This window comes from Lactuca saligna, chromosome 7, assembly GCF_052625555.1.
Source record: "Lactuca saligna cultivar CGN05327 chromosome 7, ASM5262555v1, whole genome shotgun sequence".
Lineage (NCBI taxonomy): Eukaryota > Viridiplantae > Streptophyta > Magnoliopsida > Asterales > Asteraceae > Lactuca > Lactuca saligna.
In genome coordinates, this window is record NC_136423.1 from 77,162,983 (window position 1) to 77,307,161 (window position 144,179).

The window sequence follows — 144,179 nt, forward strand, 5'->3', positions numbered from 1 at the left end:
TATCAACATATGGATACATAATATATAAGTTTAAAAGGAAATTTCGTAACACATTTGAATGAGTTTAATAATAAATACTGATGACTTGATGTCAGTGTATACAACGATTTAAAAAGTAGTTTTTTGATAAGATAGTGTAAAGTAAAAGAAAACTCTTCTTCGAAAACACAGTTATAAATCACATATGATTGATTATATAACACAGAGTATAACAAAAGATTTATGTTTTTCACACGATGATAACCATGTGTTTACTTGTATTCCCCCCTTAAAGTGTATAAAATGCATTTGTAAAACATTTGAAAGTGTAGTTTATAGGGGTATGAACTCACTTGATTGATTGAAGAAGTGAGACGAAAATCGAGCAGAACTTCGACTTGGAAAAGTTGATTTTCTCAGGAATCTCAGAAATCTCAGGAATATCGGGAACACAAAACCTTCCTTCGTAACTTGAAGGTGAAAACCGGGGCTTCGGGAGGGATTAAACGCAGAGTTTCGGCGCGAGAAAGAAGAGAACTGAGCAATGAAACCCGGAGCCCTTGAGATCTATTTATAGGGGCATATTTTGTGTGCCATGTCGTGGCAAAGGGTGTGCCACGTCGTGGTGATTCATCTTATCTTCTTCCATTGATTGGACGCCCTCAGTCACTTTCCGGGTCACGGCCAATTGTGCCACGTCGTGGCAAGCCTAACAGCCTCGGATTTCGAGCCTCAAACTTGTAAAATCCGTAACTTTCGTGTACGAGCTCCATTTTCGACGTTCTTTACATGCACGCGTAGGTGAAAATATGCTCTACAACTCTCGTGTAGACTCCGATGGCTAATTTTAACTTTATTTTTAATTAATTTATTTTTAACAGGGCAGGACTGGAAAAGTCCGTTAAAAATCCATAACTCCTTCATCTGATGTCCGTTTTCGTCAGACTTTTCAGCGTTGCACTACTATTGTTGATGTCTTTGATTCTTATTTAGGTTGTATCGGCCAAGTATCTCTCGATCTCTATTTTGAGTTTTTAGCTATCTACTGCTATATCCGGATCTTGGAAAAATCATAACTTCCTCATACGAAGTCAGAACTGGACGTTCTTTTTACGTACATTTACGGTTTAATGATATCTACAACTTTCATTTAGATACTTAAAGCTAAAAACTATTGCATCGAAATTTCGCATTTTTACGTCTATCCGTATTGTCGGTTTTGTCGTGAATCTTAGAATGGTTATAACTTCTTCGTTATAACTCAGATTTTAGTGTTCTTTATATGTATGAAAACCTTGATACGATTCCTACCACTATATTTAACCCAAATAAGATTTTAGGAAAGTTAAATTTTGACCTAAATTTGACTGGTGTTACATTACATTGTCTCGAAATATCGGGTTGTCACAGTCTAGATCTGTGAACGAAGAAGAGAGATGAGTTGTTTTATCGAGTATAGATCTGAAAACCCTAAATGGTAGGTGAAGGTGGTGCACAGGTGCGGTAGTCGAACGAAGAAGACAATGTTGATGCCAGAGATTGTGCAAGTAAACCTGTAAATCGGGAAATTATCCAGTAGGGGTAAGAGAAAATGGTAATGTAGATCTCGAGCAAAGTTAGCAATGGTCTTCTTTCTCTCGGCATCTTCGGCGATGGTCTTCCCTTTCTCTGTAGCTTCGAAAACTCAATATAAAAGATGACTGATGAAGATGAAAGGCATAGGTGGGGGCTAACGTCTTGTTCCCGTGTTGTTTTTGTAAATTCATTAAAGGAAAAGGAAGGAAAATTTTGACAGAAAAAAAAAGGAGGTGAAAGAAAATATTTATTATTTCGTGTTCTCGAGTTCGAAGGAAATGAATTTTTTTTAAGTTTTTGTGTTCCCGAGTTAGGAGGAAAAAGAAAATAAAACTTAAAATTTTCCTTCCCCTCACTTTCTTCCCAAATTTGCCCAATTTGGAAAGAAAATATGGCTCTAAAATCCTTTCCCTCCCCTCACTTTTCTTCCATTAATAAAACTCGGGAACACGATTTTCCTTCGACATCCCTCACTTTCCCTCTATATCCTCTCATTTCTCTCCTTAAGTAGAACTCGGGAACAAGGTAGAGGTTAAAGATTTGTGGTGGTGGCCCGATTTATTATTATTATTATTTTTATCTTTTAAATCGTTAATAGTAAACAAACTAAAAAATAAATCAAAAAAGAAATGGAAAGGGTAACATAGTCATTTAATGTCCGTCAGGGATGGTCCGAGTAAGAAAAAATATTAGTCGTATTAATTTTTGAAAATAGCGACTAAACGCGTAATTTGACAGTTGCACGAGGGACGAATCGTGTAATTTAATCTTTATTTATTTTGACATTTACGGTTTTTACTTAAATGCCTTAAATGGCTAAGAGTGGAGGGAGTGGGAGGGAAGTTTCTCTCATTTTTTATGGGCCATACCCGCATTTTCCCTCACTTTGATTTCCCTCACTTAAAACCCAAGGGATAGGTGATAAGGACTTCCATCACTATTTTTTTTGTAAATAATTTTCTTATGATTTATAATTTTTAAATTAATACTAAACATAAATTTTAATTAAAAATAAAAAGCATTTCATTAATTAAAATAAAAATTACATTATACCTAATATTTAAATAATTAGAAAATTAAAAATAAAAATGCAACAAAAAAATCAAAATCCTCGTCCTCATCATCGACCTCATCTTCTTCCTCATTCTCCCGAACGTCACTCTCGTCATCGGAATCTTCGCTCTCGAATAACATATCAGAATCCTCGTCTGATTCGTCAAACAAATCATCGCGAGAAAACTCTATCAGAGGCTGAATATGAGCCTTATAAATTTGCTCCACCAAATCAGCACGAAGGACGTGATGAATGTCGTGATTGTGTACTTCTCTTCTATTCGCCCTATACTCTTGTGTGCCAATGACTACTCCTTTGATATTTAGCAAAACTTCATTTTTGTTGTACCGACATATCGCTCTTCCTTCGTCTTTAAGAAATATATTATGTAATATGATACATGCATACATTACGTGCTGTAACCTTTTCACTTCATATGACCTTGCCCCGATTACTAGTACTTGCCAACATCTCTTATGTACACCAAATGTTCGCTCCACATCCTTCCTAGCTGACTCTTGGGCCTCTTTAAACTTTTTCCTTTTCGGGTCGTTAGGACATGTAAACGATTTCACAAAAACAGACTAGGGAGGATATCTACCGTCAGCAAGATAGTAGCCACACTTATATGCTACCCCATTTTCTTGAAAAGGTACATCGTGCGACTTTTCAAGGTAGATATCGTTGAATACCGGCGACTGATCTACCACATTGATGTCATTGTTTACACCAGCTGGACCAAAGAATGCATGTCATATCCAAAGATCATGTGATGCAATAGCCTCTAGAATGATCGTCGACTCTTTGTGATCGCCTCTCATGTATTGACCACGCCATGCGTTGGGGCATAATGACCAACCCCAATGCATGCAATCGATACTACCAAACATTCCAGGGAATCCATGCTTGCCTTCATGCACCGTGTATAATTGGTGGATATCGTTGATAGTTGGTTTGCACAAATATCTTTGCTCGTAAACCAAACAGATCGTTTTGCAGAGCTTGTACATACACTCCCGCATGATACGCTATGACATCCTAAAATACTCGTCCTATTTGTCTGCGCCCATGTCATATGCTAACTGACGAATTGTAGTCGTGCATTTTTGAATGGGAGAGAAACCTTCTATCCGCCTCGCATCCATTTTCCATTGTAAATATGGAAAGCGGCCTTCCAAATAGCCAATAATACGTAAAATAGTTCATTCCTCATCCGGAACCGACGTCGAAACTTCACAAAATAGATGGCGTCATCTGCAAAGTAATCTTCAATAAGACGATCGTGTCCGGCTTCATGATTTCTACGCAACCGCGGATTTCTTGGGTTAGATCGTGCACGTGATGTTTCGCCTAGTCGGTTTTGATAGATGCAATCGTTTTCGCAATGACGGAACCGATAAACTTAGCCTCCTCTAGAGCCGCCGAATCGGATGATGACATTTTGATTAATATTTTTTGGAGAGAAGTATAAGGTATGGGTTAAAAAAATGGTTGGATGGTGTGGTATTTATAGTTTAAAAAAAGAAAAAAAAACATATATATATATATATATATATATATATATATATATATATATATATATATATATATATTGTATCAAAAAAAAAAAAAAAACAACGGACCAATGAGGTGAAGAGTGAGAACACGGCATCCCCACCCCCACCCCCTTCACGCGCCTCGCATCCCGCTTCCACGGTGCGGTGTTCTTGCATGCGGGAAATGTCACGCAACCCTCGCCGCATCTGCATTCCGTCCGACCTAATAAATAAAGCTGTAAACACATCGAAAGTAAATAACTAAATAATTACTCGTTTTACTATGATAACGAACTAACTCTTAATTTTTACTTATCAATAATAAGTAAATAATAACTATTTATTCATCATACACATTATTATTTATCTATCATCTTTATGCTAGTAAGTGTTTTACCTCATTGGTTCACATATAAACCACAAAACACTTTACTACTTCGTTTTCTAATCATTAAATTCAATAAACTCCCACTTTATTAGAATAACAAATGAAATAAGAAAATATACGGACAATGGTGAACGTCTAGCAATACCTTATTACACCCACTTATATGTAAAGACCTTTTCATCCAAAAAGTGTCCACTACTATTTGTGCTCCTCCCAAATTTAATGCAAATATCCTTTACAACTATCATGGTTCTTACAAACATTTGACACGTCTCAAATTATGAGACTATGTTTATTCAAAACCAGTTTCATTTTAATGAGTCCAAAATACTAACATAATTAAATGCATTTAAAGTAACTACGTCTACCGAAAACTCGTTTTCTCATCTCCTTTTGTACTCACAACGACTTAAACTGCTATGATCGGATTCCATTGATGTTTTTTATAAATCTATCCACAATGATTCTACGACTTGGGACTTAACTCCTTAAATCAACCACGACCTACTAATACGATATTGAACCCGTACAATGCAACTAAACTATATTTGACACTTTGACACCACCTAGTTTCCATATTACTACATTATAAATTCTATATAAATATAATATAAAATTATAAATTATACGTAATATTAAAAAAACCGCTATATCACCGCGATAACTGCGATCTCAAATAGCGGCATATGATTGCTATTGAAATTTTGACCACGATAATTATATAGGCGATGATATCATATAAATAAATCATTGATGACTTGATCAACATTTTAAAGTTTTGCATCAATGACACGACACACAACTAATCTTGTCTTTTAAGTTTATGTTTCATTCCTAGTTTTGTATTGAAATTCATATGGCTTTCCAAAAGACCAAGTACATGACATGTCATTTGTGGCAGACTTAGTGGAAGAAAAGTCTATTTGTCCACTTACCTTATCTTATATGTTATGAATAATAACATGTTACATTGACATGACCGTCTATAGAAGTTAACACGTATTGAAGACTTATGGATTTAATGATATCACTGTCTTTGATATATGATTTTGTTTATGTTTATCCAATATAAGCTCAGATCCAACACTCATCCTTTCAATATTGTCATAACAATATACTTTGAAAGTCATGCATATATTTTGTATTCTTCCAAGGAAAACGAAAGAAATTTTACGATCTATGTCATATTATATTGAGGCAAGTTAAAATGCTCCCACTTGACTAAATGAAAACTAAAACTTCTCTTCATAAATCACGATAATTTTCCTTGATATTCCTTAGGTAGACTACAAATATACATCACTGAGATATGTAAATGTTAAAATAACCCAAAAATGTTATGGTAAGTCGTTTGTAATTATTAATCAATATTGTGTTAGAAAAATATTTTCCATTTTATGTTTTAATAATTATTTTTTCCTATTACAATAAAAGAAGGGTGTTATTTGGTGAACCTTTGGGGTAAAAGGAGTCAAAACAAGTCAATCCTTGCAAAAGTAGTGTGTATTTCCTATAAAAGGAATCAAAACAAGGCGATCCTTATGGATTTTAAAAAATCAAAGAAATCGTTATTTATTAAAGAGATATACAAGTTAATCATATGTCTCGAAAGTTGTCTTGTGTTCATGTTTTAACCACATATCAATTTCTAGAACTAGAAAATGATTTATTCATTGTGAAAAGTGTTGGGATTAAGTACTCCGGTAAACAAAAATAAATGATAATAATATGATAAAAAAATAACCAATAACATAATTATTAATCATGGTTCACTTATCAAGGTAATCAAGATACGTACATGTATATTTAAAACTAGAGAGTTATTTTACTAATAATCAATGTTTTACACCTTATGTATTTGGTGCATCTACTTTATGGCATGTTTCTATGGTGACAATCAATATTAAGAGATATATTTATGATAGTTGTGGACCTAATCTTGTATGGGTTGGGTTCATGGGCCTATAACATCAGTTGACATATGTTTGCCCATCATAGCAAACTTACTCTGCAAGTTTTTAGGTCAACATGAAGCTTAGAGTCTAGGACTACTTCTCGGTCTATAACGTTGTGTTTTCACCAATTTTTTTTCTATATTTTTATAACATTGTTTAACGAATTTAGTAACGGAAGTCTTTAAAACAAACATTTTCAAATCAATCACCAACATTATGTTTAAAACCAAAACAATCAAAATCAAAAAACCATTTAAGTATGTTTATTCAAACCACGAAGATGATCAACAATACATTTTCAAGTGGTATTAATATAATAGAAACAAAACTACGCAAAGAAGCTACACACCTCACCAACCCACACTCCTAAGCTACATGTACCAACATAATACATAACATGGAAAAACATAACAAGATCAAATGTCAGCAACAACTTAGTGATCCAATCACAAGTACAATAGCGAAAGAAACATACATATCTCATACAAACCAGTCAATCACAAAAACAGCACATATCATGTTTCCAGATCACACATCACAATTTTTTCGCATACATCACATGTATAATTTCTATTATATTTTGCATATATATCAATCTACGTCTTGGATCGCTTCTATTCTTCAAGTAACTATTATTTATTGTTTTCACAATAATTACTAATTTTATTATTCTTTGCTTATCCATCACATTATCACTTCACTTAATTCATGACATTATTTTTCGTTATTATAGGTCTATATCATCACTAACCCTAGGAGGAATTACCCCATTCACTACTAACATGATCGGCTTAACCCAATGCACTAAGTGAGGTGCAAATGTAACATTGTCATCGATTCGTTACGTTCACTACTCCAATTTGCATGTAAAATTACAATGTGTTGTCATCTAAGAGTGGTATAAGTGGTATTTTCTATTGCCATACCCCCACTCAAATGTGATGTCTAGTCAAGCATCATCGGCCCACCACATCACTCTAGCCCCTCCTTAAGACACCATGTACAAAGATAGTTGTCACTCGACTTCTCCTTGGCTTAAGCTCTTTTCCTATAGGTACTCTTTCAACGTATCAGGCCATCACCAAATCCAGATAGGATACACACCTAAGTTTCTGTTACTATGCTTTCCCCTCTAAGTGTATTCATAATTTTAATTAGTTATTATCAATTCACTCACAAGGATCATACAACATTTCCTCATTAGTCATCATTATGTAACCATTATTATTTATTATACAACATTTAAGGCATATTACTTCAAGATCCTTCACTATGTAAACATGCAACATATCACATCAATTTAAAGCATTTTACACCACTAGCATGCAGTTTTCCTACTTCATAAACAAACATATTTTTAGAATTATAGCATGTATAAGACATCACATCACACATTCAAACATATTTCACACTCTAGCATGAACCTAACATCACATATCGCAACAATTCAACACTAATATTTATCTATCATGAATAACATCCTAAAGAACATTCCCCACAGTAGAGAATCACATTTGCAACACATATTTCATACACAAACATGGACACAACAAAAAATAACAAGTTTTGGACTAACCGAATTGTTCTAAGGCATGCAATGTCCCAAATACGTATTAGATTTGCAACAAAGATTGACTCACCTTGTAACACCCTGACTCCCATGTATAAAATTTAAAGTTTAATATTCAATTTTTTAACCTACTCGACGAGTTGGTTGCCCCCAACTCGCTGTGTAGAGACGGATATGACCACATGGTTTATGGAATCTACTCGATGATTTGGAGGACCCCAACTCGACGAGTAGAGGCTGTGAATGAAAACCCTACTTTTTAGGGTTTGCACCCTATTTAAAGGACCTTATGTCCTTCCTTCCAGCCTCCTTACCACCGTTTCACGTCCAAAAGAGAAACCTAAGAGATCTAACCCCATTTTGAGTGTTGGTGAGGCTAAAAATGTGTTGTTGGTGCATTTCTTGAAGATATTTGAAGAGCTAGCAGATTGGAAGAAGAAAGGGGCTTGTAGTATCTACATCATTTTGGCATCCATTTGAAGGTTAAAATTCATTACCTTGATCATTCTTTTAATATATCTCTTCATCCTTTAGGCCATTTCTAGCTTAATCTCGAGGCTCTTCCGGTATTGAGCACATTTTGGAATAGGGAGTTTAGATCTGAACTCCTCTAAGCCCTATTATTCATAAATTTATTGAATTTGTCAAGCCTTGGCCTTATCCTTACCCTAAAACCTCCTCCTTAGCTTGGTTTTGGCATTTTTGGCTTGCATGCACGTAAAGTTGCAATTTACGTGGAAACTATACCCTAGGAAGCTAGATCTACAGTTTGGAGCCTTGGTTTAGCTTAGAAACGTCTGAATGTTGAAAGGGTTGAAGGAACTCGACAAGTTGTATAGTCAACTCGATAAGTCGGATGAGGGTTTCTCGCTTTCTGGATTCTGCATGAACTCGGCGAGTTAGCAAGGTGACTTGACGAGTTTGTTAGGGTTTTCCCAACATATTGGACACTGCATGGACTCGACGAGTTGTATAGAAACTCGGCGAGTCAATTGGGATTTTCATGATTCTTTGAGTTCTAAAGGAACTCGACGAGTCAGTAAGCTACACTCGACGAGTCGGGTCAACACAGACTGTTGACCTTGACCATTGACTTTGACTTCGACCAAAGGTTGACTAGTTTGACTTCTGAGGGTGTTTTGGTAAATGGGTTATTTATGGAAATGGATCATTGGTGGTTGTAGGTGTTGGTGTTTGGAGTCGTATTTCAAGAGTTTGAGATTTCAGTTCCGATCAACAATGTAAGGTGAGTTGTCCTCACTATACTAATAGGGTCGAAGGCACCAATATCGACCCTTTTCGGATTTATATCTGGGTTTATTGCATGTTGATATGCTTAGTGACCTGTTAGGTCGGTATCCTGGTATATAGGATGATGTTATGTTAGTGACCTGTTAGGTCGGTATCCTGGTATATAGGATGATGCTATGATTAGTGATCTGTTAGATTGGTCTAACTGTTGTATATGCTAGTTTATGATATTATGTGTTGATTGTGTATGTGGGGTTGGGTTGAGGCGACTTGCTTTGTGCTGCAGGCCAACATAACCAGGGCGGCCCGGATAGACTACAGGCCCTGGGGGCATATCAGACAGGCCGAAGGCCCGGAGAATGGTCCAGACAGGCTGAAGGCCCGATGAGGCGGACCAAACATGCTGAAGGTTCTGAGAGTGGGCCAGATAGACTGAAGGCCCAGTGAGGGCAGTCCAGTCATACTGCAGACTGTATATGCATGTTGTTTGTTATTATATGGTTATGGTTTGTATGGCGTTGGTATTTTGGGGAAACTTACTAAGCTTCGGGCTTACATTTTTGGATTTTGTTTCAAGTACTTCGGATGATCGCGGGAAGGCAAAGGCGTGATCGTGCACCTCCTTGCATTTTTATGACTTTTTTCTGGGATACTCTGATATGAAACTATTTTGAAAATATTTTGTAATAAATAATGGTTTTTGAATGATTGAAAAAGTTTTAAATTTTCATGAATTTTATGGATGTTACACACCTTGAATCTAAGAGAAATATGAATTGAAAAGATAAATATCCTCCCAACCCTACTACTGGACACCCTAAACAACTACATAAAATCCTAATTAGAAATGAGCAATCAAAACAAAAAACAAAATCCAAGTTTACTCTTTTGTAAAGTTTCATAGCTTGATCCCTGTTCAGTATTTTGAACGTAACAGAATCTAAAACTCTAAATAGGCTGATATCATATTTTCTGAAACTAGAATTGTTTTTCCAAATATTTGTTCTTGTGGTAATTTTGTCTAATTTGGAGAAGAATGGTCTGTACAGCTCTTGAAAGACAGGTCAGCAAATATGTCCAAATTTCTATTTTTTCGACAAATATCACCATAACCTCCTAAACTATCCATGAACTCAACAACAACTATTTATAAGGAATCAATACATAAAGAGATGTTTTGAAGTTAGATTACTAACCTCTAAAAATCTTAAGGAACAATAGGATAAATTGGAGGAGAAGAACCCTAGACAAATTCCACCAAGTATGCTTCAAGAATCCACTACTTCATTATTTGGATTACTCCCACACTTCGAACTAGATAAACTCACTTGGAAACTCTGTCAAGATGGCTTGATGTTTAAAAATAGGGTTTTATTCATAGATTTTAGGGTTAGGCTTGATTAAATACTCCATAAGTTACAATCTGGACCCTCAAAGTGTTACAAAATTACCCCTATACATGATCAAGATTCATTTTGTTACACATTAAGCCCATATAGCTTGACTTTAAACATGAGAAATGGTTAATTTAATGAAGGAATGTAATGAAAAACTAACCTCAGTGAAGGAAGGGAAATTCGGGTCGTTACATGGTCACTAAAATGCCTACAAATGATGTATAACCAAAGGAAAAGTTCAAGTATTGAGATTTATTTCTCCATAGATGCAATGAGTTCTTAACTTTTGATAGAGCATGAAAAGTGATCCTTGTGCAATACAAAGTAGACAAGAGGCCGAGATTATGAGTTCCGAAATACAGACTACTCAAAAGAAGAAGACTAGTCCAAGATGCATCTTTGTGATGTTTCTAAGTCTATAATGAGCATTCATTGTTCCAAGTACTATTTTGCTGTGTTCACTTTTTTTTATAACATAGTACATGTGTAGCACCTTTTTCCTGGTACGTATTCCTTGTAACTAATATTTCCTAAATAATGCATTTTGTCTTGGACCTGGCGAGTTAAAGGACCAACTCGCCGAGTAGAATCGGGATGAGACACGAGGTCTAAGCTTTGGACTCGGCGAGTCGGTTCCCGGACTCGGCGAGTAGGCCCTGTTTGGGCAAAATCCCTAACCCGGGTGTTTGCACCCTATTTAAACACTCTAACTTGGCCTCCCTTGTCCCTAACACTTCCAGAAGAGTTGGAGAGTGAAACCCTAGCCCCCCTTTTATCCTTGTGAGTGATTTTGGCCCTGTGAAGGAAGTTTGAAGCTTAAGAGAAGAAGAAGGAGGTGGAAGAGTGCAAGGAGGAGAAGTAGATCTGACATCTACCCTGCAAGAGGCTTCTATTCAGGTAGAAAAGTCCCTACCTTGATCACTATTTGATTAGATCTCCCTTTTGTCCCTAATTGGTGGTTTTCAAGCCCTAAAACACCAAACTCCATGTGTTTGTGCGCTATGATCCGAAAGGACTTCAGATCTAGACCGTATGGACGTATTAGAAGTATAAAGTCTTTGTGGTTGAAGTGATTGAGGTCCCTATTGAGTGTATGACCTCATAAAGAGCTTGGAGTTTCCTTTTGGAGCTTATAGGGCCATGCATGCACGTAAAGTTTGCAACTTTACGTGATAAACATGCCCTAGGAACATAGATCTATGGTTTGGAAGCACTGCATGTCTCAGTTTTGGTCTGTATGGGAAGTGGGTCGAAGGGACTCGGTGAGTCCCAAAGTGGAACTCAGCGAGTTCTATGAAGATGGTCTTAGACTTGGCGAGTTGGATGAACAACTCGACGAGTCCTATCAAGATTTCCTGGAACTTGACGAGTTGTTCTTCAAACTCGGCCAGTTATATGAATTGTTACTAAGTAAGAGGGGTTTAGGTGTTGAAGGTCCAACCCTTTGTATCTGCACGCGGAATTAGCAATTTAACATGTAGCAATAGTCCGAGAAACCCAAATCCTCATAAAGGATGCTCTGGTGAGCATTTGGAACCGAGTAGGAGATCTGCTCGTGTGGACTCAATGAGTTGTTCTTGGACTCTGCGAGTCGGATCGTGAGTCGGTTCTATCGTCCCAAGTAGTTAGTTAAGGGTGACTCGGTGAGTGGGAAGAGGGACTTGTTGAGTAGGACCGGGTTGGTAGGAGAAGGACTCGGCGAATCGGTGCCATGACTCGGCGAGTCCAGTCAACTGGAAGTTGACTTTGACCAAGGAGTTGACCTTGTACCAGGGGTGGGTGAGTCATCTGACCTAAAGGTACTTACGAGTGGCTAATCTATGTTTATGATTTATAGTCAGAGGATTACCGGTTCAGCAGTCAGGTGCTTAGCAAGCAAACTTTCAGCAGCTACTTTTCAAGGTGAGTTACCTTCCAGTAGCAGTGGGTCTACGGCCACAATGCCGACCCACCAATAGGAATTGTATGATTAGATTATTGTCTCTGTGATATTCATCTATGGTTGCTACTACCTGTGATATGTTTATGTGCTAAAATGATATGATGCTATGTGCTAGTGACAATAGGGGAGATAGTCCCCAGATTACCGGTCGATAGGGCCGAAGGGGCAGTCATGCCCAGACATGCAAGATAAATTATGTGATATGTGTTATGTGGTAGTAGTAGGGGTGAAAAAGTCCCTAGTATCCGGTCGAGAGGACTGAAGGGGAGACCAGAACCCAGATATGCTAGTCAGTATCCGGTCGAGAGGACCGAAGGGGAGACCAGCACCCAGATATGCTAGTCAGTGCCCGGTCGAGATGACCGAAGGGGTAGGTCTGGCACCCAGATATGCCTGACAATATATGTATGATATGTGGTTATATGGTATGTGGTACAGTGGGGGAACTCACTAAGCTTCGTGCTTACGATTTACAGTTTTGTTTTCAGGTACCTCTTCATCGAAGGGGAAGGAGCTGGCGCGGTAGCGGCACATCATACACGCACATTGTTTTCCGCACCATGAGTCATTCTGGGATTTTGTACTCTGATATTTGATTGTTTTCATATTTTGGTTTTCAGACACGATGTATGTTATGAAATGGTTTGATCAGACAATGTTTTATTTACAAATGTTTTCTAAAGAATTGATTTAAAAACAAAATTTTTGGATGTGAAATTTGGTTCGTTACAAGTTGGTATCAGAGCCTTGGTTTGAGGGATTCGGACACACCTTCGAGAGTGTCTGAACTCAAACTGAGAGATTAAAGGATTTTGAAAAAGAAAAAGTTTTCTAAAAGATTAAGTAAAGAGTTTTAAGAAAGAACGATGTGTGTGATGTGCGCGACCGGCCGAGCTCAAGTAAGTATTCGCCAAAGTACCCATACAATGTTATGCTATGTTTATCAGTTTCAGTAGAATAACATGCTAGAATAGGACTAAGGATCTAGAAGGATGCCTTACGTGCCTGCTTTATGTGTTCCAGCCTTATGAGAATTGCATGCTAGAAATTGAGTAGACAGCAGTAGAATAGCCTGTTTAGGTTATGCCTGATAGTATGAGTTCATCATTATATGCTAGTGCAGTTTCTTGTTATGAGAATAAATTTTCTTGAGTAGTTCCTGTATCCGAATGCTGCTTTCTTTGTGCTTTGTGGGACTCCAAGTGATGGGAGTTAGCCATTAGGTGAATACATCACATCACATGGGATCAGGGTTGGATAATCTCAGAGTGTTGGATTTGTCCGTGCTGCGCAGCTCTCGTTTGAGTCCAACCGTTGTAGGTGATGGGTTTAAGCCATAAGAATTTTCCTATGTGCACATGCAAACCCTAATGCTTGGATCTAGGTTTCTCTAATTGAACATGCATTGTATCCAAGACTTACAATTCTAGATCTAATGAAAACAATTGAATCTAATCATATTAAATCAGATCTAGAACAATACCTTGAGTTACTTGCTTGATACTTCTTCTTCTTGGAGCTTAGAGTCACAATTGTCACTCCTCTAATGGCTTACAAACACCAACTAGCAAGAGAATGATCTTAAGAGAGAGAGAGAGAGGAGGAGGGTGAGAAATCGACTCTAGGGTTCCTTGCTTTGCATGAGTGCCGATTTCCCTCACCCAAGGGATCTATTTATATTATGAGCCACTAGGGTTTCACCTTTAACCCTAATTGAATAACTTAGGCCCTAAGGAATCCAAGATTCTCCTAGATATTAGGCTTGGAAGATTTTAAGGTCTCCTAACCCTAAAATCCGTCCACCCTTATATCTATAAGGATACATAGCCCAAAACACAACTATCACACATTTGACAGTTTATGCCCCTTTATTCAATTAATCATTTTAAGTCACCAAATTAATTCTTAATTAATATATGACTTATATCAATCAAATAATATTATTATTCCTTTAATATATTATTCCCATAATATATTAACAATAATATATTTTCTCTCTTTACAAATCATCCTGTCAAGTTGCTATGGTGAAGGCAACCCAAAAGGACCATGCACAACCGGGTCAAGTACTTACCAAATATAGTTACAGCCTTAGACACTAATCCAACAGTCTCCCACTTGGATAAGTCTAGTAACTATATATGCAAACACAATCTGATTAGCAATCGTAGCTCTCAAAGATGCTGTAAAACTCTGATCTTATCAGTATCCTGTCCTTTAGATAAGGGATCGTATAGTCCTTTGTTTAGATATTGTGCGACCAATCTCATGGAACTTATTGTCCAGCAGTTGGTTTCTCGATCTCAGATTCATTTGACATAGAACTTAATTGAACACATCAATTCAGTCCTGACCGGGTCCGACACATAAGTCAAATCAAATCATCGAGGGGCCCTGATATCGCTTTTACCCTCTTGGAATAAAAGTAACAGATAAACTTCGACTTATATGCATTTATTATTTACTAATCAATTATACGCAACAATGCGTTTTATGACATCAATTTACTGATGCGGTTTCGCATTGTCAATGCACAACCAATTAATAAACAATAAACCATATATCTTGGTTTTAAGACCATATGATATTATCATCTTGCGATCACTTGCGTCACATTCCATAAAGTGATTCCAGCAAGCATGGGTTTATTACAATGCTCAAAACTTGTTCATAAGCACTCATGAATGTTGCAACAAACCTTTGCTATGTCTAATACCTTTTAGACAATCTACACACCAATTCATGACAATCTTCATTCATACCTACTTCCAACATATGAACGATTGTGGACCATTCGAATAATTCGATTATTCTTAATAACTCAATTATTCAGGAAGTCAAAACATGCAAAGTGAAACAATAGTTAAACATTTAACATAAGACAGTAGCTTTACTCACAAATAATACTCCTTTATTTAATCATCAAATGTCAATTACATTTATCTATTACATGTTTCCAAAACTATCTAATCTAAACTAATATCGTCTTTCAGCCCAATGCTCCTAGGGTGCTGCAAATGCTTAACCCTACTCAATCCCTTCGTAAGCGGATCTGCTGGGTTATCCTCTGACGATACCCTCTTTACTACGAGGTGTATTTCTTCTACTCGATGTCTAATAAAGTGATATTTTCTGTCGATATGCCGAGATCTACCATGATCCCTCAGTTCCTTGGTCAAGGCAACCGCTCCTTCATTATCATAGAAAGTTTCCATAGGCTCCTTTATGGTAGGCACAACTCCAAGATCACCAATGAAGTTCTTCAACCACATTGCCTCCTTTGACGTTTCGCTCGCTGCAATGTACTCTGATTCGCACGTTGAATCAGCTACGGTCTCTTGCTTGGAACTTTTCCAAGTCACTGCTCCTCCATTAAGGATAAAGACCCAGCCCGACTGCGAACGGTAGTTGTCCCTATCTGTCTGGAAGCTGGTGTCACTATACCCTCTCAATTTTAAGTCATCACTCCCTCCGAGGACTAAAAACCATTCCTTGGTCCTCCGAAGGTACTTAAGTATATTCTTGACCGCAATCCAATGAGCACTGTCAGGGTTCCCTTGATATCTACTGACCATGTGTAACAACCCGAAATTTGTTCGTCGCCAAAACCCGTTCTACCCGGAAAGTCGCCGTTATCGGATTCGTTCCGTTTTCTCTTTGGAGTTAATTGTATAAACTTATATGTTTATTTTATTCTAATGAGTGTCTAAATCACTCAGGAACTTATGTTATTAGCCCAAAAACATTTATTTCATGAGTTTTTATAATGTTCCCGTCGGGTGACGGATCTCAATCGGGTGCGACCAAAAGCCGCGTTTAGCGTCGGTATCGGGTAGAATTCCACCGCGTGCAAATTTTAGGAACTATATAAATGTGTTTTAGCTTTCAGTTGAAGCTTTTCCTTCTCTCACTACTCTCTCTCTAACCTCTCTCCAAAAATCCAAAGATTAAGGGTCCAAAACTCAATTTTAAGGCTTCAAATCCTTAAGGTACCTTCCTAGCTTCAATCTATAGCATGTTTAGCTTCCAAATTAGACACTTAATCATGAAATGGGACACAATGTATGAGTTTACGGCCCAGGAAGATGCCTAGGCCGTAAACACCAAAAATGATGGGTTTTGAGCCCTTAAACCCCTCCTTGACTAGTTTGGACTTTAGATATGGCTATGGTACTTCAAGATATGGACTCTAAACATGTAAAACTTGAATTTTGTGATGTTTGAAGGATTTTACAGCCAAGGATCATTCTTGGGCCGTAAACTCATATAATTAGGGTTTTCATGCCCTTAAACCCTTCCAAATCACTTCTATGGCCTAGATATGAATTATAGGACCTTGATTCTAGCATTTGGACACTTGAAACATGAATTTTGGGGGATTTAGATGAGTTCACAGCCAAGGAGAGTGCTTGGGCCGTAAACTCCCCAAAACTTGGCATAAATCCAATTCTAAGGTGTTAGAAAGCCATCCAACACCACCAAAATCCTTGGAATAAATCAAGGGACCAACCAAAAATACTTTGAGGGCCTAAAACACATCATTCATGGGATTTCTAAGGGTTTACGGCCAAGACTTATTCTTGGGCCGTAAACTCCAAAATTCTTGGTGTTAGAATGCAAACTAAACACCCCTAAGGCCCTTAGATGAATTTTACAAGTCCTTTCATGCAAGTTTTAGACCTTGAAACTCCTTGAAGCACCCTATAGAAGAGTTCACGGCCATGAGGGGGGTCTCATGGGCCGTAAACTCCATAAACACCCCAAAAGTCCCTTGCAAACTCATGATAGGCCTTGGATAAATTCTACCAATCACATGTGATTTGTTCTAGCACCATTTAACATCATTTTCTTGGGTAAATAGGGGTTTACGGCCTTGGAGCCATGCTAGGCCATAAACTCCCATAAAGGGGGTCTATTTGATGTTTTGTAATCATTCCAAGTCCTTAAACCAAGTTTAGAAATTATCCCCTAAGTGTTGGAAGTCCAAATTGCACCATAAACCACCCATCATGAGTTTACGGCCGTAAACTCATGGGGATGGGTGTTTTGGCCATAAACTCCCTAAAGGGGGGTGTTCCTTTGATGTCCCAACTCATTTCCCAAGTCCCTTGTGTCATTCATGTCCCTAGACGCCACCCGGGTCCTTCCAAACACTTGTATCGGAGTGTTATCGCGACTTGAAGCATTTGTCCCTATCCAACAATCAATCTAAGTCCTAATTGGATACAAATGTGTATCTTTACATGATAATTAGGAACCTCGTGTGTTTACAAGTTCCGGATCAACTCTTAGCATCCAAATCGTCTCGTATCTCGTCCGGTGAGTTCATACCCCTACGGCTTTTTCACTGTTTTCAATGTTTTCAGGGGGGGGGGGGGGAATACAAGCAAACTATAACTGTTTTCCAATCACAACATTGATGTGTTTCAAACAATATCTGACAAACCTATAAACTCTTTTACTCCTTATGTATTATGCTGAGCATAAGGAATGACTATTCGATTTCAACTAAATGGATTTGAGTTAAGGAAACAATCAAACTAATCAAATTATTATGGGAATAATTTGGGGGTCTTTACTATTCTTTCTATCGTATACTAATGTCTATATCAAGTTATTAGATAAACTATGTCTGATTCAGTTTATCTCCATATCATTTTAATGTATTGTCAGATAATTTCATGTATGTATCTATACTTTACTGTACTATGTTTCATAATCTTCTGTATATCGATATCTTACAAGAACCCTGTGAATAGTTTAGTACTAGTTTGTGAGATAGTCACTACCCTTTATGGATGATCAGTAAATCCTCCCCAGAAGTGTAACCAGAGTCTCCTGGAGGGAGAGCGCGGAGTTTGTGAATAGATCTATTCGGGACTGACAATCCCACACCTTAACTGCTAGCTACAGTTAGGCGGGCACGCCTAGGGTGACAAATTTCTAGATATCGTTCGACGTCTGACAAACGTCAAGGAGGTCACGTTGTCGTATTAGTATGGTTACCCGACTCACAATATGTATTACTACCAGCTTATTCATAGTTTGGGTTCAGAAACTATATCTCGTTTGGGATAGTGATCCCATGGTTTTGCATCTATATTTTATATCTCTTTCGGGATTGTGATCCCATGATATTGTTTCTAGATCTCTTTCGGGATAGTGATCCCATGGTATTATACTTATAACTTTTACGGGATGTCTTTCCCCATGGTCTTTAACTATATCTTATACGGGATAGTGATCCCATGGTTTTCTAAATCTATATCTTATACGGGATAATGATCCCAAGGTTTTGTATCTATATCTTATACGGGATAGTGATCCCATGGTTTTCTAAATCCATGTCTTTCCCCATGGTCTTTAACTATATCTTATACGGGATAGTGATCCCATGGTTTTCTAAATCTATATCTTATATGGGATAATGATCCCAAGGTTTTGTATCTATATCTTATACGGGATAGTGATCCCATGGTTTTCCAAATCTGTATCTTATTCGGGATAGTGATCCCATGGTTTCAATCTACATATACATATATACATCAACTTATCTCGTGTTTAGTCCGGGATGATAGTCCCATGATCTTAAACCTGCTCTTTCAGATGTGTCAAACTATCTTATATGTCTTTCGGGATCGTAATCCCAAGATTTTCATTATATAGTTTTGTGTGTTAAACTATACTTTGTGATATACAACCGATCTTCTAATTAGGAAAATATGGGATTTTCCTGGGGTAAAATACAATACATAACCGAATTGGTAACAAATGATAACTTAACCAATTTTACATAAGAAAATATGGGATTTTCTTGGATAACAACTTTTTCGGAAACTAAAGGAAACCGATACATTTTCATAAACCAAAACCGCTTATGAACTCACCAGCTTTATGCTGATTTTCCAATCGCTTGTATTCTCAGGTCCAAGTTAGACAGGTACCCGGTGATCTCTTTTGATGAAGACGGAGTGCGTGGAAGACTCGTCTCAACTTTTGTTTATATGATGCATATGTATATCTTGTATAACTTTACTTTTGAACAAATGTAAATTTTCATATATATGTAATGTAATGTTTGTTTACTGTGATTACTATGTACATTGGATTTGATACATAACTTGGAGTCAACCCCAGGGACGTTTCCGCCTTTGGTTTTCGGGGTGTGACACCATGCTCAAAGCAAAGGCCACATCAGGGCGAGTACAAGTCATAACGTACATGATTGAGCCAATTGCGGAAGCGTAGGGTACTCGGCTCATCTCAACTATCTCAGCTTCTGTACTTGGATTTTGAGTCTTACTCAATTTGGCATTTCTCTGTATTTGTAGTTCTCCCTTCTTCGAGTTTTCCATACTAAACCGTTTTAGTACCTTATCCAAGTAAGTATTCTGACTAAGTCCTATTAGTCTCTTACTTCGTTCTCTCACTATCCTTATTCCCAAAATATAGGAAGCCTCTCCGAGGTCCTTCATAGTGAAGCACTTCCCGAGCCAGGACTTAACCTCCTGCAGAGTCGGGATGTCGTTTCCTATGAGCAGTATGTCATCGACATACAAAACGAGGAAGCTAACTATACTCCCACTGGCCTTGACATGTACACATGATTCATCTTCACTTCATACAAATCCAAACTCCTTGACTTTCTCATCGAAGCAAAGATTCCATCTGCGAGATGCTTGCTTTAGTCCATAAATGGACTTCTCAAGCTTGCACACTCTATTGGGATGCTTCGGATCGACAAAACCTTCTGGCTAAGCCATGTAAACATCCTCAGCCAACTTCCCATTAAGGAAAGCGGTCTTGACATCCATCTGCCATATCTCATAATCATGAAATGCAACAATGGCTAGCATCACTCTAATAGACTTTATCTTAGCAACTGGTGAGAAGGTCTCATCATAGTCAACTCCGAGAGTTTGAGTAAAGCCCTTCGCCACCAATCGTGCCTTATACATGTGCACATTCCCATCCATGTCGGTCTTCTTCTTGAAGATCCATTTGCACCCAACCGTCTTACGTCCGGGCACATTGTCAACCAAATTCCAAACTTGGTTGTCATACATGGATTGAATCTCGTTGTCCATCGCCTCTTTCCATTTTTCAGACTCTGAGCCTGCCATGGCTTCCTTATAGTTATTAGGTTCATCTAGATTTATTAGTGTACCATCACTAATATACGTATCCCCTTCAGTAGTAATATGAAAACCATAAAACTGGGGTTGAACTCTAACTCTTTCGGAACGTCTAAGAGGTAAGGACTCGTAAATCGGTTCAACTGGAGTTTTCTCCTCGGGTTGAGCACCAGTGTTTGAGGTTCCTTCATCGCTCGACTCTTGAATCTCTTCAAGATCGATTTGCCTCCCACTGTCCCCTTGGCTTATGAGTTCTCGCTCTCGGAAAACTCCTCTCCTTGCAACGAAGACAACATTGTCACTCGGTCTATAGAAGAGATATCCAAAGGATTTCTGTGGGTAGCCGATGAAAATACATCGCTCACTACGAGGTTCGAGCTTGTCATGAGTTTCTCGTCTTACGAAAACTTTACAGCCCCAAACCTTGATATGTGCCAACGAGGGAGCTTTCCCTGTCCACATCTCGTGAGGTGTTTTGGAAACCTTCTTTGTAGGGACTCGGTTAAGGATATGGGCGGCAATCTCTAAGGCATACCCCCAGAATGAGATAGGTAGTGAAACACGACTCATCATAGAACGAATCATGTCTAACAGGGTTTGATTACGCCTTTCTGCCACACCATTCAATTACGGTGTCCTAAGTGGTGTCAATTGCGAAACTATTCTGCATTCCTTGAGATAGTCATGGAATTCAAGACTTAGGTACTCTCCTCCTCGATCGGATCTAAGCATCTTGATTTTCCTACCCAATTTATTCTCCATTTCATGCTTGAACTCTTTGAACTTTTCAAATGTTTCTGACTTGTGCTTGATTAAGTAAATATACCCATATCTACTATAATCATCGGTGAAAGTCACATCGAAGTGGTTCCCATCCTTTGTGGTGAATCTAAATGGCCCACACACGTCGGTGTGTATGAGATCCAATAAACACTCACCCCTTTCACAAGTGCCAATGAAGGGTGACTTGGTCATCTTTCCAAGTAAACAAGATTCACACATATCATCTTCCCTAAGGTCGAATGACTCCAACACTCCATCCTTTTGGAGTTGGGCTATGCGCTTCTTGTTGACATGTCCAAGACGACAATGCCACAAGGATGCTTTATCCATACTATTGGAAGAATCCATACACAACACATCATTTCCTAGGTTATCTACAACCATAACAGTTTCATAAATTCCATTACAAGGCATTGCTTCAAAATATAAAACACCATTTAGATAAGCATAAATCGAGCCATTCTCATTATTAAACGAATATCTAAATCCTTGTCTAAATAAACCATGAAAAGAAATGATGTTTCTTGCCATATCTGGCGAGTAGCAACAATTATTTAAATCTAAATTCAATCCATTACTAAGCACTAAAGAATACACTCCAATCTTGGTAACAGGCGACGATCTTCTGTTCCCCATGATTAGATTTATTCTTCCAAGCTCCACATCCCTATTTCTTCATAGTCCCTGCAAATCAGAACAAATGTGGTAACCACACCCTGTATCAAGAATCCAAGAAATAGCATGAGATGAATCATTAGATTTAATTGTGTAAATACCTGCGAAAGATGGCTTGATCTTTCCATCCTTGATGGCTTGCAGATATTCCGGGCAACTTATCTTCCAATGCCCTATTTTGTGGCAATGATGGCACTCTGCCTCCTTTGGGTTTGGGTTGGGCTTAGCAGGATCAACCTTGGTCCCAATAGAAGAGGAACCATCTTGGGACTTTCCCTTGCGGTGGTTCTTAGAAGAAGCCTTCCTCTTCTTGCCCCTTCCCTGCCCAATAGCCAAAACAGGAGCAGCGGGTGGATTGGGAGTTGGTGCAACAGACTTGTCCTTGAGGTTGCTCTCAGTAGTCCTTAGGAGCCCTTGGAGTTTGCTTAGGGTGACCTATTCCTTGTTCATGTGGTAGGTCATCCTAAATTGGTTGTAGCATGAGGGCAAGGAGTGAAGAACAATGTCAATAGCCAAATCTTCCCCAAAGTTGACATTCAACTTGCGAAGACGATCAACATACCTTTGCATCTTTTGCAAGTGCACGGTTAGAGACTCTCCACTTCCTATTTTAGCAGTGATCATATTCGTTATGATCTCATAGCGCTCTTGCCTCATGCTTTGGTGATATCTCTCCATCAAGTCTAGATGCATCTCATAAGGATACATGTCCTCATAGGACTTTTCGAATTCGGAGTAAATCGTGGCTATCATGATGCAATGGACTTTCGTTGCATCATGCTCATGGGTCTCAAAGACAGCCACTTCTTCGGGAGTATCAGTTTCTGGATTGATCTTCTCGAGCTTCTCATCGAGAACATACTCTTTGTCCTCGTAACGCACGATCGTGCGAGTGTATCTTATCCATTCGCTAAAGTTCGATCCATCGAAAGTCACTTTTTGACAAAGGCTCATTAGCGTGAATGAGCTAGCAGCAGTGTTGTTTGCGTTAGACATCTACAAATAGAAAGGAAACAAAGTTTGATTAGAGTTAAGTCCCTAATTAACACCCAAAATGAAAATTTAGGGCTAGGACCCAACAACATTATTTACACATTAGAAAAGGGATGTCGTGATCCAACATGCAAATAATTTTGGAGGTAAGTGAATGAGGATTCACTAATTCTTCACCATGAAAAACATAAGCATATGTTTTAAATGTATTGAGAATTCCTAGATTTCTTTGAGATTCATTGAACTTTTCAATGGCATGTTTAAATCTCGATATGCCCTCTAGTTTGTGACTGGGATACCGAGGATCACAAAGCGGGTGTGAATAACCATGCAAATCTACATGGTGCCTTCTTTGTTACAATCACCTATTTGATGTGCCGGTAAACCACACACGGTCCACCGAACTATGGCAAACAAAGAATCACCCTTTGCCACCTTTGCTTAGAACCAATTAGTGTGCCGGTTAACCACACACGCTCCACTAACTTCTTAGCAAGGGTGCAAAGTGTAATTTCATGGGATTGCATCAATTCACTTTTCCTAAAGTAACTAAGATTGGGAATTTTATGAAACACGTTTAGTTACTTTATATAAATTCATTATACTTATTAATGAGAAGAGGTTTGCCCTATCCTACCCGTTCGGCTAATGACCCCCCACCAGTCAAGCAAGCGGTGGGTGTGAGTGTACACCCATTAAGCACCATTTTATAGGCAGCAACTTTATACCCACCTTATAGACTGGATTCGTGAGTGAGGCCTACTAAAGGTAAGACTAGAATTTTAAATTATACATACATATATATATATATATATATATATATATATATATATATATATATTAAACTTGCACTAATATAATAGTATAGTGTTGAATTTTAAACTTGTAAAATTCTAGGGTTTAAAATTTAAATTATTCAAATTAAACTTTTAACTACAAAACTTAAATTTCAAAACTTGAGGACAAGTTTTAAACTTTTTAAAACATAAGGATCAAATAGCAAATAATATAAATCAACTAATTAGATTATCTCAATTTGATCTTATTCAATATTACTTGCAAGACAATTCACCAATTCAATTCAAATAAACAATTATTATCATATAAGGAAATTATTATTCAACTAATTTCTAATTATCTTTTGTTTGGTCAAGAATATACTCATATATATGATTAAAATCGGATTTTAATAACCCAAAACAGTTAAGGCAAGTATCCTCAAGTAAATCAGCAAGAAATCCCGAAACTACCTCCTTCTGACGCTCGAACTCGCCGAGTTCCTCTATGGACTCGCCGAGTTGGAGCTACTCACTGATTCCACAGTGGAACTCGCCGAGTTCATCAGGAAGAATCACAAAAATCAAATTTTTTAAGAAACAAGCAATCAACCAATGCATCAATTCAATAGAAATCAATCAAATCTCTGATACCACTGATGGGTTTGAGCCATAAGAACTTTCCTATGTGCACATGCAAACCCTAATGCTTGGATCTAGGTTTCTCTAATTGAACATGTATGTATCCAAGACTTACAATTCTAGATCTAATGAAAACAATTGAATCTAATCATATGAAATCGGATCTAGAACAATACCTTGAGTTACTTGCTTGATACTTCTTCTTCTTGGAGCTTAGAGTCACAATTGTCACTCCTCTAATGGCTTACAAACACCAACTAGCAAGAGAATGATCTTGAGAGAGAGAGAGAGAGAGAGGAGGGTGAGAAATCAGCTCTAGGGTTCCTTGCCTTGCATGAGTGCCGATTTCCCTCAGCCAAGGGATCTATTTATACTATGAGCCACTAGGGTTTCACCTTTAACCCTAATGAATAACTTAGGCCTTAAGCAATCCAAGATCCTCCTAGATATTAGGCTTGGACGATTTTAAGGTCTCCTAACCCTAAAATCCGTCCACCCTTTTATCTATAAGGATACATAGTCCAAAACACAACTATTACACATTTGATAGTTTATGCCCCTTTATTCAATTAATACTTTTAAGTCACCAAATTAATTCTTAATTAATATATGACTTATATCAATCAAATAATATTATTATTCCTTGAATATATTATTCCCATAATATATTAACAATAATATGTCTTCTCTCTTTACAAATGAACCTGTCAAGTTGCTATGGTGAAGGCAACCCAAAAGGACCATGCACAACCGGGTCAAGTACTTACCAAATATAGTTACAACCTTAGACACTAATCCAACAGTAGGGATGAGTCTTTTACTTGAAGGATTATCCGAGCCTCGTCACATGTGATGGTATTCAGGTGATGGCTAATTGGCATTACAAGGAGGCCTTCAGCAGTTGAGGATTGGTTTAAGTGGAGTCAGAGATTTTCTTAGGGTAAGCCTAGGATAAAGATAGCAGTGATCAGCAGTGGTAAAAAGGGGTCTGGTGGAGTCAAGGCAGTCCTTGAAGAAGGTACGGATAGACGTGGAAGGTAGTATGAGCCCGTACTACTGAAAGCAGAGGATCCGTACCCGAACCGAGGAAGGCCGAGATAAGACCAGGGAACTTGTAGTGGATGTGGTTCCTCAAGAGGTATCAGTATCGCTAACAGTTGTTGTTTATATACTGCAGAATGGTGGTACTACGATCAAGGCCAGCAGTTGGCAGTTCAGGAGAGGGATCAGGTTCGGGATCAGGTTCCAAGCTAGTGGATGAGAGGCTACGCGAGTTCATCGCATCAAAGATCATCAGGGGCATCCTTGAGTTGACTCCCATTATCTTCAGGTCGATCAAGGAAGGGATAGTTGAGTTGATGGAGGATCGCCTCAGGGAATTCAGGAGCGACATGGCATCTGGCCAGTCGGGATCTCGCACACTGTCCTTTAAGGACTTCAGGGGCAGTGGTGCGCCATATTTTCACAAGGTGAAGGACCCCATAGCTTCCAGGCGGTTGATTGTAGACATCGAGTCTACACGGTTGACTAGCTTCTGCCCTGAGTGGTTGAAGGTGAGGTTTGCAGCAGGGTGTTTACGAGACCGAGCTAGAGATTGGTGGGAATCCATCGGTGACTCATTCGGAGCCTCGGCTATCGAGGCTATGAACTGGTTGGACTTTGTGACAAGATTTAGGGTAGAGTTTGCACCGGCTGTCGAGCTTCAGCAGCTTGCCAGGGAGTCTTTAAAGATGAGGCAGATGACGGAGACTGTGGCGGAGATCACCGCCAAGTTCTGGGAGAGGGCGTTGTTAATGCCCTAGTATGAAGGTGATGAGGATATGAGGAGGACCTGCTACCATGACATGCTACGAGCTGACATCCGGGAGCATGTTAGTTTTTCAGCTTGCCCTACCCTGGATTCCATGATTGCCAGGGCTAGGGAGAGGGAGATTGATCTGGAGCATATCCGGAAGAGGAGGGACAGATTACAGTGGCTTTAGGGAAGAGGCCCAAGGGATCAGATGTTGGGCCAAAAGGCCAATAGGGGCGAGGCCACTGCAGGAAATGCGGCAAGACGCATGAGGGATCGTGCAAGTTGGGATCGTCGGGCTGCTATAAGTGCGACAAGTTAGGGCATTTTAGCAGGGATTGTATCACCCCTGCACCTGTCTTCTCGACGTCTGAGTTCCTGTGTTTCCACTGTAACCAAAGGAGCCACAAGAAGTCCAATTGCCCCCAGTTGACAGCAGCATCAGCACCAGTGAAGGCGCCAACTCCAGCGACCCTGTGGATTACAGATGGTCAGCAAGGCAAGTCGGAGGCTCCAATGGTGAGGAGCCGGGCCTTTCAGCTGACTACAGAGGAGGCACGCGCCACACCCGATGTGGTGACGACTATGATTCCTTATTTATACTTTTATGTTATGCTGCTATAATTTTGATATGTTATATGTATGTGCTCTGCTTAGGATCGTTCCATGTGAACGATATCCTAGTTCAGGTGTTGTTCGATTCGGGGGCTACCCGATCATTTGTTTCTCTTGCGCTTAGCAAGAAGTTTCCTGAGTCTTCGGGCAGGTTTGATTGCCCTTTAGAGGTGGAGATTGCGGACGACCGGTCAGTTCGAGCATCAGAGGTTTTCCAGGATTACGTATTGAGATTGTTTGAGGAGCGGTATCTGGTTGACCTGGTTCCCATTCCGTTGTGGGGAAACAAGGTCATTATTGGTATGGATTGGCTGAGCCCCAATGGGGCAGTGATAGACTGCACGCAGCAGCTAGTGCGAGTCAGAGCCCCAAGTGGGGGAGAGTTGGTGATTCAGGGTGGGAGACCACAGCGAGAGCCAGCCTTATGCTCGGCGGCGAGGGCAAGGCGTTACCTTCAGCAGGGTTGTGCAGGATATGTCACTTATGTCATAGACTCCCGGGAGGCGGGTAAGGCGACAGTGGGCGACGTGCCTGTGGTTCGAGAGTTTGCGGATGTATTCCCCAAGGAGTTGCCTGGGATACCTCTGGAGAGGCAGGTGGAGTTCAGGATCGACCTAGTCCATGGTGCGGCTCCGATAGACAAGGCACCATATCGGTTGGCTCCTCCTGGGATGCAGGAGTTGTCTTCACAATTGCAGGAGCTGTTAGCCAAGGGATTCATTAGACCAAGTAGTTCTCCTTGGGGAGCCCCGATTCTGTTTGTGAAAAAGAAGGACGGGTCGTACCGGATGTGTATAGATTACCGGAAGCTGAACAAGGTAACGGTGAAGAACCGTTATCCACTCCCGAGGATTGATGACCTTTTTGACCAGCTATAGGGAGCATCTTGGTTCTCCAAGATTGATCTACGTTTAGGATATCATCAGATGAGGGTCAGAGAGGAGTATGTGCAGAAAACAGCGTTTTGGATGCGCTATGGCCACTACGAGTTTGTGGTGATGCCCTTCGGGCTCACCAATGCTCCTTCCGCGTTCATGGACCTCATGAACCGCGTGTGTAGACCGATGTTAGACCGGTCTATGATAGTGTTTATTGATGATATATTGGTTTATTCCAAGACGCAGGAGGAGCACGAGGAGCACCTGCGGGAGGTGCTGGAGACTTTGAGGAGGGAGAGCTTGTATGCCAAGTTCTCCAAATCTGAGTTTTGGTTGCGTGAGGTGCAGTTTCTTGTGCATCTTGTCAACCAGAACGAGATTTCGGTAGACCTGGACAAGGTGGAGGCCGTGATGAGATGGGAGGTTCCGAAGTCTCCATTTGAGATTCAGAGTTTCCTGGGATTATCGGGCTATTATTGGAGATTCATTCAGGACTTCTCCAAGATAGTCGTACCCCTGACCAGGATAACGAGGAAAGCCGTGGTTTTTCGTTGGGGGCCCGAGCAACAGGCCGCGTTCGAGATGTTGAGACAGAGATTGTGCGAGGCACCAATCTTAGCCCTACCAGAGGGCATAGAGGATTTTGTTGTGTACTGCGATGCATCCATCTCGGGTTTGGGCGCAGTGTTGATGCAGAGAGGGCACGCTATTGCTTACGCATTGATGCAGCTGAAGCCTCACGAGGCGAATTACCTGATGCATGATTTGGAGCTGGGGGTTGTGGTGTTTGCCCTCAGGATTTGGCGTCATTACCTTTATGGGGTTCGTTGTACGATCTACACGGACCACAAGAGCTTGAGGTACCTTATGGATCAGCCGAATCTGAACATGAGATAGCGTCGGTGGCTCGATGTGGTGAAGGATTATGACTGTGAGATCCTTTACCATCTGGGGAAAGCCAATGTGGTGGCTGATGCGCTTAGCTGTAAGGCAGCACCAATCCGAGATATCTGCCTGCGGATGATAGTAGTGACTCCGCTGTTGGAGCGGATTCGGGAGGCTCAACAGGAGGCTATGAAGGAGGAACATCGGAAGAGTGAGTAGATTGTGGGACAGGTTTCCTCCTTCGAATATTATAGCCGAGGGTTATTGACTCTTCATCGTAGGGTGTGGGTACCTTATCATGGAGGCATGCGTCGGGTTCTAATGGAGGAGGCGCACAAATCCCGGTTCTCTATTCATCCCGAGGCGACGAAGATGTATAGGGATCTTCGTCTAGACTATTGGTGGCCCTGCATGAAGCGGGATGTAGCTTGGTACGTTGAGCGGTGCTTGACCTGCAGGAAGGTCAAGGCCGAGCATCAGAGACCACACGACAAGATGCAGCCGTTGGATATTCCGCTGTGGAAATGGGAAGACATTACGATGGATTTTATCACCAAGCTACCCAGGATCGCACAGGGAGTAAATGCTATATGGGTCATCGTGGATCGATTGACCAAGAGCGCCCACTTCATACCGATCCAGGAGAGTATCTCGGCCGAGAAGTTGGCCGATATCTACATCCGAGAGGTAGTGGCACGACACAGAGTGCCTGTTTCCATGATTTCAGACAGAGATGTACGGTTTACTTCCAGGTTTTGGAAGAAGTTCCATGACGAGTTGGGCACTCGTCTGCATTTTAGCACAACCTTTCACCCGCGGACAGATGGCCAGAGTGAGCGGACCATCCAGACACTTGAGGATATGTTGCGGGCATGCGTGCGAGACTTCGGTGGTAGCTGGGACACCTATCTTCCTCTAGCCGAGTTCTCGTACAACAACAACTATCAAGCGAGTTCAGACTTGGAATTCCAAGTCGAGGATATGGTTCTTCTGAAGGTGTTGCCATGGAAAGGTGTCATCCGATTCAGAAAACAAGGCAAGTTGGGCCCAAGGTACATTGGGCCATTCAGGGGTTTAGCCCGGGTGGGCAAGGTGGCGTATAGGTTCGATCTGCCAGCCGAACTCAGCCAGATCCACAACATCTTCCACATCTCTCAGTTGCGGAAGTGTTTGGTGGACGACTCGGCAGTGGTGCCTTTGGAGGATATTTAGGTCGATGATAGCTTGAATTACATCGAGCGGCTTGTGGCAATCCTCGACAGGAAGTCGAAGGACCTGAGGAACAAGAGGGTGGAACTCGTGAAGGTGCAATGGCAGCACCGGAAGGGATCAGAGTGGACTTGGGAGCCGGTGGAAGAGATGATCGAGCACTAGCCTAAGCTTTTTCAGGATCGAGCAGCAGACTTCGAGGACGAAGTCTAAAATAAGTGGGGGAGATTTGTAACACCTGGTTCCTGGTACGTATTCTTTGTAACTAATATTTCCTAAATAATGCATTTTGTCTTGGACTCGGCGAGTTAAAGGACCAACTCGCCGAGTAGAAGCGGGATGAGACACGGGGTCTAAGCTTTGGACTCGGCGAGTCGGTTCCCGGAATCGGCGAGTAGGCCCTGTTTGGGCAAAAACCCTAACCCGGGTGTTTGCACCCTATTTAACCACTCTAACTCGGCCTCCCTTGTCCCTAACACTTCCAGAAGAGCTGTAGAGCGAAACCCTAGCCCCTTTTTGTCCTTGTGAGTGATTTTGGCCTTGTGAAGGAAGTTTGAAGCTTAAGAGAAGAGGAAGGAGGAGGAAGAGTGCAAGTAGGGGAAGTAGATCCGACATCTACCCTGCAAGAGGCTTCCATTCAGGTAGAAAAGTCCCTACCTTGATCATTATTTCATTAGATCCCCCTTTTGTCCCTAATTGGTGGTTTTCAAGCCCTAAAACACCAAACTCCATGTGTTTGTGCTCTATGATCTGAAAGGACTTCAAATCTAGACCTTATGGACGTATTAGAAGTATAAAGTCTTTGTGGTTGAAGTGATTGAGGTCCCAATTGAGCGTATGACCTCATAAAGAGCTTGGAGTTGCCTTTTGGAGCTTATAGGACCATGCATGCACGTAAAGTTTGCAACTTTACGTGATAAGCATGCCCTAGGAACATAGATCTATGGTTTGGAAGCATTGCATGTATCAAATTTGGTCTGTATGGGAAGTGGGTCGAAGGGACTCGGCGAGTCCCAAAGTGGAACTCGTCGAGTTCTATGAAGATGGTCTTAGACTCGGCGAATTGGATGAACAACTCGGCAAGTCCTACGAAGATTGCCTAGAACTCGACGAGTTGTTCTTCAAACTCGGCCAGTCATATGAACTGTTACTGAGTAAGAGGGGTTTAGGTGTTGAAGGTCCAACGCTTCGTATCTGCACACGAAATTAGCAATTTAACGTGTAGCAATATTCCCAGAAACCCAAATCCTCATAAAGGATGCTATGGTGAGGATTTGGAAGCGAGTAGGAGATCTGCTCGTATGGACTCGGAGAGTTGGATCGCGAGTCGGTTTTATCGTCCCAAGTAGTGAGTTAAGGGTGACTCAGTGAGTGGGAAGAGGGACTTGTCGAGTAGGACCGGGTTGGTAGGAGAAGGACTCAGCAAGTCGGTGCCATGACTCGGCGAGTCTAGTCAACTGGAAGTTGACTTTGACTAAGGAGTTGACCTTGGACCAGGGGTGGGTCAGTCATCTGACCTAAGGGTATTTATGAGTGGCTAATCTATGTTTCTGATTTATAGCCGGAGGATTATCGGTTTAGCAGTCAGGCGCTTAGCAAGCAGACTTTCAGCAACTATTTTTCAAAGTGAGTTACCTTCCAGTAGCAGTGGGTCTACGGCCACAATGCCGGCCCACCAATAGGAATTGTATGATTAGATGATTGTCTCTGTGATATTCATCTAGGGTTGCTACTACCTGTGATATGTTTATGTGCTAAAATGATATGATGCTATGTGCTAGTGACAGTAGGGGAGATAGTCCCCAGATTACCGGTCGATAGGGCCGAAGGGGCAGTCATGCCCAGCCATGCAAGATAAATTATGTGATATGTGTTATGTGGTTGTAGTAGGGGGTGAAATAGTCCCCGGTATCCGTTCGAGAGGACCGAAGGGGAGACCAGCACCCATATATGCTAGTCAGTATCCGGTCGAGAGGACCGAAGGGGAGACCAGCACCCAGATATGCTAGTCAGTGCCCGGTCGAGATGACCGAAGGGGTAGGTCTGGCACCCAGATATGCCTGACAATATATGTATGATATGTGGTTATATGGTATGTGGTACAGTGGGGGAACTCACTAAGCTTCGTGCTTACGATTTACAGTTTTTTTTCAGGTACCTCTTCATCGAAGGGGAAGGAGCTGGCGCGGTAGCGGCACATCATACACGCACATTGTTTTCCGCACCATGAGTCATTCTGGGATTTTGTACTCTGATATTTAATTGTTTTCATATTTCGGTTTTCAGACACGATGTATGTTATGAAATGGTTTGATCAGACAATGTTTTATTTACAAATGTTTTCTAAAGAATTGATTTAAAAACAAAAATTTTGGATGTGAAATTTGGGTTGTTACAACATGAGGCAAGATGAATAGAAGCGGCTGTGTTAGTCTGTTGATCTTCAAATGTCTGTTAGTCCACCATTACTTTTTTAATTTTTCTTTTAGTTTCTCCTTGGCTATTTAAGGAGTAGTCACCTTTGTATTAGAGTATGGAACATACACCTTTCTCAAATCAGTCAAGAATTATTCAGTTAGTCATTCTCTCTTACATTCTTATTATTCTTGTATTGCTTTACATTGTTATTACTTAATCTTTTTATACTTTTGAGGACTTTGTTGAATCTCTTAATTCGAGAGAAGACTGGTATACCAGACTTGACTGGATCCTTACTATTAGCAGACATTAATCTTAAGTAAATTCAAGTTTTGAGTTTTTAAAACTTGTCTGCCCACTCAGTTTAGCATTCACAATTGGTATCAGAGCCTAAGTGGTTATCCTTTGAATCCATAAGAAGATATTATAGTTGGTTGAGGATTACCTTGGTATCTCAATCATTTCTGTGTTTAGGATAAAGGTTCTTCTATATGCCACTTTAGCTCTAATATCTTAACTTCAATGGATGCTTTTAATCAATTGCAACAAATATACTCAATGCAAATAGAAAATTACGTGGGTTACCCAAAGCGTGCTCCATTGCTAGTTGTTGAAGAGCATGATCACTAAAAAGTTAGAATGGAGAGATTTTTACTTGGTAAAGAAAAATGTGAAGAAATAGGGAGATTGGTGAAAGAAAGTCCCCATGTTCTAGTAAGACAAGTGGTTAGAGATTCCGTTTGACTCTCTTGGGCTAATACAAGAGCCGAAAAGCACCACTGATTACAACTGACATCGAGAAGCTTCATGCAGATCAAATCACCTTCTTTGAAATGGTTTTTGGTGTACCCCTATCTCTCTCTGAGTATATTAAGTTGTGCAAATCTAATAATGAAATTTTGGATACACTACCAGATTTGTTTAAAGGTTTAAGAACATGAAGGATAAACATTTAACATCTATTGTAAATGACTCCGACACCTTTACTACAACTCCTAGTGAATCTGTAGGCTTTGCATCAAATCAGTATATGATTGTGGTGAACAACATGATAAAACATGGAGTAGTTCGGAATTGACTTGAGTACAACCCCAAGTTCATTAATAGCCTAGGAAAAGGATTGGGAAATGTCAAGTCATGTCTTTAGATTAATGGATCTCTGAAGAAACTAAAGCTTTATCAGTTATTTGATGAACTGCAAGGTCATGAATCCAATGGTTCTCAAACGTTAAGAGAACTTTAAGGAGGTCCTCTTGCTTTAGTCAGTTTATATATATATATATATATATATATATATATATATATATATATATATATATATATGTGGGCCCGCGCTTTGCGGCGGATTTTTATGTGTTGTTGTTGCGTATTAGGAGTGTGTCTAAAAAAGTAAGGGTGAAAAATGCATTTTACAAAGTAAAGAAGGAAAAATCGAACTCAAAAGTTTAAAAAATGAATGGGTCAAAATGATATTTGTTTATACAAACTTGAAGGTGGAGAGGATACATTTGTACTTTTAGCTACAATATGATTGTCTCGGAAAAATAAAGTTGTATTATGTATATTGACGAAGTGATGAAAAATAATATTTTATAAAGTTAAAACTAAAGTAGTTGAAAGTGATATTTTAAAAAAGTAAAGAATAAAAAATCATACAGAAGAAAAGAGTTGTAAATAACGTATTATATAAAGTTAAATGATTAAAGCTGTAATTTATGCGTTGATATGCTTATACATTCTTCATTACCAATTGATGGAAAATAAACATAAAAGATTTGAAAATAAAGGAGTGAAAATGACATTTTAAAAAGTTTAAGGTGGAGGGGGTGAAAATGATATTTACAAAGTTAAATGGAGGGGCGAAACCGTGAAAGTTATATTTTAAGAAGTAAAATAAAAAAAATCATTCTAGAAAATAAAGGGTTGCAATCGACATATTATACGAAATAGGGGTTGCAAACGACAATTTATAAAAAAGTTTGAAGTATTAAACTTAAACTTCCTGCATTTTGCACTTGTACATTATGCATTTAAATTGATACATTTAGCTAGAGTAAAAGTATCTCACATATGGAGGATTGCTTTATATATATATATATATATATATATATATATATATATATATATATATATATATATATATATATATATATATATATATATATATATATATATATATATATATATATATAGAGGTTAATGTGAGACAACCTAATTTTGTGAGACCGTGAGACGCAATCCTAGCCACTCATTTATTAGATAAAACAAAAATATTTTTAAAATGCAAAATAACTGAAAGTTTTTTAAATTTTATTTTCCAATATTATTTTCGGAATATATATTTTCCAAAAAAATAAAAAAATACCAAAAAAATAAAAAATAAATACAAAAAAATACATTCTTTTACATATTTTAATAGAATATTTAGAATATTCTAATAAAATATTACACTGTAAATATTCTAATGTGATTTTTAGAATGTTAGAATATTATACTAGATTTCTCAGATATGTAGAATATTCTATTTATTCAACTAGAATATGTAAAAAAAAAATGTATTTTTCTATTTTTTCTATTTCTATATTTTTATTTGGAAAATATAAATTCTGAAAATAATATTAAAATTTTTTTTTTCAAAAAATTTCAATTATTTTGCATTTTAAAAATGGTTTTTGTTTTATCTATCAACTGAATGGCTAAGATTACGTCTCACGGTCTTACAAAATTATGTCGTTTCACATATATATATATATATATATATATATATATATATATATATATATATATATATATATATATATATATATATATATATATATAATGGAATACGCTTTTGTTGTAAAATATGGTGTAAATTTGATGTATGGTTAAGGGTTGTGTTATGCACACTCCACTCTAGTCTAATAAATTCCATATATATATATATATATATATATATATATATATATATATATATATATATATATATATATATATATATATATATATATATATTAGCCCATTATATCCTAATCATTTCATTACTTTTTTATTATTATTATTATTATTATTATTATTATTATTATTATTATTATTATTATCTAGTTTTTTAAACTTTATTTACTATTTTATTATATACAAATAAAATTACTAACTCTATTATTATCTAAGTTTTTTTGAAACGTTTTTTATAAAATAAATAAGAATAATAGTATTAACTATTTTTTATAAAATAATACTTTAAGTAGAAATATAAAAATGTATTTGAAATAATTAAACAAGTAGATGATCATTTTTTTGGCATTAAAACAAATTAATTAAAAAAAATTATATTGTTATAAAATCTGCCGCCCAATTCTTCAAAAAAAAAAAATAAATAAATAAATAAAAACGTAGCCCATTTGTTAGCCCAATTCTCCATTAAAAAAAAACAAAAAAACGTTAACCGTAACATAACAACTATGTTACGTTAATGTATTTTTCTCAAATTGTATTACTTCCTCGTTTGTTATTTGACACCCCCACCACAATGTGACGATCGTCGTCATTAGACCACCACAACCACATAATCGTTGTTGCATCGGACCACAACATCACTACTGCATGTAAAGGAGAGAAGGTAGAGAGCAGAAGCCGACAACTACTGGAGGATAGCGGAAGTGATGCGTGCATGGGCTTGATTTGGTGAGTAGGGTAGTGTTTAGGTAAATTAATAGAGAATAGTAACCACAAATGATATGTGAATGGAAAGAAATGGATAGATTAGTAACAACTCAAGACCTATTAAGTTGTATACCGGTGAAAACAATCCAAGACCTATTGGATTGAGTTCGTATCAAGTCAAGAACACGTCCTAACAAGATAATTTGTGAATTATAACAATAATTCCAATTGAAAAAAGGTTTTTTTCTTAAAAATTCGTCTATTACTTTTTCCATGCATAAACTTGGCTTTATATGAAGCCTTTATTACAAAGTTGGTGGTTACAAGCCAACCAACCAACTACTCATTAAAACTAGTAAATGAAAATTAAGGAAACTCTTGAAATAACACAAAAAAACATCTACCACACTTAAGAATAACAAAAAAAACGTCCATGTCTTCAATTGTTCTTCAATTGCTAGTAATTGGTTATGAGAAGATGTAAAGAGTGTAACTCCCAATGATTAAAGAGAGCCATCAATGATAAGAGTGTAACTCCTAAAGTTTAAAGAGGGCCACCAATGATAACCTTCTAAATGCTTCCATAACCACCCAAGCTTTGAATCAAACAATCAATGAAGTCTTGGATTTATTAAACTTTTATTAATTTACTTAAGAAAACCCTAATCCATCAACTACGTCACCATGCACACCCCATAGGCCATTACGCCCAAAAAACTTTCGAGCCCAATATTAAGCTACCCATAACCTTTTGGGCCTTCATTATCCATACACGGATCATTCCCTCCTTCTTCGAAAGGAATTGTCCTCAATTCAGTAAGAACCAAATTGTGTTGTTCCCCCATACGAACCTTCCATGACAGCAAGTCTTGAAAACAATTTTTTATTGCATAATGTGACATTTTCTTTACTCTAACTTGGTCTTTTCTCCACATACACATGTTCTTCTTCAAATAACTCACCAAATTCAATCCTAACCGTATCTTCGATTTGTGGATGAAAAACCACTTCCGTACATTCCCATGAACTTGAACCTGCAAATTAACCTTGCAATAATTTAAATAGTTAATTGTAGTCATTTTAAAGAATGGGTCATGGTTTGTATTTGTAAGTTGATGAGCAGCATGCCCCAATATCACAGCTTCCCAATTAAAGGCACACCAAAAGAATATGAGTCCAAGCATCATGAGCTCCCTCCTATGTAAATAATTAGGACTTGCATCTTCATATTTTCTCTTAGAAAGATGGTTTGTAAAAAGATGGATACCATCCTTCTTCTTTCGTTCCCAACAAACTTCGCGCCATCGGTCTTGGTGTTTTTGAACAATGAATGAAGAATTAATGAAAATATGTTTTGTTTGTGGACAACATAGAAAATGGGCATAAGAATTGCCACGCAATGCCTCTTTTGGTGACTGATTGATACCACCATGAACACATATTTTTTTGGAAATCATCATAATGTCTTTTGAAGGGTACAAAATTCTGCCATCATCCAAAAATAATTGGTCTTGCTGTTTTTGAGCCACGAATGAAAAGTCTCCATCTCTAATTGCACAAAACTTTTTATCAAAAGTAATACACAAGTCTTTTTTCTCCTTTTGATCAATGAACGAAGACAAAACAAAAACATCATTATTAAGATCATAATTAGTAAAATCCAACATCTCACCATGCTTCCTCCTCTCACCAAGGCCTTCAAAATGCAAAATATAAGCATTCCATGGCCTCCAAAGTGTAAAACTCTCCCACACTTTGAAACGAAAATGAAGATGAAAAATGAATAAACCTTCTTGATCAATGAAGCTTCCAATTTTGATTTCTTTAAGATCTTTAGAAAAGAAATTATCTTCATAAAAGATATGAGAACCAGAATTTTTGTGGCACTTATAGTCATTTGTTCTCGTGGTTGTAAGCTCTTGGAATGAAATTTGTTCTTCAACAAAAATCACAATTTCTTGAACAATTTTGTCCATATCAACAAAATTGATTTCTTCCACAATTGCTTCATCAAATTCATCTCCGATCACGAAATTAGTTTCTTCTTCAATTTCTTCAATAAATTCCTCTTCAACCAAGAAATTTATTCTTTCACAAAATTCCCCTTCTCCATCGGTGTCGTAGATGGGACCAGAATCTTCTTCCTCCTCTTCTTCAAATTTATATTCCTCTATTTGTTCTTCATCATATAATTTGCGCAACATTTTTGGACAATAACTTCAGAACAACTAAAATAAAAAAATAGCAAGAATTTTTCTTGAACAAGAACTCAGTTACACCCAATCGGAACTAGGCTTTGATACCACTTATGATGCGTGCATGGGATTGGTTTGGTGAGTAGGGTAGTGTTTAGGTAAATTAAAAGAGAATAGTAACCACAAATGATATGTGAATGGAAAGAAATGGATAGATTAGTAACAACTCAAGACCTATTAAGTTGTATACCGGTGAAAACAATCCAAGACCTGTTGTTTTGAGTTCGTATCAAGTCAAGAACACGTCCTAACAAGATAATTTGTGAATTATAACAATAATTCCAATTGAAAAAAGGCTTTTTTCTTAAAAATTCGTCTATTACTTTTTCCATGCATAAACTTGGCTTTATATGAAGCCTTTATTACAAAGTTGGTGGTTACAAGCCAACCAACCAACTACTCATTAAAACTAGTAAATGAAAATTAAGGAAACTCTTGAAATAACACAAAAAAACATCTACCACACTTAAGAATAACAAAAAAAACGTCCATGTCTTCAATTGTTCTTCAATTGCTAGTAATTGGTTATGAGAAGATGTAAAGAGTGTAACTCCCAATGATTAAAGAGAGCCATCAATGATAAGAGTGTAACTCCTAAAGTTTAAAGAGGGCCATCAATGATAACCTTTCAAATGCTTCCATAACCACCCAAGCTTTGAATCAAACAATCAATGAAGTCTTGGATTTATTAAACTTTTATTAATTTACTTAAGAAAACCCTAATCCATCAACTACGTCACCATGCACACCCCATAGGCCATTAAGCCCAAAAAACTTTCGAGCCCAATATTAAGCTACCCATAACCTTTTGGGCCTTCATTATCCATACACTTCCTCGTTTGTTATTTGACACCCCCACCACAATGTGACGATCGTCGTCATTAGACCACCACAACCACATAATCGTTGTTGCATCGGACCACAACATCACTACTGCATGTAAAGGAGAGAAGGCAGAGAGCAGAAGCCGACAACTACTGGAAGATAGCAGAAGCCAGAAGAGGCGGCATACAACTGCCGGAATATAATTTTTAAGTTTTTTATTTGATTTTTTAAACTCGAAACTTTAGTTGAGAATGATGAAGAACGTACGGACCCGACTACAACCGACGGCGGCAATAAGAATATGACGAGTCCATCGGCGACATTGTTTTCCGGTTAGCAATTTCGCCGGCAACAATATTTTTTATAGGAAGGTTTATATTTTCTAGGAAAAAAATATAATTAATCTTAATAGACATTGAGAAAATGTAATAATAATAATAATAATAATAATAATAATAATAATAATAATAATAATAATAAGTTCAGCATTTACAAAAAGGTCTTGTGTATTGACTTGTTCAATATTTTTTATTTTTCGGATTTGATTTAAAATCTACAAAAATATAGAAAAAAAAACGAGTCTAGTTTCTAAAAATATTTGAAAAGTAAAATCTTTTTGTCTTTAACTTATTGTGTTTTACATATGTTAATGCTAACTATTTAAAAAAATTGTTATGATTCCTCAAAATCATATATATATATATATATATATATATATATATATATATATATATATATATATATATATATATATATATATATATATATATATATAATATAAAAAATGCATTTACTAAAAAAATAATTACAACTACCCCTTGTAACGTTTTTTTAATCTAATAAGGATTGGACCTTGGTACGATTTATTTTGAAATATGCTTCAAAAAATTAAGGATTCAAAAAGAAAAAAAGTCGTACATATTGATTATATTGCCAACATAGTAGACAATATATTATTTGGAAATATATAATAAATACACGTTAGAATATAACAAATAAAAAAGAAAAAATAGAGGAAAGAAAAATATATATTAAATAACAAAGGAGAGAGAAAATAGTTATAAAGGAGAGAAAAAAAATATAAATCATATATATTTATGATAACAAGAGAGAGAAAATGGTTACAGAGGAGAGAGAAAAACATAAATCATTAAATAGTTTATTAGATAGCCTCCAAAATTTAAAAAAATTATGAATTTATTGTCTGTAGTGTTGTAGAGTGAAGTGTATAAATAAAAAGCCTTTTCATAGTACCAAAAAAGAGGAGAAAGAATTAGGTTTGACTGAAAGAGTAAGGTAGTCATCGGCTTTGGAAAAGAAAGAGACCGGGAAGATTAGTGATTATAAGAAGGCTTTAATACCATAATATCAATATGTTATTTATATTGCCCCCAAATATACAACGCAAAAGCTACATATGCTCGATACAAGGCCAAAGGCTACTCATATGGGCTATACAAATGGACTATATCACAATTACATACTAATACTAGTACGGTACTATCATGGTCGTCCTAATCATATTTTATTTTGGATCCAGGATGAGGATGAGAGTGAAAAAAGATTCTTAAAAGACATAAATTTTATTAATTTTTTTTATAATAACTTAATAATTGAAAGAAAATTATTTATACTATCTTCTAAATATAACATTTTTTATTATAAAATTATTAATGATATCTTCAAGATCGATCTTGTCTAACGTACAATTAATAAAATTCATAAAAGTTTGTCCCTTTTAAAAAATGAGTGATGAACGGTCGTCCCTATCGTCCACCTTTTAAGACGGGCCGGAGACTTTATATTTTTCCCATAGTTATACATTTTAAAATTGTGAGAAACTAATCGTAGAGATACCAAAAGAGAAACTAATCGTAGAGATACCAAAAGAGCAACTGGTTGGTTAAACAAAAACAGAATACGTGTTTCACTTCTTAATATTGATAAAAAAAAATGGTGATTTCATGAAAATGTTGATTGTCGTAAAATACCTATTTCGTGAAATAATACATTGAATTCAAGTGTCTGTGCATTTGTATAAAATAAGAAATACTTTAATAAGAATCTCACAAATTAAAAAATTTGACGAACTATTTGTGAAAACACGTTCTTTCGGAATAAGTCGAATCACAAAATAAAAGTCATTAGACAATTAGGTTGCGTTTAGTTACGGAAAAACAATTTTCATTTTCTGTTTTTTGTTTTCCCTTTTCGATTTTCATTTTCCGTTTTCATTTTTCATTGAAAATTTTTGAAAACGCGTTTAGTTAAACTTATTCATTTTTCATTTTCAGTTTTAGAAAATTAGAAAACGTGTTTAGATGTGTATTTTTCTATCGGTTTTCATTTTTAGAAAACGGTAGCGGTGGTAGGGTGTGGGTGGGGGCGGTGACGGTAGCGGATCGGCGGCGGCGGTTGTGATGACAGGCGATGGTGGTGGCAGCGATAGTTGTGTCAGTGGTGGTGATGGTGGCGGCAGCGGTGGTGGTGGTGCTAGTGACGGGTTAGTGGTGGTGGTGGTGGTGGTGATGGTAGGTCGGTGATTGTCGTGGTGGTGTTGGGTGGGTGGGGGTGCGAGTGTGTGTTTGTGGGGGTAGGTGTAGGTTTGTGTGTGTGTGTGAGGGGGGGGGGGGTGTGTGGGTGGGTATGTATGTGTGTATGTTTGTGGGTGGGTTTGTGTGTGTATGTGTGGGTTGGTGTGTGTGTGTGTGTGCAGGTGTGTGTGTGTGTGTGTGTATGGGTGGGTATGTATGTGTGTGTTTGTGGGTGTGTGTGTGTGTGTGGGTATGTATGTGTATGTGTGTGTGTGAGGGTCGGTGTGTGTGTGGGTATGTATGTATGTATGTATGTGTGTATGTGTGTGTGTGTTTGTGGGTGAGTGGGTATGTATGTGTGTGTGGGTGGGTTGGTGTGTGTGTGTGTGTGTGTGAGAGAGTGGGTATGTATGTGTTTGTGGGTTGGAGTGTGTGTGTGTACGGGTGAGTGGGTGTGTGTGTGGGTGGGTGGGTGGGGGTAGGTAGAGGTGGATGGGGTAGAGTGGGTGTGTGTTTATAAAAAAAATTTGAAATTAGAAAAATGTGGAAAACAATGATTATCAGTTTTCCAAAATTTTACAACTTCTTTGTAATTTTAGAAAACGGAAAATTTTCATTTTCCGTGAAAATTTAGAAAAATAGACGAACTAAACGCGTTTTCAAAATTCTCATTTTTCTTGGAAATTTTTTCCGAAAAACGGCCAATTTTTCCGCAACTAAACGCACCCTTATTGTGTTAAAATCAAGCAAGGTGAAGTAATTTTAGACAAGTGAAATATTTTATACAGAACGGCGTCACTAGAATTCGGCTAAGGGCTTGTTGGGATCTTCCTAGCCTGCTTCTAGTCAAGCCGTAGTTTTAATTGGGCCGATGTGTCTGACAAACTTTTAACGGATTAGATATTTATCCATGAACCCAATAGCTGGTCTGGTCCATAAATTACTCAATCCGTCGAGTGCACATCCAAGCTGGGGAGAAAAAATAAAGATGAAAACCAAAAAAGAATCGGACCGGTTAATACAAAAACCAATTTATTCAAACCCGGATCAGGTTGGTCAAGTTGTACCAGTTTGGGAATATGTACCTTGCAACTAGATTCTTAAAGACATTTCTTGAATATCGTATATATTTAGTTTTAAATTTGTTGTTGATTGTAGGATTTTGAGGTAATCAAGTAGTTTTTTGAGTTCAAAAAATGACAAATTATACGAAAGAAGCTAACTTTTTATAAAAAATTGTTTTTGATACCGTGTTATTATTATTATTATTATTATTTTTTTAACAAATATTATATTAACTTTTAACAAAAGTTCGATGATATGTGTCAGTCTTTGATGACATGACATCAACATGACATGATAAAATAACTTATTATATTTTATGTAATTTTTCTTTACTGTAACATAATAATCAAAATTTATTGAAAGGTTAGACATCTTTTGTGGGTAAGCTTTAGAAAGAAAACAAAATAATAAAATTTAAATCTATATGTTAGGGCATTAATCTCATTTCTATTAGTTGCATTACTATCTTCATCTTGTGGATATTCGTTGATAATTTTTTAATTTTAATTGGCTATGCTCTAGCAATCTCGCATGTAGCTTGTAAATCTATCTACCTTATTTCATTTATGTTTTCAAGTGCAATTGACAAGCCTCTAGTCGGATTGCTCCAATCATAAAGTTTGACTATGCTATTGCTCGTGAGTACTTCAATACTTTTACGTTTTCATGTCCCTCTTTGTTGGGGTTTGATCTTCAAGTTAAAGATGAGCGTTATTGTGCTGCTTCGACGTTTAATTTGTCAAATTGGTTTTATTTGATGTCAATAGAGTTTTATTTCAAATTCTCATCATTGTATAAGAATGTTAATGTGACTTTCTCCATAGACGCACTTGTAGATATGAACAGGTTCTTCTAGTTTGTTGTCCATCAGTTATCATTGGTTTGGTAATTGTATTTTTTTTTTCAAAATAAAAAGTTCTAATTATTTGTTCGTTACGGATTTATTATAGCAATTGATGGCTGGATTTTGTATATTTAAATGGTGGTCACTAGAACTTTGTCTTAATATTCAGCTTGTCACGAACTTCACAACTTGAAACAACACTTATTTCATATAATATTTCATTTTGTCCAATAAGTTTAGGGTATCCATAATACATTGAATTATTTAGAGTTCAATGGTTAGCACACAAAAAACATTCTATAATGCATTGCACTAGCTTAGAGCATCCTACATTAGCATCAAGGATGTGGTAGATTGGAATGCAAACTAATAGCATTGAGATAGGCCAAATTTGTTATGTTGTTTTGCTTCAAAAGTTTGCCAACAAAATGTTTCTAATAAGTCTTGATTATTATGTTAAAATAAGAGAAAATTGCATAAAGAAACAAAGTTTTTTTCCGAAAAATTCGATTTTGACATCTTGAAAGTAATGTCACTAAAAAGTATCTAGTTATCATGTCATACCAATGCCACATCACTAAATACTACAAATCATGATACAATAGCTGACCATTATGTTGACTAATCAAACGGTCAATATTAAAACAAATTAAAAAATGGTATCAAAACTGAATTTTTGTGAAAACTTATAAAAAAGCATTTTTTTTTTAAATTCAATATTTGAAAATTTTTCATAATCCGTTTGGATTTTATCCAAAATTTGTTTCTAACTAATCATTTGAATTTTATTAATATCTGAGAATCTAGAAAAGGGAAAATAACTTATTAAGGTAAGTAACTATTTGGTATGTAAACATCAAAGGTAAAATTGGTTTTTTTGTACTCATTTACTAAAATAATTTGTTGCATAAGTTCAAAAATACCCATTACTACTGACAAACATAGATTTTTGCCGGTTAAATCGATCGAGGTCAACTAAAACGTATTACGTGGATTTGTACATGGCTATTACACCCCTTCCTCAATTAATTACGGTTCGCTGCTCTAAAAACACTTCGATTAACAGTTTAGGAGAAATCAATACAACAAATCGAAGATTAGGGTTGCAATTGACGGTTCGAGTAGAAGTCGACTGTAACATGGCATCCCAACCATCTACAGGTATGTATGCACCTGTAGATTTTCATTATAGGGGGCATTTACACCAAAGTTGTTGGTAAACTTTGACTAGGTAAAAAAACTGTCCGTGAGGTGGATTTTGGTGGATTTACATATAAAGAATTTCTTTTGTGGCTCACAAAATTAACCGAAATAGACTGTGATAATGTCTACTACTGTAATAGAAAGGAAAAGCTTGGCTGAGAGTATTAGAAGAATCTATAGTGATGCTGATTATTGAGAGTTTGTGGAAGTTATTTATAATCTTAGGAGTGTGTTGGATGTGTACATTGATCACCAAAATGAACCAATTCTTGAGTGGCCTGATAATGAAGTGTTAGAAGATGATATAAGTGATGATAATGAGTATGACTTGGATAAAGAATATGATAAGGACTTAGAAATTTCTGATACTACGAAATATGAACATGTATGTGATGAAGAGGTTTATACTTTTAACAAAACTATTGGTGACAAATTTTTGAACAAGCTTCCAGGTGATATAAATGATGATGATGATGCCAACAATGGAAAAGGTATAGAGGCTGGGTTCCCTATCGATGAGGAGAACCAAGAGTAGGATCAAATGGTGCCAGTTGTAGGTATAAAGTTTTCTAACCCAATAGAATTGAAACTATGTCTTATCAATTGTGCAATCAATAATGGGTATGATTTATGGTATGAAAAAATTTACAATCAGATGTTATTGATTACATATGGTAAATTTAAGAAGAATAAGCAAAATAAAGGTTATCCCTTTAGGTTGTGGGCTACCTGGATGTCCTCTGAAAAGTTATTCCATATTAAATCTTTAAATGATAGCTATAATTGTTTAAGAGCCTTTCAGTTTTGGTCCATTGTTACCTATAAATGGATATGAACTCATTTCATGCGTCAGATACTTCACAAACCAAACACGAGTATAAGGAAATTAAAAGCTAAAATCAACAAGAAATTTAATTTAATAGCAAATGTTAGACAATGTTGAAATGATAGGAAGTATGCATTTCAGGAGATAGAGGGTTCTTTAAAAGATCATTATGCCAAAACATGAAGTTATGGGGAAGAGATAAAAAGGACTAACCCTGGATTAATAGTGAAGATGGATGTAGATGTCATGCCTGATGGAACCATTTACATCTCAAAGTTTTATGTATGTTTAAAGGGTTTGAAGGATGAATGGATTAAGGGTTGTAGGAGGGTAATTGGACTAGATCATTGCTTCTTAAAGGGCATATGTAGAGGACAGTTACTTTCTGTTATAGGTAAAGATGCAAACAACCATATATACTCTATTGTTTGAGTTGTGGTTGTAGTGGAAAGTAAAGAAACATGGAAGTGGTTTGTTGACCTTTTGATTGATGACCTTGGAATGGAAGTCAGGCATGGACTAACCTTAATATCATACCAGCACAAAGTAATCAATTTATTTTCTCTCTATCTTAGTACTACTTAATTTCTTTAGGCTTATGTTTTTTTGTCTAATGCTAACAAGGATTACTTGAGGCTACGAAAGAAAGGGTTCCATCAATAGAGCATAGGAAATTAGCTAGGCATATATGTGCTAACTTCATGAAAATATTTTAGGGCCAAAAGTTTAAAACATTTTTTAAGAATGATAGGGCTTGTGATACATATGAAAATCGTGTATCTGAGAGTTTTAACTCAGTCATTGAAGTTGCTAGGAAGAGACCACTAATAACCATTTTAGAAGAAATTCAAATTTATGTGATGAAGAGGTTTTTTAAACTGAATAGCAAGGGATAATCTTGGGAAATAACCATATGTCCTTCCATTCGAATGAAGTTAGCCAACCTTAAGGAACATAAAAGGTAAGTGGTTTAATTTGAATGTCCTTCAATATGCATGTCCTTCAATATGTAAGTCCTTATATGTATGCCATTCATTATGTGTGACAACCCGAAATTTCCATTGTACGAACATTATCTATTCAATAGAAGCTAGTCCAGTTTCTGTAAATTTCAGACTTGTCCGAACAAGTTTGTGTACATTAGGGTTTACGTTTCTGGACGTATCAGGAGAGTGGATGCTCCTGTAATTGTGAAACTTGAACATTTTAAGTTTCACAATGTTATAGTCCGACTTCCGGAATAAAAATATTTTCTGTCAAAATATTCCAGGACTATAAATAGATTTCTGAATTTAATTAATTCATTATTCACAATTCCAATTAGAGAAAAGCCAATTCTCTCTGACGGATCTTCGGGTTTTCATCCCGGATTGTGAGTCTACTTTCCTAAATGTGTTTTAATACTTGTTATATGCTTTATAACATCATTTATATGTCTAAACTGCAAGATCCGAGAGTTTACCGCCCAAGAACGTTCTTGGGGAGTAAACTCCAAAACGGAGCCTAAAGTCTTCCTAGTCCCGATTCCTTGTTAGACAACTTGTTTAGGGGTTAGTGTATAAACATTTGGGACTAAAAAGCAACCAAGAAACACAAGTTATTGGAGTTTACGGCCAAGGAACTTTCTTGGGCCGTAAACCCCTTTTTATGGGTCAAAAATGCCCTAACTTGCCTCCTTGAGCCTAAGGACTTTAACCACTAATGCTTGTGACTATTTTGGACACCAAAACACTTCAAGATCTTAGGGTTTTAGGAGTTTACGGCCAAGGAAAGATCTTGGGCCGTAAACCCCTTTTTCTTGTGTTAAACATGCCACAAACACCCCTAAGGCCTTAGGACCATTTCCCTTGAACACATGGGACTTGAATGGGGATCAAAGGACTTCATAATCACTCCTTAAAAGGAGTTTACGGCCAAGGAACATATCTTGGGCCGTAAACTCCAAGTGATGACCTAAATGTGTGCATCTTGTCCCTATTAGCCTTAGATAAAATCATGGAAGCCATCCTTGATGTGCAAGTGCCTCAAATGAATTAAAATCCATCACCCATAGGAGTTTACGGCCGTAAACTCTAGGGTATATGGACTATAGGCTGTAAACTCCCCTATGGAGCATTCTAGGGCCTTAAACTACTTCATGTATTATTCCAACAAAGCTAGAAGTGTTCTTGGATCAAGATAACACTTTAAAACACCCAAAACCACCATGTGAGGAGTTCACGGCCATAAACCCATGAGTTTACGGCCGTAAACTCCAAAGGGTGGGGTTTGTTGGGTGGTGAACTCTTATGCAAGGCCATTTGATGTTTCAAACCCTTTTGCCTTGTCCCGTATCAACTTAGATGCAACCATTAGGACCTATAACACTTATACAAAGTGTATACATGTTCCTAATTGTGTTAACTTACTTTGTTAAGTTATTATGTGGCTAATTAGTTATATATATGCTTATTATATGATAACTAGGCTCGAACGTGTGAACAAGTCTCCGTTTGACACTTAGCACGGTACCCGATACATCAATTCAATCTACTCACCACAAGTGAGTTTATACCCGTTTAATCAACCTTTGAAATACTTTTAAATGTTTTAAATACTTTATGGGGGGGGGGGGGGAATACAAGTCAAATACTTATAGTTATTACATCAATCACATGTGATTGCATTAATCACATGTGATTAATAACTAGAAAACCAATGATTTTATCACTGTCCAACTGTTTATCAAACTGTTTCACTTCAAATGTTTTACAAACTCTTTTTACTTATCAAATGCTTTTATTAAACTTTGTTTTATTTCTTATAAATTGCATGCCCATATATGTATATATATATAAGTAATGTTTAAAGGGCTTAGGAAGGCCATCCGCCCTATTTCCTTTTCGCGCACTGAGATGTGGTCTGGTGGGATTTCGGGTGACCATCCGAAGGTCGTTTCAATATTAGTTATATATCATATATACATGTATAGACATAAAAGTACTTCCATATTCATATTTATCAGTACATCAATAGTTAGTTACCATCGGGGTAACACAATACATATACATATACTAGAAACAATACATATACATATACTAGAAACAATACATATACAATGATGCTAGAAACAATACATATACATATACATATACTAGAAACAATACATATACAATGATGCTAGAAACAATACATATACATATACTAGAAACAATACATATACAATGATGCTAGAAACAATACATATACAATGATGCTAGAAACAATACATATACAACTATACTAGAACGCGAAACAGTACATATACATGAATACTTTATTATTGTAATTTAAATTGGAGCATGACTTAACTGTCATGGCTCGAGTTGTAGCCAGAATTCTCTTGAAGGGAGAGCGTGAGTTTGCGTATAGATCTATACTGGATTGACAATCCTACACCTTGGTGCTAGCTACAGCCGGACCTGCAGGTCTGCGGGTGCCAAACGTCATTCCGTTATTACGACCATTCATTTGTCGTTGTTACTAGTCGATAGTATGGTGCAATTTATCACGTAATGCCTTCATATAAATCCGGTTTAAGGTAGTTCGTACAATAGTAGTTTTTATAATACAAGGCTACAGTACCACAATAATTTACCCATTACATATTTTTAGTGATAACCTCACTTAAACGTTTATGTACAAACTATATTTTGTTAAATGATAGTTACATTTGGGAAATTACACACTTTTACATCAAACGAGCATACAAAATAGTTAAGCCTTGGTAGAAGGCTACTTTAATAGAAAATATAGGTTTTTCTGAGAGATTCAAACTTTTACAAACAATTGCAAATCGTTACATACATTTTACAAACTTATACTTTATACATGTTCAAACATTTTTGGATGACAAATACCGACACTAAAATACTTATGAACTCACCAGCTTAATGCTGATAAACTCTTTCAAAATAACTTGTATTCTCAGGTCATCAGTAGACAGGTACCGAGGCCAGCTTTTGAGAAGATGGAGTGCATTCAAGACTCATCTTATTATTTTGATATACGTTATTTTTGGTGTCTATAATGTACAGAACACGCTTGTATTAAAATTATATATTTAATGCAATGGATGATGTTGTTTGCTTATTTACATTTACTGTGTTGTGAGACTTACATGACGTCCTCCGCCCCAGAACGTTTCCGCCGTTCTTGGTTTTGGGGTGTGACAGATTGGTATCAGAGCATTGTTTATAGTGAATCAAGTGTATCAACCCATAAAAGATATACTAAACTATAAACCCAGTTGGGATTAAAACACTCTGACCAAGAGTCTATACTTAAAATACTAAAATATTTAATTAAGTATACTATTCTACATTCATACTAAAACCAGTGTCACAACGACAAGCACAAAAGTATTACGATTGTTAAATATCACAGGTAAGCTCGGGGATATATGGTCAGTCCTGGGAATGGCATAGCCTGATCAACTATGTTGGTCCGAGGAGTGATTAGCATATGCCCTAGAATGGTTGTGATGTGTTAACAAGTCTAAAAACTTACCAACAATACCACAAGAAGATTCAATAGAAGCTAAACTTAAAATACTACAGGTGTATTTTGTACTACCAACTACTTGTATACTATATCTTTATACCTCTCTTCTCGCATAGATCTAAATGGCTGGATTCCATCACGGCGACCCGTACTTTCCAAATGAAGGCAATGCAGGATGGCTCGAAGCAGAGTCTGACGATGAACACCCAATCCCGTTGGATGATCATCAAGCTGAAGGCTTCTCAGATGGATCAGACTCTGAGCCCGAAGTCAACAACCTACCTCCAGTAGGTCAAGCCCCGAACAACAACCCTCGACCAGCTTTTCTGGGTCCCACTCCCTTGTGGGCAGATAACTTAAATCGCTGGAGTGACGAACAAGGTCAACCCTTACCCTACTTTGGGGACCGAACCTTTTACAACGTCAGCGATGGCGGCTCTGCTGACCGAGCTCTACCTATCCTTATCCGTAGAATAGCTCGTAATGTCGAGCAAGGTCGAGCAGCCATCGACCGGGTCGTGGAGATTGATGCCAACTCTGGTGTCAACACAGTCCGCATTCGCCGTCTCGAGGAAGATATGGAACGGACCCGAAGAACCAATGAAACTCTGCAGCAACGTCTGGTTGCCTCTCAAGCTGAAGTCATGGAACTTCGAGCTCGTCAAAGAGCTCATGAACGACACCTTCAAGAGGTGGTACGTCAAATGAGAGACCTCAGGGTTCTCCCGAGGAATACTCATCGCCGTTAGATGATGTCTAGTACATCATTATCTTTTGGGTTAAGGGTTAGCCTTTTAACATCTGTGCTCTAAGTAGCACTTATCTGTAAAATATTCCTAACTTTCAGTACTCTAATCAGGAATCTAAGAACTGTCAAACTTTCCGTATGGTATGATGCAAGACCTACTGTTAGGTCAATTTTCATTGAACTCATTACATCAGTAATACCAGTATTATTGACAACTACTTACACTGTGGGATGAATCTTTACATTTGGGTTTTCCTACACACCTTTCTGTTTATGAACACAAACACTCATTCAATTGTTGGGCTATGGTTAGTTAGTCCATGTGTCATTCGCACATTACTTACAAATTGATCCTTACCACTTTTCTCATCTTTATAAACTTATAGTTGAAAGATGCCTCCTCGCAAATCTACCCGGAATAACCCTACACCTCCACCACCTCCGGTCATTGATACAGCAGCCCTAAATGCTGTCGTAGCTGCAGCAGTGGCAACTGCCATGGCACAGTATCACTCTACTGATGCCAGCAGAGGTGGAACCCCGGTTAACTCCATTCCGGTTGAAACTCCTGTGCGCTCGAGAGAGTGCTCTTACAAGGATTTCACCAACTGCAAGCCGAAACCCTTCCATGGGACCGGCGGAGTCATTGCTCTCTCGCAATGGTTCGAGAAGACTGAATCAGTCTTCGAAATTTGTTCTTGCCCTGCTGCGAGCAAAGTCAAATATGTCGCATGCACCTTCGAAGGGAAGGCACTGACGTGGTGGAACAGCCACGTTAAATCTCTAACTCTCATCGTGGCTAACGACATAGGCTGGGATACGATGAAAGACCTCATGATTGAGGAATACTGCCCGAGGGGCGAGATCCAGAAACTGGAACAGGAGCTTTGGAGCCTGACCATGAAGGGCACCAACATTATCGCTTACACTGCCCGGTTTAGCGAACTGGTGGCCCTCTGCCCTAATATGGTTCCCACTGAAGGGAAGAAGATTGAAAGGTACATATGGGGGCTAGTTCCTCCGTATCAGGGGAATGTTCTATCATCAAACCCCGCTACCTTCGACAGTGCCAAGCGACTGGCACAACGACTCATTGACCATAGTGTCAAAACCCCTGCAACCACAACAACCCTAGCCATCTCAGAACCATCCAAACCCGCTGACACCAAGCGGAAGTTCTGGGATGACAAGAAGAGGCAGCGAGCTGCCAAGAAGCAACAAATTGTGGCGGTACATGCCGCGGTAACCCCTGCTGCTACTGCTCCGACGAAGCAGTATGCTGGAAGTTTGCCGAAGTGCAACAAATGCAACTTCCACCACAACGGTCCCTGCCGTGAAATGCAGTGCTCTAACTGCAACAGGAAAGGACACACCGTCCGTTTCTGTAAATTCCCGGCGCAACCGATCACGCAAGTCCCTGGCTCTGGCGCGAGCCCAACTTGCTATGGATGTGGTGAAACAGGCCACTACAAGAGGGACTGCCCCAAAGTGAGAAATGCTGGAGGAGCAGGGAGGGTACTAGCTATAGGCCACGGGGAAGCAGTCGCTAACTCGACAGTGGTGACTGGTACGTTCCTCCTCGATAACTCCTATGCATGCATTCTGTTCGATAGTGGAGCGGAGCGAAGCTTCGTAAACCACAAATTTGCTCGCATGCTTAAACCACAACCACACGCACTTAAAGAAGAATTCACAGTAGAAATGGCTAACGGCAAAACAGAAAACACCAGTAGCATATACTTAGGATGTATCCTAACCCTAGATAACCATTCATTCCCAATCGACCTCATGACGGTCTCAATAAAAAGTTTCGACGTCATCATCGGCATGGATTGGTTGAGTCTTCACCGCGCCGACATCATGTGCTTCGAGAAAGCAGTCCGACTAAACCTTCCGTCTAACGAAACTCTTATAGTCTACGGCGACAAACCTGGTGCGAGTTTTTGCATTATATCAAGTATTCAAGCACAGAAATATCTGCGCAAAGAATACCACACATTCCTTGCTCACGTCGTCGACACGAACCTCGAAACGAAAGAACTCAAGAACATTCCAGTAGTGAGCGACTTTCCCGACATTTTCCCAGAGGAACTACCTGGATTACCTCCGCAACGACAGGTTGAGTTCCGTATCGACTTAGTCCCAGGAGCTACCCCAGTAGCCAAGTCGCCCTACCGATTAGCACCAGCAGAGATGCAGGAATTATCTGGTCAACTTAACGAACTGCTTAGCAAGGGCTTCATAAGACCAAGCTTCTCACCTTGGGGAGCACCGGTCTTGTTCGTTAAGAAGAAAGACGGATCATTCCGTATGTGTATCGACTACAGAGAACTCAATAAACTGACGGTCAAAAATCGTTACCCTCTACCTCGCATAAACGATCTATTTGACCAACTGCAAGGGGAGAACTATTTCTCCAAAATTGATCTAAGATCCGGATATCACCAGTTACGAGTGCTAGAGGAGGATGTTCCAAAGACAGCCTTCCGAACTCGTTACGGACACTACGAGTTTGTGGTGATGCCATTCGGATTGACCAATGCGCCAACAGTTTTCATGGACCTGATGAACAGAGTATGCCGACCTTACTTGGATCAGTTCATCATCGTTTTCATTGACGACATCCTGATCTACTCCCTAAGTAAGGAAGAGCATGGCGATCACCTACGACTAGTTTTAGGAACTTTACGAACGGAGAAACTTTATGCGAAGTTCTCGAAATGTGAATTTTGGATCTGAAGAGTCGAATTCTTAGGACACGTGGTAAGCGAAGAGGGAATCCACGTGGACCCATCCAAAATTAAAGCCATTGAGAACTGGTCAGCACCCAAGACGCCGACAGAAATTCGTCAATTTCTAGGTCTTGCTGGTTATTACCGCCGATTCATTCAGAACTTCTCCCGAATAGCGAAACCTCTTACACCCCTGACCCAGAAAGGCGTGGCCTTTGACTGGGAAGAGAAACAAGAGAGAGCGTTCCAAACGCTCAAACGAGCCTTGTGCACCGCGCCAATACTATCTCTCCCCGAAGGGATAGAAGACTTCGTAGTCTATTGCGATACATCGAACCAAGGGCTCGGGTGTGTTCTGATGCAACGAGGTAAGGTCATCGCCTACGCCTCCCGATAGTTGAAGACACACAAAGTTAACTATACGACACACGATCTTGAACTGGGAGCAGTGGTGTTTGCTCTGAAGATCTGGAGACATTACTTGTATGGAACGAAGAGCACTATCTTTACCGACCACAAGAGTTTACAACACATATTCGATCAGAAGGAGCTCAACATGAGACAACGACGGTGGGTCGAGCTACTCAGTGATTACGAATGCGATATTCGTTATCATCCGGGTAAAGCCAACGTAGTAGCAGACGCCCTGAGTCGGAAAGAATATTCTGGTCGCAAGGTCAAGTCATTATCAATAACCATCCATTCACACTTGTCTAACCAAATTCAGGCGGCCCAACTTGAAGCCATGAAACCTGAAAATGTGACGAGTGAATCCCTTAGAGGAATGGACAAGAATTTAGAAGCCAAGGGTGACGGAGCCTTATACTTCATGGATCGGATCTGGACACCGAAACACGGTGGTTTCCGAGATTTAGTCATGACCGAGGCGCACAACACTCGATATTCCGTCCACCCAGGTTCAGATAAGATGTATCTGGATCTTAAAAAGCTATACTGGTGGCCTAATATGAAAGCAGAGATTGCTACCTTTGTGAGTAAATGCCTTACTTGCGCAAAGGTAAAGGTCGAGTACCAGAAGCCCTCTGGTTTATTGCAACAACCAGAGATCCCAGAATGGAAGTGGGAGCGGATCACTATGGATTTCATAACCAAGTTGCGCAAGACAACGGGTGGACTTGATACCATATGGGTAATCGTTGATAGATTGACCAAGTCTGCACACTTCCTGCCTATCAAAGAAACCGACAACATGGAGAAACTTACGAGAACATACATTAGGGAAATCGTACGGCTACATGGTGTGCCTATATCCATTATCTCCGATCGAGATAGTAGGTTCACCTCAAGATTCTGGCAATCACTGCAACATTCCCTAGGAACAAGGCTGGACATGAGCACAGCCTACCATCCACAGACTGACGGACAGAGTGAGAGGACAATCCAGACTTTAGAAGATATGTTGCGTGCTTGTGTAATTGACTTTGGAAAAGCGTGGGATACTCATTTACCCCTCGTCGAATTTTCCTATAACAACAGTTATCACACGAGCATAAAGGCAGCACCATTTGAAGCTCTCTACGGCCGAAAGTGCAGATCCCCTCTGTGCTGGGTTGAGGTGGGTGATACCTAATTAGCTAGGGGGCAAGCCTCCGACAGTACTCTCACTGGTCCGGAAATCATTCGGGAAACGACAGAGAAGATCGTTCAGATTCGTGAACGATTGAAAGCCTCTAGAGACCGACAAAAGAGCTACGCTGATAAACGCAGAAAACCTTTGGAATTTCAGGTGGGAGACCGAGTCCTTCTCAAAGTCTCACCCTGGAAGGGCTTGATACGCTTCTGTAAGCGTGGAAAGCTTAATCCTAGGTACATAGGGCCTTTTGAGATTCTCACAAGAGTCGGCCCCATAGCTTACAAACTTGATCTACCCGACACACTTCGTAACGTACATTCTACATTCCACGTATCTAACTTGAAAAAGTGTCTGTCCGACGAGACTCTCGTAATCCCACTCGACGAGATCGAGATCAACGAGAGCCTCAACTTCGTGGAAGAACCTATAGAGATCACGGACCGTGAGGTCAAGCAGACGAAGCAAAGCCGTATCCCTATCGTGAAGGTTTGCTGGAACGCCAAGCGAGGACCAGAATTCACTTGGGAACGTGAGGATCAGATGAAACTGAAATATCCTCATCTTTTCGCTTAGTTATTTGTAACTTCTTATTTGCTTAAATTCTAATTTCGGGACGAAATTCCTTCTAACGGGGGGATGATGTGACAACCCGAAATTTCCATTGTACGAACATTATCTATTCAATAGAAGCTAGTCCAGTTTCTGTAAATTTCAGACTTGTCCGAACAAGTTTGTGTACATTAGGGTTTAGGTTTCTGGATGTATCAGGAGAGTGGATGCTCCTGTAATTGTGAAACTTGAACATTTTAAGTTTCACAATGTTATAGTCCGACTTCCGGAATAAAAATATTTTCTGTCAAAATATTCCAGGACTATAAATAGATTTCTGAATTTAATTAATTCATTATTCACAATTCCAACTAGAGAAAAACCAATTCTCTCTGACGGATCTTCGGGTTTTCATCCCGGATTGTGAGTCTACTTTCCTAAACGTGTTTTAATACTTGTTATATGCTTTATAACATCATTTATATGTCTAAACTGCAAGATCCGAGAGTTTACCGCCCAAGAACGTTCTTGGGGAGTAAACTCCAAAACGGAGCCTAAAGGCTTCCTAGTCCCGATTCCTTGTTAGACAACTTGTTTAGGGGTTAGTGTATAAACATTTGGGACTAAAAAGCAACCAAGAAACACAAGTTATTGGAGTTTACGGCCAAGGAACTTTCTTGGGCCGTAAACCCCTTTTTATGGGTCAAAAATGCCCTAACTTGCCTCCTTGAGCCTAAGGACTTTAACCACTAATTCTTGTGACTATTTTGGACACCAAAACACTTCAAGATCTTAGGGTTTTAGGAGTTTACGACCAAGGAAAGATCTTGGGCCGTAAACCCCTTTTTCTTGTGTTAAACATGCCACAAACACCCCTAAGGCCTTAGGACCATTTACCTTGAACACATGGGACTTGAATGGGGATCAAAGGACTTCATAATCACTCCTTAAAAGAAGTTTACGGCCAAGGAACATATCTTGGGCCGTAAACTCCAAGTGATGACCTAAATGTGTGCATCTTGTCCCTATTAGCCTTAGATAAAATCATGGAAGCCATCCTTGATGTGCAAGTGCCTCAAATGAATTAAAATCCATCACCCATAGGAGTTTACGGTCGTAAACTCTAGGGTATATGGACTATAGGCCGTAACCTCCCCTATGGAGCATTCTAGGGCCTTAAACTACTTCATGTATTATTCCAACAAAGCTAGAAGTGTTCTTGGATCAAGATAACACTTTAAAACACCCAAAACCACCATGTGAGGAGTTCACGGCCATAAACCCATGAGTTTACGGCCGTAAACTCCAAAGGGTGGGGTTTGTTGGGTGGTGAACTCTTATGCAAGGCCATTTGATGTTTCAAACCCTTTTGCCTTGTCCCGTATCAACTTAGATGCAACCATTAGGACCTATAACACTTATACAAAGTGTATACATGTTCCTAATTGTGTTAACTTACTTTGTTAAGTTATTATGTGGCTAATTAGTTATATATATGCTTATTATATGATAACTAGGCTCGAACGTGTGAACAAGTCTCCGTTTGACACTTAGCACGGTACCCGATACATCAATTCAATCTACTCACCACAAGTGAGTTTATACCCCTTTAATCAACCTTTGAAATACTTTTAAATGTTTTAAATACTTTATGAGGGGAATACAAGTCAAATACTTATAGTTATTACATCAATCACATGTGATTGCATTAATCACATGTTATTAATAACTAGAAAACCAATGATTTTATCACTGTCCAACTGTTTATCAAACTGTTTCACTTCAAATGTTTTACAAACTCTTTTTACTTATCAAATGCTTTTATTAAACTTTGTTTTATTTCTTATAAATTGCATGCCCATATATGTATATATATATAAGTAATGTTTAAAGGGCTTAGGAAGGCCATCCGCCCTATTTCCTTTTCGCGCACTGAGATGTGGTCTGGTGGGATTTCGGGTGACCATCCGAAGGTCGTTTCAATATTAGTTATATATCATATATACATGTATAGACATAAAAGTACTTCCATATTCATATTTATCAGTACATCAATAGTTAGTTACCATCGGGGTAACACAATACATATACATATACTAGAAACAATACATATACGTATACTAGAAACAATACATATACAATGATGCTAGAAACAATACATATACATATACATATACTAGAAACAATACATATACAATGATGCTAGAAACAATACATATACATATACTAGAAACAATACATATACAATGATGCTAGAAACAATACATATACAACTATACTAGAACGAGAAACAGTACATATACATGAATACTTTATTATTGTGATTTAAATCGGAGCATGACTTAACTGTCATGGCTCGAGTTGTAGCCAGAATTCTCTTGAAGGGAGAGCGTGAGTTTGCGTATAGATCTATACTGGATTGACAATCCTACACCTTGCTGCTAGCTACAGCCGGACCTGCAAGTCTGCGGGTGCCAAACGTCATTCCGTTATTACGACCATTCATTTGTCGTTGTTACTAGTCGATAGTATGGTGCAATTTATCACGTAATGCCTTAATATAAATCCGGTTTAAGGTAGTTAGTACAATAGTAGTTCTTATAATACAAGGCTACAGTACTACAATAATTTACCCATTACATATTTTTAGTGATAACCTCACTTAAACGTTTATGTACAAACTATATTTTGTTAAATGATAGTTACATTTGGGAAATTACACACTTTTACATCAAACGAGCATACAAAACAGTTAAGCCTTGGTAGAAGGCTACTTTAATAGAAAATATAGGTTTTTCTGAGAGATTCAAACTTTTACAAACAATTGCAAATCGTTACATACATTTTACAAACTTATACTTTATACATGTTCAAACATTTTTGGATGACAAATACCGACACTAAAATACTTATGAACTCACCAGCTTAATGCTGATAAACTCTTTCAAAATAACTTGTATTCTCAGGTCATCAGTAGACAGGTACCGAGGCCAGCTTTTGAGAAGATGGAGCGCATTCAAGACTCATCTTATTATTTTGATATATGTTATTTTTGGTGTCTATAATGTACAGAACACGCTTGTATTAAATTTATATATTTAATGCAATGGATGATGTTGTTTGCTTATTTACATTTACTGTGTTGTGATACTTACATGACGTCCTCCGCCCCAGAACGTTTCCGCCGTTCTTGCTTATTTACATTTACTGTGTTGTGATACTTACATGATATTTACAATGTATTGTCTAGTGTGCCTTGCATGGAAACTTCTTTTAGAATTTTAGTCTTTGTTTATTTATCATGTATGTTCTCGGAACTCTATAAATAGAGTGCTCCGCTTCTGAATGAATACACATCCCTTACCTCTCAATTACATCTATATTCTCTCTGAATTCATATCTTCTCTAAGATCTTGCTAAACTCAATATCTAACGTATTAAGATCTAAGTCTCCTTCAGATCAAGTCCTTGTGACTTTAATCACTTTAAACTGATCGCATCTACTAACTTGTGTTTGTCTGCAAACCTTATTAAGAATCAGTTTGGTGTTTACTTGATATATAACTTGTTGTCATTTATATTTCCATACTTTTCTGCATCTTAATATTCCGCAGCTAACTCTAACATTTCTAACTTATTATTGTTGAGCTTTATGATCCTTTGAGATAAACTTTATTCCGCAATATATAACTTGTTATAACGTTTGTTCAAGTGCGTTTCTCAAGTTTTTTCTCTAAACAATTGGTATCAGAGCCAAAGTGGTTGCTTTTTAAACAAAACTTTGATTTTGAAAAGCCTTCTATACCACTAAAGCTCATTTTCTCACAAAAATATCTAAACAAAAAAAAACAAGGAAATATGTCACAAGCTTTATCTCTTAATGTTTCCAACAGTGTTGTCAGTTCTAATCGAGCTCCAATACTTGTTGCAAGTGAGTATCACCATTGGTCACAAAGGATGGAGAGGTATCTAAAAAGACTTGGAAGGGATGTATGGAGATCCCTAGAAGAAGGACCTCATGTCCCTGTTCTCACTCCAGTTCAAGCTGATGGTGCTCAAGCCAGACTTGGTGAAGGTTAAGCCGCAATGAACCATCCTACTAAGGATGATCTTGACAAAATGGAAAGTGTTGCTATTGATTTTTATGAGATCTCACGTGGAGTGGCCCCAGACAACTTTGATATCATAATCAACTACAAATCAGCCAAAGAAATTTGGGATGTTCTCAAAAAATCTGTATGAAGGCTCTGAGCAAGCTCAAGACAAGAAACTCACCACCACACTCAATGAGTTTAATAACTTTAAAGCTCATCCTGGTGAAGAGTCTTAAGGACTCCTTCAAAAGATTCAAACATATTGTCACCAAGTTATCGAATGTTGGTAGTGTCCGAAGCAACCATGAAACCAATCTCCAGTTTCTAAATGGTTTGGTAAAACACTGGACTACGGCGAAAATGATAGTCCAAGGTGATAGGAAGATTCACTCACTATCTCTTCTCAAACTATATGGAGAACTCGAAGCACAAGAATCAACCGAACTCAAAGATTATGCAGACTTCGGAGGTCCGCTTGCTTTCATTGCTCAAACTCCGCAGAGTATAACTCCTTAACCTTACTCTCACTCATATGACAACCCACCGCAGTACTACGAAGCTGACACAGAGTACGATGATGAAGAGGAATTCCAAAATGCAGTTGCTCTTATTAGCCAATAGTTCAACCGAATACCACTAACCTCCTTTTGCAAAAATCAACATTTTACCAAACCTCCCTTTAACTGAAACTTCCACCCACAAAACAATCAACCCCGAATCCCCAAACACCCTCACCAATCTCCACAACCTCTAAACGCTCATCAAGCCAATGAGTTACCGTAACTTGCCAAGCCAACTGACTCTGGCCCCTTAACTGAATTTAAAGTTGATGTTGTCATTTTTCACAAGTGCAACAAAGAAAACCACTTTGCTAAAGCATGTAAAACCAATATGGTGAAGGACAAAGCTTTTTATCTTAGAATGGCACAGGAGATGGATGAAAAGGAAAAGAGAAGGGCATATGTGGCCTAGGTGAAGAGGGTCCATTAAGTATGGTCATTAGGGGATGAGGATGAAGACTTCAACATCAAGGGCAAGGGAAAAATCTGTATGCTGGCAACTACTGATGAAAATCTAAGCATTGTCGAACAGGTAAAACTTATGATTCAAACTCTTAATTATAGCATGCATGATTGTCAACCCTTCGACAATGCTTAGACAATGCTTAGATTTTCAAAAACTACTGATTCAAACTACTGAAAGGGCAAGGGAAAAATCTGTATGCTGGCAACTACTGACTCAAGTCCACATTTTCAAAAACAATCAAAGCCTTCCAAGAAACCACAGTTGAACGCTTTAGACTGCGGTTCTCCAAAAATTCATGCAAAACAGGCTTTCAAAGAGGAACTTAGATCTCGTGGTAAAAAGCAGGAAAATGATTTCAAAAACAAAACTCTCACACAAACCAATGTTTCAAAACAAAATCTTGATAAATCTGTTTCAAAGCAAAAAGGTCTTGAAAAAATTGTTTCTACCAATTGTGTTTCAAAAGGCACTACAGTCAAGGTTTCTGACAAAAGGGATTATACAGTAAAAAATTTTTCTAACTCTTCTGAAAAATTTCAAAAGAATGTCAAACCTTTTCAAAGATATCGTTTTCAAAACTATTCCTTGGATGATCCAAAATAGAAAGAAATTTTACCGACTCCCACATTTGTAAAGTCACATTTGTTCGTCAAAAGGACAAAACCTAGGAGGAAGTCAAATGCCCAAAATTTTCAAATCCCAAGGGCAAATCAGTCAAGTATCACTCTCAGACTGGTCACAAGCGTCACACCACACCCTCCGGACCGCCGACCAGGTACAATGTCTAGCTTAATGAGAAAAATCTTCCCTTTGGATTTTATGATCAGAAAAGTCCATATCAAGTTCAACCTCGTAATTCTCCAAAACTTCGTAATCCTTCGAAACCTCGTAATCCTCCAAAACCACATAACACTCCAAAAGTTCACAAATACCCATGTCTAGGCCTCAAGGTTGACATGAAACCTGTTCCTGAACCTCGTGTTCATGCATCTAGTCAGAAAATTTATGGTTTGTCCTCGGGCTCTAAACACGTTTAGGTTCCTAAACTAACCCATTGATTTTTGTAGGCATTGTGCAAGGAGGAACAAGAAGAGGAGTGGCTGATTGATAGTGGATGCTCCTTGCACATGACGAGAAGGTTAGAATACCTTCGGGATTTCAGGCCTATATGTAATGGAGGACATGTTACCTTTGGTAACAATGCAAACGGTATCATCTGAGGTTACAGTGTTTTAACAACATGGAACTTCTCAATACAAAAGGTTGCTTACGTAGAAGGACTCAAGCATAATCTCATCAGTGTAGGCCAACTATGCAAAGCATGTCATTGGGTTGAGTTTGATAATGAATACTGCTACATCATGACAAGCGATAGAAGCACCTATTTGATCAAATCCAAGTCCGAAGGGACCATGTACCCCTTAGACGCCTCATTGATCATTGGGAAACCATAGTTATGTTTTCTATCCAAAGCAATATCCAAAGTTAGCTGGTTATGGCATCGCAAACTAGCTCATCTAAACTTCCGGTATATCAACAACCTTGTCACAGAAGAACTTTTCTGAGGTCTTCCCATTCTGACGTACAACAATGATACACTCTGACTTGCTTGTGAGTGTGGAAAACAATCAAATGGAAGTCATCCACTGGTTATTGATTCATCAATTTATGAACACCTAGAGCTGCTACATATTGATCTCCGCGGTCCATCTACCGTAGCCAGTCTCCATCACAAGAAGCACATACTGGTTATAGTTGATGATTTTACTCGCTTCACATGGGTCTTCTTCATGAGACTCAAATCTGAAACATTGCAGGTTCTGATAAACTTCATAAAAGAAATTGAGCTCCAAATCAAGCTACCAGTTCATAGAATCCGAGGTGACAACGGAACTGAGTTCACTAATCATCTCTTGAATAGTTTCTTGGTTTCCAAAGGTATCAGTCACAACTTCTCTGCTCCCTACACACCACAACAAAATGGAGTAGTAGAGAGAATAAATCGTACTCTGGTAGAAGCAACCAGGTCCATGTTAAACTTTGCAAACCTTCCTCTATACTTCTGGGTCGAAGCATTTGGCGACGTCATGCTTTGTTCAAAACTAAAGCACTGTTTGCAAGCGTCTCAACAAAACACCTTATGAGGGCCTCAACAATCAAAAACCGAATGTTTGATTCTTTCACATATTCGGGTGTAGATGTTTTGTGATTAACAACAAGTATCACCTTAACAAATTTGCACCAAAGTCAGATGAAGGCATTTTCTTTGCTACTAAATAAATAAGGTGGCCTATAGAGTTCTCATAAGACGCACAAGACTAATAGTTGAAAGTTTCGATGTTAGATTCGATGACTATTATGTCCGCAACACTGTTCCATCTAGTGAAACAAAAGCTATCCTGAAAAGTGATATCCTAGCTTCTTCGGGTCCTCTCAAAATAGTTGAAGTTAACTATGACGACCTATTTGACCCCGTAGAGACCGCTCAACTGTCTGAAATTCTTGTGTCTTCGGAAGCTCAACAACAACACACCGAAGTTTCTGGGCCCTCAATATCTGAAGATGTGTTGTATGGAACTTACAACTCGCCGGTTGAGGGGGAAAGCACAACTCCGTTTCATACGACAACCATCGAGGTTCCAGTGCTTGAAGATGCAGCTCTGGTTTCTACCCGCAAAGTTTCAACTCCATCAAATGCTTCCTCAGACTCCAATGAAGAAGAAAATATAAACACAATAACTCATCCAAGGGTTATCACATATTCTTTAATCCAGGGGGAACCGTCTTTGGTTCAAGAGGAACTCCCATCTGCAATCCAGGGGAACCTCATTCTATTGCTGTTCTTAATCCTACAGTCGAAGTCTAAGTCACTTCTGCAGGCTGCTTACAAGTTGAGGGGGAACTTCCTTTTCCAACCGCATAATCCTCTGACGTTGTTGACATTCCTTCCACTGCAGCTATTGATCATCAATTACCTCGTCTACATGTTTAGACAAAAGAATACCCACCGGGTCAAATCATCGGCAACCCATCCACAAGCGTACAGACTTGATCTTCTCATGATCTAACAGACCACTGCCACTATGCAACTTTTATGTCCGTAGTCGAGCACCGATCCATCAAGGAAGCTCTTTCGGAGCCTGAATGGATCACCGCCATGCAAGAAGAATTAATAGAGTTTGAAAGAAACAAAGTGTGGAAACTCGTTACGAAGCCAAAAGGTCATACTGTTTTTGGAACAAGATGGGTATACAAAAATAAAATTGATGAATCCAGTGCGGTTGTACAAAACAAGGCAAGATTAGTTGCCAAGGGGTATAGTCAACTGGAAGGTGTTGACTATGATGAAACTTATGCCCTCGTAGCCAGGATGGAAGCAATACACATCTTCTTAGCGTACGCGGCACACAAAAATATCAAAGCACATCAAATGGATGTAATATGTGCCTTCCTGAATGGTGAATTTAAAGAAGAGGTTTACTTTCAACAACCTCCAGGCTTCAAAAGTCAAGATTTCCCATATTATTGTTTCAAGATTGAGAAAGCAGTCTATGGTCTTAAGCAAGCACCGAGGGCATAGTATGAGACTCTCTCTGAGTTTCTTGTCATATCCGGATATAAAAGAGGTGTGATTGACCCCACATTATTTAGAAAGGAAAATGGTAAAGATCTTATGCTTGTTCAAATCTATGTGGATGATATCATATTTGGGTCAACAGATCAGGGTACGGTGGATGAATTTGCAATACTCATGACCAACAAGTTCCAAATGAGCATGAATAAAGAGATTAACTTCTTTCTAGGACTCCAAGTGAAACAACCTCAAGGGATATTCATTCATCAATAAAAATATACCTCTGAACTGCTGAAGAAATACACAATGAACAATTGTTCCTTAGCCAAGGACCCTATGGCCTTCAGATATAAGATTTCTGCTGATCCTTCCAGAAAATCAATGGACCACAAAACTTATAGATTAATGATTGGTTCTTTGATGTATCTCACTACAAGTAGACCAAATATTGTCTTTGCAATAGGCTTATATGCCAGGTACCAAGCTGATCCCAAAGTATTGCACTTGATTATAGTCCAGCAAATCTTTAGATACTTGAAGGAAGCAAAGCTCTCAACCTATGGTATCCAGCTGGGAATGACTTCATCCTTCAAGCTTTCACAAATGCGGATCACACCGGATGCAGATTGGATAGAAAAAGTACTTCTGGTGGATGTCAATTTCTTGGAGGAAGACTGGTTCGCTGGTCCTCACGGAAACAACATTGCGTCTCTTTGTCTACCCTAGAAGCCGAGTATATGGCCGCAGCTAGATGCTGTTCTCAAGTCCTATGGATGAAATCCCAACTAATGGACTACGGATATAGGATGATGCGGATACCGATTTATTGTGACTTAGAGAGTGTTATAGCGATTTCTCACAATCCATTCACCACTCGAAGACGAAGAAAATTGAACTTCGGTACCATTTCATCAAGTACCATATTCTCAAAGGTAATATTGAATTAATCTTTGTTCCAACTCATGAAGAGATTGCTGATGAGTTCACAAAGGCACTCGATGCAACAAAACTGAACATTTTTCTAGAAATGTTAGGCATGATGAATCCAGACCTGCAGTTCTTTTTGAATTGATAGCTACCACAGTCATAGTTTGAAGAATATGCCTATTTTCTTTTCAAACAAAATTCTTGAAGCATTCTCTTCGCTGCGGTTCTAGAAAAATATATCAATTATATGTTTTTATGATATATCTAATATACCACAATTACATATGATCCATATATTCTTCGGGTCCTTACTTCCTTTTATTTCTAACCATTTGATCAAGTGTTTTCCATTTAAGCTACCACAGTCATCGATGCCACAATTGCAGTCTCATTTCACTGTTTTCCACCGCAATGGAGACTCTATCCACAATGGTGAATCTACCCACAGTCATATTAAATGATAACTTCATAAATTCCCGGAACCTTGTGTGCTATTTAATGATATTCATTAAATAAAAATTCTTTCATATTCAATTTAAACATTCGTTTTGTAGCATACAACATTTCAGTTCTCTTCAAAAGCACTTTTTGTGTTAGACCTACTTTAGGTTAAATGACAAATAAATCACTTTCCCATAAAAGAAATCTTTTAAGAAATCTTTTTCCTTAAACTGTCAAATCTCTTTATCCCCAAGACGTCTAATCCATTCCAAATTCTACCTTTACTCAACGGATTAACGCCCATCACTACACGTTCTCCAAATGTGTGATAAAGGATTTGACACTTCATTAAATGCCCCATTTTCGAAAAACAAAAAAAAATAAATATTTCTTTTAATTTATTTTATTTTAGACTGTCAAGGGTGGGAAAGGGTAGCTTGATGCCCCATTTTAATTTATTTTATTAGTGTGTGGCTAACCGACACACTAATTTGGGACTGTCAAGGGTGGGAAAGGATAACTTGATGTTTGTCATAGATCAATGGAGCGTGTGTGGTTATCCAACATGTTGATCAGGTGATAAGTGACATCAAGAGTACCAAGCAATTTGCATGGTTATTCACACATTGTTTGTGATCCTCGGTATCCCAGTCACAAACTTGAAGGGCATAATCGAGATTTAAACATGTCATTGAAAAGTACAATGAATCTCAAAGAATCTAGGAATTTCAATTCATTTAAAGCTTAATAATCTATTTCTTTTTTCATGGTGGATGTTTGTAAATCATCATTTACCTACTTTCAAATATTTTACAATTGGATTATAACATCCCTCTTCCAAATTGTAGAATATTGTGTTGGGTCCTAGCCTTAATATTTCATTTGGGTGTTATATTAAGGATTCTCATCTAATCTAAACTTTGTTCTTTTTCCTTTTCAAATGTCTATCCCAAACAATGCTTCAGGCTCCAACCCTTCTAGCTCATTCTCCCTCATGAAATTGGTTGGGTGAGCTATCTTCGATGGGTCAAACTTTAACGATTGGATTCGAAACATTCTTATGACCCTTCGCTATGAGGACAAAGAATATGTTTTCGATAAAGAGCTAAAGGAGATTGATGAAAAATCTGCTACTCCCGAGCCAATCGAGGAATACAGGGTTCATAAGAGGGACGCGACAAAGGTATCGTGCATTATGATTGCTACCATGACTGCTGAGCTTCAAAAGTCCTATGAGGACTTCTGGCCCTTCGAAATGCACCAAGATTTGATGGAAAGCTACCATCAAAGTGCTCGGCAGGAGAGGTATGAGATCATTACCTCCATGATCACAATCAAAATGAAGGATGGAGAGTCCATCACGACCCACTTGCAAAAGATCCAGAGATATGTGGACCGCTTGATGAAATTGAATGTAAATTTTGATGAAGAGTTAGTCATAGTTATCATTCTACACTCTTTACCTTCTTGTTATGATCAGTTCTATATGACCTATCATATGAACAAGGAGGAGGTCACTCTTAACAAGCTTCAAGGCTTTCTAAGAACTGCCGAAAGCAACTTGAAAGGCAAGTCGGTTGTATCCACTCCTACTACTGTTGTTGCCCCTATTCTGGCAATTGGACATGGGAAGGGAGCAGAGGGCTTTCATGTTGCTTTCTATTGTCAAAGGTGGTCCTGCTAAAGCCTCTACGAATCCAAAGGAAGTAGAGTGCTTCTATTGTCATGATAAAGGGCACTGGAAACAAAGATGCCCAAAATACTTGCAGGACATTAAGGATGGGAAGATAAATCCCACCTTTGCATGTATTTACACTATTCTTTCTAATAACTCATCACATGCTAATTCTTGGGTCCTTGATACAGGTTGTGGATTTCACATTTGTTTTGATTTGCAGGGACTAAAAAGTAGGGATGTGGAGCACGAGAAGATAAACTTAATCATGGGAAATAGGAAAATGTCACCTGTCACTAAGATTGGAGTTTACTCTTTCTTGCTTAGTAGTGGGTTAAATGTAGAGTTGAATAATTGTTGTTACTCGTCTGATATGGCGAGAATTATTATTACTTTTCATAGTTTGTATAAACAAGGTTTTACCTTTTCCTTTAATAATGAAATTGGTAGTATTAGTTCTTATTATAAAGGTAAATTTTATTTTGAAGCATTACCTTGTAATGGAATATATGAAACTCTGATGGTTGTAGATAACCTAGGAAATAATGTGCTGAATATTGATTTGTCCAAAGTTTTGGACAAGGCATGCTTATGGCATTGTCATATTGGACATGTCAACAAGAAGCGCATAACCCAACTCCAAAAGGATAGAGTCTTGGAGTCATTATGTTGGATTAGTGTCTAAGTCCATAACTATAATTGGTATATACTTGACCCGACTCGGCATGGTCCATTTGGGTTGCATGGCATCAGAACATTTAGATAGACCGTTTATGAGAAGAAGATATTTGTGACATATTAATATATTATAAGTTCTAATATATTAATATGAGATCATGTTATTTAATTAGTAATGATCAAGAATTAATTTGGACTTAACTTAGTGATAAAAAAGAGACTAATTAAATATATGGGGATTGATTGTGTAAACCATTCATTCTTATATATGTGGGCTTATGATCCATGATTCCTTATGTTGGATTTAACCCATGTGGTGACCCACGGATACTCCATGGAGGTTAAAACCCATGGAGCATAAGGAATGGGTAAAGTCATGGGTTACATGGTGTAACCTTAATGTGCACACTATATAAGGACCCCTTTAGCTCAAGAAATCGGCACTTGTGACACATATATGAGGGCTATCCGATTTAAGAATGAAGTGTCTTATTCTCATGGTTATTCCAAGTGTTGATGATGTTGTGTGAACCATTTGAGGTGTCACACTTGGGGAACTAGGCTCCCGAGCTTCATGGAGTCAAGCTACATCAACAAGGTATGTATTTCTATCTAGTTTATTACCAAGTATCAAAGATTGTATGCTAGTTAGGGTAATACCTTGGAATATTCATATTTGCATGTATAATAGAGAAAAAATAGATCCATGGTATTTAGGGTTGCATGTACACTTAGGAGTGTTAGAATGCTCAAAATCCCAACAATGGTATCAGAGCCATGGGTTGTTTTCTGTTATATTGATGCAAATGATTTATTTTCAAAGTTGAAAAAAAAGGGAAAAACATGACATTTATCAAATTTTAAGATAATTACTTGTTTTTGTGAAAAACTGATTATTTGTAAAATTTGAATCATTTACTATATAAGTTGAATTAGGTCAAATTTAGTAAAAGATAAAATGATATGATTATTTTATTAGTTTTAAAAGTTTGATATAAAGATTTTTTTTTTGAAATCTCCATAAGTTATGGATATGAAAAGGTTTTAAAAAAAATGATTCGAAGTTTTTATGAAGTTACAAAACTTGGTGTTAATGTTTTAAAGAATTCCATAACTTATTCTTAAGTTATGGAACATGAAAGTTTCATCATAAAACAAGCATTTAACTCCATAAGTTATGAATTACCAATAGTTTTATGTTTCCTTGATTTATGAGTTAGTTTAGATTAATGGAAAAAAATTGTGCTTTAGTTGTTTTTAATCCTAATTAATCTAGAGGTAGTTCATAAAATGTTTTTTGTAACTTGTCCTCAAGTTACATAAAAGGTCACATTTATGAATCTTAAAACTCATAAAAGTGCCATATGTTACATAAAAAATGAAGAGTTTTTTTTTTATTAAATAGTATTATGACTCCATAAGTTGTCTTCAAGTTATGGATGTTTAAGAGTCACTTCTTTAAAAGTGTTATTAAAGAATAAGAGGTTACATAAAAAAATAAAGAGTCTTCATTTTAATGAACCATTAGACTCATAAGTTATGAAATGAAAAGTTTTGAATAGTTTCAAAAACTTGCCCTCAAGTTTTGGAATTTGTAAAGTTTTCCCATGAATACTTTAATTCCAAGTTAAGCCCTTAGAATTTTAAAAGTTAAAATTCAACCCTTATACTTTATAATATTATAAGTTAATAATATTTATATATATGTATAAGAGCAGATCGTCTTACCATTAGTAGGCCTCATTCACGAAGCCAGTCTATAAGGGGGGGGGGGGTATAAGGTTACTGCCTATAAAATGGCAGTTTAATGGGTGTCCACTCTCACCCACCGCTCCCTTGACTGCTGGAGAGTCGTTAGCCGAACAGGTAGGACAAGGACTATAATTCTCCATTCATTAAAAGTATTAATGATAAATATAAAGTAACTAAAATGTTTTTATAATTCCTAATCTTAGTTACTTTAAGAAAATGTGAATAAGGTGCTAATCCATGAAAGTTACACTTTGCACTTTGTTTAAGTCGGTTAGTGGAGCGTGTGTTGTTAACTGGCACACTAAATCATATTTAACAAGGTAGGAAAAGGGTAACTTATTGTTTATCAAAGTATCGATGGAGCGTGTGTGGTTAACCGGCACATCGATTGAGGGGTAAACACTTAAGAGTACCAAGTAATTTGCATGGTTACTTCACACCTTGTTTTGTGATCCTCGGCATCCCAGTCACAAATCCTGAAGGACACACTTAAGATTGAAACATGCCATTGAACAGTTTAATGAATCTCAAAAGATCTAGGAGTTTCAAACAAAAACCTAATAAATTATTTCATTTTTCATGGTGGAAATTGGTGAATCGTCATTCACCTACCTTCAAATATTCTATAGCTTGGATTACAGCATCCCTCTTCCAAGTTATAAAATATTGTGTTGGGTCCTAGTCTTAATATTTCATATTGGGTGTTATATTAAGGACTTTAAATCAACTATCTTGAATATCTCCCAATAGATGTCTAATTCAGACATCTATGATCTTCCCAAATCTCTTGGAACTTCACTTCCTCCATCTCCTCCAATTATTCTCCCTAACCCACAAGTTCAAGGTCACTTAAGCCTTATTGGCAAGAAAAGTCTATGTGTGCTCACATCTTGGAGATAAAGTCACATATTGACAAGCCGGGAGAGTTGGGTGTCAAAGTCTTGAGAAAGTTGGATGTTCAATCACATTCTATGTCACATAGTGAGTTCCTTTGGGACTACTATGGAACAAACTATGACACGACCCTTAATGATCTTATCTATTTGCTTGGTGCTTCTAAATCAACAATGATTAGGAGGACTAGTAAAGCAAATTTGATTAGAAGATCAACTTCCCAAACTTCCATGGACATTGATAATGGTACATGGTAAGGGGCATTGGTTACGAAGCTGCCAAATTTACCTGAAAGATCTTCAGGTATAGTCCACTATCAAACTCTGTTAACTTTCTATTATGAGATTCTTATTACATGATGTGACCGGGTCACATATTATGTTTTAAGAATCAAAGAAAAAGTGAAGAAGGAAGTATATGCTGATTCTGATCGCGAAGATGGATTTCGATTGCATTGTTCGGTGATCAGAATTTTGAGTTGTTACTTAGGAGTTATGTAATAATGCTTAGGAATAGATAAAAACAAGTTTTTCATATGCTTTTGCATTGTAAGGATAAGTTTTCCGCAAAGTTTTAAAATAAAATTTTTGGTTATATTTATTCTAAGTATCCTTACAATGGCATTTGTGAAAAATTGTTGTTTATATGATTCCATTGATAGCAATATTGGAAAGTGGATTTGATTCTTTCATTTGTGGTAGTGTCTAAATTTTCCAAACAAGGAAAGATTCTCATCACCCAAGTTTCAGTTGGATAGAAACTTGGAATCATGCAAGTTGTATGATGAATGAGAATTTTCATCTTTGGAAAATTAAGACTAATTCCTTGTTCACATGTTTAAGTGAATCAAGTGAAGGACTAAGGGATCGAGTACACATTCTTGTGCACTAGTCAGGTCCACCACAAAAGATCGATAAGACTATTCGTCATGATTTACTAAAGCTTAGTAAATATGTCTATACTTACAAGTTTAAAGTATAATTCTGAAACATTGGAAAAGTTTCGATATATGGCAGAAAGAATGAGAAGAATCAACTTAGGAAGAAAGATTAAAGTTTCTCAAATCTGAAAAGATAGGAGAGTACTTTAGCATCATGTTTTGTGATCATCTTAATGATTTAGAAATCATGTCACAATTAGTCCTCTAAAGTCATCTTAGTGTATTCTTATGACTAAGAAGAGGAATCTTGAATTGTTGAAATGATTAAATCAAGAAGATGAGTCATGCTTCGTTCCAAAAACAATTCTTAGAGTCATACTCCATGATTGTAACTTGAGTGACATATCTTAAAGGAAGGTTTCTTAACACTAGTCAAATGTAAGAGTAGGAGTATCCTACTCTTGTACATTTGAAATTGGTAAGTTGTGATGTTTTGGATAAAACAAAGACCAACTAAGACCAATTGTGTGAAGTGTTTGTCTTGATAAATAATCCAAACTATCTCTTGATATTTGGCAATTGAGTCTTATGTGTCAAGAGGATAGTGAGAGTCTTAAAGATCCTGGAAGATTTTCAAGATCTAATCAAGAATAAAAACCTATAGTTTAACACTAGCACACGACGTGAGGTTTATAACCTATCGTGTTGACATATTTCTATTTTTTTGCCCATTCCAGTTAAAGTTGGCTTTGCATATGAGTTCTTAGAGTTCTCAATTGGTTGCATAACAACTTGGAAGCAATGGCAGGCCCTTGAATTGCTAGGTAGAAAGAAAATAAGATTGAGTTCAGTCCATATGAATTTGGATTTGTCATTATCCTTGTTTTGTGACTATAGTTTTGACAATTCACATGGATAAGAACACATACACCATAAAATCTAAGGGTCATAAGGTTTCTCTCCGATTCATGAAAAAGATGGTGAGGAAACACTTCCACCAAGTAGATTTGAAGCAGACAACAAAGATCTAAGCAAATGAGACTATGATTACATAATCCCTTTTCATAGTTCTAAAATTGTTTAGACACACCTGTGAGCTATCTAAGATAAGGTGTATGATTTTCATAAAGTCTTATCAAGGCAATCTCGTCTCAGAAATCTGAACTTTCGTAAGAAAGTCAGTAAAGTATTGACTTCTAGAAGTCCAACTGATTTCTGAGTACATGTCAAAGCTGGTGGGAGCATAAGTGTTATGCTAATAATCATCATATTAGTGGGAGCATGATAATTATGATAAAGGTCGCAAGTTAGCAATGTTAATTATAGAAAACAAAAGTTTCAATTCGTGGAGTTGCAAGGGTTAAAAAGTTGTTTTGCTATAATTAAGGGAGAGGAAATTATACTTCATTTCAATTCTAAAAGCTTAGATTGAGATTTTAGTCATCTTTAGTCAATAATATATATATATATATATATATATATATATATATATATATATATATATATATATATATATGAATTTTATGTTGGTTTGGTTCAACTTAAGAAAATTCTATATATTACGTTCTTAAAATTCGATTATGATTACGGCATCCCTCTTCATAGTCAAATTTTGAGAACATGGCAAATAAAAATATTGTAGCAAAAGACTAGTCTATAATCATGTCTTTATGTGAGACATCATGAATCGTGTCCTATTTGCTTTGGGTACAGGATTGATTGTATGTGCTATAATATTTATCCTTTCTAAAATTTTCCAAATGCCTGGGGCATTAAGAAGGGAAAAGGTCTAGAATTGGATATGACTAAAATGATTAAGCAATTATCGAGGAGAATGTTAGGTTTACCAAAGATTGGTTGCTCAGGGACAACTGGAAGTATAGTGTTAATTTTTGGAAGGACCATATTGACATATTCTGAAAAAAGGCAACTCTTGTTCAGAAGTAATAGGCAAAATGGGAATATGGAAATGATTCCATAGGTGGAAGTTGTTCAATTTTTGTAAGATTAGGAAAACTTAATACAAGAAGGATGTTTCCATGGAGTTGATCTCCATTGGAATACTCTGTAATGTCTGTTGACAAGTCTTTGTGACTTTGTGCATAATCATTAAAAGAGGATCAATGCATATAAGTTTAAAATCTAACAGATTTCGATAAATGATAGGAATTTGGAATTCTTACATTTTCGATAAGCATTTGGGAGTGTGAAAAGAGAATCATTGAAATTATGTTCAATCGATCTAGTTCACAAAGTAAGGATCAGAGATGAACATAGAGTGCATACTTGGTGTATAGCAAAGCTATTGTTTAGAAAAAACATATGTACATGCTTGGAGCATGGGACAACTAGTGTTTTAAATTCAAGTATAAAGTTGATAGTTTGAAACAATATACAATGAATAATGTGTAATCAATATGGTGATAAATAAAAGGTGTTTTATTTATGTTCATAAGTTCTGAGACCATATGGGATTCGATTATTATTGTGTTTCATTTTGCATGTCTTGACTTCCAGAATAAACAAGATCATTCTTCCCGAATGACTAAGTTATTCAAACCATCCATAGTCTGTCATATGTTTGAAGTAGATATGAATGAAGACTGTCATGGATTGGCTTGTAGAGGTCTAAGATGTTAGACAAAGTGGTGCTACAACACTCATGAGTGCTCATAAGTTCTGAGTGTTGGATTCAACCCACGCTCATTGAATCAATTCGTGGGTTTTATCACGAGTGATCATGTGATGATAATATCTTATATTCTTCAAACCTAGAGATATGAGTTGTTACTATGAGTTGGTTATACATTGATTGCACGAAGACACATTGGTAACTCGATGTTATAAAACGTGCCTTTGTGTATGATTCAACAAGTAGTTGAACAAACCATACGAGTCGAAGTTTATCCATTCCTTTTACCTTCGGGATAAAAACAATATCTGTGGGCTCCTCGATGATTTAATGATGATACATGTGAGTGCTTGGCTAAGCAAGGTCTGATTGGATCTGTTCAATCATTCAGTCATCATGAATCAGAAATCAGAAAACAACAAATGGACAGAGAGAATGATTTATAATCCATGTCTCAGTCTATATGATATCTAGAATGGAGGAATATATGATCCCTTATCTAATGGACAAGTCATTGACAAAGGTCAGAGTTCATCGAGAAGGTCAGAGTTCAACAACAGCTTTTGAGAGCTACGATTTCCAGTTGGTTCTTGAAGTCATACTCAATAATAGTTTTAGACTTTTCCAAGTGGGAGACTGTTGGATTAGTGTCTAAGTCCATAACTATAATTGGTATGTACTTGACCCGACTCGGCATGGTCCATTTGGGTTACATGGTATCGGAACATTTGGATAGACCGTTTATGAGAAGAAGACATTTGTGACATATTAATATATTATAAGTTCTAATATATTAATATGAGATCATGTTATTTAATTAGTATTGATCAAGAATTAATTTGGACTTAATTTAGTGATCAAAAAGAGACTAATTAAATATATGGGGATTGATTGTGTAAACCGTTCATTCTTATATATGTGGGCTTATGATCCATGATTCCTTATGTTGGGTTTAACCCATGTGGTGACCCATGGATACTCCATGGAGGTTAAAACCCATGGAGCATAAGGAATGGGTAAAGTCATAGGTTACATGGTGTAACCCTAATGTGCACACTATATAAGGACCCCTTTAGCTCAAGAAATTGGCACTAGAAACACATATATGAGGGCTAGCCGATTTGAGCATGAAGTGTCTTCTTCTCATGGTTATTCCAAGTGTTGATGATGTTGTGTGAACCATTTGAGGTATCACACTTTGGGCACTAGGCTCTCAAGCTTCATGGAGTCAAGCTACATCAACAAGGTATGTATTTCTATCTAGTTTATTACCCAAGTATCAAAGATTGTATGCTAGTTAGGGTAATACCTTGGAATATTCATATTTTCATGTATAATAGAGAAAACATTGATCCAAGGTATTTAGGGTTGCATGTACACTTAGGAGTGTTAGAATGCTCAAAATCCCAACACATTCTACTTGAAGTCGGATGACACTTGCGAATCTTGTTTGCTTGGAAAGATGACTAAGTCACCATTCACTGGTACTTGTGAAAGGGGTGAAGGTCTGTTGGATCTCATACACACCGATGTTTGTGGACCCTTCAGAATTGCCACAAGGGATGCTAACCGCTTCTATGTGACTTTTGCTGATGATTATAGTAGATATGGGTATGTCTACTTAATCAAGCATAAGTCAGAAACCTTTGAAACTTTCAAAGAGTTTAAGCAAGAAGTGGAGAATCAATTGGGTAGGAAGATAAAGATGCTCCGATCTGATCGGGGTTGTGAGTATCTTAGTATCGAGTTCCACGACTATCATAAGGAATGTGGAATTGTTTCACAATTGATGCCACCAAGGATACCACTGCATAATGGTGTGGCTGAGAGGTGCAATTGAACCATGCTAGAAATGGTTCATTCCATGATGAGTCGAGCTTCGTTACCTATCTCATTCTAGGGGTATGCCTTAGAGACTGCTGACCATATCCTTAATCTAGTCCCAACTAAGAAGGTTGCGAAAACACCTCACGAGATATAGGTAGAGAAGGGTCCCTCGTTAGCTCACATCAAGGTTTTGGGTTGTAAGGCTTTCATAAGATGAGAGACTCAGGACAAGCTCGAACCTCGTAGTGAGCGATGTATTTTCATCGGGTACCCACAGAATTCCTTTGGGTGTCTCTTCTATAGACCGAGTGACAATGTTGTCTTCATTGCGGGGAGAGGAGTCTTTTGTGAGAGAGAACTCATATGCCAAGAGGACCGTGAGAGGCAAATTGACTTTGAAGAGCTTCAAGAGTTAAGTGATGAAGGAACCTCAAACACTAGCACTCAACCTGAGGAGGAAACTTCTGTTGAACCAATTGACGAATCCATACCTTTGAGACGTTCCAATAGAGTTAGTGTTCTGCCTATGTTATATGGTTTTCATATAACAGCTGAAGGTGATACATTTATTAGTGATAGTACATTGATTCAGTCCATGTATAAAAATCAAGTTTGGGACTTGGTTGACAATGTACCGGGTCGTAAGACAGTCGAGTGCAAATGAATCTTCAAGAAAAAGACCGACATGGATGGGAATGTACACACATATAAGGCGCGATTGGTTGCGAAGGGATTTACACAAACTCATGGAGTTGAATATGATGAGACCTTCTCTCCAGTAGTTAAGATGAAATCTATAAGGGTTATGCTAGCCATACCTGCATTTCATGATTATGAACCGTGGCAAATGGATGTCAAAACCGCTTTCCTTAATGGAAGGTTGGCTGAAGATGTTTATATATGTCAGCCAGAGGGTTTTGTCAATGCAAAGTACCTTAATAGAGTGTGTAAGCTTGAGAAATCCATGTATGGATTGAAACAAGCATCTCGCAGATGGAATCTTTGTTTTGATGAGAAAGTCAAAGAGTTTGGATTTTCGAGTTGCGAGGATGAGTCCTGTGTATATGTCAAAGCTAGTGGGAGGATAGTTAGCTTAATGGTATTGTATATAGATGACATACTACTCATAGGAAACGACATCCCAACCTTGTAGGAGGTTAAGTCCTGGCTTGGGAAGTGTTTTGGTATGTAGGACCTTGGGGAAGCTGCTTACATTTTAGGGATAAGGATATTGAGAAATAGGAGTAAAAGACTAATAGGGCTTAGTCAAAGTACCTACTTGGACAAGGTGTTGAAGCGTTTCAACATGGAGAATTCCAAGAAAGGTGACTTACCTATGCAGAGCAATACCAGACTGAACAAGGTTCAAAGACCGAGAACTAATGAAAAGATAGCAGATATGAGTCAAGTGCCATATGCCTCTGCTGTCGGTTCAACATGGAGAACTAATGTACGCTATGATGTGTACTCGCGCTGATGTGGCCTTTACTTCGAGCATAGTCAATAGATATCAAGGGAATCCTGGTAGAGCTCACTAGACTACAGTAAAGAACATTCTTGAGTACATATGAAGGACTAGGGATGGGGTCCTTATCCTCGGTGGGAGTGATGACTTAAGAGTGACAGGGTATCGTGATGCCAGTTTTCAGACCGATAGAGATAATTTATGCTCTCAGTTGGGCTGGGTGTTTACCCTAAATAAAGGAGTAGTAACATGGAAAAGTTCTAAGCAAGAGACTGTAGTTGATTAAACATGCGAATCAGAGTACATAACAGCAAGCGAAGCATCGAAGGAGGCGATATGGTTGAAAAACATCATCGGAGACCTTGGAGTTGTACCATCCATAAATGAGCATGTGGAGATATTCTTTGATAATGAACGGGATGTCGCCTTTACCAAGGAACCGAGAGATCATGGAAGATCCAGACATATCGATAGAAAATACCACTTCATAAGACATCAAGTAGAAGAAGGACTCCTCGTTGTGAAGAGGATATCATTAGAGGATAACCCAATAGATCCCCTTACGAAGGGACTAAGTAGGGTTAAGCACTTGATGCATTCAAGGGGCATTGGGCTAAAGAACGATATTAGTTTTAGTGATTACATAAATATTTAGAAACTTGTAATAGCTAAACTGTAATTAACTTTTCATGATTGAATAAAAGGTGTTTTATTTATAAGTAAAGTTACTATCTTGTGTCAATTATTTACTATTGTTTTACTTTTTCATGTTTTGACTTCCGGAATAATACAATTATTCAAACTATCCATAGTCGATCATACTTTAGAAGTATTTTATGAGGCTAGACTGTCATGAATGGGCTTGTAGATTTTCTAAGGTGTTAGACATAGAAAAAGTATGCTACAAACATTCATGAGTGCTTGTGAAATAAGAGTTGAGTATTGGATTAAACCCACGCTCACATGAATCACTTCATGGAATTTATCACGAGTGATTGTGAGATGATAATATCATATAATCTTCAAACCAAGATATATGAGTTGTTGACTACGAGTTGGTTATGCATTGATGGGATGAAAATGCAGTAGTAACTTGATGTTATAAAACATATCATTTTGCATGATTTAACGACTAGTTAGTACAAGTATATAATGTCGAAGTTTATTTGTTCCTTTTATCCTAATAGGATTAAAAGCGATATTTTGGGCCTCTCGATGATTTTTTTTTTGGCTTATGTGTCGCGCCCGATCAGGACTCAATTGATGTGTTCAATTAGGTTATATGTCAAACAAATCAGAAATCGCGAAACAAACTATTGGACAAAGAGTATGACTATGTTCCATGTATTTGTCGACATGATATCTTGTGGAATAGAGGTTTATACGATCCTTTATCTAAAGGACGTGTCACTGACTAGGTCAGAGTTCGACAGCGGGTATTGAAAGCTACGATTGCTAATCGGATTTTGAAGGTGCATTGGCAATTATAGTAATTAGACTTATTCAAACAGACTATTGGATTAGGTGTCTAAACCCATCACTATAATTGGTATGTACTTGACCCGATTGTAGCATGGTCCTTTTGGGTTGCCTTCACTAATGCAATTTGATAGGATGGACTTTTTGAGAAGAGCTTATTTGTGGTTTATTAAAATATTATAAGTATAATATATTAATTGAGAAATCATATTATTTAATTAGTATTGATCAAGAATTAATTTAATGATCAAAAGAGACTGAGTAAATGTATGAGGACTGATTATGTAAATCAATAATACTTATAGTTAGGCTAATGATCCATGGTTGGTTAGGGTGGGCTAAACATATGTGACAGTCCTTAAGGTTTGACCCATGTAACCCATGAGATATGAAGAGTCATGTGAATTAGGGTTTGCATGGGTGTAACCCTAGATTTTCCCACACTATAAAAGGATCCCCATAGTCACCAAAATCGGCCCTAAGCATTTCCAAGAAGAGACATAACAGATTTTGAGCTTCCTAGCCACTTATTATAAGCCTCCTTTTGCACTTGGTGTTTGTGGAACATTAGAGGCATCACATTTGAGGTGCTAAAGCTTTTGAAGGCCAAGAACTCTAAGCAACATTAAGAGGTACTCATTTACATTGGTTTATGTTGCATATCTCAAAGTTTTGTATGCTTGATTAGGCTTCATGCTTTTAAAACAATATTACATGTATAATAGAGAAAACATAGATCCAAAGCATCTAGGGTTGCATGTGCACCATAGGGGTGTTATAGTGCTCAAAACCCAACACTTAGAAGAAGCAAAAGAAAAAGGAAAGCTAAATCATTTGGTAATGATTTTTAGCTTTACCTAGTTGAGGGTTATAGAAATGAAATTACAAATCAATATTCATATTGTTTTAGTGTTGAAGAGGATACTAAAACATTTGATGAAGTAATGAAATCTCAAGATGTTGCTTTCTGGAAAGAAGCAATAAATGATGAGATAGATTCCATCATGGGGAATCATACTAGGCTGTTTTCTAATCTTCTTCCTGTATGCAAACCTTTGGTTTGAAAGAGGATATTCAAAAGGAAGATGAAAGTTGATGAATCAATTGACAAATTTAAGGCTCGATTGGTTATTGAAGTTTTTAGACAAAAACTGGGAATTGAATATTTTGACACTTATGCTCCAATTGCTCATATACTCACCATTAGACTACTGATTGCTTTAGCAACAATTCATAATATGGTGATTCACCAAAAGGATGTTAAAACAACATTCTTAAATGGTGATTTGGAGGAATATGTATATATGAAACAACCTATGGGTTTTATTATGCTTGGAAATGGGCATAAGGTGTGTAATTTGGTTAAATATTTGTATAGGAAAATGCAAGCACCACAAAAGTGGCATCAAAATTTTGATGATGTTGTCTTGTCTCATAGTTTCAAGTTGAATTAATCAGACAAATGTGTATACAACAAGTTTGATGAATCTGTCAAAGGAGTGATCATATGCTTGTATGTATATGATATTTTAATATTTGGTAGTGATCAAAGGCAAGTAGACATAACCAAAGAGTTTTTATCATCTCAGTTCTCCATGAAGGATATGGGGGGAGGTAGAAGTGATTATCGGAATAAGAATCAAGCATGAACATCTAGGAATCTCAATTTCATAGTCACATTACATTAAGAAAGTGCTTAAGAAGTTCAATTACTTTGATTATTCTTGGTGGAGGTTCCATTCCATGATGCAAGCATTAGTTATGTCTAATAACTACCCATTTTTGGCGCCAAATCTGAATGTGACCGCCATAACCACTTTTCCCTCTAGTATAAGAACATTCTTCATGTTCCAGAAAATGGGTTACGAACCATATACTCTCAAAATATGATTATTAAGATTTGTTCTATCTCTCAAGAACACATTAACAATGTATTCTCTTCCCAAACTAAGTCAATATCATGAAGAAATGAACTCAAACTTTCAGTATGAGACCAAAAAATCCAAGGAACCATAAATCTAAAAAATATAACACCAAAAGGACCACAAGGATCCATAAAGTAGACAACTTTATAGAATCCACCCCTCCAAAATTCCACAATATGAAGAAAAGGGACAAATAATTTAGATATAGAAGCATACAACCAAAAAGATTAAATCTTGGACACTTATAATGATCCAGAAATGATGTTCGTTGATGATGAAGAGAATGGCTAGATGAAACAATGCACCAAATGAGCTTCCTTCTCCTTCAATATGCCAAGAACACCAAAAAATCCTTCAAATATCAATAATGGAGGATAAATACGATTAAGGTTAGGAGGAAAGGCATTGGAGGTTGAGGGTGAGCAAACCGTGCTCACACTTTCCTTATATAGGGATCCAAGCCCAAAAATTACGGTTTTTTCCTTTAGATTGTAGCATCCCAAAATTTCAAGGTAACAAATTCATTTTTAATACAATCAAAACACCCATTTATCCTTTATTTAAATATTTAGAAGTATTTCATAATAAAAACAATTATCAGAGTACAATCCCAAAATCACAAAGTTATAGAAAAACATGGGTGTATGCGTTGCGATCAAGCCGACCCCTTCCCTTTTGAACTGGAAGTACCTGAATCCATAAAAAATAAACCATAAGCACAAAGCTTAGTGAGTTTCCTAAAATACCGCATACCATACATACAGTAGATAATGCTATGTGCCAGCCATAGTCTTGCCATTATGCCATGAGCCATATCATGGTCTTGCTATGATGCCATGAGTCATATCATGGTCTTGCTATGATGCCATGAGCCATATCATGGTCTTTTCTTTCCAAGATGGGGGCCAATACCCTAGGTCTTACAGACAAGTGCCAAGAAACACCTCCTAGTCTTCCATGAAAGCATCACAAAGACAACAAGCACACAATCTACAACTAACATTCTACGTAAGTGTTAGGGTCCGAAACCTAGTCTTGCATTTAAATTTGATACGAGCCACCTCCAAGTTTTACTTACAATACCAAGAGCCACCCCTTGGTATTCTAATAACACATAAGCCAATGGGCCAGAATTGGTGTGACAACCCATTATTTTAGGTCAATGTAATGACTAAAAGTCGAGTCTTGTAACCTCTTTGTAAAGTAATAAGAATATCATCAAAAATGAAATGTTCAAAAATCTCTGTTTGGGTACACTATGTGGTAGATATCGTGATAAGGTTTCCAAAATATAAAGAACACTAAAATCCGAGATATAACGCTACCGGTAAAGCGCTGTTAAGCAAAAAACGAGAAATTTCAATTAAAATACTTTTTAGCCTTAGGTATCTAAATGAAAGTCGCAGACATCATTAAACTGCGAACATACATAAAAAGAACGCCCAAATCTGACTTCGTATGAGGAAGTTATGAATTTTTGAAGTTTCCGACCTAGCAGTAGACAGCTAAAAACTCGAAATAGAGATCGAGCGGTCTTTAGCCGACACAACCTAAACGAAAGTTGAAAACCCCGACAATAGGAGTACAACAGTAAAAAGTTTGACGAAAATAGACTTCAGATGAAGGAGTTATGGGATTTAAACGGAATTTTACAAGCCCGACCTGTTAAAAATAATATAATAAAAATAAAGTCAAAATTAGCCGATGGAGTCTAAACGAGAGTTGTAGAGCCGTTTTACACTTATGCGTGCATATAAAGAACGTTGAAATTGGAGCTCGTACGCGAAAGTTACGGACTTTACAAGTTCAGGACACAAAGCCCGAGGCTGACTCAGCCTCACGACGTGAGGGAACCATGCTCACGACGTGAGCTCGTGACTGATGGGTTCCACCGTGTCAGACACGTCAACTTGTCAAAGAGGTGTTGGATTAGTGTCTAAGTCCATAACTATTTTGGTATGTACTTGACCTGATGGTGCATGGTCCTTTTGGGTTGCCTTCACCAAAGCAACTTGATAGGATGAATTATGGAGAGAAAGGATTAAATATGATTTATTAATATATTATGGGTATAATATATTAAAGGAGAAATCATATTGTTTAATTAATATTAGTCAAGAATTAATAATAATTAAGTTTGTGACTAAAACAGATTAATTAAACTTACGGGACTGGAATTGTAATTATAAGATAATTGCAATTGGGCTATGGATTGCCTTATATTATAAGGTTGGACGAATTCTATGGGGAAACCCATTAGAAATCCTCCAAGGCCTTTAAGGAAAGGAGTCCATGGGTTGCTTAGGGCTTAAGCATCCAAATTAGGGTTTCCTTGTTAGATAACCCTAATAGCCTCACTATATATAGAGCCCTTATGCTCCAAAAACGTGGTGAATTGATAATCTAGGGTTTCCACACGTTTTTGAGAGCCTCCTTCTCTTCTCTTCTTCATCCTCTTGCTCTTGGTGTTTGTGAACCATTAGAGGAGTGACATTTGTGACTCTAAGCTTTCTAAAGTCATTACAAGGAGGATTTGTGATTGTTATTGCTACATAACAATCAAGGTATGATCTAAACCCTAATTATATGTTATATTGATTATCATATGCTAGATCTAGGGTTTATAGTCTTGGATAAATTGCATGTACAATAGAGAAACCTAGATCCAAGCATTAGGGTTTGTATGAGCACATAGGATGTTCTTATGGCTAAAACCCATCAGTGGTATCAAAGCCTAGATTGGTTTCTATTGTATTGATGCATTATTTTGCTGAAAATCGTATACTCGCTTACTGTTCGACCTGACTCATCGAGTCACTACTTGGACTCGGCGAGTCAGCCCTACTCGGCGAGTTCCAAAGTGTGACTCGGCGAGTCGGAGCGTCAGACAGAGGAAATTTCGGATTTTGTTGCTGTTTTGATTAAGGATAATTACCATATTCATTTTAAACCTATAAAATATGAATTTTATTGTTTTTTTAAAGAATATCCTTGCCAAAACACAAGATAATTACCAATTGATTAGATAATAACTTCCTTATATGATTAAAGTTGATTATTTGTGTTAATTGGGTAACTTATTTTGCAAGAAATTGAAATTAGGTCAAATATAGATAATGATGAAATTAATTGATTAATTTATATTATTTGTTATTTGATCCTTGTATTATGAAAAGTTTCAATTTTCCCCTTTAGGTTTTATAGTTTAAATTTAAACTCAAAAGTTTAGTTTTGAAATTTAAATAGTTGAAACCCTAATGTTTTGAAAATGTTTCAAAACTTGCCCTCAGGTTTTGGAATTTAAATTTTGATTAAAAGTTTAATTTTGATGTATATTTAAATTCTAAACCCTACGTTTTTGAAATGTTTCAAAACTTGTCCTCAAGTTTTGGAATTTAAATTTTGATTGAAAGTCTAATCTAGGTATGTTAAATTCTAAAACCCTAGTAGTGTTTTGAAAAGTTCATATCACACCCTTATGGTTTTATTAATTAATTAAGGTGTATAATTAAAAGAGGTTGTTGGGATTAAAACCCTAATTGAGATTTGATGAACAAGATGTGGAAAATAAGAACAACACAAATATGACGATTAGGTCGAATGATCAGTCGATTTATTGAATTGTGAGGAACAAATTACACTTAAGAAATAAGAATCTAACTCTACAAAAAACCTCACAACGTGGCGGCTACATTTTGCCTAACTCTTAACCCTAATTGTGAATAATACATGACTATTTATAGGGAAAAGACAAGTCTTGGGCTTTTAACCTACACTTCATCAAAGAGGCCCATTTCCATCATCCATGGAGTGCTTTGAAACCCTACAATCTCCCCCTCAAAGTATGGAATGGATGACAATGCTTTAACTTCCAAAACAATCATCTAGCAAATAAAAAGATCTTGCAACGAGGAATAGATGAAGCAATCCACGAATCTTGATTCTTCAATAGTCTTCAAACACGGGCTCTTGGATATGTAAATCAAGCACTGAAGTAATGTCTTTAAACTTCATTTTCGAATGTAATCCCAAAGAATCTTCATGAAAACCAAACCCGCCATAAAAACCCATTTCAGAACAAAGAAACCGAATCACTTCTTGTCTTTGAAGAGCTCCCCCTCCAAGTCACAATGATATTTAAATAAGCTAATGATATAATCCATGAAAAATATCATATAACAACCCAAAATTTAAGATTCGTAACGCCACTTGATCGAGAAAATACAAGAAGTAGGAGATATAACAAGTCCTTAGCAGAGCTCGATAAAGAACTTCCGCTGTAAAGGATACTTCTCTGTAAAACCTTTAGCAGAGCTCGATGAAGAACTTCTGCTGTAAAAGCTACCTTCATAACTCTACCACAAGCTTTATCAAAAATCTTCAACTTTGAAAAGTCACAAATCCAATTTCGAATGGCCATACCAAATTCTCCCCCAATTTATAATCAAAAACATGATTATAAAGCCTTCAAATGGTCATGAGAATGATCTTGAATGGATAAAAATTTACTAAGCTCCCCCGCAACAAAATGATATACACAATGAAGTATAAAATCTGAAAAACTCGTGAAAAATTTGACGTTATCACGAAAAACGACTTTCCGAATCGCCAAGACTTGATGGAATCTTTATTTTTTTGTTCACAAAAAAAATATGTGCGTTAAAGAATTCAAAACTGTTCACCGGCCCCCAAAGATGTAAACTTTTCTGAATAATGGGCCGAAACTGTCACTTGCTGAAAGACAGGGGCTGGAATGGTAAATCTGCATCAATATTCCCCTTTATTTGTAACAATTTCTGGGATTGGTCCAAAAATATCAAACTGTGAAAACAACAGGGACCAAAAGTGTCAATTCGTTGGAGTTATAGGGACCAAAAATGTAACACTGTGTCTTCTTCCCATATATTGACTGATTAAAAGAACAATTGGAACGAATCAAATCACAGACGAAAACCAAAGTACCGATTCCAATCAATTCCATCGCTTCCTATCATGAAGACACGAATCTGAATCACTTTCGTTTCAAGCACAACCAACCGAACCTAGGTTCGCTCCAGGTTTATTGAACCGAAACCATGTTTGGTTTGAGCACACGTTCGCTTTCGGTCCTCCCCTCTTTCGTTCCAAGCATAATCACGCGAACCCAAGTTAGATCGAGGTTCGTTCCAAGTCCGTCGATTACACCCCAAGGCGAATCTCCATTCTCATAGGTTTGCTTATTGTTCTCATTCTGCATTCACTCCTAATCAATTGATAACAAACTCGATGCAAATCCATGACAACGAACGTTCGTGAAAAAGGAGTGTGAGCCCAGACTGATGAGCTCCGATTGTTCGTAGGTGGTCAATTACGATCGTTCTTAGGTGAAACAAACTTAATATCTCAATTTTGACTTTTATAGTTTGACCATACAAACCAATGTCAATTAATTGCGAGACTTGAGTTCTGATTACTAGTACCAGTCATTACAATACAAATTCTCAAACATCCATTCCGATTGTGAATCCAATTTATTCTGATTGTTCTAAGCACCGATTGGAAGACCCACTTGGCGATGCGAACTTGACTTCAAATAAATTCCGAACACAGTGAATACTAAACTCAATATCACGATAAGCAACAAAGAATTTGATTGTTATATCAACTCGATTTATTCCGATTAGAAAGCCATCATTGATTCGGAAGACGATAAACAACAAACCTCAAAACATATATTAATTTTCAGATCAACAATCGCCATGTTCTTCATCAGATCTTCATCTCAAAGAAATTTTCTAGAAAATTTCATCCACAAATTAAATCATAACCGGAGACACGATAAACTATACTCATCCCAGTTAGATTTGCATCAAAATCAACAAAATTTTCATCTACATCAATCGAATTAGAATAGATTACAAGAGTCGATAAAAATAAATTGAGATTCTTGATATAACTGAATCACGAAATCGATTTGATAAAGAAAATAAGATTGATAAGATGGAACAAAAACATTAGATGATCTGGATAGAAAAATCGAGTGATAAAATCGAACACGAGAATTTGTGAATTTGAAGTTTCATTGAGAACTGAGAATGTATGTTCCAAACGATGAACAATAGCGACAAAAATGGGCTTAAGAACAAAAGAGATTGGCTGAATAAATATGGATCAAAACAATTGGGCCAAAACAATCAAAACAACAAAATCGTTATTGGATCAAAGAATTGATTAGATTTAATGAGAACATGCAAAACGAATTCGAATCGGACAAAAAGAAAATTACCCACATGAACAGCAGAACCTTAAATCTTCATGAATAGTAGCATGAACAGAATTTTGATTCCAAAACACCAAAACACTAACAATCTTCAATAACTTGTGCAGAAAATCATCAAATCAAGAACCGATACTTCAAAAATCAATAGATTTTCAAAGACCCGCTCTGATACCACTTGTTGGGATTAAAACCCTAATTGAGATTTGATGAACAAGATGTGGAAAATAAGAACAACACAAATATGAAGATTAGGTCGAATGATCACTCGATTTATTGAATTGTGAGGAACAAATTACACTTAAGAAATAAGAATCTAACTCTACAAAAAACCTCACAATGTGGCGGCTACATTTTGCCTAACTCGTAACCCTAATTGTGAATAATACATGACTATTTATAGGGAAAAGACAAGTCTTGGGCTTTTAACCTACACTTCATCAAAGAGGCCCATTGCTATCATCCATGGAGTGCTTTGAAACCCTACAGAGGTTTAATAAATCCATAAAAGTTTTGGTTTATATTTAATTGAATTAAAAGTATAATCGTTAAATTTGACCACCTAGTATTTTAAAAAGTGTAAAATACACCCTATACTATATATAACATTAAAAGTCTAACATTATATATATGTATGAGTAAAAGTCAGTCTTACCGTTAGTAGGCCTCATTCACGAAGCTGGTCTATAAGGGGTGTTTAAGGAAATTGCCTATAAAATGGCGATTGAATGGATATCCACTCTTACCCACTGCACTCTTGACTAGTGGAGGGTCGTTAGCCGAACGCGTAGGATAGGAAAAAACCTTCCATTATAAGTATAATGAAGTACAAAAGTAACTAAATGTTTTACAAATTCTCAATCCTAGTTACTTAGGCAAAAGTGAATTGATGCAATTCCATGAAATTACAATTTGTGCCCTTTCGAAGACGTTAGTGGAGCGTGTGTGGTTTATCGGCACACTAAATGGTTCTAAGCAAAGGTGGCAAAGGGTGACTCAATGTTTGTCATAGTTAGGTGGAGCGTGTGTGGTTTACCAGCACATTGAATAGGTGACTGAAACATGTGAGGGCACCATGTAAGTTTGCATGGTTATTCACACCCGCTTTGTGATCCTCGGCATCCCAGTCACAAACAAGAGGGGCATATCGAGATTTAAACATGCCATTGAAATGTTCAATGAATCTCAAAGGATCTAGGAGTTTTCATAAATTTAAAACTTAAATTTCTTTTTCGTTTTTCGTGGTGGAAATTAGTGAATCGTCATTCACTTACCTTCAAATATTCTGCAACTAGATTACGACATCCCTTTTCTAGGTTGTAGCATATTGTGTTGGGTCCTAGCCTTAGTATCTCATTTGGGTGATTTACTAAGGACTCAATCAATCAAATAACTTGAATTTGTTTTCTCCCGTTTTGCAGATGTCAAAGTACGACAACTATGGTCTTCCCAAATCCCGTGGAACAAGCTTTCCACATGAAGATGATATTCCTAGATTCGATCGAGGAACAAGAAATCATGCTTCACTTCCTCCACCTCCTCCAATTATTCTCCCTAACCCACAAGTTCTAAGGCTTGAAAAGTTCAAGCACACTCAAGCCCTTTTGGCAAGTAAACATGAAGAGGGAAAGTCGGTGTGTGCACACGTCCTAGGGATGAAGTCACACACTGACATGTTAAGAATGTTGGGATCCATTGTCTAGGAGGAGATGGCTGTTGATTGGGTTCTTCAGTCACTTCCTAACTCGTTTAGTGAGTTCGTAAGAGATTACTATATGATGAACTGCGACGTGACCCTTATAGATCTCACCTATATGCTTATTGCTGCTGAATCAGCAATGGTTTGGCGCAATAGAAAAGCAAAGTTGATTGGTGAATTTGCCTTCAAGACCTCTATGGATATAGACAATGGCAACGAAAGACATGATATGATCGAAAAGTTTGATCATAAGAGAAAGGCAATGTCTGAAGTAGTTCCATGTTCTGTTCCAAAAGAGTCAATTTGCTTTTATTGCCAAGAGAAGGGGCATTGGAGACGAAGCTTCCCAATTTACCTAAGAGATCTAAGAGATGGGAGAGTCAAAATGTATGGCTCTGCTTTAGGTAAGTTCCATTGACTAACTCTTTTAAGCTCCTATTCTAGATTCTTAATATATAATGTGATAAGATTACAATTGATGTTTTGTAGGATCGAAGAAAGGAGAGGAAGCTTAAGGGAAGAAGTGAGCAGAATCTAACCGTGAAGAAATGGATTTCGATCGCATTACTTGAAGATTAGATTCTTGAGCTACTACTTAGAGTTAGAATTAGATTGCTAAGAAATATGTATTAGCATAGTTTTTTCAATGAATTGCATTGTAAGGACAAATTTTTTCCGCAACAAAATAAATTTTGACTTTATATTATTTAGTTATCCTTGCAATGGAGTGTATGAAAAAATTGATGTGTGAATGTTTCTATTACTAGCAATAATGGATTTGATTCTTAATTATGGAAATGTCGAAAATTTTCCAAATAAGGAGAGTTTCTCATCGCCTAAGTTTCAATTGGACAGAAACTTGGAATCATGAAACTTGGTTACACGATGAATAAGAAATTTCATATTTGGAAATTAGACTAAGTCATTAACAAAGTGTCAAATGAAGGACTAGGAGATTAAGTACACAAAGTTGCGTGTTGATCAAGTCCACCATAAGAGTAACCAAGATATTCGTCATGATTTACTAAAGGTTTAGTAAATATGATTATACTTATAAGATTAAGTGTAATTCTGAATTGATTGTAAATGTTTAAATCAATAGCAGAATGAACAAGAAGAATCAAGTAGGCAGAAAGATAAAAGTTTCTCCATTCTAAGAAGAAGGGAGAGTACCTTTTATGCTTTATGATAGGTCTTAATGATTAAGAACCATATCTCAATTGATTCTCTAAGTAAGTCTTAGTACAATTGTGTGTCTAAGAAGAGGAATCAAGAATTGAAGAAATGGTTAAATCAAGAAGTCAATCATACTTCGTTCAAAAACAAGTCTTAGAGTTAAGATTGTGACATTGAGTGATAAGTATTAAGAAGGTTTATAACATTCATCAAATGTGGAAAGTTGTGATGTCTTGGATAAGACAAAGACCAACTAGGACCAATTTATGAAGTGTTTTGATAAAAACTACACTAACTCTTGAATATTTGTTTGTCAAGAAATGTTTATTGACAAGAGAATCTTATATGTCAAGGAGTCAGTGTGAGTCTTAATGGTCTTGAAAGGTTTCAAGAACAAATCAAAATAAACCTTATCGGTCATCACTAGCACACAAGTTGAGGTTTACAACCTATCGTGTTGACACTATTTTGTTTTTATGCCATTCCAATTAAGTTAATTATGCATATGAGTTCTATGAGTTCTCATTTGAACGCATAAAAGGCAGGCACCTTGATCAATGAAAAGTACATTGATAGGAAAAGGTGAGCTGCTTAACTACTTGGAAGACATGGTGGGCAGTTGTGCTACCATAAGGCAAGAAATCAAGATTAAGAAAGTTCGGTCCATATGAGTTTGAATTTGTCGTAAACCTTGGTTTTGCCAAATTCACATGGATAGGAACACATACACCATTAAAATCTAAGTGTCATAAGATGTTTTCCTTCATGAAAATGACTGTGAGAAAATGCTTTCACTAAGAGAGATTTTAAGAAGATAGCAATTGTAAAATTGCATTCTCAAATTTGATTATGGTTACGGTATCCCTCTCCATGATTCGAATTGTGAGATTTGGCAATTAGTCTTAATTGTTTAAGACACATATGAGCTATCTTGGATAAAGGTGTATGAGATTAAGAAGCCTTGATAAAGGATTATCAAAGCATTAAGTATTAGAAACATGAACTTAAGAAATTCAATATGTATTGTTTTTCTGTAAGTTAAGCTGTTTTCTGAATACATGTCAAAGCTAGTGGGAGCATAAGTGTTATGTTTATAATAATCATCATGATAGTGGGAGCATACATGATATGATTGTGTGATTATTAAGGCAAGTATTGCAAGTTAGTAATATTAGTTATAGAAAACAAGAGTTATACTTTGCAAAGTAGTAAGGATGTAAAGTTGTTTTGCTATAATTAAGGGAGAGAATATTGTACTTCGTTTCAAAATCTAAAGATTAGATTGAGAAATTTTAATGAATTTAGTCAAAGGATACATAGTGTGTTCTTAAATTTCAATTATGATTACGACATTCCTCTTCATATTTCGAATTATGAGAACATAGCACGTAAAATATTATGGCAGAAGATTGATAAAGTATTAAATCTTCATGTAAGACATTGTGCATCGTATCCCATACGCTTCGGGTATAGGATCGATTGCAAATGCTATAATATTTGACCATTCTAAAATTTTCCAAATGTCTAGTGCATTTAGAGGGAAAAAGGACAAGAATCGGTTTTGACTAAGATAATTAAACAACTATCAAAGGACAATCCAAGGTTCGCCGAGGATTGGTCGCTTGTGAGTAGTTGGAAGTATGATATTGGATGGAGCATATCGACTTTATTATGAATAGATAAGATTCTATTAAGAATGAGTTGTCGTATGCAAAATATGGAAACGTGTCCATATTGGGAATTGAATATTGAAAATCTATGTCTAGATTAGAAACTTTTATGCAAAGGATGTTCAAAGGAATGTACTTTGAATAAGAGACATCATATCTAAGGAATTGTATTGTAACAATCTCCGATAGAGGACTTTGTAATATCGTTGGTAATAGTCTTTGTGACTTTTTGTGCTATGACATTACGAAAAGGATTATTGCATAAAATGTTAGAATCTAACATATTCTATAAGTGGCAAGAACTTGATATTCTTTCACTTATGAAAAAGGATTTGGAGTTGTGAAATGAGTATGAATGGAAATGTGTTCATTTGATCTATTTCACAAAGTAAGAACCATAAGTAAACATTGTGTGCATGATAAGAGCATGGGATAAGTGTAATAATTCAAGTAAGAAGTTGATTACCCGAAACAACTTATAATGAGTAATCGATATGGTGATAAATAAAAGGTGTTTTAATTATACTCAAAGGTTTGAGGCCATATGGGATTAGTATTATTCTTGTGTTTCACTTTGCATGTTTTGACTTCCTGAATAATTTAATTGGTTTAGAACAGTCAAATTATTCGAACGGGCCACAGTCGTTCATATGTTGGAAGTAGGTATGAATAAAGACTATCGTGAATTGGTGTATGGATTGTCTAAAGAGCATTAGACATAAGCAAATGTTTGTTGCATCGTTCATGAGTGCTTATGAATATGATTTGAGCATTGGATTAAACCCATGCTCACTTGGATCACTCCATGAATTGTATCACAAGTGATTGGTGAGACGATAACATCTTATATTCTTGAAACCAAGATGTGTGAGTTGTATCTTGCAAATCAGTTACACATTGATAATATGTAAATGCACCAGTAACTTGGTGTCATAAAACATATTGTTGTGTGTAATTCGGTGAGTGAATGCAAGCGAGCATTGAATCAAAGTTTATTCGTTCCTTTTATTCAAAGTAGGATAAAAGAGATATCTTTGGGCCCCTCGATGATTTAGTGATGAAAAACGTAAATGCTCGGCCGGGCTAGGGCTAATTTGATTTGTTCAATTAGTCAGTTGTCATAAATCGGAAGTCGAGAAACAATACAGAAAGAATGATTTGAAATCATGTCTTATACGATATCTAGAATGGAGGAATATATGATCCCTTATCTAAAGGACACGCGTATCTGATAGGATCAGAGTTGACAGCGGCTTTGGAAAGCTACGATTGCAGATCAGGATCTGAAGTCATACGCAGAATAGTTATTAGACTTATCCAAGTGGGAGACTGTTGGATTAGTGTCTAAGTCCATAACTATTTTGGTATGTACTTGACCCGATGGTGCATGGTCCTTTTGGGTTGCCTTCACCAAAGCAACTTGATAGGATGAATTATGGAGAGAAAGGATTAAATATGATTTATTAATATATTATGGGTATAATATATTAAAGGAGAAATCATATTGTTTAATTAATATTAGTGAAGAATTAATAAGAATTAAGTTTGTGACTAAAAGAGATTAATTAAACTTAAGGGACTGGAATTGTAATTATAAAATAATTGCAATTGGGCTATGGATTGCCTTATATTATAAGGTTGGATGAATTCTATGGGGAAACACATTAGAAATCGTCCAAGGCCTTTAAGGAAAGGAGTCCATGGGTTGCTTAGGGCTTAAGCATCCAAATTAGGGTTTCCTTGTTAGATAACCCTAATAGCCTCACTATATATAGAGCCCTTATGCTCCAAAAACGTGGTGAACTGATAATCTAGGGTTTCCACACGTTTTTGAGAGCCTCCTTCTCTTCTCTTCTTTATCCTCTTACTCTTGGTGTTTGTGAACCATTAGAGGAGTGACATTTGTGGCTCTAAACTTTCTAAAGTCATTAAAAGGAGGATTTGTGATTGTTATTGCTACATAACAATCAAGGTATGATCTAAACCCTAATTATATGTTATATTGATTATCATATGCTAGATCTAGGGTTTATAGTCTTGGATAAATTGCATGAACAATAGAGAAACCTAGATCCAAGCATTAGGGTTTGTATGAGCACATAGGATGTTCTTATGGCTAAAATCCATCAAGAGGATCATACTGACTAATCCTTACAACGTGAGCAATCCAAAACTCATGACGGGCGACCCAAAATCAACCCCTATAAATAGAAGTTTAAGGGTGCCGGGTTTGGTGCTCATCTCTTTCCATCTAAGTGCCGTTACTCTGGGTGATTACCTCGATAAGCCTTCCCGAAGCCCCGATTTTTCATACTCGAGTCCCGGAGGAAGTCCTACACTCCCGAGATCCCCGAAAATCCCAAGATTTGAACTATCTCTAGTCGAAGTTCTGCTCGATTCTTCTCTCGACTACTTCAAAACAACCACTTCAATCAAGTGAGTTCATACCCCTTAATTAACCTTTAAAATGCTTTTAAATGTTTTTAAATGATTTATGGGGGGGGGGGGGGGGAATACACGTTGAACCATGTTAGTTATTAGATTAATCACATGTGATTAATAACTAGTATACAAATGGATTTTTCATAGTATAAACTATTTTACCAAACAAATGACTTCAAACTGTCTATCAAACTATTTTACATATCAAACTCTTTATCAAATTCACTTTTGTATACTAAACCTTTCTTTTATAGTTTTCAAATTTATATATTGTTAAAACCATGTCTACTACATATATAGTTATATAAATAAGGTCTGAATGACGTAGGAGAGATAACCCACTTTACTTCCTGTTCTTGTTTCGTTGTGGTCTTAAAGTACCCGGTTGTTTGTCTGAGTGTCGTTGAATCCTTAGTTACATATTATGTATATATGTATAGATATAAAGACTTATATCTCAATTCAGTACATTCAGTCATACAAACAAGTTTACTAACAAACTATAATAGGTATAGTTCAGAGTTATACTACTTACTACCTCTAGTTCAATGAAGCATACAAGAGTCAGTTCATTCATGAGTCATTACTTATTACTATGAGAACATATACAACTATACTAGGATGTGAACGCATACAACTATACTATGATGAGAACATATACAACTATACTAGGATGAGAACATATACAATGATACTATGATGAAAACATATACAACTATACTAGGATGAGAACATATACAACGATACTACGATGAGAACATACAAGTATACGATAACATAAATGTTATCCACTGTATCGGAGCATGCCTTCATTGCCATGGCCTGAGTTGTAACAAGAATCTCCTGGAGGGAGAGCGTGAGTTTGCGTATAGATCTAACCTGTATTGACTATCCTACACCTTGCTGCTAGCTACAGCGGGACCTGGAGGTCTTCGGGTGCCAAATGTCATACCTTTTGATGACTTACATTGTCGTGTTTTCCAGTCGATAGTATGGTACAATTAATCACATAATACCTTGATATAAATCCGGTTTAAGGTAGATAGTACAACAGTAGTTCCTATGTAAGTCCCCAATCTGCTTGTGTACCAATCAGATCCGTTTGATGGTGCGGAATCCCAATCAAACGGATGATGTCAGATCAAATAAAAGATAAGGAGAAGAAGATGATGATGAATCTTGTATGTATTGATATGAATGAAGATCCGGATACAAGATTCACACACACTAACACACACTCTCTTCTCTCTCTCTCTAGAACACCTTCAAATGCACACACTTAAGCTCCTCTAGTGTTCATCAATCTATTCCTCACACCCTCACCCCTATATATATATATATATATATATATATATATATATATATATATATATATATATATATATATATATACACGGGAAACACGGGCCTTAAATGGGTTTACGACCGTAAACACAACCGTAAACACGTATACGACCGCAAACACCAAGCTGTTTACGGTCCAAGACACAAAAATACATTTTCCTAGAAAAGTAAAGTATAAACCATATTTTTGACCCAACAATATCCCCCTTGGTTTATAACTTTTTTTATTAATTGACCCAACAAGCTCCCCCTAAGAAGTAGCTGGCTTTTCTTGTCAATCTTCATCGAGATCTTGGCTTCGACATTAATCTTCAAATTCTTCACAGCTTCAAGATGAACTTGATGAATCTTCAATGAATGACTACATATTGAGCGGTTGGGATTTTCTTCAGAATTTGGCTTTGAACGCACGTCGGGTGAGGAGGCTTGATGTACTGATTCTTGAAAGATAGCGCTTTCAGCTTGAGAATCTACAGAGAGAACATCAGAGAGAACAAATCTTCTAGATCACTTCAGTAGGTACAAAGATAGCAGCAGACTGATTGAGGAGGCTTCAATGCAATCCTTCACATATTCTTCAATTTCAGCTTCACCTTGTTTGTGGGGTTGAAAGATTAAATGTCGAAAGAATAATCTTCATTTCTTGCTCGTTCGAATGCGAATTCTTTGATGCTCACAGATGAAGCCTTGGCTCAGAAATCTTTGACACAAACTTCAGGAGTCTTATCTATACCTGAAATCACTTTTCAAGACAAAACAAAACTAAAAGAAAACTTAGCACAGAAACAAAAATATTTTTGGATTTTTTTTGAATTTTTGTTTGGTTTTTAAAATTTTTAATTCTCCCCTAATATTTAAATTAGAAGAAACTATGAACAAATTTAACAAAAATAAAATGATATCTAACTTTAAGAATGATTTGGGATCAAAGTTTGTAAATAACCTTTATCTGCTTGTTAGTACCTTCTATCTTCACGTCTTTGTCTGATCGATCGCCGGTATTGTGGTCCACTTAAACACAAAAAATTGTGGCTGATTTAGGACATACTATTTGATACAAGACAAGGTGAAATTAAGTTCCTAGATATTATATCTTAAGGACCATTCAGCTGACGTAGACCAGGGATATTGTTGTCCACCTAAATTGAGCAACGAGATCTATAGACAATCTTTGAGTGTTCAATTTTAATTGTACTGGAACATGTTTCCTGCTTCCTGATATACTCCAGTAATCAAGGACTTCCAGAATACTCCTTACATCGGGTGAGCAGACAATCATTAAGAGTGAAGATAGATTTAGAATGCATATGCTATACACCCAGGTCGGATCTCTTCCAATCACGCAGAGGGTGAAACATATGACTAACTAAGGTTTTAGAGGGATTGAGAAGTAGAATGGTGCATATAGTGTGTACCAGGTCGGATTGTGAGTCATGCAAAGGAGACAGTATATGGCTAACAGATAGATAGAAGATGTAGAGAAATAGAGTTGCATATGTTACAGTACAGGTCGGATCTCTTCCAATCACGCAGATGAGGAAACATATGACTAATAGTAAGAAAGAAAGAAAATGATTTTCTACAGACCTAATTTATCGGAATTTACCAGTCACCCCATCAATACCGGAATTAAGGACAAAATCCGCACATTGAGGAAAAGTTAATCCACGGTTCCAAGTACGGGTTCATTTAATGTGAGGAGTGGATTCCCATATATATCCCCCTGCTTAACCTATCCGAGCGTTGTATTGTCAGGCTGAACAGATCTAACTAGGTCAAGATTTGTCAAGTCAACTCTGCCTAGTCATGTCCATTTAGAATCTTTCGTGCCTACCGACGCATCAATCCAGAGCATAGACCCTTCAACTTCGGGTACATTATGCAGACTTAGATTGCCTGTTATCACTAGATAACATCACTTCCCAAAACATCTTCCTCAATCACATTTCATAACCAACATATTTTTGATTTTATGATTTTCTAATGTTTTTGGATTTTTGAAAATTTTCTAATTTTTGTTTTGTTTTTATTTTCCCCCCTAAATTTGTACATAGGAGAGAAACGAAAGTAAATGTGCAACTTTAAACTATCCTAAAACAAAAATTAGTCTTTAAAGCGAATCAACTTAAGATAAACTCAGGAGTATAGAAAAGAAAACTCAAACCGTAAGTCACCGATTGAATTTGCATCCAGAAGGTCTGAGAATAGCACGCGTCATCTCAGAACAGATCCGAAAATTCTTCATGTCATTAAGCACTAACCCCATGAGTGATCTCTGTTGGAATAGTGTCTAAGGCTACAACTATATTATGCAAGTATTTGACCCGGTTGTGCATGGTCCTTTTGGGTTGCCTTCACCATAGCAACTTGACAGGATGATTTATAATGAGAGAAGGAATATTATTAATATATATAAGAATAATATAAGGAATAATAATATTGTTATTTGATTAATATATAAGTCATAAATTAATTAGGAATTAATTTGGTGACTTAAAGAGATTAATTAAATAAAGGGGCATAAACTGTCAATTGCATAATAGTTGTACTTTGGGCTATAATCCCTTATAGATAAGGGGTGGCCGGTTTTAAGGACTTTGGATAGGCCTTGAAATCGTCCAAGGGTTATCATGAAGGGATTAGGATTGCTTAGGGCCTAAGTTATCCAATTAGGGTTTAAAGGTGAGACCCTAGGATCCTTACAAGTATAAATAGACCCATAGGGTTGTAGAAATCGGTATTTTCTTACTCTTAGAAGAACCCTGGCCAATTTCTATATCCCTCCCCACTCTCTCAAATCATCCTCTTGTTAGTTGGTGTTTGTAAGCCATTAGAGGAGTGACAATTGTGACTCTAAAGCTCCAAGGACAATAAGATCAAGCAAGTGATTCAAGGTAAACTTCTAATTCTGATTTCATATTGTTATTATACTCTATTAGCCATTAGAAGTCTTGGATTCAATGTATGTTCAATTAGAGAAACCTAGATCCAAGCATTAGGGTTTTGTATGTGCACATAGGAATGTTCATATGGCTAAAACCCATCAGTGGTATCAGAGACTAGATTGGTTTCTATTGAATTGATACATTGATTGCTTGTTTGTTGCTTGCTTAATTCGAATTTTATGTTTCTGTCTGATGGACTCGGCGAGTCCCATAGTGGACTCGGCGAGTAGGCTAGACTCGGCGAGTCCATTGGGGTACTCGGCGAGTCCAAGCGTCAAAAAGAGATAACTTCGGGATTTCTTGCTGTTTATCTTTGAGATACTTGCCTTTATCATATTAGATCAATATAAATCCGATTTTGTGATATATATGAGTATATTCTTGATCTAATTGAAGATATTTATCAATTAATAAAATATTTATTTCCTTATGTGATAATTGATTAATTATTTTAATTAAATTGGTAAATTGTTTTGCAAGAAATCATCAAATAAATCAAATATGGATAATTATGTGATTAAATGTTAATTTAGATTATTTTTTATTTGATCCCTTATGTTTTATATAGTTTAAAACTTGCCCTCAAATTTTGAAATTTATGTTTTGTGATTAAAAGTTTAATTTAGACAATTTAAATTTCAAACCCTAGAAATTTTACAAGTTTAAAATTCAACCCTATACTAATATAATATTACAAGATTAATATATATATATATATATATATATATATATATATATATATATATATATATATATATATATATATATATAATGTATAATTAAAATGCTAGTCTTACCGTTAGTAGGCCTCATTCACGAAGCCGGTCTATAAGGTGGGTATAAGGTTGTTGCCTATAAAATGGCGCTTAATGGGTGAACACTCTCGCCCACCGCTTGCTTGATCGGTGGAGGGTCGTTAGCCGAACGGGTAGGATAGGGCAACTCTCTCTCCTCATTAATAAGTATAATGAACCTATAAAGTAACTACATGTTTTTCAAAAATTCCCAATCCTAGTTACTTTAGGAAAAGTGAATTGATGCAATCCCATGAAATTACTCTTTTCACCCTTGCTAAGAAGTTAGTGGAGCGTATGTGGTTTACCGGCACACTAATTGGTTCTAAGAAAAGGTTGAAAAGGGTGATTCATTGTTTATCATAGTTCGATGGAGCGTGTGTGGTTTATCGGCACGTCGAATAGTTGATTGTTACAATGAAGGCACCATGTGAATTTGCATGGTAATTCACACCCACTTTGTGATCCTCGGTATCCCAGTCACAAATGAGAGTGGCATATCGAGATTTAAACATGCCATTGAAAAGTTTCAATGAATCTCATCTAAACCTAGGAATTCTCAATACATTTAGACTTAAAGTTATGTTTTATGGTCAAGAATTAGTGAATCATCATTCACTTACCTTCAAATTGTTTGCATGTTAGATTACGGTATCCCTTTTCTAAGATGTAAATATTATTGTTGGATCCTTGCCCTAATTTTTCTTATTGGGTAATAATTAAGGATTCAAGTTCTAATCTATCTTTGTCCTTTCTATTTGTAGATGTCGAACGCGAACAACGCTGCTGCAAGCTCATTCACATTGATGAGCCTTTGTCAAAAGGTGACTTTCGATGGGACGAACTTTAGCGAATGGATAAGATACATTTGCACAATTTCTCGCTATGAGGGCAAGGAGTATGTCCTCGATGAGAAGCTCGAAAAGATCAACCCTGAAATCGCTACTTCGGCTGAAATGGCTGCTTTTGAAACTCACGAGCGTGATGCAACAAAGGTACATTCCATCATGATAGCCACCATGAATGCCGAATTCCAAAAGTCCTATGAGGACATGTATTCGTACGAAATGCACCAAGACTTGTTGGAGAGATACCACAAAAACGCGAGGCAAGAGCGTTACGAGATTTTCACTAACATGATATCCACCAAAATGGGTCATGGAGAATCTCTTACCGTGCACCTGCAAAAGATGCAAAGGTATCTCGATCGTCTTCGCAAGTTGAATGTTGACTTTGGGGAAGACTTGGCGATCGACATGGTGCTTCACTCTTTGCCTCCGTGTTACAACCAATTTATGATGACCTACCACATGAACAAGGAAGTAGTCACCCTAAGTAAGCTCCAAGGTCTCCTTAGGGTTGCTGAAAGCAACCTCAAGGACAAGTCTGTTGCACCCACTCCCAATCGACCCGCTGCTCTTGTTTTGGCCATTGGGCAAGGAAGAGGCAAGAAGAGGAAGGCTCCGTCTAAGAGCCACCGCAAGGGAAAGTCCCAAGATGGTTCCTCTTCTAGTGGGACCAAATTTGATCCCGCTAAGCCTAATCCTAACCCAAAGGAGGCAGAGTGCCACCACTGCCACAAAATAGGGCATTGGAAGAGAAGCTGCCCAGAGTACCTGCAAGCTATCAGGGAAGGAAAGATCAAGCCATCTTTCGCAGGTATTTATACAATCAAATCTAACGATTCATCTCATACTATTTCTTGGGTCCTTGATACCGGTTGTGGTTACCATATTTGTTCTGAATTGCAGGGACTAAGAAGAAATCGGGATGTGGAGCATGGAAGGATAAATCTAATCATGGGGAACAAAAGATCATCGCATGTGACCAAGATTGGAGCGTATTCGTTAGTGCTTAGGAATGGTTTATGTTTAGATTTGAACAATTGTTGCTATTCGCCAGAAATGGCAAGAAACATCATTTCATTTCATGGTTTGTTTCGACAAGGTTTTAGATTTTCTTTTAATAATGAGAATGGTTCTATTCTTGCTCATCTAAATGGTGTCTTATATTTTGAAGCAATACAATGTAATGGAATTTATGAAACTGTTATGGTTGTAGATAACTTAGGAAATGATGTTTTGTGCAGGGATTCTTCCAATGGTATGGATAGAGCATCCTTGTGGCATTGTTGTCTTGGACATGTCAGCAAGAAGCGAATAGCCCAACTCCAAAAGGATGGAGTGTTGGAGTCATTCGACCTTAGGGAAGATGACACATGCGAGTCTTGTTTAATTGGAAAGATGACCAAGTCACCCTTCACTAGTACATGTGCAAGGGGTGAGGGTCTATTTGACCACATACATACCGATGTATGTGGACCGTTTAGATCAACCACAAAGGATGGGAACCGCTTCTATGTGACTTTTACCGATGACTATAGTAGATATGGGTATATCTACTTAATCAAGAAAAAGTCAGAAACATTTGAAAAGTTCAAAGATTTCAAGAATGAAGTGGAGAATCAATTGGGTAGGAAAATCAAGATGCTTCGATCCGATCGAGGAGGAGAGTACCTAAGTCTTGAATTCCACGACTATCTCAAGGAGTGTGGAATAGTTTCACAATTGACGCCACCTAGGACACCATAGTTGAATGGTGTGGCAGAAAGGCGTAATCGAACCTTGTTAGACATGGTTCGCTCTATGATGAGTCGTGCTTCACTATCTATCTTATTTTGGGGGTATGCCTTAGAGACTGCTGCCCATATCCTTAACCGAGTCCCTACTAAGAAGGTTGCCAAAACACCTAACGAGATTTGGACGGGGAAAGCTCCCTCGTTAGCACATATCAAGGTTTGGGGTTGTGAGGCTTTTGTAAGACGAGATACTCACGACAAGCTCGAACCTCGTAGTGAGCGATGTATTTTCATCGGCTACCCGCAGAAATCCTTTGGATATCTCTTCTATAGACCGAATGACAATGTAGTCTTCGTTGCAAGGAGAGGAGTTTTCCGAGAGCGAGAACTCATAAGCCAAGGAGACAGTGGGAGGCAAATCGAGCTTGAAGAGATTCAAGAGTCGATAGATGAAGGAACCTCTACCGCTGGCGCTCAACCCGAGGAGGAAACTCCGGTTGAGCCTCTTGACCAGTCCTTACCTCTTAGACATTCTGAAAGAGTTAGAGTTCAACCCTAATTTTATGGTTTTCATATTACGACCGAAGGGGACACATATATTAGTGATGGTACACTAATAAATATAGATGAACCTAATAGCTTTAAGGAAGCCATGGAAGGCCCAGAGTCTGCAAAATGGAAAGAGGCAATGGACAGCGAGATCCAGTCCATGTATGACAACCAAGTTTGGAATTTGGTTGATAATGTGCCCGGACGTAAGAACGTTGGGTGCAAATGGATCTTCAAGAATAAGACCGACGTGGATGGAAATGTACACACATATAAGGCGCGCTTGGTTGCGAAGGGCTTTACTCAAACTCCTGGAGTTGACTATGATGAGACCTTCTCACCAGTTGCGAAGATAAAATCTATTAGAATGATGCTAGCGATTGCCGCATTTCATGATTATGAGGTTTGGCAAATGGATGTCAAAACTGCTTTCCTTAACGGGAAGTTGGCTGAGGAGGTTTACTTGGCTCAGCCAGAGGGTTTTGTTGATCCGAAGCATCCGAATAGAGTGTGTAAGCTTGAGAAGTCCATCTATGGACTTAAGCAAGCGTCTCGCAGATGGAATCTTTGCTTCGATGAGAAATTCAAAGAGTTTGGATTTGTACGAAGCGAAGATGAATTGTGTGTATATGTCAAAGACAGTGGGAGCATAGTTAGCTTTCTCGTTTTGTATGTCGATGACATACTGCTCATAGGAAACGACATCCCGACTCTGCAGGAAGTTAAGTCCTGGCTCGGGAAGTGCTTCGCTATGAAGGACCTCGGAGAAACTTCCTATATTTTAGGAATAAGGATAGTGAGAGAGCGAAGTAAGAGACTAATAGGACTTAGTCAGAATACTTACTTAGATAAAGTACTAAAACGTTTTAGTATGGAAAACTCAAAAAAGGGAGAATTACCGATACAAAGTAATGCCAAGTTGAGTAAGACTCAAAGTCTGAGTACCGAAGCTGAAATAGCAAAAATGAGTCGAGTACCATACGCTTCCGCAGTTGGCTCAATCATGTATGCTATGACTTGTACTCGCGCTGATGTAGCCTTTGCTTTGAGCATGGTTAGTAGATATCAAGGGAACCCTGGCAGAGCCCATTGGATTGCAGTCAAGAATATCCTTAAGTACCTTCGGAGGACGAAGGAATGGTTCTTAGTTCTCGGAGGGAGTGATGACTTGAAGGTGCGAGGGTACAGTGACGCCAGCTTTCAAACCGACAGAGACAACTACCGTCCGCAGTTGGGCTGGGTCTTTACCCTTAATGGAGGAGTAGTGACTTGGAAGAATTCCAAGCAGGAAACCGTAGCTGATTCAACGTGCGAATCAAAGTACATTGCAGCGAGCGAAGCGTCGAAGGAGGCAATATGGTTGAAGAACTTCATCGGTGATCTTGGAGTTGTACCTACCATAAAGGAGCCCATGGAGATTTTTCTGTGATAATGAAGGAGCGGTTGCCTTGACCAAGGAACCAGGGGATCATGGTAGTGTTGGATTAATGTCTAAGTCCATAACTATAATTGGTAAGACTTGTCCCGACCCAGCATGGTCCATTTGGGTTGCATGGTATCATGCACTTGGATAGACTAAATGAGAGAAATAAGACACTTATGGTTATTAATATATTATAAGTTCTAGTATATTAATAATAAGAATAATGAGATTATTTAATTAGTATTGATCAAGAATTAATCTAGCATTAATTGAGTGATCAAAAGAAGACTAATTAAATATGTGGGTTGATTGTGTAAATCATCCATACTTGTATAGTGGGCTAATGCTCCATGGATTATCTAGTTGGGCCAAAACCCATATGATGCTCCATGGATGCTCCATGGTGTATTTGAACCCATAGATCCAAGGAAATGGAAAGTCATGACAATTAGGGTTTACCCTAATTGTATAACTATATAAGCATCTTATTCTTGAGGAAAATCGGCCACTAGTATTATTCTAGAGAGGGCTAGCCGATTTTATGAAGTGTAGAATTCTCTCAAGTTATTCCAAGTGTATTTGGTGTTGTGTGAACCATTTGAGGTGTCACACTTGGGGCACTAGGCACTCAAGCTTCATGAAGACATTCTACATCAAAGAGGTATGTATTCTATCTTGTTATATTGATAATTTTGTATGCTAGATTAGGATAATACCTTGGATGTTCATATTTGCATGTATAATAGAGAAAACATAGATCCAAGGTATTTAGGGTTGCATGTACACTTAGGAGTGTTAGAATGCTCAAAACCCAACAGTGGTATTAGAGCCTAGGCTTGTTTTCTTGTTATACTTGCAATAGAAGCTGAAAAATCGAAATTGATGTTGTCAGCCCAGCAGACTCGCCGAGTCCATGAAGGGACTCGACGAGTCCAAGGCAAAATGCATCCAACTCGCCGAGTTGTGTTCATGCACTAGACGAGTTGGACCCCAGACAGCATACTTTCGAGGTTTTTGGCTAGAAATGGACTAGGAACATTACCCTAAGTTGTTTTTGAACTTATAAACTTGTTTTTTGATGTGGTAATGTTCATGCTAATCCATTTTCAAAGATAATTGTCAATAGATTCATGTTTTGTATTAGTTTAAAGGTTAGACTAATTACATGAAAAAGTTTGATTTGAATTATCTTGTTCTTATGAGTTTCTTAGATTAATAGAAAAGTTGAATGAAATAGTTGTTTTCAATCCATTTTAATCTAAGAGTTGAGTATAAAATGTGTTTGTGTAACTTATCCTCAAGTTACATGAAGAGTCACATTAAAGACTCATAAAACTCATAAAGTTGGCAAAGGTTACAAAAATGAATAGTCTAGTTCTAATTAATTGGAGTTATGACTCCATAATTTGTCCTCAAGTTATGGAGGACCAAGAGTCTCTTCATTAAATAAAAAAAAATAATAATAATAAAAAAATAAGGTAACCTTAATTAATTCCATAAGTTATAAAAATAAAGAAAAAAGATAATTCTTTTATTAGTTTAAAGTCTTCCATAAATTATGGAACTTGAAGAGTTTTTGGATTAAAACTACTTTAAACACATAAGTTATGGAATTAATTAGTTTTGAATAGTTTCAAAACTTGCCCTCAAGTTTTGGAATTTGTAAAGTTTTCTCTTATGAATACTTTAATTCCAAATTAGCCCTTAGAATTTTAAAAGTTAAAATTCAACCCTTATACTTTATAATATTATAAGTTAATAATATATACATGTATAAGAGTAAAGTCGGTCTTACCGCTAGTACGCCTCATTCACGAAGCCGGTCTATAAGGTGGGTATAAGGTTGTTGCCTATAAAATGGCAACTTAATGGGTGTCTACTCTCACCCACCGCTTGCTTGACCGGTGGAGGGTCGTTAGCCGAACGGGTTTGACAGGACTATAATTCTCCCTTCACTAAAAGTATTAATGATAAATACTAAGTAACTAAAACTTTTAATAATACCCAATCTTAGTTACTTAGAAAAAATGTGAATAAGGTGCTAATACACGAAATTACACTTTGCACTTTGTTTGAGTCGGTTAGTGGAGCGCGTGTGGTTAACCGGCACACTAACTCGTATTTAACAAGGTAGGCAAAGGGTAACTTAATGTTTATCATAGTATCGTTGGAGCGTGTGTGGTTAACCGGCACATCGATTGAGGGGTAAACACTTAAGGGTACCAAGTAATTTGCATGGTTACTTCACACCTTGTTTTGTGATCCTCAGCATCCCAGTCACAAAACCTGAAGGGCACACTCGAGATTGAAACATGCCATTGAACAGTTTAATGAATCTCAAAAGATCTAGGAGTTTCAAATCCAATTAAAACCTAATAATACATTTCGTTTATCTTGGTGGAAATTGGTGAATCGTCATTCACCTACCTTCAAATTGTTTTATAGCTTGGATTACGGCATACCTCTTCTAAGTTATAAAATAGTTTGTTGGGTCCTAGCCTTAATATTTCATATTGGGTGTCATATTAAGGACTTTAAATCAACTATCTTGAATATCTCCCAAAAAAGCATGTCTGTTTTAGACATTTATGATCTTCCCAAATCTCTTGAAACAAGCATTCCTAATGAAGATGATGTCCCATGGATATCATACTTCTTTCACCTCCTCCAATTATTCTCCCTAACCCACAAGTTCTTGAAAAAGTTTAAGGTCACTCGAGCCCTATTGGCAAGAAAAGGTCTTGGTGTGGTCACATCTTGGAGATGTAGTCACATATTGACAAGCCGGGAGAGTTGGGTGTCAAAGTCTTGAGAAATTTAGTGGCTCAACTACTTTCTAAGTCACATAGTGAGTTCTTTTGGAACACCTATGAAACAGACTATGACAAGACCCTTAATGATCTTATCTATTTGCTAAGATCAACTTCCTGAAACTTTATGGACATTGACAATGGTGACACTGGAAATACAGAAAAAAACATTCTCTTCCCAAGGAAAGGGATTGACCATAGTCAACTAGGTTGACCAAATGGTAAAGAGAAAAAGGCTAAGTCTGTAATAGTCTTGTGTACCATTATCAAGGGGTCCATATGTTTATATTGCCAAAGTAAGGGTTATTAGTTGCGAAGCTGCCAAATTTACCTAAGGATGTTAAAGTCAATAAGTTTGACTCTACTTCAGGTAAAGTCCACTATCTAACTCTGTTAAGTTTCTATTCTGAGATTCCTGATACATGATGTGACTGGGTCACATGGTAATGTTTTAAGAATCAAAGAAAAGGAACTTAAAGAAAGAATATGCTGAATCTGATCGCGTAGATGGATTTCTATCGTGTAGTTTGAAGATCGGATTCTTGAGCTACTTCTTAGGAGTTATGAGATATTGCTTAGGAATAGATAACAACAAGTTTTCATATGGGTTGTAAGGATAAGTTTTTCCGCATAGTTTTAAAATAAAAGAAATTTTTGATTTTATTTATTTTAAATATCCTTACAATGGCATTTGAGGAAAAATTGTTGCTTATATGATTCCATTAATAGCAAGAGTGGAAATATGAAATTGATTCTTTCATTTGTGGTAATGTCTAAATTTATCAAATAAAGGAAAGATTCTCATCACCCAAGTCTCAATTGGACAGGAACTTGGAATCATGCAAGGTGTATAGCATGATGAATGAGAACTTTCAAGTATTGGAAAAATTAAGACTAATTACTTGTTCACATGGATGTGTGAGTCAAGTAATGGACTAAGGGATCGAGTACATAGTCATGTGAACTGATTAAGTCCACCACAAAAGATATAAGGCTATTCGTCATAGTTTACTAAAGCTCAGTAAATATGATTATACTTACAAGCTTAAGTGTAACTCTGAGACATTGGAAAAGGTTCCAATGTAAGGCAGAGCGAATAAGAAGAATCAAATTAGGCAGAAGGATAAAAGTTTCTCAAATCTGAAAAGATGGGAGAGTACTTTAGTATCAGTTTTGTGATCATCTTAATGATTAAGAAACCATATCAAAATTAGTTCTCTAAGGAAGTCTTAGTTCATTCTTATGACTAAGAAGAAGGGATCTTGAATTGTTGAAATGGTTAAATCAAGAAGATGAGTCATACTTCGTTCCAATACAAGTCTTAGAGTCATACTCCAAGATTGTAACTTGAGTGACATGTCTTTAAGAAGGTTTAAAACACGTGTCAAATGTAAGAGTAAAAGTTTCCTACTCTTGTACATTTGAAATTGGTAAGTTGTGATGTTTTGGATAAAACAAAGACCAACTAAGGCTAATTATGTGAAGTGTTTGTCTTGATTAGAATCCGCACTATCTCTTGGATGTTTGACAAGGGAGTCTTATAGGTCAAGAAGACAGTGGGAGTCTTAAAGGTCTTGAAAGTCTCAAGAACTAATCAAGAATGAAACCTAAAGTTCTTCACTAGCACACGACTTAAGGTTTATAACCTATCGTGTTGACATATTCTGTGCCCATTCCAGTTAAAGTTGGCTTTGCATATGAGTTCTTAGAGCTCTCAATGTTTTGCACAACAACTTGGAAGCAATGGTAGGCCCTTGAGCTACCAGGTGGCAAGAAATTAAGATTGAGTTCAGTCCATATGAGTTTGGATTTGTCATTATCCTTGTCTTGTGACTATGGTTTTGACAATTCACATGGATAAGAACACATACACCCTTAAATCTAAGTGTCATAAAGTTTCTCTCTGATTCATGAAAATGATGGTGAGGAAACACTTTCACTAAGTAGAATTTAGCTAGATAGCAAATGTGATATTTTGCATTCTCAAAGTCGTTAGTGGAGCGTGTGTGGTTTACCGGCACACTAACCTGGACTTGTGAGAAGTAGCAAAAAAGGTCTAACCATTATGATTACGACATCCCTCTTCATAATTGTTTAGACACACAAGTGTGCTATCTAAGGGAAGGTGTATGTTTTTGATAAAGTCTTATCAAAACAATCTAGTATCAGAAATCTGAACTTTGGTAAGTCAATAAAGTATTGATTTCTAGAAGTCCAGCTGATTTCTGAGTACATGTCAAAGCTAGTGGGAGCATAAGTGTTATGCTAATAATCATCATGTTAGTGGGAGCATGATAATTACGATAAGTATTGCAAGCTAGCAATGTTAATTATAGAAAACAAAAGTTTCAACTGGGAAAGAGTTGTTTTGCTATAATTAAGGGAGAGGAAATTATACTTCATCTCAAATCTATAAGCTTAGATCGTGAGGTTTTAATCATTTAGTCAAGGATATATATGAATTTCATGTTGGAATGGCTCAACATAAGGAAATTCTGTATATGGTTCCATTATTTGCGTTCTAAAATTCGATTATGATTACGACATCCCTTTTCATAATATGAATTATGAGAACTTGGCAAATAGAAATGGAAATGTTATAGCAAAAGACTGGTTTAGTCTTTATGTGAGACATCATGAATCGTGTCCCATATGCTTCGGATATAGGATCGATTACGTGTGCTATAGTTATCCGTTCTAAAAGTTTCCAAATGCCTGGGGCATTAACAAGGGAAAAGGTTTAGAACTGGATATGACTAAAATGATTAAACAATTGTCGAGGACAATCTAAGGTTTACCAAAGATTGGTTTCTCAAGGACAGTTGGAAGTGTAGTGATAATTCTGGAAGGACCATATTGACATAATCTGTAAGGAGGCAACTCTTGTTCAGAAGTGATAGTCAAAATGGAATCTGGAAATGTTTCAAAGTTAGAATTTTTCCAATCTGTTTAAGATTAGGAAACTTAATGCAAGAAGGATGTTTCTAAGGAGCTGATCTCCTTTGGAATACTATGGAATGATTGTTGCCAAGTCTTTCTGACTTTGTGCATAATCATTACAAGAGGATCAATGCATATAAGTTTACAATCTAACAGATTTCAGTAAATGGCATGAATTTGGAATTCTTGCATTTGCAGTAAGGATTTGGGAGTGTGAAAAGAGAATCATTGAAGTTATGTTCAATTGATCTAGTTCACAAAGTAAAGATCATAGAAAACATAGTATGCATACTTGGTGTATGGCATGACTAGTGTTTAGAAAACATAGTGTGCATGCTTGGAGCATGGGACAACTATTGTTTTAAATTCAAGAATAATGTTGATAGCTGAAACAGTATACAATGAATAATGTGTAATCATATGGTGATAAATAAAAGGTGTTTTATTTATATTCATAAGTTCTGAGACCATATTGGATTCAATTATTATTGTGTTTCACTTTTCATGTTTTGACTTCCCGAATAAACTAGGTTATTCTTCCGGAATGACTAAGTTATTCAAACCATCCACAGTCGGTCATATGTTGGAAGTAGATATGAATTAAGACTGTCATGGGTTGGCTTGTAGAGGTCTAAGATGTTGGACAAAGGGCTACAACACTCATGAGTGCTCATAAGTTCTGAGTATTGGATTCAACCCGCGCTCATTGGAATCACTTCATGGATATTATCACGAGTGATCATGAGACGATAATATCTTATATTCTTCAAACCTAGAGATATGAGTTGTTACTATGAGTTGATAGTACATTGATTACACGAAACGCATTGGTAACTCGATGTTATAAAACGTGTCTTTGTGTATGATTCAACAAGTAGTAGAACAATCCATATGAGTCGAAGTTTATCCATTCCTTTTACCTTCGGGATAAAAGTGATATCTGTGGGCCCCTCGATGATTTGATGATGACAAATGGAAGTGCTCGGCCGGGCCAGGACTGATTTGATTTGTTCAATTAGTCAGTCGTCATAAATCGGAAATTGGGAAACAACAAATGGACAGAGAGAATGATTATAATCCATGTCTCAGTCCATATGATATCTAGAATGGAGGAATATATGATCCCTTATCTAATGGACAAGTCATTGACAAGATCAGAGTTCATCTACAAGGTCAGAGTTCGACAGAAGCTTTTGAGAGCTACAATTGCCAGTTGGTTCCTGAAGTCATATGCAATAATAGTTTTAGACTTATCCAAGTGGGAGACTGTTGGATTAATGTCTAAGTCCATAACTATAATTGGTAAGACTTGACCCGACCCAGCATGGTCCATTTGGGTTGCATGGCATCATGCACTTGGATAGACTAAATGAGAGAAATAAGACACTTATGGTTATTAATATATTATAAGTTATAGTATATTAATAATAAGAATAATGAGATTATTTAATTAGTATTGATCAAGAATTAATCTAGCATTAATTGAGTGATCAAAAGAAGACTAATTAAATATGTGGGTTGATTGTGTAAATCATCCATACTTGTATAGTGGGCTAATGCTCCATGGATTATCTAGTTGGGCCAAAACCCATATGATGCTCCATGGATGCTCCATGGTGTATTTGAACCCATGGATCCAAGGAAATGGAAAGTCATGACAATTAGGGTTTACCCTAATTGTATAACTATATAAGCATCTTATTCTTGAGGAAAATTGGCCACTAGTATTATTCCAGAGAGGGCTAGCCGATTTTATGAAATGTAGAATTCTCTCAAGTTATTCCAAGTGTATTTGGTGTTGTGTGAACCATTTGAGGTGTCACACTTGGGGCACTAGGCACTCAAGCTTCATGAAGACATTCTACATCAAAGAGGTATGTATTCTATCTTGTTATATTGATAGTTTTGTATGCTAGATTAGGATAATACCTTGGATGTTCATATTTGCATGTATAATAGAGAAAACGTAGATCCAAGGTATTTAGGGTTGCATGTACACTTAGGAGTGTTAGAATGCTCAAAACCCAACAGGTAGATCTCGACATATCGACAGAAAATATCACTTTATTAGACATCGTGTAGAAGAAGGACAACTCGTGGTGAAGAGGATATCATCAGAAGATAACCCAGCAGATCCGCTTATGAAGGGACTGAGTAGGGTTAAGCACTTGCAGCATGCTAGGAGTATTGGGCTGAAGGATGATATTAGTATAGATTAGATAGTATTAGAAACGTGTAATAGATAAATATAATTAACATTTGATGATTAAATAAAAGAGTATTATTTATGAGTAATGTTACTGTCTTATGTTAATCATTTAACTATTGTTTCATTTTGCATGTTTTGACTTCCAAAATTATTGAGTTTATTAAGAATAATCGAATTATTCAAACAATCCACAATCGTTCATATGTTGGGAGTAGGTATGAATGAAGATTGACATGAATTGGTATGTAGATTGTCTAAATTGTATTAGACATAGCAAAAGGTTGCTGCAGCGTTCATGAGTGCTTATGAACTAGTTTTGAGCATTGGAACAAACCCGCGCTTGCTGTAATCACCTTATGGAATATGATAAAAGGGTGATCGCAAGACGATAATATCATAGGGTCTTAAAACCTAGATATATGGTTTGTTATTTGTTAATTGGTTGTACATTAATAATGCGAAACTGCATCGGTAACTTGATGTTGTAAAACACATTGTTGTGTATAGTTGGTTAATGAATAAGTAAATGCATATAAGTCGAATTTTATCTGTTTCTTTTATCCTAAGAGGTTAAAAGCGATATCTCGGCCACTCGATGATTTGATTTGACTTATGTGTTGGGCTCGATCAGAAATGAATTGATGTGTTCGATTAAGTTCTATGTCGAATAAATCTGAGATGGAGAAACCAAATGCTAGACAATTGGGTCCACAGAAATGTCTGCATGATATCTGAACAGAGGATTGTATGATCCCTTATCTAAAGGACAAGATTGATTAGATCAGAGTTTGACAACGTCTTTGAGAGCTACGATTGCTAATTGGAATATACTTGTATATATAGTTACTAGACTTATCCAAGTTGGAGACTGTTGGAATAGTGTCTAAGGCTACAACTATATTAAGCAAGTATTTGACCCAGTTGTGCATGGTCCTTTTGGGTTGCCTTCACCATAGCAACTTGACAGGATGATTTATAATGAGAGAAGGAATATAATTAATATATTATAAGAATAATATAAGGAATAATAATATTGTTATTTGATTAATATATAAGTCATAAATTAATTAGGAATTAATTTGGTGACTTAAAGAGATTAATTAAATAAAGGGGAATAAACTGTCAATGGCATGATAGTTGTACTTTGGGCTATAATCCCTTATGGATAAGTGGTGGCTGGTTTTAAGGACTTTGGATAGGCCTTGAAATCGTCCAAGGCTTATCATGAAGGGATTAGGATTGCTTAGGGCCTATGTTATCCAATTAGGGTTTAAAGGTGAAACCCTAGGAGCCTTACAAGTATAAATAGACCCATAGGGTTGTAGAAATCGGTATTTTCTTACTCTTGGAAGAACCCTGGCCGATTTCTATATCCCTACCTACTCTCTCAAATCATCCTCTTGCTAGTTGGTGTTTGTAAGCCATCAGAGGAGTGACAATTGTGACTCTAAAGCTCCAAGGACAAGAAGATCAAGCAAGTGATTCAAGGTAAGCTTCTAATTCTGATTTCATATTGTTATTATACTCTATTAGCCATTAGAAGTCTTGGATTCAATGTATGTTCAATTAGAGAAACCTAGATCCAAGCATTAGGGTTTTGTATATGCACATAGGAATGCTCATATGGCTAAAACCCATCAATCTCTTCCTTTCTTCTCTTCCCGCGAAGGACACATACTCTCAAACAAATGTCTAAATGTTGTACAGTTGAGAGATGTCCCCTATCAAGTGCCAGGAACAGCCACTACCAACAAACCGAAGTATGATGATATGCCTCCATAGCTGCTCCGAAACAGAGCAGGATCAGTTGGTCTTTGGAGCCCAATCCATTTTGAAACTGGGTCGACCTTTGTCATCCTTGCACGGTACTTTCTCCTATGACATATCCTGTTTATCACAAACAGAAGATGAGGAAATATTAGACTCATTAGTTGATTTGGGAGAGTGAGCCTTTGGAACCCATTTCTTTTTCGATCTGATGGGTGGCTCAGTACTTGCTTTGGAACTTGAAGTTGGCCGTTAATATGACTTTGATTTTGGCTTCACGGGAGCATCTCTTGGATTTGGCTTCTTGGCCAACATTGCTTTCTTGACTTTGGGATTTTGATTCTTGCCCTTTGGATTTGAATTCTTGGCCTTCTTGGCATTACAGTCGTCAATATCTGATCGTGATCCCGAGGGGTTTCTTTTGAAGTATCTCCCTCTTGGCGCATTTTGCCAGCCTTGTGCGTAGTAAGGAACGTATGTGCAATTTGGACACTTTCGGGCAATATGAACAGGTGTTCCATGGTGAAAACAAACCTTTTTATTCACTAGGAAATTGTTTCTTCCTGCCCCTAGTGGCGTATCCTTGCCTTTTCTATTGTTGTTCCCACATGCACACTTGCAACAAGAACTCTGTTGCGTTGGAATTGGTGGCCTGTATTTCTCAACGACAGGTTGATCAGAAGCAGTTGAGTTCGAAGCAACAAATTCAGAGTTCAAGGAGATGTTGGTTTGTTCAATGGTTTTCTCCTTTTTCTCATCTTCTGCTAATTTACCATCAGACACACTCTCTTCAGCTGCTTGCTTGGATTGATTTAAGGATTGATATGCAGGGGAAGTAGAAGCGTTAGTATTTTCAACATTGATAAATCCTCTTGAAACAAAACCAAATGGCTTGCCAGAAACCATGAATGGTTTGTCGGCAATCTCCTCTTTAGACAAAGGTTGATACAGATATGTATGATTAAAAGGAGGAGGTACATTATCGTATCCTAAAACCTTTGACTGATTATGTTTAAATTGCATGCAATGGTCTATCATGTTGGCAACTACTTCGCTTGATACATCAAACTTTTTAAAATCAAAATTTGCAGTTTCAAAAATCCCTTTTAATGTATCAAGCTCAGTAATTAACTCAGCATTCTGTCTCTTAATATAATCATAATGTTCACATTTTTCACTGTAGTCTTGCTGAATTCTCTTAAAGTCCTTTATTTTTGTTTCTAATTCAGCCTTCAGGGGTTTCTGTCCTTTCCTGAGTTGATATCCTTCATATCTCAGGTCCTCAACTTCTCTTTTTAATAAATCAATTTGTTCCCGAAGAAATTTAATCGTATCTTCACTAGATAATGTACATGAAACTTCACATGATTGAGAACATGAAACTTCATTGACCGAGAGGTTTGTGGAACTCATTGTTTTTCGACAATTCAAAGCGTCAAGTTCTTCAATTATATCAGCCAGACTAAGACGATTGAGATCTTTTGTCTTCTTGGTGTCAGCTACGTCCATATCCCACGATTTCGGAAGTGCATTCAGCAGCTTTTTGTTTTTCTCAAATTTGGTCAAGAAGATCCCAGCTATATTCATCTCAGTAGTGAGTGTGGTAAATCGCTGCAACTGAGCTTCCAGGGTATCTCCAGGGATATAATCGAACATGTTGAAATTTTGTCTTAACATATCCTGTCTCTCTTTCATGTCCTCGTAGACCTTAAAAGCCATTAAAACACAATTAGAATCAAGTTCATTGAAATGATTTTGACCTTGAGAATCCATTTGAAATTAAGCAAATTAAGTTCAAAACTTGAGTTTACGGTTGAAGAGGTTTACGACCGTAAACTGAGTTTACGGTTGAAAGATTACGGCCGTAAACTTGATTTACGGTTTAAGGGCTTATGACCGTAAACAGGGTTTACGGATTACGAGTTTACGGTTTGATAGTTTCCAGTTTATGTGTTTGCAGTCCTTGAAATTTAGTTTATGTTTCTTGAAGATTCAATGATTACGGTTCTTGAAGTTCTTGATACAACAACCATAAATGGAGTTTACGGTTGACTATAAACTCTCAGAAATCCCACAAAAACGTGATTTTTCAGTAGAAACGATTCCCTTCACCAAGTAGACACTTCCAGCAGGTTCAAACTCCAAAGATATCGGTTGAAATAGCCTAAAAATAGCCCAAACGTCGATTGAAAGAAGCTTTAAAACTGGTTTCTGCTCTGATACCAATTGTAAGTCCCCAATCTGTTTGTGTATCAATCAGATCCGTTTGATGGTGCGGAATCCCAATCAAACGGATGATGTCATATCAAATAGAAGAGAATGAGAAGAAGATGATGATGAATCTTGTATGTATTGATATGAATGAAGATCCGGATACAAGATTCACACACACTAACACACACTCTTTTCTCTCTCTCTCTAGAACACCTTCAAATGCACACACTTAAGCTCCTCTAGTGTTCATCAATCTATTCCTCGCACCCCTCACCCCTATATATATACACGGGAAACATGGGCCTTAAATGGGTTTACGGTCGTAAATGGGTTTACGGCCGTAAACCTATTTACGGCCGTAAACACGACCGTAAACACCAAGCTGTTTACGTTCCAAGACACAAAAATACATTTTCCTACAAAAGTAAAGTATAAACCATATTTTGGACCCAACATCCTAAAATACAACACTACAATACTACATTAATTTACCCTTTACATTTATTTGGTGATTACTTCACTTAAACATTAATGTACAAACTATATTTTGATAATGATAGTTATACTTGGGAACATTACACACTTTTATAAGAAACAAACCTACAAAACAGTTGTGCCTTGGTAGAAGGCTACTTTTTGTAGAAAATATAGGATTTTCTAGGGGTTACAAACACTTACAAACATTCACATACTTTTACTACAAACGTTTACAAACTCGTACTTCAAACAATGGTTCAACATTTTGATACAAACATAGACACTAAATACTTATAAACTCACGAACTTTAATGCTAATAAACTCTTTCAAAATAACTTGTATTCTCAGGTCATCAGTAGATAGGTACCGATGACAGCTTTTGGGATGATGGAGCGCATTCAAGTCTCATCTTATATTTTGATTTATGTTTTGGTGTCTTATATACTACAGAACACACTTGTATTAAAATTATCTATTTAATACAATGGATGATGTTGTTTACTTGTTTACTATTATACTGTGTTGTGATACTGTACATCACGTCCTCCGCCCTAGAACGTTTCCGCCGTTCTTGGTTTTGGGGTGTGACAGATTGGTATCAGAGCATCGTTTATAGTGAATCTAGTATATCAACCCATAAAAGATATACTAACTATAAACACATTAAGATTAAAACACTCTGACCAAGAGTCTACACTTTTAAATAATAAAGTATTTAACTAAGTATACAAGTCTGCATTCATACTAAAATCAGTGTCACAATGACAAATACAAAAGTATTACGATTGTTGAATATCACAAGTAAGCTCGGGGATGCATGGTCAGTCTTGGGAGTGGTATAGCCTGATCAACTATGCTGGTCCGAGGAGTGAGTAACATATGCCCTAGAATGGTTGTGATATGGAAACAAGTCTAAAAACTTACCAGCACTACCACAATGAAAGCACTAGAACAGAACATAAGCTTAAAATACTACAGGAGTATTTTGTGTTACTATAATCACTTATCTGGGAACATAAAAATGTCTCTATCAAGTAGGTCAATAGTCGTTAAGTGCATACGCTAAGGTTATATGAAATTTAGGTGTTATAGACTCATAATCTGTGATCTTTTCTTTATTGTCTGTCCTTGTTTGGTTGTGGATTTGGAGTTAGGACCACTTATTCGAAGGTCTATCCTACTTCGATTTCATATACCTGGTATACACTACAAAAGTATTGACATAACTGATAAATATCATATTATAATTATCTTAGGTAGTATGTCTATTTATATAAGATTCTTATACCCCTTTTTCTTGCATACATATCATGGATGAATTCCATCATCATAATGACCCGTACTTTCCACCCACGACAATGCTGGATGGCTTGAAGCAGAGTCCGATGATGAGCATCAAATCCCTTTAGATGATCATCACACAGAAGGCTTCTCGGATGGATATGACTCCGAGCCATAAGTCAATAACCTACCCCAAGTAGGTCAAGCCCCAATTAACAACCCCCGACCAGCGTTTCAGGGTCCCACACCCTTGTGGGCAACAAATTGGATCGCTTGAGCGACGAACAAGGTCAACCCTTACCCTACAACGGGGACCGAAGCTTCTACAACATAAGTGAGGGTGGCTCGGCTGATCGAGCCTTACCTATCTTGGTTCGTAGGATTTCTTGGAATGTGGAGCAAGGTCGGGCAGCCATCAGCCGAGTAGTGGAGATTGATGCCAACACTGGTGTCAACACGGTCCGTATTTGCCATCTCGAAGAGGCAATGGAAAGGACCAGAAGGAATAATGAGACTCTGTAGCAACAGCTAGCTGCGTCCCCAGCTGAAGTCATAGAACTCCGAGTTTGCCAGAGGGCTCATGAACGACACCTCCAAGAAGTGGTTCGTCAGATGGAAGACCTTAGGGTTCGCCCGTGGAATTCCCATCGCCGTTAAAAGATGTCTAGTACATCTTTTCTTTTGATTCAGGAATAACCTTTCGTATCTGTGCTCTATGAAGCACTTGTCTGTAAAATATTCCTGTCTTTCATTACACTATCTAGCCTTCTAAGCTGTCAAACATTTTCCCTCATATAGTTTGATGTAAGACCTACTGTTAGGTCGTTTTTCCCGAAATCGTTTACATCAGTAATACCAATAATATTGGCAGTTATCTAACCTGTTGGAAAAATCTGTACTCTTGTGTTTTTCCTTCTCTTCTACTATATTGCTATTTCAAAACATACACTCATTCAACTATTGGACTATGGTGATTTAGCCCATGGAACACTCTCACCATGCTTACAATTGATTCTAACCACCATGTACATCTTTCCTTTAAACTTATAGTTGAAGGATGCCTCCTCTCAAATCAACAAGGCGTAATCCTCCGAGTACTCCAACTCCAATACCACTTCCTCCACAATTCGGCGTGGCAGCTCTAAATGCTGTAGTGGCTGCGGCTGTGGCTACGACCATGGCTCAATATCACTCCACTGATGCTAGCAGAGGTGGAACCCCTTCATTACACTATCTAGCCTTCTAAGCTGTCAAACATTTTCCCTCATATAGTTTGATGTAAGACCTACTGTTAGGTCGTTTTTCCCAAAATCGTTTACATCAGTAATACCAGTAATATTGGCAGTTATCTAACCTGTTGGAAAAATCTGTACTCTTGTGCTTTTCCTTCTCTTCTACTATATTGCTATTTCAAAACATACACTCATTCAACTGTTGGACTATGGTGATTTAGCCCATGGAACACTCTCACCATGCTTACAATTGATTCTAACCACCATGTACATCTTTCCTTTAAACTTATAGTTGAAGGATGCCTCCTCGCAAATCTACAAGGCGTAATCCTCTGAGTACTCCAACTCCAATACCACTTCCTCCACAATTCGGCGTGGCAGCTCTAAATGCTGTAGTGGCTGCGGCTGTGGCTACGACCATGGCTCAATATCACTCCACTGATGCTAGCAGAGGTGGAACCCCTGTTAACTCTACTCAAGGTGAACTCCTTGTACGCTCGAGGGAGTGCTCCTACAAGGACTTCACTAACTACAAGCCAAAGTCCTTCAAGGGGATTGGCAGAGCCATTGCCCTATCGCAATGGTTTGAGAAGCTGGAGTCGGTCTTCGAGATTTTTTCCTGCCCTGCCATGAGTAAGGTCAAGTTTTCCGCTTGCACCTTTGAGGAGAAAGGCCTGACATGGTGGAACAACCATGTCAAGTCACTCACTCTTGTAGTGGAAAATGACATAGGATGGGAAAGTATGAAAGACCTCATGATTGAGGAGTACTGCCCGAGGGGCGAGATCCAGAAGTTGGAACAGGAGCTGTGGAGCCTAACCATGAGGGGCTCCAACATAGTCGCGTATACCGCCAGGTGCAGTGAACTGGTGGCCCTCTGTCCCAACATGGTTCCCATCGAAGGGAAAAAGATCGAAAGCTACATCTGGGGGCTAGTGCCTCCGTATCAGGGAAATGTCTTAGCTTCACACCCTGCTCCCTTCGACAGTGCCAAACGATTGGCACAATGACTCATCGACCATGGTGTCCAATCCCCATCATAAACAACAACCTTGTCCATCTCAGAACCCTCCAAATCCACTAACAATAAGCGGAAGTTTTGGGATGATAAGAAGAAACAAAGAGCTGCTAAAAAGCAGAGAGTCGTGGTGGTTCATGCTGCGATCGAACCTATGGCTGCTACTCCAATAAGGCAGTATGCGGGAAGTTTGCCAAAGTGCAAAAAATGTAACTTCCACCACATCGGACCCTGCCGTGAAATGTAGTGCTCTAACTGCAACAAGAAAGGAAACACTGTCTGTTTCTGCAAGTCTTCGGCAAGGCCGATCACCCAAGTTCCCAACGCTGGTGTAGGCCAGGCTTGTTTCGGATGTGGCGAAGTGGGCCACTACAAAAGGGACTGCGCCAAAGCAAGAAATGCTAGTGGAGCGGGAAGAGTTCTGGCTATAGGCTACGGAGAAGCAGTTGTTGACCCTACAGTGGTGACTGGTACGTTTCTCCTCGATAACTTTTATGCATGTATACTGTTTGATAGAGGAGCAGAGAGACGCTTCGTGAATAATAAATTTGCTCACCTACTTAAACAAAAATTACGCACACTTAAGGAACCATTCACTGTAGAACTGGCTAATGGGAAAACTAAGAGCACAAATAGCATATACATAGGATGTACCCTAACTCTAGATAGCCATTCATTTCTAATCGACCTCATGTCAGTCTTGATTAAAAGTTTCGACAACATAATTAGCATGGATTGGTTGAGTCTTCATCGTGCTGACATTATGTGTTACAAAAAAGTTGTATGCCTTAATCTCCCGTATAACGAAACTCTCATTATCTATGGCGACAAACCCGAAATGAGTCTTCGTATCATCTCAAGTATTCAAGCACGGAAGTATCTACATAAGGAATATTGTGCATTCCTTGCTCACGTTGTCGATACGAGACTAGAAACGAAGGAACTAAAGAACATTCCGGTAGTGAGCGACTTTCCCAACATCTTTCCTGAAGAACTACCAGGATTACCTCCGTAACGACAAGTCGAGTTCAAAATTGACTTAGTCCCAGGAGCTACCTAGTATCCAAATCGCCCTACCGATTAGCACCAGCAGAGATGCTGGAACTATCTGGTCCACTTAACGAACTGCTCAGCAAGGGCTTTATAAGACCAATCTTCTCACTCTGGGGAGCACCGATCTTGTTCGTTAAAAAGAAAGATGGATCATTATGTATGTGTATCGACTACAAAGAACTCAACAAGTCGAAGGTCAAAAATTGTTACCCTCTGCCTCGCATAGACGATTATTTGACCAACTGCAAGGGGTGAGTTACTTTTCCAAAATTGATCTAAGATGCGGATATCACCAGTTACGAGTGCTAGAGGAGGATGATCCAAAGACAGCCTTCCAAAATTGTTACGGACACTACGAGTTCGTGGTGATGCCATTCAGATTGACCAATGCGCCCGCAATGTTCATGGACTTAATGAATAGAGTATGTCGTCCTTACTTGGATCGGTTCGTCATCATCTTCATTGATGACATTCTGATCTACTCTCGAAGTAAGGAAGAGCATGGCGATCACCTGCGACAAGTTCTAGGAACTTTAAGAACATAGAAGCTCTATGCGAAGTTCTCTAAATGTGAATTTTGGATCCGAAGAGTCGAATTCTTAGGACACGTGGTTAGCGAAGAGGGAACCCACGTGGACCCATCCAAAATTAAAGCCGTTGAGAACTGGTCAGCACCAAAGACGCCTACATAAATTTGTCAATTTCTAGGTCTTGCTGGCTACTACCGCAGGTTCATACAGAACTTCTCCTGGATTGCGAAACCGCTTACTACACTGACCCAGAAAGGAGTGGCCTTTGACTGGGAAGAGAAACAAGAAAAAGCGTTTCAAACGTTGAAGCGAGCCTTATGCACCGCACCAATACTATCCCTCCACGAAGGGATAGAAGACTTCGTAGTATACTGTGATGCATCCAACTAAGGGCTCGGTTGTGTTCTGATGCAACGAGGTAAGGTCATCGCCTATGCCTCGAGACAACTGAAGACACACGAAGTCAACTACACCACACACGATCTTGAGCTAGGGGCAGTTGTGTTTGCCCTCAAGATCTGGAGACACTATCTGTATGGTACGAAAAGCACGATCTTTACAGACCATAAGAGTTTACAACACATATTCGATCAGAAGGAGCTCAACATGAGACAACGACGGTGGGTCGAACTACTCAATGACTACGAATGCGAAATTCGTTATCATCTGGGGAAAGCCAACGTAGTAGCAGACGCCCTAAGTCGGAAAGAATATTCTGGTCGAAGGGTCAAATCGTTGAGAATGACTATCCATTCACACTTGTCTACACAAATTAAGGAGGCTCAACTTGAAGCCTTGAAACCTAAAAAGGTGGTGGGTGAATCCCTTAGAGGAATGGATAAGAACTTAGAAGCTAAGGGTGGCGGAGCCTTATATTTCATGGACCGGATCTGGACACCGAAGCACGGTGGCCTCCGAGACTTGGTCATGATCGAGGCACACAATACTCGGTATTCCGTTCACCCAGGTTCATATAAGATGTATATGGATCTTAAAAAGTCATACTTGTGGCCTAACATGAAATTGGAGATTGCTACCTTCGTGAGTAAATGCCTTACTTGCGCAAAGGTTAAGGTCGAATACCAGAAAGCCTTCGGTTTGCTGCAACAACCAGAGATTCCAGAATGGAAGTGGGAGCGGATCACTATGGATTTCATAACCAAGTTGCCCAAGACAACGGGTGGACTTGATACCATATGGGTCATCATCGATATATTGACCAAGTCTACACACTTCCTGCCTATCAAAGAAACTAACAAGATGGAGAAGCTTACGAGAACCTACATTAGGGAAATCGTATGACTGCATGATGTTTCTATATCCATTATCTCTGACAGAGATAGTAGATTCACTTCAAGGTTCTGGCAGTCACTACAAAGTTCCCTAGGAATAAGGCTGGACATGAGTACATCCTACCATCCTCAGATAGACGAACAAAGTGAGAGGACTATCCAAACACTGGAAGATATGTTGAGAGTCTGTGTGATCGACTTTGGGAAAGCATGGAATACTCACTTACCCCTTGTCGAATTTTCCTACAATAACAGTTATCACACGAGCATCAAAGCTGCTCCATTTGAAGCCCTTTATGGCCGGAAGTGCAGATCCCCTCTGTGCTGGGCTGAGGTGGGTGACACCCATCTAGCTAAAGGACAAGTTCCTGACAGCAGTCTCACAGGTTCGGAAATCATATGGGAAACGGCAGAGAAGATCGTTCATATTCGTGAACGATTGAAGGCCTCTAGAGACCGACAGAGAAACTACGTAGACAAACGAAGGAAGCCTTTGGAATTCCAGGTAGGAGACCACGTTCTTTTGAAAGTCTCGCCCTGGAAGGGCTTGATACGCTTTGGAAAGCGTGGGGAGCTCAAACCAAGATACATAGGGCCTTTCGAGATTCTCACTAGAATCGACCCTGTAGCTTACAAACTCAACCTACCCTGCAAGCTCAGTAACGTACATTCTACATTCCACGTCTTAAACTTGAAAAAGTGTCTGTTCGAGGAAACTCTTGTAATTCTACTCGACGAGATCGAAATCAACGAGAGCCTCAACTTTGTGGAAGAACCTGTCGAGATCATGGAGAGGGAAATCAAACGAACTAAACAGAGTCGCATACCAATAGTGAAGGTTCTCTGGAACACTAAGCGAGGACCTGAATTCACTTGGGAGCCAGAAGATCAGATGCAACAAAAGTACCCGTATCTCTTCCCTAGTCCATTGACACTTATTTTGTAATTAATTTCGGGATGAAATTCTTTCTAATGGCGGGATGATGTGATAACCCATTGTTTCAGGTCAATGTAATGACTAAAAGTCGAGTCATGTAACCTCTTTGTAAAATAATAAGAATATCAATGAAAATGAAATGTTCAAAGAGTTCTGTTTTTGGTACACTATGTGGTAGATATTGTGATAAGGTTTCTAAAAATATAAAGAACACTAAAATCCGAGCTATGACGAAGGAGTTATGACCAATCTAAGATTCCTAACGCTACTGGTAAAGCGCTGTTAAGCATAAAACGAGAAATTTCAATAAAATACTTTTTAGTCTTAGGTATCTAAATGAAAGTCGTATATCATTAAATTGCAAATATACATAAAAAGAACGCCCAAATCTGACTTCGTATGAGGAAGTTATGAATTTTCGAAGTTTCTAACCTAGCAGTAGACAACTAAAAACTCGAAATAGAGATCGAGCGGTCTTTAGCCGACACAACCTAAACGAAAGTTGAAGACCCCGACAATAGGAGTACAACAGTAAAAAGTTTGACGAAAATAGACTTCAGATGAAGGAGTTATGGGATTTAAATGGAATTTTCCAAGCCCGACCTGTTAAAAATAATATAATAAAAATAAAGTCAAAATTAGCCGACGGAGTCTAAACGAGAGTTTTAGATCCTTTTCACACTTACGTGTGCATATAAAGAATGTTGAAATTGGAGCTCGTACGCGAAAGTTACGGACTTTACAAGTTCGGGACACAAAACCCGAGGCTGACTCAGCCTCACGATGTGAGGGAACCATGCTCACGAAGTGAGCTCGTGACTGATGGGTTCTGGGGTGTCAGAAACGTCAACTTGTCAAAGAGGATCATGCTGACTAAGCCTTACGACGTGATCAATCCAAAACTCATGACGTGAGACCCCAAATCAGCCCCTTTAAATAGAAGTTTAAGGGTGCCGGGTTTGGTGCTCATCTCTTTCCATCTAAGCGTTGTTACTCTGTGTGATTACCTCAACAAGCCTTCTCGAAGCACCGGTTTTTCATACTTGAGTCCCGAAGGAATTCCTACACTCCCGAGATCCCCGAAAATCCCAAGATTTCAACTCTCTCTAGTCGAAGTTCTGCTCGATTCCTCTCTCGACTACTTCAAAACAACCACTTCAATCAAGTGAATTCATACCCCTTAATCAACCTTTTAAATGCTTTTAAATGTTTTTAAATGCTTTATGGGGGGGGGGGGGGAATACAAGCTGGACCATGGTAGTTATTAGATCAATGACATGTGATTAATAACTAGTATACAAATGGTTTTTTCATACTATAAACTGTTTTACCAAACAAATGACTTCAAACTATCTATCAAACTATTTTACATATCAAACTCTTTATCAAATTCACTTTTGTATACTAAACCTTTCTTTTACAGTTTTCAAATTTATATATTGTTAAAACCATGTCTACTAAACATACAGTTATATAAATAAGGTTTGAAGGACTGAGGAGAGATAACCCACTTTACTTCCTGTCCTTGTTTGGTTGTGGTCTTAATGTACCCAGTTGTTTATCCGAGTGTCGTTGAATCCTTAGTTACATATTATGTATATATGTATAGATATGAAGACTTTTATCTTAGTTCAGTACATTCAATCATACAAACAAGTTTACTAATAAACTATAATAGGAATAGTTTAGAGTTATACTACTTACTACTTCTAGCTCAATGAAGCATACAAGAGTTAGTTCATTCATGAGTCATTACTTTTTACTATGAGAACATATGCAACTATACTAGGATGAGAACATATACAAATATACTATGATGAGAACATATACAACTATACTAGGATGAGAACATATACAACGATACTATGATGAGATATATACAACTATACTAGGATGAGAACATATACAACGATACTACGATGAGAACATACAAGTATACGATAACATAAATGTGATCCACTGTAATGGAGCATGCCTTCATTGTCATGGCCCGAGTTGTAACCAGAATCTCCTAGAGGGAGAGCGTGAGTTTGCATATAGATCTATACTGGATTGACTATCCTACACCTTGCTGCTAGCTACAGCGGGACCTGGAGGTCTTCGGGTTCCAAATGTCATACCTTTTGACGAATTACATTGTCGTGTTTTCCAGTCAATAGTATGGTACAATTAATCACATAATACCTTGATATAAATCCGGTTTAAGGTAGATAGTACAACAGTAGTTCCTAAAGTACAACACTACAGTACTACATTAATTTACCCTTTACATTTATTTGGTGATTACTTCACATAAACATTAATGTACAAACTATATTTTGATAATGATAGTTATACTTAAGAACATTACACACTTTTACAAGAAATAAACATACAAAACAGTTGTTCCTTGGTAGAAGGCTACTTTTAGTAGAAAATATAGGATTTTCTAGGGGTTACAAACTTTTACAAACACTTACAAACATTCACATACTTTTATTACAAATGTTTACAAACTTGTACTTCAAACAACGGTTCAAACATTTTGATACAAACATAGACACTAAATACTTATGAACTCACCAGCTTTAGTGCTAATAAACTCTTTCAAAATAACTTATATTCTCAGGTCATCAGTAGATAGGTACCGATGACAGCTTTTGGGAAGATGGAGCGGATTCAAGACTTATATTATATTTTGATTTATGTTTTGGTGTCTTATATACTACAGAACACACTTGTATTAAAATTATCTATTTAATGCAATGGATGATGTTGTTTACTTGTTTACTATTATACTATGTTGTGATACTGTACATGACGTCCTCCGCCCTAGAACGTTTCCGCCGTTCTTGGTTTTGGGGTGTGAAAATTGGTGCCTTCGACCCAAAGTATAGTGAGGAGACTTACCTCCGACAGCTGAAAGCGATAGGTAATTCTTAGGTTGTAGATCTACTAAAATCCACGTGCTATCAATAAAAAAATAACATCCAAATAATAATTGGATCCAGTCTCACACTAAGATTCCAAAATAGGGTAAAAGATCCATTTTACCCTTTACCTAACGTGGCCCAAGGCCAAAGGCCAAACCAACTATCAAAAAAGGTCTAAATTCCAAAATGATCACCCACAACCCAAATATGGCCCAATTTTCCAAATTGGGCCCAAAACTGTCACACCCCCAGCCGTCGGTGGAAACACCGAGTGGTGTAATGTCATTTCTTTGTATCATAGTTATACAACATATATTGAATAGTACAAAAGAGTTATTATAAACTGCATACCTTTATTGGTAATAAAAATTTATATTATTCCAGCTTATCAAGTTCCTGAAAACACATGCATTTTGAAAATACGTCAACATAAAGTTGGTGAGTTCACAAGTTTTGACTTTGAGTAAAAATAGTACTTTTCCCAAGTTGAAAAAGTATATAATATAGTTTGAAAATGTCTTATTGACTCATACTTCTTTCGAACATGTAGTATATATATATATATATATATATATATATATATATATATATATATCCTAGGTATAATTGTTTTCTTACCAAATAAGTAGTATACCTATAAGTCTCATATACTATGAATATAAGTGGTTGTAATTCCATACAAACAAAGGTTACTACGTATAAATCTTATTCCAATTCTATACGAGTAAAAACAGCTACGTATAAATCTTATTTCAGTTCTGTACGAGTATGTACGCTAGGTATAATTGTCAACTTAGTGTACAAGTAGTATACCTACAAGTTTCTTGTTCCTAGAGTATAAGTGTTTGGGAAACTTATACTTAACATTCATACTTGTATGTCGACAAAGTATAATTCTTCTAAAGTTGTGCTACCATGAGTTCGTAACCGCGACTATATGACTAGTTTCATTCCTCTGATTAATGTTACAAGGATCATACCTTGTAGTAGGTTCGACACACTTCATCGACGTTAGAATGGAGTAAGTTTGGAAAATTCATCACCCGCCAAATGTTGGTTGTAGCTAACAACCATGGGTGGGTTTGTCAACCCATATATTATTCATACACGACTTCCTCGCTCAAACGGGATTAGTGGTTATAGGGCAGAGGATTTCCACTAACATTTCCAATCTTAGTTGATGAATACGGTCGCTCATGTAGACTTTGTCGAGTTCCGTCAGTTCTAATAGTGAAAGCATATTTGTGTCTAACAACCTAAGCTATTAGACTATGCTTTAAGCAACACTCTTAATATTTATAATACTTAGGCAGTACAACAACTATAATTTAAGGTATAAGTAGATTTTATCTTGACATAAAACCAACAATAGCAACATAGTTAATAAGTATATATGGAACTCCTGAATATACCTTCAGGGCTATATTAATAACATAACTGGTTTTATATTGACATAAAACCAATAATAGCAACATACCTAGTAATTAGTATATAGAATTTCCGAGTACAACTCCGGAACTATATCGCACATAAGATATATATATATATATATATATATATATATATATATATATATATATATATAACTCCCAAGTATAACTCATGGTCTACATTAGTATAATCTATGATAATAACATGGTAATCATGTTTACGATAGTTGTACGTTTTCAAAATATCATATACAAAACAACTATATCCTAATTAAGATAACTATCTATGTTGATACGAATATACTATCATATAGAAATAATATTAATTTATATACAATATTTTATCATGCATTTTCCCCCAAAAACATTTAAAAGTGGGGCCATGGAACTCACCCTAGTAGCGTGATTTTATGTAATCTAACTATAAACGGTCAACAGTTCATGATCATCGCATACGGGATGAGAAACAACTTCAACAAGCAAGAGAGTGAGAAGAGATTTAGGAGTAAGGATTCTTAGAGTTGAACTTGCTATTTATAGGCTGTCCAAGACAAGTCCATGCCATTGGTTTAATGTCCACATCATGGAAATAGAGTTGCATCACCTCGTAGACTTGCCATTTGGGTCCTAGCTTTGGAAGGTGTCACGATACTGATTCCACATCGTGGCCTTTATGTCCACATCGTGGAGATTCAACACCTTACTTCCATAGACTTGCCATCTGCATACCAGCATTGAGACATGTCCTAGATTACTTTCACGTCATGGAACTCATGTCCACGTCGTGGAGCCTGACTGATTTAGGGTTTCTGTCACATGTCATGCTCTTAGACTGATACATCTTTGGAAGGTCATAACTTTTGCATATAAACTCCGTTTTTGACTTTCTTTATGTCCACACGTAGGTATTTCTGAGTACTACAACCTTCTTTTAGATCCCAAAAGCTAATTCTAAATCTATTTTAAATTCCTCTTGTTATAGAGATTTATAGTGTTAGAGTTTATACATAACTTCTTCATTTGAAGTCATATTTAGATGTTCTATATAATTTTGGAATCGTATGGAAGTATACTTTTATTTGTATAATAAAGTATGTATGAAAGCTCATACTTGTATAAGAATTTACCATGAACTACATAGTGAGTTTATTACATTACTTGTTTGACAAAATCACATTACTTAATTGACATAATCACATGTGATTTTTATTGACGTATTTTGACTGGTGTTACATTCTCCCCCTGTTAGAATAATTTCATCCCGAAATTTATTTTGTACTAGATACCACCGAAGGGTCCTGGATAGCTTCCCTACTTCCGATCACGAATTCCCTACCACAGCCTAACCTCCCTGACTCCTTAACTTTGGACATTCCTTCTTTATATGTCCAATTTTACCGCACTCAAAACACCCTCTTCCTCCATCATAGCTTGTTCTAGTGTTTGTTCCTTGATTTACTGTTGTAGGTGTTGTGCTCCTGTAGTAACTAGCAGTGTGTCTCTTCTTTTTTTACTGCATGCAAATAAGATAGTCACCTGCATGCTGACGGTTACATTGACTGCACGACGAATAGTTACCTAGGTGATGACGGTTGCATTGAGTGCACCTTGGAAATCTTCCAGCATACTTCATTGGTTGTATGGGCATTGTTGTCATGGCTGCATTATTAATTTCCACATCTTGCCTCTTCTCAGATGATTGTCTGGAATTCTTCCTATTAAATTTGTGCTTGTTCGTTCCAGACTCAGCTATAAATCCCACTTGGATCTATGTGTTGGTTAGCTGATGAGCTATGCGCTTTGTACTGTCATATGTTGTAGGCTTTGATGTGATTACAATTCCTTTGATTTGTGATGCTAGACCCCAGATATATCGCTCGATCTTCTTATATTCAAGGGTTACCAGTGTTGGACACATTACTGCAAGGTCATTGAATCTAGCGATATAAGCATTTATCTATGAACCCTTCATTGTTAGGTTCCACAATTCTTGTTCCAACTTTTGTATTTCCTCCCTAGGACAATACTCCTCTACTAGCATCATCTTCAGCGCTTCCCATTTCATGGAATTTGCAGCGTCAATTCTTATTGTATTTACATGGTTGTTCCACCATCTTAACATCCCATCAGTGAAAGTAGATGCTACAAATTGTACTTTACAATCATCTGGACAGATGCTTATTTGAAAGACGGACTCTGTCTTTTCAATCCCCCTTGTCAAATTAGCGACTCCTTCAGTTCCAAGGAAGCTCTTTGGTTTGCAATTCATAATGTCTTTGTAGGTACACATTCTGACGGTTCCTACATTGCGTTCATTTCTAACTCCTCTTGTTGTGACATTAGCTAGAGCTGCATATATTCTTTGGGCTATAATTTCTTCAAGTTCTATTGAACTTATTGAGGTGTTTAATTCTGTTGGTGGTAGTTGTTGTTCTGGTTCTAATTGTTGGTTAAGGTTTAGCCGAGCACAACTTCTTCTAGGCATTTTTATTTAGTTTGTATTATAGATAGTAAGAATATTATGAGTTTTATGAAGTATTAGTCATTGAATTACGATTATTAACAACCTCAATTTTTCTTCAAGGTATAAAGCATAGTGGACGACACTATTTGGCACATGATTATTGTAAGATATGCTTTATATTTATTACCAGTGGTTACACCAGTTTATTATAGGTTTATATGAGAAAAGTTTCTAAAAACAAAATTTGCAAGGTTTACTACACCCTTGCTAGAATTTTTTTCCCTATTAACTTAACTAGTCTGATTTTTGTCTCTTATGTTACACAACCACTAGTTTTACTAAATCTACAAGTATCCTAAGTGATGGCCTAGTACGTTAGTGACATGAATCACATGCTCCTCAAGTGATTGATTCCTCTTCTCAAGCTCTCCAATGTGCTCTTCATTTCTTGAGGTTTGATTGTAGAGTTGTAGTTCTGCAATCCTTGCATCGTAAGTAATCATGTTGTTATAAGTGAAATTAATGTCGTGATGGACATCAATCACTGCCTTTTGATCTCGCATTCTCTGTCCTTCTAGTCATTGCATCCTTCTTGAAATATGAGTAGTCTTCCCTTCGAAAATTTCCATCTTGTTTTCGATTCTCACACTTTTCTCAAACAACTGAGACAAAGTGTCATCTTTGGAAGAATGTGAGAGATATGGTCGGGATGATTGACTAATCTCATGCTTTTTAGCATCTCTCTCTTCTGCTACCTACCTATCAACCATTTATGTTATCCTTGCAGGTTCATCTTGAACTCTATGGGTTCCTAAACATGTCCCCTTTTGACTCTTCTTAACCTTTATCCATCTTGGTATGGATTTACGAGTTCTGCGTTTCATCTTCCCTCCTCCTGAACTAGACGGTAAAGAATATTCATGGGTGGCAAGGAAGAGGCAACTGACTCTGTCTCTTCCATAGGCTCGCTTTCTTCCATTGGTTCACTCTCTTCCCAATCGTTAGAAGGTAAATATGTTCCATTGTTAGAAGGTATTGGATGGAAGATATTTGCATTTATAGGGTAGAAAGGATCGTTTGCCGATATAGGGAATGAAGCTTCTTGCTCCTCATTTGTATCTTCTATGATTATCCATTCTCGAGAACGAACCATGTCAAATTCCTATGTGTTTTGGACCACCAAGTGTTTAGTCGATCAAATATTACTTCCAATTTGAATAGTCCATATGATCTGATCATAATAAAATGTAATTGTGCACCTACACCTACTTGTGATAAGATCTACGCACATATAATCTTTAGTTGGAATATTTGACCTAAATCCTTGAGGTCAAAAACATTTCAGGTGTTTAAGGTGTATTCTCATCGCGGGTATGCGTCTTTATATATGAATTTATATTTCTTATTTTTTGTATTCACGCTTTATTAATTATTGTTTGTTACTTCAGGTCTATTTGATAAGGAACCGGCTAGTCTGGATAGTCGAAAGGGCAGGATCATTTTAGCATATAGCCGTTCTGAAATCCAGCAACCAAAAGCGACGTGTCTATCCTGTCACCACTCCCGTAAGTAGTCCTTCACTAAATAATTAATAATACTTTTTGTTGTAGTCTAAGTGATATACCTAACCTAGTAGAGTAATCCCTAACCTATAGTCGTGCTTTCCTAAGAAAGTACTAGTTCACTATAGTTAATAGCTCTGATACCAATCTGTCACACCCCCATCAGTTGGCAGAAACACCGGGTGGTGTAATGTCATTTCTTTGTATCACAGCTATACAACATATATTGAATAGTACAGAAGAGTTATTATAAACTACATACCTGTATTAGTAATAGAAAGTTATATTATTCTAGCTTATCAAGTTCCTGAGAACACATGCATTTTGAAAATACGTCAACATAAAGTTGGTGAGTTTACAAGTTTTGACTCTGAGTAAAAATAGTACTTTTCCCAAGTTGGAAAAGTATATAATAGAGTTTGAAAATTTCATTTTGACTCATACTTGTTTCTAACATATAGTACATATATCCCAGGTATAATGGTTTCTTACCAAAAAATTAGTATACCTAAAAGTCTCATATACCATCAATATAAGTGTTTGTAATTCCATACAAACGAAGGTTACTACGTATAAATCTTATTCCAATTCTATACGAGTAAAAGAGGTTACATATAAATCTTATTTTAGTTCTATACGAGTATGTAGGCTAGGTATAATTGTCTACTTAATTAATAGTGCAACAATCTACTATGGTACATGCGACTAATTTCATGTCGATTTAGAACCACATAATCTACAAATTTATTGAAATAAATTCAACATGAACTTCATTGAGATATTACACATAAATGTGAACTCATTGAAGACACATATGATATCATAACTCACCTGAAAAAGGAGACTGGAATGAATAATAAAGGATAGAAATGTTACCATCTTTATGACCTGCTTGAAGCTCACATCAAAACCACACTAGAAATGCCATCATTGGAAACTAAAACTTAATTAGTAACATCCTCTTCAGTCTGATGGGTTATGAGCATTACAACATTCCTATGTGCATATGTAACCCTAATTGCTTTGGATCTTAGTTTTTTTCTATTAAACATTCAAATATGAACACCAAAACAATAACCCTATGGAATAGCATACAATTTTCGAAGTCATGTATAAAACTAGGGTTGGATCATTAACTCACTTGCTATGTAGTAATAACAAGAACCACCTTGACTCTTGAAAGCTTAGTGCCTCAAGTGTTGCACCTCTAATGGAGTCACAAACACTCAACACAACAAGGATGACAATGAGAGACAATAAACTGTCCAGTGTTTTTATCTGGAATGCATAGGCTGAAATTCTAAGTGTATGGAGGGTTTATATAGCTGAATAAGCTGCTAGGGTTTCTGATGGAAACCCTAATTCATTGCTTAAGGAACAAGCAACCCATGAACTCCCTCTTTATAGACTTTGTATGAAATCATATGAGCTTACCCATAAAATTTGTTCACTCCACTCTATGGAGTCCATCAGCACAGTCTTAAAACTATCAATGATTTGCAAAATAGTCCCTCCATTATTAATTAGTTTCTTTAATCCCAAAATTAATATCAAATTAATTTCTGATCAATTACTAATTGAAAATATGATTTCCAAATAATATATTAATCTTATAATATTGTAATTAAATCATTTCGAGTACTAATTTATTATTCATATAATAAATCTCTCTCTCTCTCTCTCTCTCTCTCTCTCTCTCCACTAGTCATCCTATTAATGTGTATGAGTGAAGACAACCCAAAAGGACCATGCTACAAATAAAATCAATTACATACCAAATATAGTTATGGGCTTAGACACCTAATCCAACAGTCTCCCACTTCGATAAGTGTAATAACTATTAGTGCAAGTATGACTTTAGAATTTGACTAGAAATTGTAGCTTTCAAAAGCCGCTGTCAAACTCTAATCTTATCAGTAATGCGTACTTTAGATAAGTGATCAAATATTCATCCATTCCACAAGATATTGTATGGACATGTGACATGGATTATGATCATTCTTTCTGTCCAAGGTTTGTTTCCCGACCTCCGATTTACGACAACTAACTCAAACTACAATTGAACACATCAACTTAGTACAGGCTTGGCCAAGCGCTTAGGGTGTCATCACTAAATCATCAAGGGGCCCATGAATATCGCTATTATCCCATTTATGGTAAAAGGAACAAATAAACTTCAAATCATATGCTTGTATTGTTTACTCATCAAATCACACGTAACAATATGTTTATAACATCAAGTTACTGATGCGTTTATGTATTATCAATGCTCGACCGACTTGTAAACAACATCAATACATTTCCGTTTCAAGAATATAGGATATTATCATCTCACAATCACCCGTGATAAAATCCATGAAGTGATTCAGATCAGCATGTGTTTAATCCAATACTCAAATTCCTATTTCAGGAGTACTCATGAACACTGGGGCAAACATTTGCTATGTCTAAGCCTTTAGACAATCTACAATCGGATTCATGACAGTCTTAATTTACTACTTATTTCCAAAGTATGACCAACCGTGAATGTTTGAATAACCTAGCTATTCGAGAAGTAAAACATGCGAAGTGAAACGCAAGAATAACCTAATCCAATATGGTCTCAAACTTTTGAATATAAATAAAACACTTATTATTTAATCACCATATTAATTAGAACTTACTCATTGTATAATGTTTCGATCAATCAACTTAATACTTGAATAAAAACAATAGTTATCCCACGCTCTAAGCATGCACACTATGTTTATCTACGATACTTTCTTTCTGAAATAGATCAATTGAACACACTTCCAATGATGCACATTTCACAATTCCCTAATCGTTATCACAAGTGTAAGATTACCAAATTCTTGCCACTATGAGAATCTTGTTAGATCTGAATTTACATGCAATATTATTTTTATAATGTCAAGGCACCAAGGTCATAGAGACTTGGCTAATGATATTACAAAACATTCCCCTGGAGATTTGTTACAGAAAAATTCCATGGATATTAAGTCTCACATCCAAGGTACATTCCTTGAACATCCTTCTTGCATAAATGTTTGTAACTTACACATAGATTCTCAATATCCAACTCCCATTATGGAAACATTTCCATAACTGCCATATGACTATTCATTCTAAATAGAATCCTATCTATTAAGAATTTTATCAATATGGTCCATTCATTACCATACTTCTAACTGTCCCAAGAAACCAATTTTTGATAAAACTAAGGTATTCCTTTACATTTGTTTAACAACTTTAGTCATATCCGGTTTTGGTCCATTTTCCCTCTTAATGCGCTAGGGATTTGGAAAAATAAGAACAGGTGAATATTATAGCATATGCAATTGATCATATACCCATAGCATACGGGATATGATTCATAATGTTTTACATAAAGAAATGATACTAGACCAATCGCTTGCTATGATATTTCTATATATATAATATCCTATGTTGAAACATTACAACAAGACATTCATATACGTTCATGACTAAGTTCTATTAAAATTTCAATCTAAACCTTTTGATTCGAAATGAAGTATAAATGCCCTCTCCCTTAAGCCTTACCATAGCGAAACAATTTCCAAATTCTGCAAATTTACAAATTTGTAACCTTTGTTTCCTAGAAATAGCATTACAAACTTGCAACACTTTAAATAAAAATCATGCTCCTACTAGCATAACAGTTATGTTCTTACCAACATAACAATTATGCTCCCACTAGCTTTAACATATACTTAGAAATCAGTTGGACTTTTAAAAATCAATACTTATTGAGTTTGTTACCAAAGTTCATATTTTTGATACGAGGTGCTTCGATAAGTCTTTATCTAGACTTCTTAAGCTCATACACCTTTCATTAGATAGCTTATGTGTGTGTCTAAACTTTTTTAGAACTCAAAACAATAAGTGCCGAACATTCAAACTATTTTCCATTTCTCACAATTTGCACTATAAAAGAGATGTTGTAATCATATTCGAATTTGAGAACGCAATTATCATAACTGCTAACTCTAATCCTTTAAAATCTACTAGTGAAAGTGTTTCCTTACAATCATTTTCATGAAGTAGAGAGAAACCTATTACCACTTAGATTTTAAGGTATATGAGATCCTATCCATGTGAAATTGTCATTTCCAAACACTATCATAAATAAAGGTTTACGAGAAATTCAAACTCATAGGGACTGAAATTGCTTATTCTCAACTTCTTGCCATCTGGCAGCATAAGGGCCTACCATTGCTTCCAAGTTATTTAGCAGCTCACCCATAGTGATCAATGTACTTTCACTGATCAAGGCACTTTACCTTATGCAATCAAATGAGATCTCATAGAACTCACATGCATAGTCAACTTAACTCGAATGGGCACATAAACAAGAATACGTCAACACGGTAGGTTATAAACCTCAAGTTATGTGTTAGTGATTACTAAAAGGTTTATTCTTGTTTAGTTCTTGAAACCATTCAAGACAACTTAAGACTCCCACTGACCTCTTGACATATAAGATTCTCTGTCAAGGAACATTCTTTGACAAACATATATTCAAGAGTTAGCGCGAGTTCTTATCAAGAAACACTTCATATAATTGGTCTTAGTTGTTCTTTGTTTTAGCCAAAACATCACAACTACCATTTTTAAATGTGAAAGAGTAAGAAATATTTCTACTCCACATTTCATGAGGTGTTATTAGCCTACTTAGAACATGTTACTCAAGGTACAACTTGGAGTAATTCTAAAACTTGATTTTGGAATGATGTATGATTTATCCGTTTGATTTAACCATTTCAACAATTCCCGATACCTCTTCTTAGTCATGTAAATGCATTATGGTGTCCATAGAGGATCAATTGTGACATAGTTCCACAATCATTAGGATGATCATAAAACACGATACCAAAGTAATCCTTTGTTTTCAGATCGGAGAAACTTTTATATTTCTGCCTAATTGATTCTTCTTATTTGTTCTGATATACTTTGATACTTTTCAAGGTATTAGAATTAAACTTAAACTTGTAAGCATAACCATATTTACTAAACTATCAATAAATCATGATGAATAGACTTATCATCCTTTGTGGTGGATTTGACGGGTCGACATCAATGTGTACTAAATCCTTTAGTCCTTCACTTGACTCATATACACATGTGAACAACGAATCAGTCCCAATTTCCCAAGGATCAAGATTCTCGTACGTCACACAATTCAGATCGTCTGATTCCAAGTTTCTGTCCAATTGAGACTTGGGTGATGAGAATCATTCCTCACTTGGTAATTATGACACTGCCACAAGCGATATAACTAAGAATGAAATCCTTTTTCAACATTGCAAGGATATGTAAAATAAGACAAAATCAAAATGTACTTTATTTATAAAAGTTTTGGAAAAACTTGTCCTTACAACGCAAATACAAATGAAAACTATGTTTCTAAATATTCCTAAGCAATCTATGATAACTCCTACATAGCAGCTCAAAATCCCAATCATCAAACCATGTGATTAAAATCCATCTCTTCATGACCAGACTCAGCTTACTCTTCTTTTAAGCTTCCTCCTTTTCTTTGATCCTATAAAACATCAAAATGAAATCTTATCACATCATGTATTTAGAATCTATAAATACGAACTTAATAGAGTTAGATAGTGGATTTACCTGACGTAGAGTCATATAGTTTGACTTTACTATCCTTGCGATCTTTCAGGTAGATACGGCAGCTCCGCATCCAATGCCCCTTCTCTTGGCAATAGAAAAATATGGAATCTTTGTGAATGACACATGGGACTATCTCAGAATTTTCCTTTCTCTTATGATCAACCTTTTTGACCATGGCTAATTTCTCTCCCTTAGGAGGAGAAACCATTTCTGGACTATCACCTTTTCCATCACCAATGTCCATGGATATTTTGGATGTAGATCATCCAATCAAATTTGCTTGACCATTGCGCCAAAGCATGGCTTCTTCAGCATCAATTAGCAAATATGACAGATCAATAAGGGTCACGTCGTTGTCAGTCACATAGTGATCTTTAACAAATTGACTATATGACTCGGGGAGTAACTAAAGAACCAAGTCAACAACCAGCTTCCTTAGGAAAATCACACCCAACATCCCTAGTCTATCAATATGTGACTTCATCTTCAAGATGTGTGCACACACAGACCTTCCATCTTGGTGTTTGCTTGCCAATAGGGCTTGAGTGACCTTGAAACTTTCAAGTCCACGAAAATGTGGGATAGGGAGAATCACTGGAAGAGGTGGAGGAAGTGAATAATGATTTTCGGTTCCACCAATGCATGAAGAAGGGATTGATCTTTCACCTTGATCTACTAGTAGAAGATCATTTTTAAAAGGAAAGCCTTTTCCAAAGGATTGAGGAAGACCATAGTTGTCAGAATTAAACATCTACAAAAGGGAGAAATTGAAGTTAGTTTATTTCATCCTTGATAAATCACCCAAATGAAATATCAAGGCTAGGACCCAACACAATAATTCACAATTTGGAAAAGGGATGCCGTAATCCAATTGTAAATCATATAAAGGTAGGTAAATGATGATTTATCAATTTAACCATGAAAATGAAAATTTAACGAATTAGGTTTTAGATGAAACTCCTACACCTTTTGAGATTCATTGAAATTTTCAATGACATGTTTAATCTCGATTATGGCCTTCAAGTATGTGAATGGGATACCGAGGATCACAAACAAGGTGTGAATAACCATGCAAATTAGCTTGGTACTCTCGATGTTATTTATTATGTAATCAATATGTTGGGTAACCACACATGCTCCATCAATCAACGATAATTTACGAGCTACCCATTGTCATCCTTCATTAGTTCTGGATTAGTGTGTCGGTTAACAACACACGCTCCACTCAAGTAACTAAGATTGAGAATTTATAAAAGTGTTTAGTTAATTTATAATTCATTATACTTTTAATGAAGATTTAATGTTATATCCTACCCATTCGGCTAACGACCCTCCGCTAGTCAATAGTGTGGTGGGTAAGAGTGGATACCCAATGACGATCATTTTACAGGCCGCTTCCTTAAACACACCTTATATACCAACTTCATGAATGGGACCTACTAACGGTAAGACTGACCTTTTCTTATATATATACATATATATATATATATATATATATATATATATATATATATATATATATACATATATATATGTATATAAAATTAAACATTTAATCTTATATAATATAAGGGTGTATTTTAAACTTTTAAAATATTAAGCGGTTTAATCGTTTAATAAATTAAACTTTTAATTCAATTAAATTTAAACCATATTATGGATATATTAATTCTCTTTTAATTAAACACTTAACCAATTTTATTAATAAAAACCATAAGGGTGCACTTTTAAAGTATTCAAAATATGAGGGTTTAACTATTTAAATTTCTAAAATCAAAACTTTTAATTTCAATTTTAAATTATAAAACCAAATTTGTGCAATTTGAAACTATTTAGAATTACTAGGTTAAATCTATGAATTAAAATAATCTTATATTATCCAGATTTAACAAAATCTTTAATTTTGATAAGGATATGATGATGCTAATCAGAAAAATCAATTTTAAGTAATAAAGACGAATTATGGTAGTAATCCAAATCAAAATCAGATCAAAAAATCGAAAATCACGAAACTGACGAGTCAACAGGTTGAGTTTAGCTCTGGACAACAAAAAAATTTGATTTCCTGTTCTTTTGGCAGTTCACTCTTGCATCAATTCAATTAAAAACATCCTAGGCTCTAATACCATTGATGGGTTATGAGCATTACAGCTTTCCTATGTACGCATGCAACCCTAATTGCTTTGGATCTAAGTTTTTCTCTATTGAACACACAAATATGAACACCAAAGCAATAACCCTATGGACTAGCATACAATTTTCAAAATTATGTATAAAACTAGGGTTGGATTATCACCTCACTTGTTATGCAGTAATAGCAAGAACCACCTTGACTCTTGTAACATCCCAAAAAAAACGACCCAATTTTTTTTTGTTGAATAATTACTAAAACATCATAATAACATCATAAGGTAAACTCGTACGACAATATCTCACAAACAAAAGTAAAGTGTTATGAGTAAACTGAATCAAGAATATATATCAATCACATCTATGAGAATCAAAACAACTCCCAGGACAACTGAAGCTGTGGTGTGTGTGCGATGCCATCAACCCGAGCTCTTCCTTTTGCTTGCGGAAGTACCTGAAACCAAAACTGAAACTGTAAGCACGAAGCTTAGTGAGCTCCCCCAAACTACCACATACCATATAATACATATAATCACATACTGGGCCTTGCCCACTACATCGGACCGAAGTCCGGAAACTGCATCGGACCAAAGTCCGGAACTAACCAGGGCCTTGCCCTCTGCATCGGATCGGGATCCGGGACTAATGAGGCCTTCCCTCCTGCATCGGACCAAAGTCCAGAACTACTGCATCGGACCGAAGTCCGGAACTGACTGCATCGGACAGAAGTCCGGAACATACTGAACATAGCATCACATAAACATATCAACTAACATGAGTACATAGATAGCATACTACATCGGGACGTAACCCGGAACACATAACACAAAATACTGTCTGAGCCACGAAGGCATCAAACATACTAGAATCTGCATCGAACCGAAGTTCGGATACTACTGCTAGCTAAACGGGCCGACATTGTGGCCTTAGACCCGTTCCTACTGAAAGGAAACTCACCTCGTGATCTGGCTGCTGAGTGTGTGGCTCCGGGAACTATCTGCTGCTGCTCCGGTATCTCCCCGGCTACAAATCCACAATTACACTCAATCAAATTACTAATAACTGTATTGGGGTAAATGACTCCTTTACCCCTGGCTAAAGTCAACTCTCCTGGTCAAAGTTAATCTTTATAGTTGACCTGACTCGTAGAGTTGGGCCGCCAACTCGCCGAGTCCCTACTCTCATTTCTCAACCCTACTCGCTGTTACTCGTCGAGTATGGCATCAACTCGACGAGTTCCCTTTCGAATCTAAAACTTCAGGCAATCAGCATCAGACTCGCCGAGCCGTATGAACAACTCGACGAGTTGTTCTTCGAGCTAAGAAGATTGCCTTGGACTCGCTGAGTTGTATGAGCAACTCGCCGAGTCCCTCCATTACTGAGTCTAACCATAACTCGCTGAGTCCACTCCATCACTCACTATTCCCACTCGGCATCACTTAAAAAGGGAAAAATCGGGGACTCGCGGCTTGACTCGCCGAGTCGTTCTTCCGACTCGCCGAGTCGCTTGCATGCAGCAACTCAAAACTTGATTCTGCTTGAATCCAATGCATAAAACTTATAGATCTGGACTCCCTTAACTCGATTAGCACGTAAAGATTCTATCTTTACATGCCCATATGCATTCATGAAGATAAAATGGCTCAAAAAGCATAATAAAGGCTAGATCTAGGGTTTCCATGCAAAGTATCTTCATAAAGGCAATAGATCTGGGCTCTGAAACTTCTAAATGAATAGATCTAAGGATATCTCGACTTATTAGGGCATCCATACAATCATAAGGCTTGGGAAAAGCATCAACTAGATCTAGAAGAGTCCTAATGGAGGTTTAAAGCATAAAACAAGAGGAAATCCGAAGAATACCTCAAAGAACTCTGATTTTCCCTTGGATCTTTGTACTACTCCTCTTCTCCTTGCTCCTTTCTTCTTCTCCTTCTTCAAGCCTTCACAAATCAACACAAGAACACTTAGTTCACTCAAGGATGGATTAGGGTTTTCTCACAGCGTTCTGAGGGTAAAGGAGGCGAGAATGGGGGCTATAAGGTGGATTAAATAGTAGCAACCCGGAGATTTAGGGTTTCAACCTGGCAGGCCGACTCGCCGAGTCCCGAATATGGACTCGCCGAGTCGCCGATCTATACGTTGATCAACAACACGACCCAACTCGACGAGTCGGTACATAGACTCGCCGAGTTCCTCTATGAACTTCAAAAAGAAATACTAAAAACCACATACCAGAGACGGGTCGTTACAACTCTCCCCCACTTGACTCAGACTTTGTCCTTGAAGTCTGCTGCTGCATCTGCAAATAACCCGGGATAATGTTATCTCATCTCATCTTCAGCCTCCCACGTCCACTCAGACCCCTTCCGGTGCTCCCACTGCACCTTCACTAGCTGAATTACCTTGTTCCTCAAGGTCTTTACTTTCCGATCCAGAATCGCAACCGGCCTCTCAATATAATTCAAGCTGCTATCCACCTGGATATCCTCTAAAGGAACAAATGCTGACTCGTCCACCAAACACTTCCTTAACTGAGACACATGGATAGTGTCATGGATCTAGCTAAGCTCTGCTGGAAGATCTAACCGATACGCAAACCGACCCACCCGGGCCAAAACCCTGAAAGGACCAATAAACCTGGGACCCAACTTGCCCCTCTTCCGGAACCTGATAACACCCTTCCACGGTGAGACCTTCAGAAGAACCATGTCACCCAGCCAAAACTCCAAGTCTGAATGCCTCCTATCGGCATAAGTCTTCTGCTGACTATGCGCAGTCTGCAGTCTACTACGGACCTGCTGGATTAACTCGGTCGTCTTGAGCACCACCTCTGTGCTCCCAATGACTCGCTGACCCACCTCGCCCCAACAAATCGGGGTCTTGCACTTCCTACCATAAAGCATCTCAAAGGGAGGTCGATCAATGCCCTAAGCATGTCCTCGAGAGTCTGAATCATCCTCTCACTCTGCCCGTCCGTCTGAGGGTGGAAAGCGGTGCTGAAGTGGAGACGAGTACCCATCTCGTCATGGAACCGCTTCCAGAATCTGGAGGTAAAACGGACATCTCGATCTGACACCACCGATACCGGCACTCCATGGCGTGCCACAATCTCACGCACATAGATATCAGCTAACTTTTCTGCTGATATACTCTCCTGGATCGGGATAAAATGGGCACTCTTCGTCAACCGATCCACTACTACCCATATCGAAACTACTCCTCGTGCGGTCCTGGGAAGCTTGGTGATAAAATCCATAGTGATGTCCTCCCATTTCCATACGGGAATGTCTAACGGCTGCATCTTGCCGTGAGGCCTCTGATGTTCTGCCTTGACCTTCCTGCAGGTCAGACACCTCTCCACATACCAAGCAACATCCCGCTTCATGCAGAGCCACCAATAATCGGGTCGAAGATCTCTACACATCTTCGTTGCCCCTGGATGGATAGAAAATCGAGACTTATGAGCCTCATCCATCAACACCTTCCGTACTCCGCCTCCGTACGGTACCCACACTCTCCCATGAAGGGTCAACAACCCCCGACTATCATAATCGAACGCAGCTGCTCAGCCTACAATCCTCTCACATTTCTGCTTCTCTTCCTTGAGGCCCTCAACCTGAGCCTCCCTGATCCGTTCCAACAACGGAGTAATCACTGTCATTCTCAAACACAAATCTATGATAGGGGCTGCTGTCACCTTCCGAGTAAAGGCATCGGCCACTACGTTGGCCTTCCCTGGATGATAAAGGATTTCACAATCCTAATCCTTCAGCACATCCAACCATCTCCTCTGCCTCATGTTAAGACTCGGTTGATCCATAAGGTATCTCAAGCTCTTGTGATCCGTGTAGATGGTACAACGGACCCCATAAAGATAATGTCTCCAAATCTTGAGGGCAAACACCACTGCCCCCAGCTCCAAGTCGTGCGTAGGATTGTTAGCCTCGTGAGGCTTCAACTGTCTCGAGGCGTAAGCTATCACATGCTCCCGCTGCATCAACACTGCTCCCATACTTGTGATTGAGGCATCACAGTAGACTACAAAATCCTCTATCCCCTCGGGCAGGGAAAGAATCGGAGCCTCACATTACCTTTGCCTGAGGGTCTCGAATGCCGTCTGCTACTCAGGCCCCTAACGAAACACCACCGACTTCCTAGTCAGTCGGGTGAGCGGTACTGCAATCTTGGAGAAATCCTAAATGAACCTCCGGTAATACCCTACCAACCCCAGGAAACTCCGAATCTCGGATGGAGACCTCGGGACTTCCCACTACATCACGACCTCTATCTTGGCCGGATCTACCAATATACCCTTCTGGTTGATGAGGTGACCAAGGA